We start from the raw sequence: 144,179 nt of genomic DNA, 5'->3' as shown, positions 1-144,179 counted from the left end.
TTAACAAAGAGGAGCGTGGGCAAGAGCAGGATGGGAAACTCAGGGATGGTTCTTTCTGGAACTACTTATGAGGTTCTGGTTAAATATTCTCATGGAAATCTAGAGAAGCTGATTAGACACTGGCCTGGAGATCAGGAGAAAGATCAGGGAAGTAAGCCGTAGATTTCGGAGCTAAGGCACTTAACTATTTTGAGAGGAAAAGATTGCCAAGGCATGGAGGATGTCACAGAAAAAGTGTTCAGAGAAGTAGAAGTAAAAAGCAGGCAATGGTGGTTTGTCTTAGAATTCGTAAGAAGGGAGGCTGCTTTGCAGTCTTAAATGATGGTGGGGACCAGAGAACAATTGATAGATTAAGAATTAGCTGCTTGGTGAGGTTTCTAAATCACAGATATATTAATAGAAGAAGAATGAAGTGGGAAGGAGGCCAGTGGGATGGAGATAGGAGTGGAGGTTAGGAAGCTGAGGCAGAGCAGGAGAGTAACTTTTGGGGATGGGTAATTTGGCTGTTAAAAAAAAAGAGAGAGAGAGAGAGAATTAAAATGATAAGGGAAGCTAGGGTCGAAAGAGAGACTTTAAAAAATTGGATGGAAACATGAACATGACTGATACTTGTAAAAATGAGTTGGCTTAAAATAACTCCAGTTTTCACCTGAACAATAAATTTGATCAAGCTGCTCACTGAATGGTTCTTTAGGCTCATCTGACAAATGTCCTTTATTTCTTCAATACGGTAGTCACAAGTCTTTATCCTCAAGTGGATCTTAGAAATCGGCTCTGGTGGTAGAAGCCCAATTATTGCCTAGATGTTTGCTGGAATGTGGAAACTGGTGAGACTGTTTCCTCTTTAGTAACTCACTTTCAAGATAACTTTCCACCTGGCAAATCACCTTGACTTCTCGGCCTTTCTATTTCCTGGTTGTCCTCCCACCTTCCCCACCTTCCCCAGGGCAGAGCTATGCAAAGAAGTGATTCTTAGGTGGACGTAAAAGTCTCATCTGTCCCCATTTGCTGTGGGCTTCCCTTTTCATTAGAACTTGATAGTGACCTCTGAGAAAACCCATTACTTCCAACCTGGAACCCAGCCTCTCCAGAGAGTTCACTCTGAAATAGGACGAGGGTACAAATCTCAGCCCTGTGAAGACCAAGATTTTCTTTGGAGATATCCGGTATCTGGAAGCTTCCTTCTCCTCCAATTCAGGACACCAAATATTGTATGTGTCCAGGGCTTTGAACTAATAGCTAACAGAAAATAAGATAAATGGGCAAGTATATTTCTAGGGATTTGAAAGTTTAGAAAAATAAGATCTTAATTCTGTCTGAGCTGATCTTCAGGCTCCAATGTGACCCTTCTGCACCCAGCTACCTTCATCTCACGAGAACTTCTGACCCTGCAGTGCAGGCTTGTTCTGTCCCCTGCATGAGACATTCATGTCCACCCTGGTGCCTTCTGCTTATGTCTTTTGTCACCGGCAGAACCACTTCCACTGTCCACAACAGTCCCACTACAGTCCCAATCTTGCTGTTTCTTTCAACGTTGCTTTGTAAATAGGGAGACCCAATAATCTGTCATCCAAATGGGTGTATTTTTTGAGAGTGAAATGGGAAGATATTAACACACTGGAACAACAGGCCCTATGGCTACTCTATCTACAAAGCCTTCCCTGATGTTTCCAGACCCCAGATCACTCTCTTTTCAGAAACCCCATCATCTGTGCCATTTAATTTGACATTATTTCTAGGCTATCTTATACTGCTCTCAGACTTTTCCCCCCCATTTATTTGTAATTTTCTCCATTTCTTGAGCTTTCCTTGCATGAATCAATAGTACCTATCAGAGTGATAAGACTCAGTAAACTCTTATAAATACTTTTAAAATGTGGTTTGACTTGTTGAGTACATTTAAATATTGCAGCCTTTTCATTTTCAAAAACATTTACTTGAAAAATTAAGAGTTACCAGGGAATTAAGTACATATAAAACAGTTAGGTCCCCTCCTTGATTGTAAACTGCTTTTGGTCAGCAAATGTTGACTAAATGAATAAAAGCAATTGTCTATTGAATTCACAAAGTAACCTCAAGTCCTTAGAAGATTTTAAGTACAGTATTCAGGAAAGAACTGATCATATCAAAGAAAAAGAGCCAGTTGACAAATGAAACTTTGGTCATGGACAGAGCTGTAATTGCTCTTTCTTTCTGAATGATTTTCCCAGATTTGCATTTATCTCTAAGAAATAAGCAATGAATTTGGGAGTAGAGGAGGTGATGCAAGCCATGAAAGAAAGTAAGGAGAAGGAGTTATCAGAAGGTGAAAAGCATCTCCAGATAGTTCCTGAAATAGTTGTAGTTATCCAGGCCTTTAACGAAATCAACAAAGCGTTTGTATATTGGCTTTGTCAGAGAATTTCTGTGTGGTCACTTATTCTTCACAAGAAGAAATCTCCCAGGAGAATAGTGTATTGGCAAGTTCTAACTAATACCTAGAGATTCTTCATCTACTTCAAACTTTATTTGCATGTTTCTGCACCTTTCACAACTTGTTGAATCACACAAAGCCTAATAGGCCTGGCATTGTTACCTCTAAATGTTCAGTCTTGTGCATCTCTCCATACGGTCATCATGGGACCCATTGCAAGTTCTTTTCATTTCGGTTACCTGTAAATTCAGTAAGAGAATTTTGCAAAGGCAAAAAGGTTTGAGGGTGTCGACTTTAGAATTATGATAAAAATACTCAGATTGAACGATAGCAATCCAAGAGAATCACTTTGACCAATGATTCTTCATGGATAGTCTTACCCTGGACGTATTTCACAAATCATCTTAATGGGACACAAAAGATTCTGCTTCTTGCCCTAAGTAATATAGAACTTGCTTGTTGAGCAAATAGTTTGAGAATGTATGTGAGCTGAGAGATCTTGAGAAATACCGTATTTCATCCTCTTATATTTACTCTACAACGATCATGCAATGGTGCTGAAGACCAGATGCCGCCCACACGTCAATGTCCACAGTAGCCCCCTCAGCCTGACCACTCCAGTGCAACCTAATTGCTATCTAAGGGCTTTTCCCATTTAGTGCAGTTTGTTCTGCCCACATGTGCTGCTGGCCAGATGTGTTAGAGAATTAACACCTCCCAGGAGCAGCCTTCTACCAATGACCTATGGGAGTTAATGCATCAATACCCTACCTGCCTTGTGCCGCTAGGTTGGATAACTCCGAGGTGCATGATCTAAATTGACTCCCAAAGTTGCAGTCAGCCACAGTGATAACTAGCTAATAATGGATCCTTTATAGGCCACCTTCCTTTCCCTAACTCACTTCTCCACCCCCCTACTTGTGTTTTCTTCACCTCCCTGTAACCTACTCACACTCAAATCCTTGTCATTGAATGAGTTTCTGGAGGGACCCAAAATAAACACTAAACAGTCTGCTGACCTACCTATTGAAAGTGCTTTGAATTTAAATTGAATTGTACTTTGCCATGAACGAAATAAAATTGTTGGCTTTGGAGACCCATTTCCTGCACTTGGTTCATTTATTCTTTCAATGACTTCTTTTCCAGGCACTGCTAAGTTTCTGGGGCTACAAAGATGAATATGGTGATTTACACAAATCGACCAAATAGGAGTTTATAAAAGGTATAGAAATTGAACCAAGACTAGAGTTACCACCTTCACCTGAAGGTCAGAGAAAGTTTCCTGGGAGGACATAACACTAGAGTTGGATCATGAAAACTGAGCAGGTGTTGGACAGATAGACAAGGTGGGGGGAAGGAATTCCAGGCGGGAGGAACAGCAGGGGGAAAGGCAGAAAAGCATGAAACATCAAGATGCATTAAAGAAATGATCGGCAACATAGTGTGATTGCACAGAGGAGGAGAGAGGGGTGCCAGCATTTCGCTGGGCAAAGGAATTTGGACTTTTCCCCATTGGATCTACTTTGCTTTTGAGAAAAAAATCTCTTCTGTAGAAGTGGGCATTATGGCTCAACTTGGAGTAGAGCCAAGTCGCAGGCAGAAGGACAAATTAAAAGGTGGTTGTAATTATTTAAGCAAGAGATGGGGAGTCCCTGCAATCAGCAGACCCATGGGGTGAAGGAAAAAAATCTGTAAGACATTGAAAAGGTAAGATCTGATGGAACTTAACGGTCCGTGGGGAATGAAAAAGGAGTCAGAATAACTTGCAGAAGGAAGAACATGCTCTCTCTATAAATGCATAGAGATTAAGAAAATTCTTGGAAAAAAATCATTTAGATTCCAGAATCCAAAAATCTGAGATCCCACAGTCGTTAATGATTATGTCCTTTCATTCCGGTAAGTACATATATCCAACAGGTAAGCTAAGTCTTCTTACAGAGTGAAACTCATCATTTTAGGCTATTAGGGAGCCCTTTTGTGTTGAAACAATTTATTAATAAGAGATCAATTTGCATGTATAACATGCTAACAGATGAGCAATATTTGGTCTAACCCTGAGTAGAATAAGTTACAAGACTATTAAAGGAAACAGTTATCATTTCATTAAATGTCTGAAGATTAATGTTAGCAATATATCTACTTTTCTAACAGTGAATTTTGCTAACGTTGTATTGATTAAGTAAATCACAGTTTTAGCATCTTATCAGACAAGTAAACTATGTAGGCAGAAAAGATGGGGATTCAGGAAATTAGTTATTTTAGTATGTTGATGAATGAATGCTGATGAAATATGTAGCAATTTAAAGGTGAAATAAAAATGCAGTTTTACACTTTACTTACATATACATTACACACAATTATAAGAAAATGTCACTGAACACAATTTAATTTATTTTTGAATATTTTAAGTTTGCTTAGGTTCCTATAATGAAAACCACAGAGCCACATTTATGACCTAGTATTATCCTTGTGCCAGCTGTTAATCTGGAAAGATATAGAAATTGTATTATATTTGTGACCATTTGAGACACTCTGGAGTGGTTGTTGCAAAGAAAGAAGGAAGGGAGGGAGGGAGAGAAGGAAGGAGGCAGGGAAAGAAAGAAAAGAAGAAGAAAGGAAGGAAGGAAGGAAGGAATCAATCATATCTACTTGTTGTTTGTTTCTTTCTCACAAAAGTAATATAAGGAGAAAAGATCATTGTTTATTTGAGTGTTCTTCTTATCTAAATTCAGAGGAAGTTTGAGTTTACTTCACTTTGGCTAGAGAGTTAACACAGTGTTGCAAAGTACCAAACGTAGAATCAGACAGAACCAAAACTATCTGACTATTTTCAGTATAAATGCATTTGCTATAATTTACCTCGGTCATACATTTTTAGTGATTTTCATTACAGAGTTACTGGAAGTTGTCTAAATTGCATTCCCACATGTCATCCTTCATTTTCAGCAAATAAACAAATGAAGCACTTTTAGATGAGAAGTAACTTTCAGATCAGTTGACTCTTGTTTCATGTCCTACATCAGTAATTCAAAATCAAAACTGGGCGATTCCCTCATTTTGTTGATTTGGCTTCTACTACCTTCAGTTAAGCTACAAAAAGAATGGGATGAGAATAGTTTTTCTCGAATTGTCTTTCTATTAATATCTCTTTGAAGTAACCTGAATGAGGTGGATTAACTGTAAAATGAATGACTGATTAATTCTTTCATTGAATGTGCTTTAATGAGCACTTTCAGAATTGTATTTTAAGTTACTTTTCTCTTGTGCTTCACACTGTTTTCTGAGTGCATAGTCTTTCCTCCAAGTCTACGCAATAGGAAAGTCTCCAGGCATACTTTTTTAATTAAAAAAATTTATTGATTGATTTAACAAATAAATATTGAATATATTCAACATGCACAACATGATGATTTGACATACATATACATTGTGTAATGGTTACCACAATCAAATTAATTAACACATCCATCACCACCCATGCTGTACATTAGATGACCAGAACTTATTCATCTTATACCTGAAAGTTTGTGTCCTTTGATCCACATCTCCCCATCCCCCCCGCAAACCCTCAGCTCCTAGAAACCACCATTCTACTGTCTGCTTTTATGAATTCAACTTTTTTATATTCCATGTGTAAGTGAGATCATACAGTATTTGTCTATTTGTGTCTGATTTATTTCACTTAGCACAGTATCTTCCAGTTTCATCTGTGTTGTCACAAATGGCAAGATTTCCTTCTTTTTAAAGGCTGAATAGTATTTCATTGTATAGATGTACCATAATTTGTTTACCCATTCATCTGTTGATAGGTACTTCATTTGTTTCTATATCTGGGCTGTTGTCAATGATGCTACAGTATATTTAACCAAGGAGGCAAAAGATCTATACATGCAAACTGTAAAACACTGATGAAGGAAATTGGAGAAGACACAAATAAATGGAAAGATATCCCATGTTTATGGATTGGAAGAATTGATATTGTTAATGTCCATACTACCCCCCAAAATCTCCAGATTCCATGAAATCCCTATCAAAATACCAATGACAATTTTCACAAGAATAGAAAAAAAGTTCTGAAATTTGTATGGAACCACAAAGAAACTGGATAGCCAAAGCAATTTTGAGAAAAAAAGAACAAAGCTGGAGACATCACACCCTCTGATTTTAAACTCTGTTGCAAAGCTACAGTAATCAAAACAATATGGTACTGGCATAAAAACAGACACACAGACCGATGGAAAAAAAATAGAGCCCAGAAATAAACCCACACACATATGGTCAACTAATCTTTGACAAGAGCACCAAGAATACATAATGGGAAAAAGAAATTCTCTTCAATAAATGGTGCTGGGAAAACTGGATATCCACATGCAAAAAAGTGAAAGTGGATCCTTGTCTTACACCATATATGAAAATAAATTTGGAATGAATTAAAGACAAGTGTAAAGTCTGAAACCATAAAGCCCCTTAGAAGAAAATGTAGGGGAAAAGCTCCTTGACATTCGTGTTGGCAATAATTTTTTGGATATGACACCAAAAACACAGGCACCAAATAAGCAAGTGAGACTACATCAAACCATAAAGCTTCTGCAAAGCAAAGGGGAAAAAATCAACAAAATGAAAAGGAAACCTGTGGAGTGGGAGAAAACATTTATAGGCTTATCTGTTTTTAATACAGTTTAAAGGTATTGCTTTAGAAAAAGTAGGTTAGGAGTTGGAGAAGGAGAACCAGGGAAAGAAGACCATTGTCTTATCATATGGACCAGGCTGCCATCTGGGAAGGAGGGTGCAGCTGGACCCCACCACCAAAAAATGGCAAATGCTAATCTTACTTGGCCCCCAAAACATCTCTCACATAGTAAAGAAAACATTGCTCCCAGATTACAGAATATCTGAATACTTTAGGGATTTCTCTTTCATTTAAAATAAGAGAAGTTTATAAACTATTAAAAATTTTCCCTTCTTGTCTACCTTTAATGGCATTTCCAAAGGTAAAAAGATGTATATTTAAATATATGGAAATCAAGGCATGACATGTATGCTAGCACATGCACAGATATATGCCTGTGTGTATATTTGTGTAAACATTTTGCACAAAGTCTGATAACACAGGCACTATTACCCACATCTTCCTAGTTTTTTTTTTGCTTTCTTAAATAAATGTATCTTGGAGATCTTTGCAAACAAATCTGCTTCATTGTTTTGAAGGGCAGTATTATTGCCATAACTTGTTTAATTTCTCCTCCTGATGGACAGTTAGCTATTTCCAGGTTTTTTTATTTTTGCTCTTATAAGAATGTTTTAATAAATTTATATATAATTTTGTAAGTATATTCAGAGGCTACATTTATAGCAATAGATTTCCAGGTCAGAATATACACAGTTAAATTTTTTTTTTTTTTTTTTGAAAGATTGTAAGTGAACTGCACTTCAAAAATAGCGTGTGCTGATTTACTTTACCCTCAACAGAATCCACATCAGCTTTGGGTGCCATCAAATGTTGGTAAATGGTAAGGTAAAATTGGTGTCTTATTTTAATTTGAACTTTTTTTTATTATGAGTGAGGCTGAAAAATCTTACTTTGTACTTACTAGCCATTATATTTCAGTTTTTGATCAGATCCTTTGCCTATTTTTCTGTGTTGTTTTCTTTTTTCTTATTGACTTAAAAAACAAGCAAACAAAAAACATTATGATACTACTATCTTACATAAATTATTTCTTATTAATTTTATAGGCATTTTATATAATATTTTGTCCTTTCTCAAAAATGTGTTATAAATATTTCCCCATCTATTGACTATCCTATGACTTCATGATGTATTTTTTTCCTGTATAGAAATTTTACATGTTGATATAATTAAATGTTTTATCTTTAGTTTTGTGATTTCTGTGCTTTCTGTCTTACTTTAAGAGGCCTTTTCATACTCCAATATTATAAATTCACCAGTGCTTCCTCATAATATGTTAATGGATTCATTATTTATCTTTAAATCTTTGACTCATCTGGAATTTATTTTGGTTTGCCAGTTTCCCATCACATTTACTGAATTATCCATCCATTATTACTGGTTTGAAATGGCATTTTTTATCATATAATTTCCCATTTATATTTGGGAGTCTTTCATTGACCTGTCCATCTATTTCTTTTTTCATATCTAATTGCATTGGCTAGTCTCCTTCTACTAGAATATAAAGTGTGAGGGAGCAGGGGTCTTGCATACCTTGTTTATGTAGTAAGTCCTCTCTTACCATCATTGATAGGTTCTTGGAAACTGCAACTTTAAGTCAAATGGCATATAATGAAACCAATTTTTTTTGTCCTCAGTGTTAAAATGAAATGACACTGAATGGAATGATGTTATTTGAGGATCCTGCTGTATGTCATACAGTAAGTGAGGATTTACTGTAGTTATATTCACATCTTTTAAAACAGTGCCTGACACATAAGTAGGTGCTCAAAAATGATATTTGAACACACAAATAATAGGAAGCTCTATTTCATGATTTGTCTACTTCATATGTAATTTATGGATTGATTCTCCATAAAAGAAAAGGAAATTAGTACACTGACACATCTTCTTAGCTCTTCCACTCACTTCCTAATTTCTTCTTGCTCTATTATTATTTTTGTATTTTTAAGAATTAGAATTTGTATATTCTGAAATCATTTTTCCCACATTGATTCAACTTTAGTTCTGTGTGTAATTAGGTTTAGTGCAAACACTTGTAGTCTTATCAGGGCTTCTTCTGATGAGGTAGATTTTATTAAGGAGAGCTCATCGGTTTCATGAGATTCTTTTTTTTTATATTTAATAAATTAACTAACATTTACATAGTGCTTTCTATATCCCAGGCACTAGAGCTTTATGAATATTAAGTGATATAATCATACAAAGTTATAGTTCTTGAATTTTTGCATATAATTCAGTTGGCATTATATGTATATGCTGTCTTGGCTTAGTTTAGGATTTTTAAATCAACCCCTACTTTATGCCCCCACCTTCAACCCAAATAACTTGGAGACATTGCTCTACTACCACTGATGATTGCTGCACACAAGTCTAAGGCCAGCTTGATTTTTTACCCTTATACTCAACTTGCTTTTTCTACCCATATTCCCAAGAAAACCATCTTGATCCTGGAAGCTGCAATTTTAGCAAAATATATCTGTCTGTTATCGTGTATTAGTTTCTCCAGGAACACATTATATAACACATTCAATAAATTTGTTGATTCAGATCAATTTTCATTCAAGTAAATTTTTCTTTTATTATATATTCTAATTTCTTTCTCTCATTTGTTAGGATGATTTGTTAGTTTTTTAATGAAGGTATTTCTGCACATATTTGCTGGACTGCCTTCATATCCTCTGAATGCACATTTTTCCAAGTTAGAGTTGGATGCTTACTCACAGTGAGGAGTGCATTTGGGGGGTGTTGGGCGAGACACCAAACCTTCTAGTGTCCCTCTGACTCTGCTTGTCTCTTTTTAAAAATGTCAATTTGGGTAATATGTCCTTTCCTTTATTTGATCCCTAGTGGTATATTTATTTTTTCTCTTTTTTTCTTATAGTTTCCTTTTTTCAAAAAAAATAAAAGCCTGATTATTATTGTTATGTTTTACTCTGCCATTTTAATTCAGACTATGCATATCCAATATTTATTTACTGGGTAGTATTCTATGTGCTTTAACTACCTTGGTTAAAAAGCAGATGTCACCATGCAAGAATAGCCTTACAATCCCACAAAGTTCATTGACAGTAAGTGACTTCCCCTAGGCCGCCAGATGGTTATGTTGGTAGTAGGACTTTACTCAGGTGTGGTAGCTAGAGAAATTATGTTGAATTTTTAAGAATAGCAGATGCAAACCATAGCATAAATGACAGCCATGGTTATTGAGCACTGACACTGTGTCAATTACCCTGAGCATAAATTAACTCATTCAGTCCTCTGGACAATACTATAAAGTAGCACTTTTATTACCCCCATTTTATAAAGGAAAAATAAAAGGCACAGGGTGGCTAAGTAATTTATCCAAAGCCATCTACCTCTAAGTAGTAAAAATGGTATTCAAATCTTGGTGGTCTAATCCCAGAAGTGGTGGTCTTAACCCATACCTTGAGCTGCCTAAGCTACAGTCCAAGCCACGTTAAGCTTTCTATATTACTCACATGAACTTTAAAAGATGTTTGCTTGTCCTAGGAAGGCTGGGATAGCTTTTTCTCTAAGGCAACTCTATCGACTCCAAGCATTCACCCAGGTACTCAAAGTACAATATTCCTGGTGACTAAGTCAAGGTCCTGCTGAACTGATAAGATGATTTGATTTCATATTGACCCATCCTTAATCAATAAAAGCAATTGCATAGATAGCTCCTTTAACATTTTTGTGAACTGTTACATTGCAGTGGCTATCTTTTCTCTGCTTCTGCATTAGTGGGAAAGGAAAGGACAAATTTGGCACCCAGCCATGTAATTAGAATTAACCTTGGCCATGAAGGCACAATGGATGAGCCAGCCTGATCACTCCAATATTTGCTTGTCTTCATGTGGAATTCATATCTTAGATCATGACACAGAAGGAGATGTTCCTTCTTTAAATTTTTTTCTCTATATACCAATCAAATTGTTCCCTTAGAACACATCATAAAGAAATGTCATTGAGTATTCTTAATTGTGGCACTTACCAGAGCTATTGTTTAAAAAGTAATATTGGTCACAAACTCAGATTTCAATAAAAAACATAATTCTAGTGAGTTGAGTAGTTTTTCCAATATTTTTTCATCTTAAATTTTCTGATAGTCACTGGCCAGTAAATTGAACCTGTATTCAAAAGATTTGAGCTAAATTAGTTCAGCATTTTACAGTTAAGTTAAAATAGAAAACCTGCATTTTTCTCTGAGAACAACACACACACACACACACACACACACACACGAACATCACCTTAACAAAATACTTTTTTTCCTGCTTTCCACTGAGTATTAGTTAAAAGAATTTGAAGGTTTAAGATTCAAACTTGGCAGTTGTATAATCCTCCCAGGGGAGGAAATTCAGGAGAATTTAAAGAAAATTGGCTTAGCAATGTGTTTTGAATATAGGCAACAGAACATTTTCTATTTGGGTACAACTACATCAATGAAACTTGAGTCAGTGGAAGTCTTGTCCGATGCCATTTAGAAGGTTGTCAGAGTTAAGGGAGGTGTTAGAAGGATACCGGTTGGAACAGAGAACTGCCTTAAGGAAAGACTCTATTTCCTTCCATTTCCTGCTGTAGATAAATGAGGACCAAATATAGGAAACCATAAGGTCATTTCAGCAAATAAAAACCAACCCAACCATTCTGGGTATCGTATATTGTGGTTATTGCTGCTGGTGTTTTGCCCACTGTGATGGATTCAAAGCGTGACTGCAAATTCTTTGCCACTTTGCCACTCCTCCCACACTCCTTGGTCTGAGTGGGCTTGTCACTGCTTCAACCTAGAGATTACAATGGAAGTTACACTAGGTAACTTCTGAGGCCACATCATAAAAGGTCAGGCAGTTTCTACCTTGTTCACAGAAATGCTCACTTGTGGAGCCCTGAGCTGCCGTGCAATAACCCTGGCTGCCCTGAGGCTGCCATATTGAAGAGAACACCATAGCTTACTTTTAATAGTTAAGAACACAGACTACAGAACTGGACTCCCTGGGTTCAAATTCTGGCTCTACCAACCACTAACTGTGTAACTTCAGGACCATTACTTAATCTTTCCAGGCTCCAGTTTCCTCATCTATAAAATGGTGAGAAACAATAGTCCAGTACTCACCACCTGTCCTCATACCTGTACCTTCCACAGTTACTGAAAAAGTCAAATGTGAAAATATTTATTAAGTGCTCAGAATAATGCCAGAAAATAATAGGAACTATGGATGGATCTGTTAAATAAAACATGCATGTTCTTTCAGATGTGCCTTACAGGGTTAGGAGCATATTGCACTCAGTATGGTTCAGAATCAAATCATTCTGCATTTTGGATTGCAGAGAATAGATCCCCTTGGCAGCAAGTAAAAGGGTTATTAAAACTCTCATGGACTTCGGCATGGCAATTCAGACCAAAGAAAATTCTAGCATTTAAAAAACAGGGATGCTTCTGAAATACTTATTTTGCTTGTATTTCCCCTCCTACATTCCAGGCTGATGTTTGCTGTGTTTACATCATTGAACCAGGCATTTTCCCTACTCATGTCCTAGCACTGAGTAAGATATTTGAACTTATAAAATTTACATGTCTAAAATAGTTACCAGCGTGTACTCTCCCACCCCCAGCTTGCCTCACCCTCTGAGGGATTAGGTTATAAAAATGAATGAAATCATCATTCCTGTTTACTGGATAATCCCAATGCTAAAATAAAAGTGGAGGAGGGTGGACAGCAAAGAACATTTAAGGAAAAATGAAGATAGATGGGCACAGAGAGACTAATTAGATAACTCACAGGGTAAATTACTGGCAAACACATCACAGCCTGATTGTCTGTGGTTTTCCTCCAATCATTTTTTAAACAAGAATAATGAAAAAGGAAGCTAAAATTTGCTGGTCAAAATCCACTTAAGAGACAGGTCAGTTAACTAATGCAAATATGCAAATAAATATGTCTTCTGAGACGCCAAATGTGCCAGTCATTTGCCAGCTTGCAATACTTCCCATGTTCTGCTTTTGGAAACTGCATTTCCCAAGCTCTCTTTCTCCCTGGCTTTCTGGTAGATGTAGTCAAAGGGGGCTCTGATGGAAGACTGGAGGGTACGAGATGCGAGAAACCAGAGTATTTCTCTCCCTCTCTCTGGGATATCTCTGGCAATGGTTGTCTCCTCTATGATTTCAACTTCTGCTGGCAAGACCTCACCATGGTTGTAGCTTAGAGTGGATGCACCCAAATTCTGGCCTTGGTAACAGCATTTCCTCCTGCTACTTTAGAGGTGGGAGCTGCTTCTTACTGTTACTAATCTCTGGGTTGCCTCACCATCCCCTCTATAGCTTCTTACTTCGTGGTCAATCCCTCTATTAAATTCCTTCTGTTTGATACACATAGAATGATTTCAGTTTTATAGCTTGGACCCTTAGATACTCCATAAACAGTTCTTTATTGTTTATGATTTACAATATGAAGGAGAAGTGTTGTTTTATTGACCTGTCATTTTATAGACAAACTGTACCATTTACCTACGTTAAGGATATTATGACACTCACATTAATGTCAACTTTTCTCATGAAATAACTGAGCCTTGTTTGTGATATACATAGGAGTAATTCCAGTTGCTCATTTAGTGGAGATCAGAGTTGACTTGCTCCAGATACTGAATTACCCATTCAGATGAAGTCAAATCCTCTTTCATTCTCCTTCCTATGGACTCCTCATGGTATATTCTCTGTTTCAGTCATACCAACTGTGCAGTATGTCAAACTCATGCATGGCATTCAATGCATAAAAACTCATCACTACCATGCTGTAGGTACTCTCACTACCATGATTTAACAGATAATTAATCTTTACCCTGATGATTCTTTTCCTCAAGTAACATTTTTATTGATCCTCAGGACTACCAAGACCTGGCAGCAATCATTCCCTATAAACCATTTTATTTGTTTGTATGACATCAATTTGGGTACCTGGACGTAGGATGCCTGGAAATGCTGCTGCACCCCCAGGGATCTGAACCTCAACAGAGAAGCTGGGATCACAGTCAGAACTGACTGTTTGCACGGAGGCTTTATTGCAGCTGCAGACTTAGCACATATGAAAAGGTTTTCTGTGCTCAGTTTCTGGATCAAGCAGATTGCATCACCAGGAATTCCTGTCCTCCAGTACATAGTGACCAACACGCGTTAATAAGCATTTGCTTTTTTATTTTCAGTTCAATAACGTAATGCTTTCTGTTCATTATGAAACCAGTTTTTTTTTTCAATCTTTTTTTTAACTAGAAGGAAAGACATAAAATAATAATTCCAGGGCTCTGACCCTGGTATGCCCCGTGCACAAGTAGTCAGTCAGCTTAACTTAGTGCAAAGATGGAGCAATGTCCACATTTAAATAAGGCAGAGTTTCCAAAGCACGGCATCTGGCAAGAGGAGTTGTTGTCAGAGGAAGGAACTTGTATATCCTTCCATGAGGTAGATGTTCTTGGAGTGGGTGGGAATCTGGCCCCGTGCAAACTCAAGGATAGCATCCTCTTAGCAAGGTAGCGTTCAGGACCCAAGGGTTCAAAGTTAATACATTTTGATGGAAACACTGACATTGGAATCTTAGTGATGCAGATGTAACAAACAAGATGTAGAACATCTCAGAGAGCCAGAGCATCTGAGTCCAGCCAGCAGGCCCCATCAGAACCCCAATGAAATAGTGCAGAGGTAGAGATAGAGGAAGTAGAGGAATGCAGACGAGGTCACTAGCTAGAGGTAGGCTGAGCGAGAGAGAACTAACCTCCAGGTTGCCTCTGGAGGAGCTCCTTCTTCCCTTGACCCTGGCCTAACTTCAGAATTATCTTGGTTTCTTAAGGTGCTCAGATACCACAAAGCTGTGAAATGTCCCTCTAGGAACAGCAGCCTTAAGCCCTGAAATGCCTTAAAGTAGTGAAGGATATCTCCTGGCCTCCTCAATTCTCCATGCTGATCCCTTATTTGAGGAGCCTTTATCCATACAATGATAAACAATAATGTAGATGAGCTTTCTCACCAGGCCAATGAATTGCACAACCCTAAGATTCTCCCTAATGTTTAGTAAACATGTTGTTCTCAGTGAGATCCAGGTGAGTGCTTACAAATCAGTGGTCCACTTCTACAGCTAGCAAAGAGGCACCTGGGAAATGCTTACAGATCGTAAGAGCCTCTGGTTTCCCCTGACTGTGCCTAAATGACTTTGAACCAAGGATAAATTAGCGTTCCGTGAAACAGGAATGTCATTACAAAGATATTTTCAAACTCTAATAGCAAAATGCACAAGCAGGAAGCCAAGTCATTTAAACACAGACTGGATGTCAAGGAAGGGCATCGTTAGGTAACCAGGCTTAGTGCGTGTGTGTGCGCGTGTGTGCACACATGTGTGTGTGCAAGAGTGTCTGTACATAGAAGAAAGATGCCTCTGAGGGGCAGGGGAAAAGGTGATCAGGAACCAGGACTGCCCCAGAGAGCAGCTGAATACCTTCTTGGTGGCTTCCAAAATATTCTACAATCCCTGTCATTTTATTATTGTAGAAAGAAATCAGAGAAGCCATTCTCTTCTCCACACTCCATGCAAAACTCTGCCCAGAAGGCTTACATTCGATGTCTCACCAAGTCCAGCGGCTGCTGACTGGTGGCCAGCAGGTGACATTTAGCTTAAAAAGTATCAGATTTGGCCTACAGAGTACTTTTTAACTTTTTAAAATTTGTTGCCAACATCTAAAATTTTGAAAATTTCCCATAAAAAACAAAAATTCCTAATATTTTTTAAATAAGAGAGAATAGATTTGACAACATCAGGCCTTCCTTCCCACATTAGCATCTGTGTGCTGGACCAAAACAGTGAGGCATCCCTGACAATGGGATACAGACTCCCCATTTTTCCACAGCCTTCACCACCAGCCTCTGTTAGCACTTATCATCACACTCACAATATTTTTTCTTACTATAGAATAAGATGAAAGTAAAATATGTCTTGTGCCAACATGTCCATCACATGTGGGGACCGACTAAGACCTGTTTTACTTCACCCGTGCACATTACCTGCATGGTTGCTATAGGAATTTGAAAGCCTGAGTTAGACTTATTTCTAATAGAAGGGTGTGAATGACAATGAGTTTGACAGTAGTCAATCTGTGGTATAAACATGAGCACTTATGGAAGATGTCATTAGCTCTGGCCTTATTCTGTAGACAGTTATGCCAATATGTACGTCAAAAATGTAAGAGTTGGCCCAGACCAAGAATCTATCTGCCCAGATCACCGGAATTTATTTGTCCCATCAATCCATCAATTTTTCTCTTTCATTTTTGTAAGAAATGATTCCTAGAAATAAATAGCTTTTAAAGGCTCAAGGACACTATCGTTATTAACCACGTGAATGACACAGAATTTTGTATAAACAATGAGTTGAAGAAAGAGTGAATGACCTTGTAGAATCCGACAGGTTTAGAGAGACACAGGTGAGTGGGTAAGCAGTTCCCTTTAGTCAAGTCTTCTGGACAAACAGGGACATGTGCTACCTTAGTAGAATGAGATTTTTTTTAAGTGGCTCTCCGAGCTATAAAAATCTTCTTAAAAAAAAAAAGAAAAAGAAAAAAAAAACAGATGGAAACATTGTACTGAGGAACACTGAAGACTTTAATACATTTCAGGTTCTGTAGATTCTTTTTTAATAGACTACAGAGGTAGTTCAAAGGGGAGGAGAATGCTATTAGAACTAAACAATTCAAGACCCTTAAAATACGAAACACACGCATGAATGGACAACAGCAATGACACCTACTAAGAGACACAGTTTCAAAAAGAAAAGAAATAAAACAATGGCAAGCACAGGATAAGGCCAATGAATGGGACAATATAAATCAATCAGGTAACGTAGGACTTTTCCTGGGGCGTGGGGGACTCTAAAAGCACAGGGTAATAGGCACTCTGTCAATCCCAGGTCTAGATTTTTTATAATGCATCATAGAAAATCTAAAGCCTAATTAACCCTAAGAACCAAACCCACTTCCTCGTACTGAGAGCTTTTCCTCATTCTTGATGATTATATTTTTGCATAGCTTCTTAGTCTGGATCTTCTACAGGAAAGAAAGCCCAGAGGTGGATTCAATGGGTTGAATAAAAGATTGAAAATTCAGATGTTGGTTGTTTTCCATACCCCCTTTTCCCCAATTCACTCTCCTCTTTGCCCTACCCTGCTTTGTGTCCCATGAGGTGATATCTGTGGATGGAATCGTCCCACCCAGGCCCTTGAAGCCTCTGGCTTCTGGCTTCTGGGGGTTACTGGTAAGAGTTTGGAGGGCAGGAGGAGAGAGATGGAGAGGTCATATAACATGCTTCCCACTCTTTTCCTTTTGGGCCTCCTGCTTGATAGTGGGTATGTTCCTATACCTAAGCTCCAGCTCCCCTGGGGCTGCCACTCTGAACATTACTTCCCCCTTCCCTTGTGCCTTTAGACCTTGGAGTGGTCACAGTTCCTTGCCTTGGTAGGTCCTGGGTATCTCAATAGCCCTTATTAGTTCCCTTAACTATCCAACTATTCTCACTCTTCTGCACATGGTCTAGGCATTTAATTCTCTGTAATCAAGTCTCTTATGTGGGCTACCTGCTCTTGCCAGAACCCTGGCAGATAGAACTCATTTGCTTCCTGGAAGTCCTGGGTAACTCTGAGTGTTTCTGGCATTATGAACAATAGCAATGATCATTCTGATAATAGTTAAAGTTAATCGAGAGCTTTTTGGGGGACAAACAGTGTATTTTATGTCCACTGTCTCATTTAAGCCTCACATTGACCCCAAAGGTATGATTTTTTTTTACCATCTCTATTTTGTATAAAGAGAAATTAAAGTTTAGAGAGATTAAATAATTTGTTCACGGGACTACAGAAACTAGGAAGCCAACCTGAGATTCAAACTCAGGTCTCTCTGACATTTTCACAGAAGGGCCGCGTGGACAAAAAAGCTGTCCTGAAATCTTTGAGAAGTTGCTGTGGAAGAAGATTTGGGCTTTTCATATGCAAAGCCAAAGGTTAGAATCAATCCCAGAGGACGGAAACTGCGATGCCCTGATAAATATTTGACAGTCAGCTCTCAGTGTAGTGGGGGCAGGTGGTGCTGGTGATGGTAAGAGAAGCCTTGATCTGCAGCTTTAGGTAATTCTCGTGATGTAAACACATCCACCATCGCTGATTTCAAGCTACCAAATTAACGTCATCAAGCATGGAGTTGGAAAGAGATGTGCACAATCATCTCTTTGAGATTTGGAATGTAGAGGTAAGAACCGCTGGGTGGAAGTCTCCAACATGTGAGTCTTGCCCAAATAAGAGGAAAAGTCAACCAAAATGGCCACCAGCTGCCCTGTGAATAAATGAGTTAATCATGATTGTAGGTAACCAGAGGTTTGATGAGCCGTCATGGACTTCATAGAGGGAATTCCTGTGCTTGATAGGGCCTGAGTTGTCCTCTTAGGTCATATCTAACTCTAATATTGAATAATTTGTGTCAAGGTTACATGAATTCTAGCTGGGAGGGAAGAGAAAAAATGTTGCATTGATTCTAGATAGAGAAGAAGAGAAGAGAGCTAGACAAACTTAAGATTCTGATCCCAATTTCATAGAGCTGTGTGACCTTGAACAAGATAGTCAACCCCTCTGAGCCTTGGTTTCCTCATCTCTTAAAATGGAGATAATACCTCTTTCTCTCGGTACATAATTAATGACAAAGCCTTGGAAAGGTCATTGAATGCATTTTCCATGTCTCTTGCTTTAACATTGCCATTTGTTCCTCTCTTACTAGAAGCAAAGAGCAAGCATCTATATGGGAATCACTTTATAAACAAATCTGCTTATAGGATTAATATCCAAGATTTCTATTTCATGGTTTGGCCTGTAGTATTTAAAAATGCGTATAATACAAGCAAGCTGTATTATAATGTGGTTCCACTGAAATTGGCTGGAAATTAAAAGGAAATAGGAGGGAAGTCTACTGGAATCTTGACCACTAAATCTAACTAAAGGCTGGGGAACCATTTCGAGATATTCATATCAGAAGTCCAGCCAGCTGGAATGTGTTTTGTAACCCTGCCTCCAGTGTAGCACTATCAGAGGAAACAAACTAATGACCTGCCAAATTGGTTTTGGACACACCAACCCACACTGGCACAGCACAACAATGTTCAACATGAAGAAAAATAGAGGCCACCATTCCAAGCCCTGAGTCACTTTCAGGAGCAAAGTCAGAACGTGACTCCAGAGCTTGCCTGCCCATTGAAAAAGGCTGCCAAAACCTCCAGGGAAGAGAAAGAAAGCCCTAATACAAATCCCTTCCCTCGCTGACTTTTCCAAAAGCTCTTCTGCAAGCAGAGATATCTGAATTTTAATCACATACTTAAGAGCAGAGATGGATGTCACTTGCATCAGCTGCACTTAAGGTGCCTCCTTCTTGTGGACTGAGAAGATAGAAGGATGGAGGTTACGTAGAATGCTGCTGACCAGCCTTGCCTCAAAGAAGATTTTGCCATCTCAGGTCCTAATTAGACTTCAGGAGAGACATTCTCCTTATTTTTATTTCCCAAAGTTAGTTTTTGAAAAAAATTATTAAATTTATGTCAAAAGTCACCACTTCCTTTAGGATACTGTTTGATTTTAGAGAGACTGACAAGGAAGGATTGGCCATTGCCAGACCAAATTGAAGTTCTACAAAGCATTTTGGCTTTTATGTTCTTATAAGACTGAGAGACTGAGATGTCTCCAAAGAAGAAATGTATGGAAAAAGGAATAGGCATCTTTTGGCACCTGCAATGTGCCAGACACTTTCCTGTGTCATCTTGCAGAATCCTCACAGCAACTCTGTTCTCCTCTTTCTGTACGTATAGAAACTGAGGCTCAGGATCACAAAGTATCCTCTGAAGATTACAAAAAACCAAACTGGTAGGTATGAAATTCAAATCCAGCTCTAACTCCAAGAAGTGTGTTTGTTGTTGTTGTTGTTGTTAACCATATAACTGGACTTTCTACACTGTTTAACTTCTTAAGTGGTTTTAATCAATATCAGGCATGTAGGCTTAAGCTATTGGGCATCAAAATGATTGGGTGAAAAGCACAAAGTCCAGTCGAATAGGGGCATTGTCCACATCCCGTCTGAATTCAGCCTAGTGGGTTTGTGTGTGTACACAGGGCCTGCTGAGCTGGACTCTGTCCTCAAGGGACTCTGCCTTCCGTTGAAAAGACAAGATAAGACAGGAGAAACACTTAGAGCATAACACTACCCCGTAGCTAATGAAGTACAAAAGAGGTGGCTCCCTAAGTTCAACAAGAGCTCAGCAAATGGAAAAGTCCATGTGGGTGAGTGGGAAGGTATTGTGGGAACATCGGCAGAGAAAAGATAGGGTCTTTGTAGAGGGAAGACTTGATGATCAGGTTAGCTCTTGTTAGATGAAGGGAGGATTGGAAATTAACTAAAGCACAGAAATGAAAACTAGTGGGTGTGAGATATGCAAAGTAAAAAAATTACAATGCAATATCACTACATGCCCTCCAGAAAAGCAAAAGTAAACACCGAAAATATAAAGCACTGGCGAAAGTGTGGAGCAACCAGAACTCTCATGCATTGTTAGTGGGAGTAGAAATTGTTTATAGCCAGTTTGGAAAACTATTTGGCAGTTGCTGCTGAGACTAACCACATGCACACCCTATATCTAGCAATTCCTCTCCAAGGATTAAGTTCAACAAAGATACGTATGTAAGTTCACCAAAAGGTACATACTAAAATGTTCATAACAGCACTATTCATAGTAGTCCAACTGGAAATATGCCCATCAAAAGCAGAATGGATAAATAACTTTTAGTGTACAATGGAATATTAATATTAATAGCAAAGAGAATGAACAATCTACAACCACACACAAAACAAGGATGAATCTCTCAAACATAATATCAGGTGAAAGAAGCCAGACATAAAAGTGTATGTTCTGTGAAGCCATTTATAGAGCCTCAAACAGATTATGTATTTAAAAACAGGTTAATCTATAGTATTAGAATTTAGGATCGCGGGTACCCTTGGGGGAGATAGTGACTGGAAAAGGGTGTGTGTGGGTGGGTTCTGTGGGGTAATTGATGTTCTCTTTCATAATCTGGGTGCTTGCTACACAGCTGTGTTCAATTTGTGAAAATTCACCAAGCCGTCCGCTTATGATAAGTGCAATTCTCCATCTGTAAAGGGTATGTAGACAAAAGGTTAAAACACTGAGATATGTGTAGGTGACAATCCAGACAAGAACGGATTGATTTCTCTCTGATCTCATCAGTGTCTAATTGCTCTTGTTAAATGGAAAGGGAGGCTGGCCTTGCAGAAAGATGATCTCCATCTTTCCATGATGTTCATGGCAGGTTACTAAAAATCTAGCAGTAACTCCAGCTAAGGGCGCCCAGGCATACACAAGACATAGAAAACTCACTTTCTCTTCTCTCTCCTTACCTTCTTCTTCCCACCTCTCCAGCCCCCCAATCAACCTCCTGCTAAGGATTAGTGAACCTCCTAAATCAATACATCTTGATCTTAAACCTAATAGGAAGGAATGTTTGCTTTTGTATCTGGGTTCAAAGTACAGGCTACAGTAGTTGGCTTTTAAGTTTATGTTATCGGCTTAATTTTCTTGCTCAAAATGAAATGAGGAATATATTAGGACTGCGAAAGAAAAACATGATTGATGAACTGGCTTATATGACTACAGTTCCTTTAGCAACAAAAATATTTGGTATGTTCCCTTTATTATTGAGATCAAGCAATGTGCCTGGATCTAAATGACACAAAATGGTTTGAATTAGAGTCAAATAATTGCCATTTTGAGTGAACATAAACTTTTTTTTTGAGGGGAGTGGTAACTAAGGATAAAATAATAACTAATAAACTCTGAAGCAAAGCTCACATCTAAGACTTAAGCTTCAAAGCTCTTAAAACGGAGACTTTTTTTCTTCCTTGAGAGAGAGAGAGAGAGAGAGAGAGATGCATGCAGCAGGAGGAGTGGTTTTCCCAAGCTGATTTTTCTTACAGGGTGACCCAGGCTGGGTCGGAATGTTACCATGTGATCAGCCCAGACCGTGGCAGCAACACAGTCTCAGCACAGAAGTTAGGACTTTCTGCAGCATCATTAAAATAATTGGGAGAGAAAAAAAATGTTAAGCTCCACAAGCCTGAATCACAAGCCTCTTGGAAAGGTTAATAAGCTTTCTGCTCTGCACTCTCCTCCCCTCTCTTCAATGCTCTACCTCCCCCACCTTTCCTGCTTGGAATGACAGACTAGCTATCAGTCTGGAAGGGAAGATTCAGAATAAAGCCATTGTTTCCAGCAGCTCGATAGCCCCAATCCCACCACCGATGTTCAGGAGGTTCTCATTTATGACTAGGGCCATGGAGCTCCAAAAAGGGAGTCCCTGCTTTCGTTCTCATGGCTGGAAGCTACCAAGCTGGCAGACTCTTGGGGTTCAAAAGGAAGTCAGTCCCACAGTACAAAGGTATGTCTGGCAGAGGACAGGAGAGGTACTGGGAGAATGGGTAGAGGCAACACACAGGCTGAACTTGGCCTCTGTTTAATGAGAGGCCAGCAGCTTCGATCCAAGCAAGGGAAGACAGAACCGTCTTTAACTAGAGAAGCAGAAACAGTTGTAGCACAGCTCACAGAGAAAGTGTTGGAGCATGGAGCGAATTCAACTGCGTGGGTATGGTGCCAGCTGGAGGAAGGTAGCAATTGGATAACTGGATTTGTGTCAGGAAAATGAGAGAGAGGTGGAAGAGGGGGAGGGAGCGAGAGACAGAGAGAGGGAGGGAGGGAAAAGGAGATTGAGCAGGGGATTGAGTATCTTTTTCCTCACTCCCATTTGGCCTTGGAATACCCTGCAGCCAAAGGTGGACTTCCTTTCGCAGCGTCCCCTGGCCCAGTTGCCCATCACTCCCCAAAGCCCCAAGCTCGAAACTAGGGTTAAGGTATGGTTAGTAATAAGGGAACAGCTCCCGGCTCCTCCTCACCATCAGTGAGCTTAAGTACGACTGGTGCCAAAGCTGGTTACTCATGGAGGCCAAGAGAGAAATCTGCCTTCCACTGAGAGCCAATGGCTTTTTAAATCTTGTTAAAACTGGTTGATTTGGGTGAGCAGAAATCCTAATGGAAAGAGAGAGAAGCTTAGTCCTTAAAAAAGATATTTCAGAAACCATGTCCAGAGGAACACAGGGCTCGCAAAGGAAACCCTCACATTCCTGAGTTGAACGAAAGCCCTCCTTGATGAGTGAGAGTGGAAATGCGGACGACTGCTTGCTTGGGTTTGGAGTTCATCCTTTGCAAAGGCCACACTCCCTAACAGTTGCAGCTGACTTCTCTTTGAATTCAATCTTCTCGGCTGAGTGTAGCGTCAGGGAGGAACATTCAGACCTCTCCTGCAGAAGTCTCTGTGCCATTGATTAGCCTTTGATGCTTTGCTTCATTCCACATCCTAATGTCATCATCCTCTTTTAGGAACTGTTGCTCTGTTCCAGTGCTACAGAATGGGCAGTCTTTGTTAATGGATATAAAAACAACATCAAAATGTTAACTATTTTTTTTTTGAGACAGAGTCTTGCTCTGTCACCCAGGCTAGAGTGCAGTGGCATCACCATAGCTCACTGCAACCTCAACATCCTGGGCTCTAGAGATCCTCCTGCCTTAGCCTCCCAAGTAGCTGGCATTGCAGGCACGTGCTACCTCGGCCGGCTGATTTTTCTATTTTTTATAGAGACGGGTCTTGCTTTTGCTCAGGCTCGTCTCGAACTCCTGGCCTCAAGTGATCCTCTCTCTGTGGCTTCCCAGAGTGCTAGTATTACCCAAAATGTTAACTTTTAAATGTTTGTGTCTCCCTCATGGGAAGCCTTCCACATGATCACTCAGCAACCCAGGCTCTTCCTGTCTCATGGCTCTGCCCTCCTCTGGGGTCTTGGAGTCCTCACTGTACTGAATGGGAATGTAGACACCAGCTTTTTAACCCTTTGTTCGGAAGTGATAATCACTGTCTCTGCTCATATCCTCCTGGGGAAACTTAGTCACGTGGCCAAATCTAGATTAAGAGGGACTAGGAAATGTGGTCCCTTTCTAGGAAAGCACTTCCCAGCCCAACAGTAGCTTTTTTCTAAAAGCACAACTTTTTGGTGGACAACCAGCCATGCCGGCAAGAGGAACTCATGCTAGGTATGACTCCTCACCTGCCAAAGCTGATTGAATCTAGGATATGCACCTGCTTGGGTCACAGACTGGCCAGTGGCACCAGAAGTGGCCCATTGCAAAATTACATGCCCCAACTGGCACAATGCCTGTTAGTCGATTGGATGGCATTTTTGAGGAACTTAAACTGCCAGCTATGGAAAGCAGATAGTCAAGTAGAGAAACATACAAGCAAAAAGAAACTGATTCCCATTGATGGCAGAGCACAGGGATAGATACTGCAAAGTCTTGCTGAAAAACGCTTTTCCACCTCTAGCATTTGCAAGACCTGCCTCTTGTTGGAGACATAGATCAGAAAGGAACAACACCAACATTCAAACTGAGATCACCCTGGCCCCAAAGCCTCGTTGTTGCTGTTGTTATTATTATAATTTTACCTCATTATACCACTTCCCTACTCAATGTTTTAAACAGAACTTCTTAATAATATTTTTGGTAAATTGGTTCCTTTTCGCAATTCCTATGCCCTCCTACTTTAGAATTATATATTCACATCTTTCGTCATGTAACTTTGCAGTTCATCCTCCTAGAAGGAGAGTCAATTTTTCTACCCCAAGTTGGTGGGGTTGTCCATGTGAATAACTTTAATCAGTTAAATATGGGTGGAAATGACTCTGGACCAGCTCCCAGAAAAGACTGTTTTCCCTCACCTCCTTCTATTTCTGTGATCACAATGAGAAAAGCACAACACGGGTACCAACAGCCTCATCATTTGAGCCCCAAAATGAACCCAACCCAAAGCCTAGAGCCAAGCCTAGTCAACCCCCAGCCTGAAGCAGAGTAGTCACTGCTGCCTGCCCTACACACCCAAGTGAGAAACAAATGCTTGTTGCTGTAGGCCCCTAAGATTGTGGGTGGTTTCTTACATACCTTTATTGTGGCAAGGGCTAGCTAATGCAATGCTGTAAAGAAAATGGTTTTTTCTTATTTAGCACAGCTGTATACATTTGTACTTTTTGAGCACCTACTATGAACATTTATATATAGCATATTATTATTTTTGATGTCTTGTAAGCAAATAATCCCTGCTTTAGCCTGAAGGGTAACCTACATCCTCTATGTCTAGCGTGCTCACTCTGTGTATGTGTGTGTGTGTGTGTGTGTGTGTGTGTGTATAGTTACCATCCTTTCCTCCTTTAAATGCCTCCTTCTCTCTGAGCATCAGTGGTGCAGCTTCTGTCCAGGAGGCACAAGAAATATGACACTACAAAGGATGGTAAAGGTGGCAGGAGGAAAGTAGCACGTTGAATATGTGTGTGTGAAAGAGTCTTGCAATTCCTGAAGCGAATTATAAATGTTTGCATGGTTTATACCTTAAAGTCGGGGCGATCTTCAAGTCTTGTACTTCTGTGTCAGGGTAAAAATACGATGACAGAGACAAGGAATCTTTAGGTTAGGAGGACCTCAGGCTGTGTTTTGATCCAGCCACATACCCCAAATGCAATGTTCAGGTCTCTATTCAGGTTAGTCAGTTACTACAGAACTTCACTTGACATATTAGTTGTTTGAATGAACATTTTGCCAAGACCAGAAATAGCAAATACATAAAGTCTGTGCTGACACTCCACTGCCCATCCCCTTCCCCACTCACCACAAAGGCACCACCATGGCAGACATTACTAATCAACTCCTGGCCCTTTTCCTGCTAAGCCTGGAAGTGTACTCAGGCTCCTTGTTACTTCAACACTCCTAGCAGTCACTACTAATTGCTGGAATTGGCACCTGAGATGACATCGAGTTATCTTCCTTGACCTAGATATTTTGTGCATTTCTGGTATCATCATTTGTTCTCTGCCCTTCTACCTTCTGTTGATGTCCAGTTTGTAAAACTACTTTTAAAATTTAAAAAAACAATGCAATCATAAAATGACAATACTCATGAATTAGAATACTCTGAATACACATTCCATTTTTTCCTGACCAGAGACTGTCTACAAACACCAATCAACATGATTAACAAAGGTTCACAGAGAATCAAAACTATTGATTAAAGAGAACCAAAAAAAAAAAAAAAATGAATATGACCACAGATCTTCTTGGTCCATTAGCAAATCTCATTAAGAAAAAGTTATGTTAGCTGCAGCTTCACAGAAAGCAGTGGAAAGGCCTTAAATGTGGCAGAAATTATCTCCTTGATTTAGCTACACTTTGGAAAAATCTGGTCCCCAAACAAGTGGCTGCTCTTTGGGCAGAAAAACAAATTTTGTGTTGTAACTGTGTGAATTTATTCATAGCAGACACAATATAGTTTCAGACAAACTGGGAAAAATGTGTTAAAGAGAAAATACATATTAGCATAAGTGAGTCACTGGTGTTTTCAGACTGAGCGAAATACACAAATCTGAATTTATCAGTTCCGGGCTCCCTCTGTTTTCCTCCCCCTTTCCCTCCTGCCAGGCACCCCCCTCCAATGTTCCCTTTTCTCCTATTCTGAATGCATCAGTGTCCCGGCAATTCTGGCAGCCCTCCTAGGCCAGCTGCTGCCTCTGACCTGGACGTTCCCAGCCTTCTACAAGGTCACGGGACATGCTGTGTTCTGGGATTCCTCTAGTGGAAGTTGAGAAGGGCTTGAGGCTGTGTCCCCATGTCACCATGATCCTACCAGTCCCTGGCTGGTGGGTCCAGTTTACAAACTCAAGCTTTGACTCCCAGCTTTGCAGTCGAGGCTCAATGCATTTGAATTCAATCTAATCCCCTAATTTATAAACTCAGTACTCCACTCAACTCCATAACCAACAAAATAGCTCATGGAATAAATATTAGCACTCTCATTTTTCTAGAGGAGAAAAATATAGACAGGAATCTTTAATGAGAGTATTTGAGTTTAGATATAATGAATTCAGTGCCTTGTTGCCTCTGATGGAGAATGCACACATTTGCTTTACAATTTCTCATCACATCCTCTTGAGACTTCCTATAGCCTTGACCGCTTAGTCCTTAGAGTACTCTTGGTGGAGTGATGTGCATGCATTTGTGGCTACATCTATTGGTCCATTTGTCCCAGCATTCCCAGTTGGAATGGAACCATCGTAAGGACAGCCTTCATCCTTTATTCACCTACAAGTTCACTAGGTACCCCCCGAATTGTGGTCAGGGGCACACAGCAAGTGTCTGGTCACTCTTTTCTGGCTGTGCCAATAACTGGAGTCTGATTACAATTCTGTTTGGCACAGGGCACTTCAACAGAAAGAGACTAGCAAGGAACTCACGCTCCCTGCCCCGTCTCCTCCCTTCCTTACCTCTGTGGTGAAAAGTGGAAAAAAGCATTGGAGAACATGTCCAGGTAGATAGGAAGGAACCAAGCAAAGCCAACAAAACCAAACAAACAAATAAATAAAAAGGGAAAAAAAGAGGGGAGATTTTTCAGTTGTCAAAAGAGGAGGAACTCTGAACTTCTGGCACAGACCCAAACCTGGAAACCCATTGAGATCTGCCCGTCACTAATGATCACATAATAATATGTTCCCAGGGGAGGGGCCATGAGAGGCTATTAAAATGCCACAGCTCTGGTGCTCTCTGGGAGGGGAGCGCTCGGAAACGTGGTCCCTGTCAGGTTTCCCTTGAGAGTCAGAGGAAAAAAATGACTGCAGTTTGGCTTCTGCAAGGTAAAGTGTTGGGAAAACTAACCGGGGAGGTTTCTCTACCCAGCCCAGTGTTTGGAAATGACTGCATTCACGGTGTATATTTTAAACGTGGTGATGGGCCAGCTTGTTAAGTGAGCTGGCTGGCTTGCTGGTGACTGGCAGGCAGCCGTAAGTGAGCGGAAACTAAGCCATTCGTGGGGTAAGAGGTGGCCAAAGTAGCCAGAACCAAGCCTTTGTGATGTCTTCAATCAAAACAGTTATTTCAAAAGGTGTTGGCAACTTTGTGTTTCCTTCCAGGGAGATATGATTCTCTGATGGAATGCACGTGGGTCTTTGGGCATGTTGACTGATCACTGTCACCCATGAAAAGCCCTAACTTGACCATATCCTATGAGTTACATAAGGTAGGGCTCAGTAAAAGTTTTTTTTTTTTTTTAATCACTTTTATTAAGGTATAATTTAATACAATTAAATTACTCATTTTAAGGGTAGAGTTCAAAGAGTTTTGATAAACGTGTATACCCAAGGAACCACTACTGAAATCAAGACAGAACATTTCCACCACTTCAGAATGTTCCCTCATGCCCTTTCGCAGTCAACACTGTTTTCTAACCCCCAGAAACCACTGATCTGCTTTCTGTCATTCTACATTGGTTTCCTTGTTCTAGAATGACACACAAATAGATTCATACAGTATTCATTCTTTCGTATTTGGCCATTTTGCTTATCATGATGTTTTTGAGTTTCATTTATGCTCTGAGTATCCAGGTACCACTTACTTTTTATTACTGTGCTGTGCTCCAGTGTATGAATAGACCGCAATGTATGTATGTGTCCATTTGCCTACTGTTGGATATTTGGGGTTTGTAATGGAAAGAAGATGAAATCTTACAAAAGGTGAAGAGAGTAGAGAAGATAGAAGGAGTGGTTAAGAAAGCTATGGAAATTTGGGCAACAAGCTTAAAACAAAGATAATATCCAAATACCCAAAATCTGCAAATTAACACTGAAACTCATCAACATCTGCACTTAATAACCTGTGAGCTTTTTCTGTAAGTATATCATTCAATAAAGAGTATAGAAAAAGCAGCTCCTTTTATATTTTCAACCTTCCACCCTCATTTATACACACACATGTGCACACACACCACAGGAACTGAGAAATTGCTGGCTAGGCATGCCGCTAGCCTTGGCTGATAAAATGGGATCACGGGACAGGAACAGGTGCCTTGCAGTCCCAGTCATTGTCAAGAAGCCCAAAATAGTTCTGACAATAGGTTGAGGTGTGCTAGGTAAGGCGTCAAGACCTACTCATGAATGGAGATCGCTGTGATAAATAAATGATCACGGATCATAAAGATTGGCATGCATATTTGCAAATGTCCACGAAAGTTCTGGTCCTCATTTTGGTGACAGGAAAAAGGAGGCATAGCAAATTGAACCCATCAGATCATGATCTCCATGAGTCCCTCATGCTGATTGGTCTTTGGTCCTGGTTTTTTCACAAAGTTAATTGAGGGGTCAGGGGAACTAATGAGAAGTTTGCCATCATGGTTGCAAGTCAAGTGGGACAATATGAAGGGTGATATAAAGTACTCTTTCCTCAAAATATCTTCCCTAATATCATTTGAAATAGTACTCTTGGAGATGAATTTCTTTTGGTTAAGACTTTTCATCTACAAAGAAATGGCTTGTTTATAAAAAGAATTATCAGTCGTAGTCACCAATTCCTTCATGCAATGGTAGTGGATTTTACCTGGCTTCTAGATAACAGTGTGGCTGCTACCACAACCATGGTTGTTCCTGGAGGCACTTGGCTCTTCCTACCTCTACTGGTTTAGGGTGGATATAAAATAGGCAAACATATAACCTTGCCCTGTCCTGTTTTGTCCCTCAATGTATGCAAGACTTCTCCTGATATTAACTCCTCATATAACCATAATATGATGATCAAAACAGGGATATTAACATTGGTACTATTAAAGGCAAAGCTAGATAAATTAAACAATTTAACAGAGTTTAACTGAGCAAAGAACAGTTCTTGAACTGGGCAGCGCTCAGAACCAGAAGAGGTACAGAGAGCTTGCTCCACAACCAGGGTAGGCAGCATTTATGAACAGAAAACAGAAGTGAGGTACAGAAACAGTTCGACAGGTTAATCTCTGAGTTTGTCTCATGTGAACATGGCCTGCTCAGGTGGCCACCTGTGATGGACTCAGCTTGGCTGCTGTGGTTGGCCAAGACCCAGCTATTAATCCCGAGTTAGGCTTGGAGTTAAATTATATACTACGTTAGGCTGCCATTCTTTAAGTAAGGGCTCCAAGCAAGAAGGCATCCTCAAGTCAAATTTAGTTTAACAGTACAATATTAACTAAATTACAGATGTTTTTTGAATTTCACTAATTTTTCTAATAACATCCTCTTTATGTTCTGGTATCTAATCTTGGACCCCACGTTACATTTAGTTGTTTTGTCTCCTTACATCTGTGACCGTTCTCTAGTCTTTCCTTATCTTTCATGATATTTTCACGTTTGAAGAGTATACTGCTCAGTTATTTTTAGAATATCTCCCCACTTGGGTTTATCTGATTTTTTTTCTCATGACTAAATTGCAGTTATGAATTTTTGTCAAGAATACCAGAAAAGTGATGCTGGGCCCTTCTTAGGGCAGCATGTCAGAGGTTACATTATGGCAATAACTTATGACTAGTGTGAACTTTGATCCCTTACCAGACAGCATTTTTAAAGAAGGAGGTGGGAGAAAAAGAAACATGTGGATTTGACATGGCAGAAGGCAATTCCGTGCAGAAACGCCGTTATGAATAGGATGATGAATAATTATAATGAGCGTTCACGTGCCAAGCACAATACTTATCACTTTATTAAAATGAACTAATTGGATATCCAGGACGCAATGATTTCTCAGGGCCTTCAGCTCCATGGCCTTGTAGGGAACTAGTTTGGTAACAGAGCCAACTGGTGAGTGTCAACACCCATCTTGTGGGGCTCCAGGAAATCAGAGTGGAAAGAGGGCATGTCTAGAGGGAATCTGGGGGTTGTAAATAGCACCTCGTTGTTCTAGCCCGCTAGCTGAACCCTAGCTACTGAAATTTCTGTCCTGAGTGCATGGAGCTTCCCTTCCATTTTTCCACTGAGAGGCAGCCTGGCTGGAAGGGTCTGTGGCTCAGAGACCTGGCTGTGCTTGCGAGCACCCTCCTTTACTGCCACGAACGGAACCTGCCTGTAGGCAGGAAGGCTGTGAGCTCACTGCTGTGAGGATAGTGCCGAGCGGTTTCTATTCTATTAATAATCAATAAGTGGGAGTTAGTATTCAGAGAGCAATACCATGGTGTCGAAAGCAAGCATACATTCTCAGAGTTGCACACTTTTATCTCTCCCTCTCAGCTCCGCCGTTTTCTAGTGGGGCGACTCTGAGTAAGTTATAAAAGTCACAATATCAACTTCTGGAAAATATTGGGAAGTGTTCCTAGTTTGTAAGGTGTAATAATAATCATGTATAGAAAGTTCCTGGCACATAACAGAAGTGTCCAGACCCAGTAACCTTTATTTTTATTATTGTTGATTACATCTTTAGCTAGTTAGTTCCAAGGTCTTCTTTCTAAAACTTGGCCTCTTTCCAGGCAAAATCCTCCCTCTGGGGTGTTCTCATGAGGGAATTCCACTGCGTGGTTCTTGGCTCTTCAACGGGGCTCCTGAGTAGAATGGAACAATTCAAGGGAAATTCATGGCTCTTCATGGTACGAAGGACACAGCAGCAATGAGATTTTTTTTTTAAATGGCAGAACCCTTGGCATCAAGACAAACTGAAGTGAACTTTCTTATGACTCAGCAGTGATTAGGCTCTAAACTCTCAAAATGTTTGCAAACTTCTCTGTATTCTCTATGGATACACAGGTATCGGTATGTTTCTAAAGGAAGTATCGATGCAGAATGTAGGCAGTTTGGCAATGTCTACTTGCCAAGATGATTAATATTTTATGACAACAGTTGAACTGGAATGGATTTTCCTTCTGGTCATATAATTGCTGGTGGTATTTCAAAGTGGAAAGAAAGTCCCGGTTTAAAATAAAACAAAGCTGTTGATGAGAATATCTTCAGCAGACTGGAGTTTGGGTCGAGGATAACTCCACCGAAAGTGAGGGGGTACGAGTTTTGCAAATTGACATGTCTTTTATACAAATGTAAGTGAAAACAAACTGTGGTGTTCACATTTTTTTTTTTTTTTTTTTTTGGTGTAGTGTAAGTGTAAGTCACTAGGGAGGAAGGAGGAGACTTAAGTGTTAAATTCTCTTTTGTCATTTACTTGTTATATGACACTGGGAAGGTGGCAGTACCTGCCTTGGATTTGGTTGTCTCATCTAGATATTTGTGAGGATAATTCCTATGTAGCCACATGCTCTGGATTTATCATATAACTTCCAAATGACTGTGGCCAACAGTTGCACATAGTGGGGTGTTTAATAAGTACTTGATGGTTTGGTGGAATTTAGTCTAGTCCATGCTTGGCATGGGTGGGTTAGGCCTGTCTCTGGGCTTTCCCTGTAAAATAAAGATGTTGGGCATTAATAATTGCAAAGGGTTACCCCACCTCCAGACGTCTCTGTATCTTGGCATGCATGCCTCTGCCCTCTTATGTACCTTATAAATGTTTCCCATAGCTGCCAAGTATTCTGAAGCACTGGTCACCTGTCTTGAGGGTATTTCCAGCCTGAAAGCCTAATGTCCTTTGCTTCGTAACCTCCAGTTCACTGTGTGCCAAGAGCTTCCCAGGAAAATTCAAATAATGGAATATAAAGTTTCCACTGCAGCTGCATTTCAAGCAAAAATGAGGAAAAGTATTTTATTTAATCAAATGAGAATCTTTATTTTACCTCTCTCCTCAAAGCAGTTACAACTCCTAAATATCTCTCAAGGGCGTTTTCTTCGAGTTTCCAAAAATATTAACTTCAAACTAAAGTTCAAACCTTTAATACAAATAAACATTGCAATGTAAAGAAGACCAGCAAGGATAATCCTAAAAAGTAGGTTTCAAAAACAACTTTCTTAGAGAAATGTTTCTTCATTCATGACAAGTCCTTGGCAGGTGGATGCTACAATATTGAACACACATTTTCCTGCATCTTCATAGAGGGTAGAATCCTACCAATCTCTCAGTGGTAAAGATTTTCAGCTTCAAGAATGCCACTAACTAAAATTGCTTGCAGTAGTCATTAGCAAACATTTCAAATGCTATGTCACTGCTTTTCAAAGTGTATTTCACTGTATTCATTTCCTAAGACCACTGTAACAAGGTATAACAAACTGGGTGGCTCAAAATACCAAAAATTCATTCCTTTGCAGTTCTGGAGCTAGAAGTCCAAAATCAAGGTGTTGGCAGAGCCATGCTCTCTCTGAAATCTGTGAGGGAGGATCCTTCTTTGCTTCTTCATAGCTTCTTGTGGTTTGCTGGCAATTCTTGCCATTTCTTTGTTTGCAGCTACACCACTTCAATGTCTGCCTCTGTCATCACATGGCGTTCTCCCTTTCTGCATCTCCTCTCCTTTTCTTATAGGGACACCAGTTTCACTGGACTCGGGGCCATCACTACTCCAGAATGATCTCATCTTAACTAATCCCACCTTCAAAGACCCTATTTTTAATAAGGCCACTTTCTGAGTTGCTGGAGCTTAGGACATCAACATAGCTTTATTGGGGGGATACAATCAAAACCATAATATTTAGATGCCTGGAAACACCTGTTCATTAGAAGCAAATTAAACTAAGTACATTTGCAAGGAGTTGGAGAAGCAAAACAGTAAATGGTGGCTATATGATAGCTGGCCAACATATTTTATATGGTGAACACAAAACTGTGACATTTATATTTTGAAGAGACAGTAAAGATCTGTTGGCTTGACTTTTTGTCCAGTGCATGCACCTTTCCACACATATTTGTTGTGTGGATGTTTAGATTATGCTTAAAAATTCCAATGGCATTGAGAGATGGCTGTTTCACAAGGGCTACTGCTCCTCTGTTGGACTTTCCAGGTTGTAGAAAATTCTTCTCTTGAGCAAAAGTCTGCTGGCCAGGATGGTCCAGCCACTGTCAGTAAGCTTGCTCGCTAAACCAACCCAGGGCCAGGAGGGTTTCAACTATCCCCAAGTATCCCCACTGTGCTAGAGTACCTTATTTGTTTATAATATAATTAATTACCCTCCATGTCCTTGTTATGCTGCCTCACTCCATTGATTTCAGGCTTGGCCATAGGATTTGCTTTGGCCAATGGAATGTGAGTGAACATTATGCATGCCGTTTCTGAGCATAGACTTTAAATGTGCTTGTGTGCTTGGCTCTATGTCTTCTCTTATTCTGACCTTTCATTATAAGAACAGTATGTACCAGATGCATGTGTGGCCCTGAACAGAGTAGCAAGGCCAACAGACAGAGCAGCACCTGACTCACAGGAGACTTGCTGTGTGAGCAGCAAAAAGTATTTGCCGTTATAAGCCATTGAGATTTGGGGGCTGTTTGTTATGCAGCATAATTTGGTGAGCATGACAAACACAGTCACTCTCAAATCTACCATGGCCTTTTTCTAGAACCACACAGCCCATATTTCTAATTGTATGTTTAGCTGGCATTTTCAATTCAGTTTGTTTAAAAATTAACTCATTAGAGTTCTGCTTTTTTTTTTTCTTCATAAATAAGTTTGTCTTTCTAACTTCCTTGTTCCTATAAGTATGACCTTGATGCTTGAGATGACTTGGACTTCACACCTTGGAATCAGCTTCCACTCTGCCTCTTTATTGCTACTTCCACATTTAGTTAACTGCCAAGCCTGTTGAATTTCTTTCTTTATTTCAATAAATACTTATGAAAACCTACTATATTTCTGGCATAATCTTCATCTCCATGGGGTAGAAAGATGAATAAGACACAGCCCCTGCCCTCAAAAGGTTTTCAGTCAGGTCTGGGAGTAGGACAGGATCATAAAGATGATTTCAGCAGTATACAATTCATGCTGTGATAAAATTACCTTGTAGGTGGAGAGAAGGGGCAGTTAACCCAACCTGGACATTCACGGAAGGCATTTTCCTGTGGGAAAAGGATGCCTGAGCTGGCACTTCAGGAATGAGTAAGCAGTATTGAGGGAAGGGTGACAGGGGCACGGCAAGTGCACAGACTGTCCCGAGGAGAACCAGGAAGACATGACTGAGTGTGACGGATTTGGGGAGCCACCTGTGTACAATACTGTCTGAGCACACACTGTGAGGCCAGGGCAGGTAGGAGATAAGATGAAAGAATTAAGGAATGTTCAGGCAATGGACAGGCTTATACATCCCATCACACTGCTTAGGGTCCAACCCACAGAGTTTGGGAAGAGAGACACAATCATATTTTGCAATCACAGGGAATGTGGATTACTTTTCATTTTAATTAAAACAGAAAACATTACATAGCACCTATTATATACTAGATGCCATTCTAAGTACTATCTATATATTTGCTCATTTAACTCTCCTAACAGCCTACTATGATTTACCATTTTACGTATGAGGAAATGGAGGCAAAAAGAGCTGGAGAAATTTGCCCATGGCCACGTAGCTAAGAATCGTGAGAGCCTGAATTTGAACTCAGGCAGTTCGGGTTCAAATTCAAATGTTAAGCCACTACCCTATTTTGCTATGGCTAGACGAGAGTGACCAGATAGAATGTGATTGCACCATGCTAAACGAGGTAGGTAGGGATGGTATGGCTGTCATGAAGCTGGATTCAGGAAATTTCTTTATGGTTAGAGAAGGAGAACTTGAGGTTGGTAAGATAAAGGAGGGCTCAGTAGAGAAAGGAGTCAGGCTGAATTTGGGATTTGGGGGTATGGCTGGCATTGTAGAAATGTGGGACATAAGGGGAGAAGCAGAATTGAGAAGGACAACATAAATTCTGTTTGGGATATGTTGAGTAGAGAAAGCCAGATGACAGTAGGTTGAGAGTCGAGTGAGAGGCAAGAGGGTGGAAACAGCAAGCCCTCATCATCACCATGGTAGTTCATGCACTTTGATCTAATACTTGAAGTGCATGGCCGCAGCCTCCTAACAGACTTCCCTAATCACTGTCCCTCCCTACGCCAACAAATTTTGCACTCTACATCATAGCAATTCTCTAAATGTGCCATTTTAATTATGTTCTTCTCCACTTCAACCTTTCCAAAGCCCACACTATTCACTCTTCATCTCCTCAGTCTGGCTTCAAAATCTCAGAAAATCAAGCTGCGCCTACTTTTCCATTTTGTCCCCCGTCCAGTGCCCTATGCAAAGCCCACCTTCCAGCTTCATACACCCACTTGTCCCTTGCCTTTCTGGGGTTTTGTGTCTTTGTGCATGCCACCTTCCTCTCCCAAGGCCTAACTAACAGAAACTTGCCCTTATTTAAAGACTCAGACAAAACACTCTTTCTTCAATAAACCTTTCCTAATTACTTGAGCCAGAAGTGGTCTTTCCTGTCTCTCAACCCCTAAGACTGTGTGTATAGTTGACACCTCACCTGGCACAGGCTCATGTACAATGGCTATTTACCTGAGGGATTCATTTCCCATTTCAGGACTAAAGCACTTTGTGCACATTACATATCCTTGCTATTTATAAATGCATATTAAATGAATTACATTCATCAAGATGGAGGTAAAAAGCCATGCCTTTGGGTGCACAGACTTCAAAGTAGCTTGCCTTGGGGCTTTATAGACAAGTAGCCATCTTTTCCTGCTCAATCTTATTGAAAGATTTCCCAGTCACTCTTGTTTATGTCTTTATTACCTCACACATGCTATGGGAGGGCTGTGGGAGAAGCCTTACTTGAGTATATTCTCTAAGTGTCACAAAATTTTAAAAGCAGTATGTTAGCACGATGGTCATTCAGTCTACAAAGAAAAGATATTTAAAAAAAGTAATACAATAGCAGATGCAAGACGGAGAGAGAGGGGACATTAACCTCTCCCTAAGTTTTCAAGCTCAGATATGTGTGATCATATCAACCCTAAGTTCCCTCCTTTCTGCAAAACATGAAAGCCATGTTGGAGGCACCAATGACCACAAGCCAAGATGCACATTGGGTGAAATGTTGCATGGGTTGTTGTTTTGCATAGTTATTGCAATTTTCAAATGTACATGAATGGTCTCCCTGAGCTACAACACAAATGACATGGGAATGGAGATTTGTCTCTCTGAGGGTTCCATGTGGGACCTACAGGAGGACGACTTAGAGGAGCTGCTTGAGAGATGTTTCCTGTATGAATCACAATCATCCCTAATATCCCAGGCATGTTTCTCAGCAACAGAATCTTCTCTGGGAAAAAAAAATGATATACCAAGTGAAATAATCATCTCTTTGGTTATATATTTCAAATAAATTGTTAGACAGGAAAAGCACGAACAAACTTCATGTTTTTAAAAACCTAACGTATTATTTATTTTCATCCTGAGCTATTCCCGGGGAAGGTGTATGTGTGTGTGTGTGTGTGTGTGTGTGTGTGGTTCAGTTCAGGTTTTCTACACAGCCGTGTATGCCTTGTTTATAGCACTGCTAAAGAAATTTCCTTTTCCGCATCTGTATTTAAATGAGGCCGCTAGCTAAAATCAGGTTTCATTATCCTAAGCCTCAGCTCACACTTAATGAAAGAGCTGGTATGAATTATTTACTGAATGTCATACTTCTGGTTTTAAATTCAATATATTGTGATACATACGCTACATAATTTAAGAGGCGGGCAAATTACAATATGGCACCTGCCCATGCATCTCCAGTCGGTCATTTCTGCTGCCTGGGTTAAAATCTCCCTCACATCAATATTTTAGCAGAGACCCTCCAATTCTCTCCTTTAAAACAAGCCAATATCCAAAAAGCTCCATGGGAAAGCAATCCATTGAACGCAGGACAAATCTCATATGCTGAATGATTTAACAGTCCCCATTCTAAGCTTCAGTAAGTCACTGAAACATGTTGGGAGCAGACGGATCAAATGTGAGAACACAAAGTCTCCCGGACCAGCTTCACTCTCTCTCTTTTGCTGTCTTTGGGTCACTGCTCTTGGTGTGTTAAATTTTTTTGTTTGCACTTAACCCCTAGTCTGTGCCCCTCTGTGGGCCAGAATCCATTCTGCCTGTTTTGCCTGCTACTTTCTCTCTCTTTCCTCTGTTTTCTTTCCCATTAATAATTATTTATTAGTCTCCGAGGTGCAGCCCAGGATTTTTTACAGTATTTCTCCCACTTCCTCCAGACCATTTGGTCACTGCTGAGTGTTCAGAGGGGAGAGGAGGCTTTGACATGCCCCGTTATGTGGATCTGGAGCCGTACACTGGAAAAGCTATACAATTACCGGTTCCCTGGCATAGTTTCCCCTCTGCTTTTTTGGCCAGAAGGGACTGGCTGAAGAGGAAGCGTGGTTTGATGCTTAGAACACACAGTGATGGAGAAGGCTGGGCCCTGGCTCTCTCTCCTGGTTCCCCCAACCAGCTCCATGTCTGAAAGCAATATGCCCCTTAAGAAATTTTCTTTCTGTTGTCTCTCTCTCTTTCTAAAGTCAAGGTAAGAAAACTTTTGATTGCTGAGACCTTCTCACCTGGCATAAATGAATGTAAGACAGAAAACAATTCATTGAGCCTGCAAGGAATTAAACTGATGGTTTTAAGGTGCTTTGACACTCGGAGTTGAGAGTACCATTTTATCATTCCTTGGAGAGGTTTAATTTCCCATGTGAGCATTATCTGAGAGAGCTGGGATCATTGGAGACAGTTTGCATTCACTCTTCCTTTTCCTATCTGTAGTCATCCTGCCTGTTTTTTAGAGTAGTGTTTCTAGAATCTTAACTGGCACACACACTACCTGGAGATCTTGTTAAAATGCTGATTTTGATTCAGTACGTCTGAGCAGGATCTTGCATTTCTAGCAAGCTCTTAGGCGATGCTGATGCATCTGGTGTTGAGAATCCCCCTGTGCCCACCACTCCCCAGCTGTTTCTTTTTCCACCACATCTGGACCATCCTTTCTGGCCAGCACTCCTCCTCTCTGCACCCTCCATCTAAACTCAACGATCCTCCATCCTGTTGTCTCAGATCCTCTGTGCTATGTCGTCATGATGGGTAGTAATTTCATGGCTCCGAAAACCACCTTTTCACCCATGTGTTAAAATGCTCATTTCTCTTTGAAGTTCAAGCCTCCGTCACCCCCTCCTTGCCCTTATCTTTGGCATTTGTGATCTTGTCCATCCCACTTCTTTGGTGAAGATTGGCACTTGACTTATAAACATCACCACCCATCTACCTCTTGTGATCAGTCTACAATATCGATATGGTCTGCCTATCCGATACCTGCCCTCACAATGTTTTTATAACCTATTTTTAAAAATAAAAATAAACTTTACTTCCACTCAACTGCAGCTACCACTCCAAGAGCCACACCCTCAACTTGGCTGCTACCCAGAACTGCTATGGATCAGAGAACTTAAACACTGATATCCTACTCCATGACCTCCTGTCCTTTCTAGTCTCTTCTGCTCTTTCAATGCCTCCATCCCTGATGTCTCCACTGTCTCTTGACCTCTTGTCTTTGCAGTGTAGCCTGGGTCTCCTATATGCTCATCACAAATCTTTTCCAACAAGCACACCCAATTTCCAAGTTTCCATTTTTTTCCTTCACTGCATCAATACCATCATCTGCCCTTACTTTTCCTGTATCTGTGAAGCCAAACATGGTTAGAGAAAAATCACCCAGTTGTGTCAATGAATGCATTGCCTTAATCTCCACCGAGCCCTTGTACAACTCGACAATTCATTCATTCACAGTTGCTCAGTTCTTTCAGCCACTCTTTTGAACTTTCACCTTCTCCTCAAACCTGCATTTCAGTCCATGCCTATACCCCCCATCTCCCTGCATAACCCTGCTTCTAGTACATTAACATTAGAGGAGCCCTCCTAGACGAACTCCTGTCTTCCACTCTCTGTGAGCTTACCTTCATCCACATCCATCTTCACTTGCTTCTTTCTCTACTTTCTCAGATGATGAGCCATCCCTTAGTTTTGTTAAGGTGTGACCCAATCACCTATGCCCTGATCACTTCTCATCTCCTCCCATTTCTTCCCAGCTCACGTCAATTATTTCCACCAGCTTCTTCATCTTCAACCTCTGCCTCCCTCTAAACTCCTTTACCCACACCTGCAACACACTATGTGTGATTCTCCTGTGCAATTCTTTAGCTTCCCCTCCCACAGTCTCCCTGCCTCACACATACTGGTGGCTTCCATCCTCCACATGCATGACACTGTTTTATGCCTCGGTAAATTTGCTGAAGCTGTCTCTAATTGAAATATTCTTCCTCTGCTTTACAGTCTAGAAAATTTCTATTCATCTTGCAAGACTCAAGTTGGCCACTTCCTTCAAACAGGCTTTCATGACTCCCAGTCCTAGTCGCCTTGCTTCCAGGTTGTCATCCACACTTTACGGTTGCCAAAGCAATCATTTTATTTCCCGTATTTTATCATATTACCTATTTATGTGGTTGTCTCCCTTGTAGACTAGGTGCTCCTTGAAGGCAAAAACTATTGTTGACTTACTTGCTTTTGTTTCCTGAATGACTGGAACAGTGCTTGGATAAATGTGGTTGAGAAGTAAATATTGGTTGAATGAGTGAATTAATGAATACAAATTATTTATAAGATAAATGTATTATCATACCTGCCACCGTGGTTTCAAATGGCTTTATTTCATAGCCGTCTTTGGGGGCCTATAGGCATTTTATCACAGGGCCAGCTTTTAAAGCTCACTTTTTAATAATCATATAGGTAATACAATTTTTGACATAGCACCAACTGTTTATTGAGTTTGTCTTAGGCACTATGCTAAATGATTCACACGCATTATGCTGTTGAATCCTTATGACAGCACTCTGAAGGCAATATTATTATCATAATTTTGGAGTTGAGGAGCTGAGGATCAGAGAGGTTAAATACACACCTAACATCACATACCCAGGAGGCTGCAGAGCTAGTTTTTGAAACTTTGCCAGGCTAGTTGAGAAATGCATGCTCTGTGTACCATATTTAACTTCCCTCCTGGCCCCTGCCTGCTCTTCCCTAGTCCCTGGCCTCTCTCCCTCCCTCATCACATGCAGGGTTTTTCCTTGGCTTCTATAACATAAGTACTCTCTTCCCTCCTCTCTCCCCTTCTTCCCTCCTCCCCCCTCCCTCCTCCTTCCTCCCATTTCAGTGCACTGTTCAAATGTAGCATTCTCTTCTATATCTGCCTATTTAATCTACAACACATGATGATTAATTTTAAAGAGGCCCAAGGGTTGAAAGAATTCATTTCTTAATAATCATTAAGTAATGAAGTGCTACTGAGCACTATTTGTCTTAGATAATTAGGATTCTACAGAAGTGAGGCATTCTGTGGGTTGTTTTCACTATAACACAGTTAGATATAGTTGTAAATGTTGAACTTGACTTGGCCCTTTCCCTTCTTCCTTTGTCACTACCGACTTCTTAGTGTAGAATAAATTCTACATGTTCACCTTTAATAAGGAATGCATGAAAAGCCAGGACCAAGGCTGATTAAAAAGCCAAGGGGAGTTGAGGCCTGGCATGTGTGACCCTGTTGGAAAGTCCTCTATGGATGTAAGAGGCAGCGAGAAAGGACACCCCCTTTACCTGGCAACAAGGAGGTGACTTATTTGATCTATATACCTTCAGAGCGTGCCCCATAGGGAGACTGTCTCTAGACTCTAGATGTAGGAGAAAATTGGGTTAAAAAGACTTAATCAAGGGATTGCCTGATAATTCTCATTTTTCGCATTGTCGGTTAAACCAGATAATATTTGCTTAATTCACAGAATTACAATACAATTTTTACTGAAGTCTACAAGACTTGATGCTAAATAATTATCAGAGTGTTTTTTAGGGCCATCACTATTTCCTAACTCTGTCCAGCTCCCCTTGGTCTGTAATGTTAAGATATGGTGGAAATGTTAATGACATAATGCTTTAGGTGGCAATCCTTATATCCGAAATTTAATTTACGCAACCCGCATTTGAAGCCTGCATTCACTTGCCATATGTATCTCACCCAAATAAATTGAAAAAAATCTCTGTATACCTAATAGTCAAAGACTGCATTTACATGTGTGCCTTAAAAGTAATAAAACCTGAACAGAGAAAAAGTTTAGATCATTTTGAATTGTTTGAACATTTATTAGGGGTCTACATTATTCTTGACTGTGTATCTTCTGTATATAATTCTATAAATGCTATTTTTATATCTTAGTGTTGGCAGTGTTTTTGTTTAAATCTCTAATATAAGATAGAATCACATTGTGGAATTGTATATGTTCTCTCAGAGGGCTATTTTACCATTAAGAAACATCCTTTGGTTTGTTAAATGCCAAGTACTTCTAGGATGAAATTGAGTCCATTTCAATTTATAATTCACTTTTAAACCTTTTGACTTTAACCTTGTTTCCTGAAATAAATGCATATAAAACAGTTCCTTTATTGGCTCATCTCAAGAGAGCTGGCACCTTCTCAAGAATACACATGAAACAATCTTCCCAGACTAAGGTGAGCAGACATCTCCTAAATCCCTGCAGGCAAAGGAAAAGACAGATGCTCTTTGAGGGCACTTCTAGACGTGGGGTTGTAGGAGTCTACGGAGACGCTGGCTATAGGGAATAAGGTATGAAGCAAAAGCAACTCTTTAGATCACAGGATCCCTGAAAGTTTGTCTGCCTGATCACACTGTGATAACAGTTGGTGTTTGAATTAAAACTAGAATGCCTTACTCTTTACCCCAGGGCTAAACCCTATTTCTCCGTGTAAACAGGGCCTATCTGCCAGTGTTCTTTTTCCATTTGAGGTCAAAAATATTTCAATTGTGACATCATCATTGGTTGTTGAGGAAAGGATTAGGATATCTCAAATAAAGGCTATCACCCAGGAATGAAATGATGGAGCAAACGAAAGCACAGGAACAAAATGCTCATTTCCTTGGAACATAAATTCTTAGCCTTACATGTGGAGTGCAATAAAGATGACCTGTGGAGACGAAGGCTGTGGTTCAAGTTCCTGGGAGAGGTTAGAAAAGTAGCAAATTAACCTGTCTGATACCTTATCAGTCAGTTTTGAGTAATCAACTAAGTTAACATTCTTGCCTTTCTCAAATCATTAAATCATACAGCATGGACCCGGAAATCTCCTAGTTCCTCCAACATAAGGTATGGCTGGAATGTGAGGAAACTGTCAGATTAGAAGGACTTTTCCCAACAAAAGAGAGTTAGCGATTCCCTTGGAACTTTAACCCTTTTTAATCTGAGCAAAGTCCTTCCCAGTCAGATCAGCAAGGTAAATTGTTCCTGAGCCATGACACTGTTTGATGGGTTAAATTGGGACTTAATGGAATTGCACTAAGTTCTAAAAGGAACAATGGGTACACACAATGCCAACATCTTTATAAGCCTTAGAATGTCACGCACACAAATACACAATACGAGACATAAAAATATGTTAATCTTGGGTTCATTCTTCATGATTTCGGTTAAAGAGTTGTAGGAGGGACTGGCTTATAGATAATATCTTCTTTCTACCCTTTCTTTCTTCTCTTACCATGACCCTACTTTTAGGGAATGAATGAATGCCATAAATGTTAACTCTTGCCTCAGCTTCCCCACACCTCTGAGAAATTCAACACAAAGAATGGAGTTACCAAAACCCATTAGAAATATCATAAACAACAACAGCAAATTAAGAACTACCACCCTGTGCCCAGGCAAACGTATCAAGATCTTTCTATTTATTCCTCCACAATTGGTTCAGCCCGGGGCTCACATAAAAGTAGAGATTCAATAAACTCTTGCTGAATATTTAAATGTTTCCCTATTCACTGAATCAGTGAAGATAAATCTGCTTGTTAAAAAAAATGTGGGGGTATCAGAATTATATGCAAAACCATGGCGATTAGTACCCTCTAATTCCAGTAGACAGAACTATAGAGTATGTACTCAGGCTTGGGTTCTTGTCCCAGAGATCATTAAGGCCTGGAACAGCTCTCCCAGGAGATTTGTGACCCTCTGCCATGCTTTGGGGATAGGTGAGGTTCTCTAACATTTGACACCAAGGGCAACTCTGAAAGGAAAACAAATAATAAAATTTCAACCCAAGATGGTGAGCTTTTTGAAAATAGGATCTGTGCCTCATTCATCTTTGTGTTCTTTTCAGATGATTGTCAAATGTCTGGCACAGACCCCTCCTTAGAGTCTGGCCAGTAGGGGAGGGCTGCCCCTCTGCTTTCCCCTGGGCAGTGGGCACACGAGTTGGTTGTATGAGCATCACCAGCTGGTTGAGGCAACTCCACCAGCCAGGTCAGCATCCAGCCTGCAGAGCCACCTGCATCAGCTCTGACCAAGACAGAGAACATGTTAGAAGTCTCCTCACCAATAAGGGGGCAGACGAATGGATTGTCCTCCTTAAACATGCGCAGTCTGTGCTAAAGTCTTCTTCCCGTGCACTCTTAATTTTGCCAGTCTACTCACCAAAGAGCTGTACTTTGGGAACTTTAGGGTTTCATTTTAAACCAGAAAGACTGCAATACTGGCACATTTTTGCCTAAATCCAATTCCAAGCCTCACTTAGCACAGCCCAGAGGTTGAGACATAAAATTTTGCCTGAATCCATCCCCACCCCCAACAATTCAGACACCGTTTCAGTTGTCTATGACTATGTGTTCTAAATCACCTAAGAACATAGTGGCTTCAAACAACAATCATTTCATTGCTCATGATCCTGTGGGTCAGGAATTCAGGCAGGGCTGAGTGGGACAGCTTGCATGTGCTTCACATGGGGTTGGCTGGACTCAGTCAGGCAGCTGCACTTGGCTGTCAGCTGGGCTGGGCTGCAGGACGTAATATGGCCCTGGTGCTGGCTGTCTTCTGGAACACCTTGATTCTCCTCCTCCTAACCTCTTCTCAAGAGATCTCTGTGTGGTCTCTCATGCTCGAGGCTCTCTCTCTCTCCACCTGCTCTCTTTCTCTCCAGGAGGATAGCCTGAGCTTTTCATGGGGTGATTCAGAGTAGCAAGAGTTAAAGCAGAAACTACAAGGTATCTTAAGGCCTGAGTTTGGAAGTCCCAGACCATCCCTTCTGCAGCATCCAGCTGGTCAGGGCAAGACTCAAGATCAGCACAGACTCAAGAGGGGGGAAATAGACTGCCCTGGTGGTTGGAGACGCAGCATGTATGTGCAGACTTGGGAAGAGCTGTGGGTTGTCATCTCTGTAGACAATCTACCACAGACCCTGTGATTTGGACCAGTAGCAACCACTGTTCCCTGCAGCCAGGCTGATATGCAAGGCAGCCCTTAAATTCTTGCCCTGCCCAATCTCAGTTTCTCTCTTCACCAGACCAGGTATATAATATCCCTTAGCTAACCCTTGCCCACTCAAGACATGGCCTGGGGCATGTCCATGTGACAGAAGGGGAGCTAGAAGCTTGTGCCTTCCAAAGACATACAGACCATTTCCTAAAAGAACTATTTTGGGAAGTAATCACCATTCCCTCTCCATGTCTCCAGTCCTGATCTTCAGTTTGGGTCACCCTGCAGACATTTTTATGGACGTAGGTCAATGGATCCTACCCAAACTTACTCTCCCAACTCAGAGCTTAAGTGCCCTTTTAACAAGCTCTGTATGTCCCTGCCCTGTTCCGGGATCTGTGGTGTCAGCCTGTACTACCTGTCCTTTTTCTAGTCTGTCTCTTGGTTAAAATACTCATGTTGCATGGGGTGGAGAATGGGAAATGGTAACCAATTAGAATACATGGGTGCAGCCCCACCTTGACACTGACCCTTTGTCCCTGCCCTCCCCCCCAGCCTTAGGACACATTCCAAGAGATGATCTTTGTTCTCTATTGAGAAGAGCTATAAGTGACACACCCTTTAGGATGCTTTTTTATACCCACAAGTGGGTAAGAGGTCACATACTTTTTATGTGCCTCAAACTTTGGTTGAGCAGTCATGATTGGATGAGGATTACAGGAAAATAAAAAAACCAGGATGACATCAAGGAAAATACAATTAAATATTACCATACTATGGGAAAATAAAAGGCCTAATCTACACGTAGACACATATCTACCCTGCATATAAATTTCACTCTTTGCTCAAATACACATGATTCCTCCACATTAGTTTACATGGCACAGTGGTTCTTAAAGGTCACAGACCATGACAGAAATCTGACGAAAGGGAGATAAACTGTTTCCCCAGAAAAATGCACAAGTAGATAAAATTTTACATTCATTTCAAGACATTCGCTTATCCCCGAGTTTCATCTATGAACTTGTAAGGAATTCCAGATGAAATGGGAGGTGGCCTTTTAAAAAGTCTCAAGGGCAATGAAGATCCATTTAGAGCGATTTTATTGAGAATTATGTGGTCAGGACATATGGCATCCTACTCAAGCATTCCATTTTAATTAATGTCTCACGTGGATCCTGTTACGTAGGTGACCTCCTGCTCTTTGGTCATCTCCACCTTTCTTTCGAAAGATTTGATGGAAGTATCCTATAATAACCATGCAGTTTTTCAAGCCAGTGCTCCTTCCTTCGGGGGCAAAAATCCCTCTTAATCTACGCCTCACATGCATCATGGCTCTGAGTTTTGTAAGAGGAGGATCCTATCCTGGAGGCTTTTGGTGGCAATCCAGTTTTCACATGCGCATGATAAACTGCAATTGCCAGTTGCTGTACATCCTGCCCATTGTCCAAAGAGATTCACAGTCTTCTAGTGAAACAAAAACGAAACCACAATAGATTATGTGTAGTTTGGCACTTCTAAGGGCAGGTACTAAATCCATTCTGATGGGCAATGTGAGCAGATGCCCTGCTCTTAATAATTTACCATTTATAAGGAGGTTTCAGTAGTGTCATGAAATGTAACCTGACAGTCAGAATCTGAAAATGATTAAGATGTCCCAAGTCCTAGCTCAGCGCCACTTCTTGTCTGTATAATTCAAGTACCATGTCCAGTTCAACAGAAACCCAGTTGTAAAGGCACCCTTCACACTACGCATTTTACTAATTTGTCTCATTTCTAAATTATCACAGGCTTGATCCTGACTATGAAGAGGAAAATAAAATAATGTAATAACACCCTGAGAAGGTAGAGTGTCTTTTATCAGTGATCTCAAAACATCTCCTAAGCATTAATTATCTTTCCAAACATGCGAGGAGGGAGATGTGGTTATGAGCATTGTGCTGATGAGAAAGCAGATGCCAGGTCAGGGATTGGCGACTTGTGATAAACCACACAATCTTGACCAAGTCTGGATTTGAAAGGAGGGAAAACAGCCAACCCTGAGACGGAGCATTCAAGCTGCTTGTCCAGCTTGGTTCGTCCATTGTCAGTCAACCCTGCTCTGGCCCCACCCATCCTCACCACTTCCTGTTTGTCCCTTGTCTGATCATCTTTAATCTCACCACCAGGTAATATAAGCCCCTCTTTGAAGCAGATAGTGTCCAAGCTGAACTTTATAAGCTGAGCTTCTTGAAAAACCAAATAAAAAGAAATCAAGGGAGAACTAAGGATAACACAATTCTCAGGCTTTCCAGAAGATTCATTCAAAGGACCATCTGGGCTGTAAATCCCAGACTCTCAAACTCCGGCGTGGCCCTTGAAGACTCAGCTTTGGAGGAGTTTTCTTCCTGTGGCCACTAGTGATAAGATGCTATCTGGCCTCAAGGCATTCCAATACATTGGGTGAAGAGCAGCTAATTTTAGTCTTTCTTCTTGCACATTCCACAGCATAAACTGGGTCAGGCTCTCTATTAAGAAAGTAACTCCTGTTCATAGGGTGGTATGCATGCTATGGTTTGTCCCTTTTCCTCTTTTATCCTCATTAATCCTCCCGTTTTCCAGACACATTCAGTAAAACACACTCAAGCCTCAGTCCAGGATTAACATCAGAGCCAGAACCCAGCCACACCATTAAGCCTCAGGAAGTCTATCTTATCAAATAAATTTCTAGAAGCTTCGCCACCTGTCAGAGCCCCTCAGTGGACAACACCCCCCTCTTTGGCATTAATTTGTCACATGTTTGATAAGACAAAAAAAAAATATGTCATTCTGAATGTTTCTGCTTCCCTCCCCTTTCCCCTCCTTTGTCGTCTCCAAAATAGGCAATGAGCACGAGATTAGGTCTTAAACAATGATAGCCACTGTGGAATGAAGTGTGGACTGCAAAATAAAATCATGATAAGTTCATTCCATGTCACGTCACTAGAGAGAAAGGTTACACACACTAGGGGAAAAGAAAAATCTTTTTTTTTTTCCACTGACCCACTCAAAACAAGCCATGACTTCACCAGGGTTGGATATCTGGTGAGTTCCACTAGAATATCGCGCCCTGGAATTTAGGAATTAGAGGAAGGGGCCAGAGGAAATTTTAAAATAGACCTAGAGGGTGGTCAAGGCTGGTTCACAGATCTGCTTCGCTGTATAACCCACAGTCCTCTGGGAACTGTAGCAGTGATGTGTTTTACTTTTCTATTTTGAGCCCGTGACTCACATTACAAATATTGACTTCTATTTCTCTATTAGCATCAGATTTTTTCTTGAATCCTCCAAATTGACTTTGACTATAACTTTGGTTAATATTAAACCTCTTGGGTCAACACATTTTTATAGCTGTGAGCTGCTGCAACCACATGGACTGGGTATTGGCAAAGAAGCAGCGCAACCTGGAGCAGGACACGGAGAGGAACCTTCCAGGCCTCCCGCCCCTGGGCCCACGGACTACCCCGCGTACTCCTGCCAGATTCATCCTCCCAAAGCAGCAGCGGGATCATGGCTTCCTGGTGTAAAAGCTTCCCATGGCAGCCCATGGCCAAGGGAGGAAGGTTTGAATCCCACACCCAAGCACTCCAGGATACGAAAAGACTTCCCCCTGACATACCCCAAAGACTTTACCAAACAAATCACCTACACACACACACACACACACACACACATTTCTCCCTTGTTTCAATCCTCCAAGCACCTTGGGCCTTTTTTTATGATACATAAGTAAACCCGCACACGAGTATTAATAAATTCTCACTCAGCTTCTCCCGCCTCTTCCTCCTCTATCCTGGTCTCTGACATACTCATCTTGGCACCCTGTGTACACCTAGCACCAGAGCCAGGCACACGAGCGATAATGAATAAACATTTGCTGAGCCGAATTCTGTCTCAAGGTTTATCTGTTTCCTTTAAGCACATGATTAATAGTCACATGAAGCAGTCAAAATAGCCACACTGCGAGGCGGTTACGGCGAGATGTCTCAGGGAAAAGTAAATGGTTTTTGCTTATACAGAGCTTAAAAAATGTGTTAGTATTATTTTTCACCTTATCTGAGATAATAAAATTAATTATAGCCAGAGTCGCAATTAACATGACAGTGTAAGGCAGAGGCAGCTGTGGACACAGAAACTCACAGGGAACACAGCATCCTGGCAGTCCTTCCACCGAGAAGTCTTTTTGGGGACTACACGACAGATACACACTTGCCTTGGCGTACGTTCTGGGGGTGGGGGGGTGATCGTGATCGTTAAGGAGAAGACAATGGGAAAGCAGGAAGAGGAAGCAGAAAGCAGGAAGAACTGGAGAAAAATTAAACAGAAGGGAAAGGAATCTAAAAACCAGGTATCTCGCTAAACAGAAAAGGAATCCTTGACGACACAGAGCGGATTTGACCTCTCTCCTTCACAGAACTGGACGTAACCCGATCAAGTCCAATCCCTTTGTTTGCAGAGGAGGAAATGGAGAGCCAGGGAGGCTAAATTATTTCACTTCCTCAGGGTCCAAGTACTTTCACTGAAGGCAGGCATTCTGACCGTTAAAGTTTGACATACTGATCAGGTTAGTTCAAAAAAAAAAAAATAATAATAATGGGGCCCAGTTGGAGTGACACGTGTTTATCGTGTCCCTACTCAACATCAGGTCCTGAGGATACAGGAGGAAATTTTCAATTAAGTCAAAATGAATTCAAGGGCTTCAATATGCCTTTTTGTGCTAAGGGACTGAAATAGGAAAGGCTGAATGATTCCAAAAGTTGGTTCCTATGTAGTGTGCTCAGCGATGTTAGCCAAGCCCCCTCATTTTCTGAAGGCTTGATAAATGCCTTCAGCTCATATATTGCTGCCGGTGCCCAGTCGTCAATGTGCATTTGCACAAATGTGGCCGTGGTTGGCTTCCCTGATCTGCGATGCATCCTTGCGGGATTCCAGTCAATCGCTGGCACATTGGCCTCCTTGGCAGTGCAGGCCAAGGAGTGTGTACAGGTGCCTCAGGCTTCTGTGCCCACTGATTTCATCTCTTATCCACTCTCTAGTGTTTCTGCGATAAAAATTGTAGACTCATATGCAATTCGGGACTTCTATCAGCTGCTTTTTATCAACCTTGCTTTTTTGAAACACAAATATCCATTTGGTTTTAGAAAAAATAAAAGGAGTGGGAGGCTATTTGACAATCAACCTTTCTAGAAAGTCTGAGAGTGAATTGTGAGTTTTCTCATGGTTTGTAGTAATGGACAAACAAGGGGCATATGTTTCCATTTGATCATATCCCTGTGGATGCTGAAAGCCCATATTTTCCTGTTGCTAAAACTTAATGGAAACAAAACTAAATAAAAAAATCCCTCAAAAGGGAAGCAGCAACACTTCTCTTATGACTCATTTTCAATGTCAATAGAAAGATTTGTTTTCTCTGAAAGAGCACTTGGACAAGGAAAAACAACTGAAAATTCTAAAACAACTAAAAATCCCACAACAAATAAAAATCCCACCACACATGTTATCATTATAAGACAAGACAAAAATGTATAGGACCAAAATAAATTTTTTTCATTCATTTGTACATTCTCACTCTTTCCTTCTTCCTCTCAAACAATAGGGCCATATTCACCTTCCCACACAGGCATATGTAGGACATTTGTGATCAAACTAAAGTCACTTAAGTTTGTCAGATCAAGTGTGAGTTGTGAACAGGCTCACCCATCAGGAGTGAGCCCTGCTTCCTAGAAGGAGTTCACCTTGCTTCAGACATTCACTGATTGGCATGTCACTTCTGTCCCCGAATGTGTTAGTGCAGTCCATGAGCCAGTGCCCAACACAGGCCCTATATTAGTACTTTATATTCTCTGTTCCACTGAGTCCTCACATAATTTCTGCAGGCTTGAACCACTGGCTTTTATCATTTTACAGATGAGAAAATAATATTTCCTGGGTGTTGATTCAAAGTGGAGTGGGTGACAGGCCACATTTAGAGACGAGAACAACAACAACAAAGTTTAAATCTTTAAAAAACAAACTCTTATACCCAGCACTTTAGATTTGAATTGACTTTGTTTCCCAGAGAGAGAGAGAGAGAGAGAGAGAGGAGAGGACAGGAGTTCAGGGAGATGTGACATCCAGCTCTGAAGTCTACTGAAAAGGCCAGATAGAGGTAACACAGAAAGAGGGGTGCCCCTCTGGGTCTCGCCCCCGCCATTGCACCCCCAGGGCAAGGCATATGCCTGGCATTTTGATGTTCAGCACGTGTTTGCCACACGGAGGAAAGACTGCTTCCCTCCTGCCATGCTCAAGTGATTTCTGGAAGATTCATAACCTCTACTCCTGATGCCACGTGGCCTTCAGGACAAAAGAAAGAGAGAAAAAGATACAGGCTAAATTAGAGTGCTATGATGAGCACTTCTGCTTAATGGGTTTCTGCTTTGGAATATTCAAGAGCTGGAAGCCTGTTTAAGGAGGAATCGGGCCGATGGGCGTGCCTGCCTCCCTCTGGGCTCCAGACCTCTATCTGCTAATGCCTGTGGTTTCAAGGCTGTCGAAAAGCCTTGACAACTTCTCACTTACAAGCACTAAATAGGGAGCGATTAGCCCGTGATCTATGTAGGATTAAATGCTCAGCTTCCCTTTCCTGATTTCTCTCTGCTCACGAGACCCACAGGCCAAAAATACACTCTCCCTGCTGCCGACAAGGCCCGAGAGGCCCGTCATGGTTGCTGTCCTCTGCGTGCCCTTCCCTTTTGGGAGCCCTTTTGCTATCAGAAGTTTCTTTCCTGCTGAGCCTTCTAACTCACCAATTAGCCCAGGAGGAATGTCCACGGAGAAGCTGTGTCCCTCGTGCTTCCTGCGGGCCCCATCCCTGTCTCGAAGCTGTCGTCTCGCATGCTAACCGGGCTCCCTGCACCCTGCACCCTGTTCCCCAAGAGACGACAAAGCCTCTGGCTTCCCCAGTCCTCAGTGTGGCTGCCCATGGGACCAAAATGTCCCTCAAATCAAGCCTTTTAACACTTGTGATGACGCACACCCCTCATCTAAAGAGAGTATGACCATCCGGTGGGGACTTTCTGGGTCCTGACTCCAGGTAGGTGACCATGCGTGGTAACTGACGAGATAGGAGCATCTGTGCTAACGTGATACGTGTCCTGGAGGCAGCTCTGCCTTCACTAGGTGGGAGGGCACGTGCTTTCAAAGGTTCTTCAAGGCCTAATGTAACAGTGGGAATTTTGGCACCGTGAGAAGTAAAGGGCCAGGGGTCTTTGGAATGCCCTCCCGCCATCACACCAGCAGGCAGGAGTTCGTGTTTTAAACTCTGATTATGTTTTCCACAGTCTCAGCCTTACTGTTGCCTCTCTGCACTTAGAAGCCTGTCCTCTCTGTGGCCCTCAGTGAGGACTTGATAAACCATTGACCTCAATTATTAAGTGTGGCGCAGAAACAATATTAAACCTGACTCTTGGTTCCCTGTTGAGCTATCATGTGTCTCTCAGCAACTTGGCAGGAACCTTTTTCTCACCCCATGTCCTTCCTATTACCCTGCAGCATGTCCTGAACCCTCCCAAGCAACCCCAGAAACTCAACTCCAGCGTTCTCAAGAATGAAATGGTTGGACACCTGTGCTGGTAGTTTTTGCAGGTCAGCACTTCATGGACATGCCCCTTCCTTCCTGAGCATTCTGATGGTCACCTGGGACCCAGAGGGCTATTCCTTCTGTCGCTAATCACTGCTGATTCCCAGGAAGCTGGGTTGTGCCTCCCCCCTTCCAAAAAGCTGAGTCATTCCTGAGCAAAGAGTTGCTTTTGTGTTTTGCTTTATTTGAGAAAACTAAGTCTTAGAGGAGTCTAGATAAGGATTTGGCGGGGGCTCTCTCCCTTCTCCCTCCTGGCCAGCACAGTCTGCAATTGCTAGAATACTTGCATCTTCAGACAAAAGAATCCCAGGGAGAAACTTCATTGACAATTAAAATAATCGCAAGAGCAGATCATATATTTTTAGCAAACCCCATGTGACATGTAAGTCTTCTATATCGTTTAATCCTCACAGCAACCCAGTGAAGTAGGTACTAGTGTTATTCCCATTCTAGAGGGGAGGAAATACAGGGAAAGAGGCAGTGGTGCGCTAGAGAATACCCACAGTGGACTCTCCAGGCAAAAAAAAAAAAGAGAGAATAAAAGCCCTAAATGTGTATCATTGCTCAATTTCTGCAGGAGAAAATCTTCACTGTGTCATAGAAGATTTGAAACCACTGTGACGTTGGTGAACAGAGCTGGGAAGAGAACTGCACAGTCAGCTTTGCCAGTTGGCGCCAGGACACGACTGGACAGAGAGGTTGTTACTTCTTCAACGTCACAGAGCGTGTACCTGGTAGAGCTGAATGTTGAACACAGGGCAGACTGGTTCCAAAGTCCACATACTTAACCACTAACGAGGCATAGCCAGAGCCAACTAGAAGGGCCCCCTCTGATTAGCGGGTTGTTTGGAATGTTTATCTTCATTAATCAGGTAATTTCACAGATAATCACAATGGTATTTGTTGGCACAGATGACATAACGACACGTCTTGATCATTTTTGTCTTCCCAACATCTCAGATAGCACTGGCAGGGTGCAGGCACCCAGAGATGTTAGTGGAATTTTCCTAAGATTTATTGGCTGGCATGAAAGGGACGTGGGATAGTCTCTGGAGAAGTCCTTGGGAGAGGGCAGATCAGTGCTCTGGAGATGGGGCAGGTGGAGTGAGGACGGGGCAGGCAAAGGAACATGTCAGAGGGTGGAGATTGGCAGAGGGTGTGGGGAACGAGGCCCTCGGAGCAGACTTTTCCCACTTGCCTTTTCCCCCAGGCTGACCCCGGTGCTCAGCACTCTAAGTGGAGCGTGGCTGGGGACACCCGACCTGCTGAGAACTCGTTTCCCTTCTTTGCTGCACTGGGCGGCAGATGAGTCACTCTGGTTTGGCTTTCAAGTAACAGGTGGAGACAGAAGAGGCAGGGCACCCTTTGCAGATCAATGCTGGCAGCTGCCTGAGGCATGAAGCCGGAATGCGTGACGTCTCACTGTTTTGCATCCAGATCAAGGGATCAGCTCGCAATTTCACTGCCTTCAAAGTGAAAACTGCGAGGTGCCGCTGTGCGGTATCCATTTGGCTGATCTGAGAGACGGTGACGGACAGGCAGGGTGCCCCTGCGATGTGCCACTATGAAAGCTAGTTGAGGCATAAGCTCAGGTTGGCCAAAAACCCTGGGATGATCTCGGTTAAAACAAACCTTCACCTGGGCCAGACATAGCACATTCATACACATGACCTTATTTGGCCCTAACTGAAACCGGAGTAGAAAGTTTTTATCCTCATATCTCAAAAGAAGAAACCCTAAGTGTATCCTTCTGGCCTGGCAGAAAGCCCCAGTCCACTCAGATGTTTAACTGACAAGACTTTAATGAAGGGACTCCACACAGAGGTGTGGACAGGAGCAAGGGGAACGACAGAGGGGGACAAGCCACCAGGGGCAACGAGCAGCGGGGAGCCTGCACCCCACCCCCCCGGCTTAGAGCAGAGAAGAGGGGACAATGTGACCACACCCAGAAAGAGGTACAGCCATGGGAGGGAGGCCACTGACCAGGGCCATGGCCATTCTTGAAGGTGTGATCATTGTCAACACCAGACCTGACCTGAAAGGATGTGAGAATAAATACCCCAACCTCTGTCTAACATCACCTGGAAGCTATGGGGCAAAGCAAGTGATCCTCAGGGGTCAGCTCCCCAGGCACAGAGAAGGGCAAAGCAGGGCAGAGGATGCATCAGAGAATGATCAGCACATCAAGTGACTTCCAAGCTCACAGAGGGAATTCCTGCTGGCAAGGCCTGAGAGAGAACGCAAGCATCCCAGTACAGAAGAGAGACCCAGTAGACATAGGGACCAGAGTCTGTCCGACCTCGAACGAGACACTTTAGTTCCCATGGTCTCAGTTTTCTCTCCTCTAAAATGGGACATTGGACTTAATTAACCCTACGTCACTGCCACTCAAATACTCACAGTTCTTGCTGATACCATTCGCACCATGTTTTGCTGAAATTGAAATTGATTTCTTTCCTCTCTTCTTTCCTCTCTTTGAACATAAAATGCTTAGGGCGTATTACAGATAAGACGACAAAACAGCACCACAGTGTGAGAGCTTCTAAGTCACTGCTTGTTAGCCCAAGGAGCAGGACTGGGAAGATAGGGGGACTCCTGACTGCTACTGCAGGGGCGGGAGGTCCTGCCTCGGGCAGCGCAGGCCTGGCCGCAGTGCTTCCTGCAGGGCACGGGGGCTTTAGAGGGCTGGCAGGGCTGGCCACTCAGGCAGTGCTGGTGGGAGAATAGTGGAAGGATCTGGATGGATAAACACACACTTGGAGCCACACACTGAATCTGTGCAGCATTTCTGGACATACTTGAAGGATGATCAGTGTGTGCCGCGTCGTGATTCACTAATGCTATAAAACAATGAGGGGCAGCAGGGAAGGCTTTGAGGAGGGCTCAAGCTCTTGAAGCTCTTGTCTTCCCACTGGGCAATATGTTTTACATGGAACAAATTCAGAGAGATGGAAATTGCTGGAAAAACTTGTATATGCAATAGAAGTTTAGCCTATTCACATTCTATAATAAAATGAAATTATTTCTTATTAAGAATTCATGCCAATGATACAAAATGATAATACTGGATATGGGATGTGGTCAGACACCTGCCTTCTGGACTCATCTTTTGCCATTAACTCTCCTTCCAAAGGCAAGACAAGTGACGTCTTTATAGTCATTTTACTGTAAGCGGAAGAGGGGAAAGACAGATGGCCAATGAACCAAGACACGTCTGCATGTAGACAATCTGCTTCTCTGAGGATTCTGGCTGGCAGAGCTTCCATAACCCTCTGGCCTACCTGAGGTCACCTGAAGGTAGTTCCCAACACAGGTAGCCTCCTGGCCACAGGACTATGCTTGACGCAGGATCCAAGGCATTAGTGCCCCAGAAGCAACCTTGAACTCTCCAGGTACAGGAGTTCACAGGAGAGAAATGCCCTCATTAGGACAGTTCTGAGGCATGTTCCGCAGTCTCTCAGAAGGTCCATGGTGAGATTAAGTCTCAGTTGCTCATAAAGGTAACCACTCAGCGACTCTCTTGACCTTCCTCCCTCCCCTTTCTTGCCTCCATTCCCCTCTGTTCTTTCTAGAATTACCTCTCAACAAACTGCCTGCATCAAAACACTTGCCTAAGACTTGCTTTCAGGACCTCCAACTAATATAATATCTTTGTGAGAATTAGAAAAAGATGCCCCCTCCTCCTCTGGGATGTTTTGGAGCATGTCTGGCAGAGCACAGGCTGGGTTGCAATGCCCCTCTGTCCCCACCACAACCTTTGTGCAGTGAACAACCTACACCACTGTTCACAGGTACTGCGGTACCACAGACTTCACTTATTTCATGCAAAAGTTAAATAAGTTAATGCATGCAAAAATGCATGAGGCATAGAAGGTATACTATGAATAGTCTCTTTCCTCTACTTTTGAAATTTTAATATTGGTTTTCTCAATATTCCTGTATTACTTGTTAGCTTTTTCTTCATCCTTCCCCTTTAGATGCCACAAATGTCCCCGCCCCCCAACCCCCACCTCTCAGGGGAGCTTGTTTTGTTTTAAAGGATCATATATACTTAAAAATTTGTTGAGAGGGTAGATCTTATGTTAAGGACATTCACTATAATAATAATAATAAAGATCACATGTTACACATAAGAAAAGAAACAATAGAAAGTTCAGCTCTTTCCTTTCTCCTTCCAACATTCAAGCTTGATAAGGTTAAGAATTGCTTGTGGCCAGGCTGAAGGTGGCCGGGGAGGTGGCTCCGTCATTCACTGGAAATCGTGAACAAGCTGCAGAGAAAAAATGTTGCCTAGGGCCCCAAGCCTTTCCTCTAGGAGTTCCCTGAGAGCCCGGCCCTCCCGGCAATGGCAGGAAAGATCATTCGAGGACACTCAGCTTTGCCTACGCTGGACTACGGACTCACTTACTTTACCTGAACTGATTCATTAATTCAGTGAAACAAATAGTTCGACTAAAATTTTTTCCCTGAATCAAGCACTTATTTGGACATCTTGCAAACACAGGCTTTCTGTGAAATAAGATCAGGTAGCGTCAGCTCTGCTCTGGCAGACACACACACACACACACACCCCCCCTCGGTGCAGAGTACGTTTTGAGAGTAATGGCAAGAAGGAAATTTAAAGTTTGTTACTGTTTTGGAAAAAAAAAAAAAAAGAAAGATAATTAAGCATTTATTACTTGAGCTTGGGAAGGGAATTTGTCACTCACTTGGGAGTGGGTACTATCCAACCTGAAACATATGGCTGTTTGTGTACCTGCTTAAAACTTAGAAAGGTCCGAATGCCTGGTAATAGGATGATGGAACAAATGTTCACTTTTTAACCCAGTTGCTTGTGTGGTTAAAAGACAACATCTGCTTGGCTTCTGTGCTTTCAGGATTGCCTGACCTGGATTCTAAACACCAAAAAGGTTTTCAGCTGGACAGGATCGTTAACTGGGTACCAAGCTCTGTGCAGAGGAAAGAACCCGAAAGTGGCCTTCGCTTGTGTCACCTTGGAACCCCCCAGGGGTGGCATTGCTGAACTCCAGCTGCTCTGGAGCCTGTGGGGCCCGACGCAGCGTGTTCTTCCGAGGATGGGTGATTGATGTGAGTGAGCTCAGAGGCCCAGGAGTAAATGAGTCAGCAGCAGGGGGCAGGAGCAATGAAACGGGAGTATTCTCTTAAATTCTTGCTTATTTTGGGAGAGTATGATGCTCTTCTCAGAGGGAGCAAATAAAGTGCTAGTGGAGGGAGACGGGCTTATGTAACTCATTTCTAAAACAAGTGGATGACGTCATCGAAGGAATCAACACCTTAATTAAAGAAGTTAAATAGAATTGATGTAAACACAGCTGGCCTTCTTTCAATGTAGACTCATACTATCCTTAGCTCTGCCACTAATTAGCTGTGTGAATTTAGACAAGTCTTCTGGGCCTCAGTTTCCTCCAATATAAAATGAGGGGGTTATCCCAGGCAACGTCCCTGGTACTTTCTAGATCTAACATCCTTCAATTCTATTGAATATTAATGATGGTAGAAATTTCAGTAATAATCACAGTGACAATAGTGGTCATATGCATTGTGTCTTCTATGTGTGAGGCACCATGCTAGGGGCTTTAAAAATATGATATCAAAACACACGATTTCATTGTTTCCTCCAAACAGCCTCATGAGGTAGAGAATGTTATGATTTTCCATATGAGGAATCTAAGGTTATGCCTCTTGGACAAAGTCAGTACAACTGGTAAGGAGTTGATTTGATCAGGGTGTGAGCAGGAAAGAGATGAGATGTTCAAAAGGGTTTAACTGAGAATAATTTAGGGCTGGGTGTGGTGGCTCACGCCTGTAATCCTAGCACTCTGGTGAGGCTGAGGCAGGTGGATCGTTTGAGCTCAGGAGTTCGAGACCAGCCTGAGGAAGAGCGAGACTCTATCTCTACTAAAAAACTAGAAAGAAGTTATATGAACAACTAAAAATATATACAGAAAAAATTAGCCGGGCATGGTGGCACATGCCTATAGTCCCAGCTACTTGAGAGGCTCAGGCAGGAGGATTGCTTGAGCCCAGGAGTTTGAGGTTGCTGTGAGCTAGGCTGATGCCACGGCACTCTAGCCCAGGCAACAGAGCAAGATTCTGTCTCAAAAAAAATAAATAAATTTTATATAGGGGCCTTTACAGAGGTGTGGGCAGAGCTAGAGCAACCAACAGAGAATAGCCATGACCTGGGACTGCCCACAGCAGGGAGCCCAAGGGGGTTGGGAAGGGAATGGTTGGTGCTGGAGCCTGGGGAGGGCAGAAACAGAGAAGATGGGACACCTGGGAGGACCTGTGGCCACGGAGGAGCACGGCCACCACCAGAACCACAGAGAAGCCAGAGGCATAAATACTTCAGCCTCTCTCTCTTCCTTTCCTCCCACATCCTGCTAGACCCTCCCACTGCCTGAACGCAACCAAAGCCAGATGATAAAGGCTCCTGGGAGTGCAGTCCCTAGAGGTCAGCCTCCTGGTGCAAAAGCAGGGCAGAAAAGAAGAAAGAATGGGTCTGAAAGCCGAACGGAAAACAAGCAGCAGAGGAGAACCCGGTTTGCAGGATGGCTCTGAGTCCAAAGACCACAAACTTTCTCACTGGGTCCAGTTGGGTGACAGATGCATAAGAAGCCACGTCGCATGTTCTAAACTATAATAGGATTGTTGGAACTCAGCAAGCCCTACATTCAGGGCCAAAGCTTAGGTGGCCCTGGTTGTCGATGTTACAACTCATGTCATAGCAGCCTCACTGCACGTGAGGGTCATTCCCCTGGAGGCATATGGGTGGGTTGCCAGTGTTGCAGGAAGGGGGATGTAGGGGACGAGAGGACGTAATTTACAAAGCTTTTCATGAATAAGTTAATAATGTTTAATTTTTAAATATAAGTTCCCAGAAGAAGCAGGCCCAGATATCCACAAACACACAGAGGTGTACGCTCTTTGGTCTACCAGTCTTTGCACGGAATCCTGTATACCCCCGACCCACCCCTCACCCTCATCTCTTTCCCCTCCTTCCACCACATGTCAGGTTCTGGGGGGCCTCACCATCAGCCCATTTCTTGCAGTCATCTTTTGCACACGCTAATCCCTCTGCTCGGGATGACGTCTTTCCTCACTTGGTGAAGCTTGATTTCTTCTCCAGGAAATGAATCAAAGTTCAGCTTTCCTCTGTGTGGCCTTCCTCACTTCCCTATTCATCTCTTATCTACATTTCTTCCCCCTAACTTCTATTGCAGCACTTAGAAGTTGTAAATATTTCTGTTTGCTTCTGCACTGGACTGTGAACTCGTGAGGAAGGGTGTGGGTTAGAAACAACAACAACAGAAAAGGAATAACACTGGCTAACATTTATTTAGCATTTACTAAACAGCAAGCACATGCATTAGTTCAGTTAAGCCCCACAATAAGCCTATGAGTTGGGTGTGATTTTCATTCCCATTTTGCAGATGAAGAAACTGAGGCCCAGGAAGATTAACTTGCCTAAAAATTTCACCTAGCTATTCATGAACTTATAGATGTTTTTGGAAGTCATGTAAGTGAACAGGCTCTCTTAAATAACATGTGTAGAAAGTATACAAAAGTGGGCATAGGAAGCATTCCTGGCTATGTGTCAGACAAAACATCTTAACAAGTATTTATTGAGCAACTACTGTGTACCAAGCATTGCTACTGGGAACAAAGTGTAATAAAGTAGTATAAGTCTTGAATCCTTCTCTTGAAAAACTTAAATTATGACCCATTACCTATAAAAACATGGGAAGTAAAAGAAATTGAACTCTAACAGCAATATTTATTTCTTTTATTCACATATACATTATTTATCTTGAGAAAATATGGTAAAATGTTAGCATTTGTTAATTATAAAATCTTACTATATGTGTGTTTGTTATATTAGTCTCTGTGTCTTCCTGAATTAAAAACTTTTCCAAATCGAACACACACATGGAATACTTACATGGTGTTTTATATGTAGTGGATACTAAATAAATATCAATAATGATGAAAATGAAGAGGAAGCTATTAGTACTCACAAAAAAATTAACACAAAGCAAATGAAAGTTCAGACAATAAAAGCTGCATGAATTTCAAAGAGAGTTGTCATGGAATATAAAACACTGTCTGGTATCTAAAATACATCTTGGATCGAGTTCTGAAGGTAACAGAAAAATAATGCTCCTGGCTCTTGAAAAATATTCCCTGACTAAATCATAGTTTCACAAAAAAGACAAGAATATTCCATCTCTGAACCACCAAACATGACATGACAATCTCATGTATTGTTCCATGGCAAAAAAAAGAGTAGTAATGACAACATCATCAAATCACTCACACAGTAGGTTGCTGATAGGTTCCATTAGTTCTGAGATCTGCAGGTGGTCACACTCCACTGAGTCTGATGTCACTCTTGTTTTGTAAGTGTGTGTGTGTGTGTCTGACTTAGTACACAAACATGGCTCCAAACTACGATGAGATTGGAACATTCTTACCACATGCATATGAGATCAGAAGGCTGGTGTGGAGGTGCCCACAGCACCATGTGCACACAGAGAGTGAAAAGGCTCCCACCCTCACCTTAATATTTTGTCTCTATAACTCTGGACCACAGAAAGAATAAAAGGGAGATTAACTTCTTGTTTTACATTGGGGAAGTTATATATGGGCTGTTGTAAGTGCGAAGTAGTCATTTAGAATGTTCGTATGTAGTCAGCAATGTATGCTATATATGTGTGTGTATCATATATGCAAATGCACACACACAAACACACACACACACAGGCTTGATAGGGTGAAATCAAGCCTGACAGAAATGTGGACAGAGGGAAGGAATAAGGTTAAGGAGAGAAGTAATATTTCAATAGCCTCCTAACGATTTCTGTCCCAGGATTTTTCTGTTTATCTCCTCATTGGATCCCCCAACACTGTGCCGCTAAAAGCCAAGGGTTGTGTATTTATAAAAGGCTTTTCAGGTAGCTTTGCCTTCCTACCAATTCCTCCCATTCCCACCAGGAACTGACATTGAAATTCATTCCTCATAAGGCCATCAGAGTGACCTATACATGTCACTCAACCAGCCTGAAATTGCTCACCACGTTTTCCCTGCTCAACTCCTGAGAAGGCCCCAAAGACCAACCTTTCACAATCTGGCTTTGCTCCTGTTCAATATTTCAGCCTTCACGCAAATCCGTGACCACTCACCACTCCATCCATAGCTAAGTCTGAGGTCCCTGGATGACCCCACAGGGAGACACAGCGTTCTTAGGTACTCACAAAACCAACAATCTTTTGGAGAAATTTGATGGATAACACTTCAAAATAAAGCATCCAATCCAGTTGTTAAAGGTCAAATCAGAAATGTGTCTCATGCTTACTTTATGATTTAACAGTAGATTGATATTACAGTACATTTGGGAGGGGCTTCATACCACGGTCCCATTATTTCTTAGGTCCCCCAGAAGTCTTAATCTGATCTTCACCTGAACATGTCCGTGCATTTCCCACCTACAACCCCTTTCATATCCTTCTCCCCCTGTTTGAAATGTCCTCCCAGCCCCCAAAGCAGGTCTACCTGGCCTGCACTTAGTTTTTCTTGAAGACTCAGCTTAAATATCCCTGCTGCTTTGATGTGTCCCCTGCGCCCCATCTTTTCCTGTGAAATTACTGTCATGGCTAATACTTATGACCACTGACTATGTGACAGGCACCGTCCAAGTGCTTTGAATGAATTTCTCATTTAATCCTCAAATACATTTTTGGGTGGTCCTATTATTATCTCCACTTGACAGATAAAAAACTTGAAGCTCAGAGAGGTTGAGTAGCCTTCCCAAAGTCACACAGCTAGCAAGTAACAGAGCTAAAGACAAATAAGGGCCGTCTATCTCCAGGATAGTCAGCTTCCCAGCCTCTCTTGCCCCTTGGAGGCAGCCCTTGTCCCACTTTGTTGTGACCATCAGTTTAGTTGTCTATTGATCTGTCTGCCTGTTTGTCCCACTAACCTGCAAGCTTCTTAGATGGGGAACCCATTGATCATTTATTATCAGTGTCACAGCTCTGGGGTCCTGTTAGGTACTTGGAGGAAAGGGAAGAAAGGGAAAAGAGTTCCTCCAATTACCCTGGAATCATTGTCAGACCTCGGGATGACGTTTTCCAGGGCTCTTCATATTTTCCATGGTAGCCTAACCCAGTTTCCCACTATCCCTCATTCGTGTTCAATTCCACTGCAAGGAAACAGCCTGACCCCATGCCTGAGAAGGCTGTGTGCGTTATGGTACATAAAAAAAGAAGCCTTACAAATAGCAAGTGTTTTGAAAACCCTTTACTATATTCCCATTTCCCCTACCTACCTCCACCCAAAAAAAGCTGGAGTTATGAAACGCATGCTAAATATTGAGCCATTAAACTTAGGAATATTGAGAGAACTGTTTTCTCAAAAGCTTATTTTTTTCAGCTCTCCTTGTTTTGCCCTGAGTGTTTTTAGCAGTTCAAACAGGTTGGGTTGCCCACAAGGAGCAGGGCACAGGTTTTTTCCACCCCGTAGGTTGAGGTATTCATTCCCACTTTAAACCTCTCTAAATTTATGTGCCAGTATTTTCCAAGCAGATGTATTTGTAGATACGTTCGGGATAGAACTGGATATTCACAGTATTGACTGAGACTGGGAGATGACAGCTGGACAAATTCGAGGTTTCGAGCTTAATCCTCAGCCTGACCTTTGGCAGCAATGGAAATGTTTGCACTTTGCAAAGCTTGTTATTCTCTGTGCGTGTGATCATGTGAGTGTGTGTGTATGTGTGTGTGTGAGAGAGAGAAAGGGAGAGAAGGGAGGGGCATTTGGCTTTTAAGAATAATAATAATTGCCAGAATGGATCAGGCCTGGGGCTTCTGGGCTCTTGGGCTCCTGGGCTCCTGCTGTCCAGAATTTTGGCTTTGAAAGAAATACCATGACACATTATGACAATATCATCAGACCTCTTCATGGCCCTTGTGATGCTTCTGCTCTCTTTCTAATCCCCTTTCCCATGTCACCACTAGCTTAATGACCTAGTATGGCTCTTCCATTTTTCATTTCATATTTTTTGCGGGGGCTACGGGGGATCAGGTTTACAGAGATGTAATTTATTTACCCTATTTTGAAAAATGCATATAGTCATGTAACCGGCACTATGATCAAAATATAGAATAGTTCCCTCATCCCCCCAAAATCGCTGTGCTGCTTCTTTGTGGTGAATCTCTTCCCTAATTCCCAGGCCCTGACAACCACTGATCAGTTTTCTGTTGTCATAGTTTTACTTTTCCTAGCTTACCATATAAAGGGAATTATGCAGTATGTATGCTTTTGTGTCTGGCTTCTTTCTTACAACATAGTGTATTAGAGAGTCATCCATGCTGTTTCGTGTATCAGCAGTTTGCCATTTATTTGTTTTTAATCTGAGTAGTATCCCATTGACTGGAGGCACCACAGTATGCTGTTGGTACACCAGTTATTCATTTACCAGCTGACTGTTTATAGATTTTATCAATTATGAACTGATCTGCCACAAACAACTGCGTATGACTTTTTGTGTGAGCTTAAATTTTCATTTCTCTTGGGTGAATACTCAGAAGGGAGATTGCTGGGCCATATTGGTAAAGGTACATTTAACATTATAAGAAACTACCTAATTTTTCCAAAGGTCATCTGCCATTTTCTTCATTCATCTAAAAATTTAAAAAGACTTCATCAGGGCCCCTGATGGTATCCACTAAAGCCACCAGTGTCCACTAAAAGCAGCATGGGAAGCAACATGCCAGTGACATGAGTAGAACACGGATCAGACAACTCATGATCCCAGTTCAGGGCAGGCAGGAAGAACAGAGGAACTGTCACCATTTCCCAGGGTTCTTAGGCTGTCCTTTGTCATGAAATTATGGCCTGAAAGGGTTAACTCACCTCCCCTGGATGACTCTGTCCCCAGGTTGTGAATAAGTCATTCTGGCTCATGGGAGGAGGGACCAGGGCTATTATTAACTCCCATTTCCCCTTTTCAGGAGGGCACGGGAAGGCCTGGGGAGTTGAAGAATGACCTGGAATTTAGACGTTCTAGTACCTAATTCCCACTGTGACAGTGACTCACCGGATGATTCTGGTACATCAACTCGGTGCTCCAAGACGCAGTTTCTTAAAGTCTGAGATAGGATTGCCCTGTTGACTCAACTCATTGCTTGGGGTGAAGAAGATTACAAATAGGAAGAGTGTCATCCGGGGGTGTTGGTCCCAGGAGTCTCACGGCATCACGGGCCTGGGCACCCTTTTTCCCAAGAATGACAAAGGCCATTATTATACCATTCCCTAGATGGAGACTCTCTCATAAAGAGAGATCACATGACTGACCCTGTGAGACACAGTGAGTCAGAAGAGTTTAAAGAGTCCCCAGGACTCCTGACACTCTTTCTGAAGGTGTCCACTGACTCACTGAATCCCTTCCTTCTAAAATAATTTTGCAAGTTGAAAATACTGTTGGGCATATAACTTGGCCCTTCTCAAAGAATTTACTAGGTGAATTCATTTCCAAATTGGTCATCTTGCCTTTAGGTGCTCCTTTCCCCACAATCAGAATTCTTTAAGACACTGGTCCAGGATGGCCGTGGGAAGTCAAGAGAATATGGGTAGGTAGGGCCTCTAGGGGGTCCTGAGGTTTATCTATCGCTGACTCTACTTATCCACATTCTCTTGATTTTCTGACCATTGCTACTCACACCAGCCTGACTTCCCTTGGCCAACACTTGCCTCCATGTCTTAGGACTGCCCTTGGGCTCAGAACGCACATTGACCTACACAGTGCCGACAGCTGTGTCTGTGAATTCACAGGGGCAAACCTAACTGATGACTAGGTGTTGGGGTCTTTTGGCTGGGATGATACTGACGTGTGTGTTTTGCATCATTTTCCAGAGTTTTTCCCTGGACTTAAGCTTTCATCATCTTTGTGGACAGTGTCTTAATGATCCACCCTTTATTATCTGCTTTTTCTCCCCATGTCCATCCATCCCTTTACCTACCCATGTTCCTTACACTGTCCAAATAAACTACTTGCCCTCAGATCCTTGCCTTGGTTCTAGGGGAATCCAAACTAAGACAATCATCAACATTAGACATTTACATATATGCACACAATTCTTCCAGAAAGCATCTATAGTCTTTCTCAGGTTCTGAAAGGAGCCTGTGACTCTCCTTCAGTGATTAAGGACACTGCCAATACATCCCTTGACTCCTTTGGAAATCCCTCATGGATCCCTCCTTGCAACTCATTTCATCCACAAGCCTCCCTGTATTACCCCCTTGTTATTAAAACCAATCTTAAATGTATGCACATTAAGGTTGAACTAATAGTAACTGTTAACAACTTATAATAACTAAGGGCAAACAAATCCCAGGAACATTTTGCCTTGAAACAATGTTGAAGCACAAAGTAGAAGAAATAACTTTTGTATCTACAAGGAATCCAGATAATTGTGGATACGTTAGGGGAAATTTTTAGTCAAAGCAGTAAAGAAAAAGAGTCAGGTTAATTGTTGAGCATTCTTCTAATAAAATATTGCTTCATAGGTTTTCATCACATAGAAGAGGCTCTGACAATTGAATTTATTAATATATATGAACACAAAATCTTACATGCACACCAAAGACAATTATAAATCTTATAAGCATATGGGACACACACAATTGCTTTTAACTGTCTATAAAAGTAAAGGTGTGTCTCTTTCTAGAAAAGGTTACCAGCTCAGGGGTGTCATTCAAATAGTTTTACTTACTGACTTATGACCTGGGATTCTCTTAATGGTACTTTGTCTTCAAGTTATTTCTAATGTACTGACCTCATACACACATGCACGCACACGTGTGCACACACAGCCTTCAAATCAAATGCACAATGTCCTTTCATACCTAGTATCAATATCAAGGAATATCAAACATAGCGGCTGACAGTCTGAGGCTCACTGCCTGCTTTCGAGGAGCTGCCAAAACGTACAAAAGGCAACACTCCAGTCCACAGCAGGACTCTTTGTCAGTTTACCTGATCTGAAATTCAACACTATCATAACTCGTAACATTCCCACTTCCTCGCCTTAGGAAAAGGGGGGAAATCACTTTCCTCAGCAGAGAACTACCGTCTGTTTGACAAAGCTTGCGTTTGATCTTCATGTGTCTACCCTAGCCAACAAACACAGATCAAATTCCACTTCTAAAACAGGAGGAAGAAATATAGCCTAGAAGCTTCCTAAAGAAATGGTATGAATGTGGTCACTGCAATATTGAGTATTGTCAGATGGAGGACTGGCTTGTGAATAGAATCCACTCACTGCAAAGTAGCAGGAGCGGTGTACACCCATCATTTCTGCTGTCCTCAAAGGAGAAGTGTCTATATCTCATCACATCCGTTTCCTTCTAGCACAATTGACAATCAGCATCCCTTGGCAAGCTAAATAAAACTGTGTTTCAAGCTGAATGAGCTAGAATTGCTCATTCACTCCCTGGTAGCCACGTGGATGCTTAGAAAGACACCTTCATTTTCAGAGATACCGCCTTGTGCTTTACAAACATTGAGAATTCAGTTACATAAAAATCAAGTGAATATAATTCTGGATAGAAAACAAGGCTTATTAAAACTTCCCAGCTGACTAAATAGGATTTTGTGCTAACTCAGATGCAGTTCTTGTGGTTCTGAATAAAGAATTGAAGTAAATAAATGTGGGACTTGGGATTTCATAAAGATGCAAAAGTTTTTTTTATAAGCTTCATTTATCTAAAAAAATCTCTCTCTCTCCCCCCCCCACCCCCCAACTCTCTCCTTCCCTTATTCTTTCATCCTCATTTCCTCTTTTACTCTCTATTGCTACATCTTATTAAGGTACAAAAGGAACACAGAAGAGAATCACAGCTTGATTCTCACCAAGTGAACACGGTTGTGTAACTAGAACCCCAGTTAAGAGCAAGATTACCAGCACCAAGAAGCCCCCCTTTACCTACTTGCAGTCCTCACTTTTTTCACCAATGGTAACTACTGTTCTGATACTAACTCCAGAGATTCATTTTGCCAGTTTTTAAATGATATAAATGGAATTATACACATGTACTTTTTGTGTCTAGCTTGTTGCCACTGTTGTTCAGTGTGTTATGTTTGTAAGAGTCATGCATGTCATTGAACAAGGTTCTAGTTTGTTCATTCTCATTGCTATATAATATTCCTTTATATACATATACCACAATTTATTTATGCATTCTACTGTTTGGGGCTATTTGCGTGCTCTCCAGTCCTTGGCTGTTACAAATAATGCTACTATAAATCATCTTGAACAAGTCTTTTAACGATTATCACACCCATCTCTTTAGTGAATATACTCAGAAGTAGAATTGCTGGGCCCTATGGCATCTTTAGCTTTAGGAGCTACAGCCAAACAGACTTTCAAAAAGCTTGTATACTTGGTGTTTTTCATTTTTACATTTGAGCCATTTGAGCGTATCCATTCCTTTATTTTTAGCAAGGTATTAGCTTGTTTGTTTTTGAGACTATATCCTGTTCCAAAGCATGTCCAAGGCACAAAGAACCAGACCTTGATCTTAGAAATTTTTCTGATAAGAGAGACAAAAATAAAACAACACATATAGCTCATAGTGGTGAGAGACATAACGAAGGTAAATGAGAAATGCGGTGGATACGGCAACAGGGCCTTGATCAATTGCTCCAAAGAGATGATAAAGAATATTTGAGCTGGTTCTCGAGGGATGAATAGAACTCAAAGGAGAAGATGAATAAGCAAAGAGAGAAAGAATCAATGTTTGTTTAGAGACCAGCAAAAGGCTGTGCTCACTTTGAGGAATGTTGGGAAAAGTGTGTGCTAAAGCAACAGACAGGTACCAGAGGGAGTAGGTCTTGATTTGCTACCACAGGGAGCATAGAATTTTTTCTTTAGGCTTTCATGATGTTAGAGAGGTGTCTAAAAAGGAGAATGACCTAATCAGATTTTTAAAGTATGATATCTGCAACCATTCTGAGTCTGCAAGGCAGAAGAAGTCACTGGTGGCATGTATATCAACTCTGCTGTAAGGCTGTGATGTATCAATACCTCTGTGTTTAACAGTGAAGGCTCTTCCATCCGTGACTGTCTGCATTCAAATTCTGCCCTCAGAACTTACTGGCTGTGTGATGTTGGGCAATTAAGCTTCAATTTTCTGAAGTTTATGGTGGCAGTTCCAATATCTCCTATCTCCTAGAGCAGTTGTGAGGAAGATTACCCAAGCAAAGGTCTCAGCTGCAACCTGGGAAACATAAGGGCTCTAAATGTACTCATTACTAGCTTAAACAAGGAGATTAGAAAAAGCACCAGGATGATGACTTATGCCTTTTCTGACTTACATACAAATGTGGAAAGGTAAGAAAGTTGACATGTTTGAAAACATTCTATGATTCTAATAATACATTAATGTATCCAACAAATGGGTACCATGGGTATTCTATGTACAACATGGTAAGGTAATAAAGTTGACGTGTCTGAAAACAGTCAGAATTCACATTCATGTATTCAACAGACAGGTGTTAAGGCTCTCAAGGAAGCTGACCCTGTGCTGGACACTCTAGATATTAAGAGAAATAGAACTGCTTCTGCTTCGTGGAGACAGGATTACCCAGTGTGACGAGTGCTCTCATCCAAGGAAGTGTAGAGGAAACACTCAGTCCTGTCTGGGATGGCCAAGAGGGACTTCCTGGAGATGACAAGTAAACAGAGGTTTGAAGGACAAGCTGAAGAAAGACCACATGTATGCGGGCATAGCAGAGGGTGGGGAGACAACATGGCACACATAGAGAATTTATTATAAGTAGAGATAAAATTTCAAGGTCATTCTTTCTGGCTGCAGTGGGCCAAAGTGATAGTAATAATTTTTCTGTTACTTCATTTAATAGACCTTGACTGAGTGTCAACTTTGTGCCAGGAAGTGTTTCAAGTACTGGGGATATAGTGTCTCTGTAAGATGCTCCTGCCATCCTGTTGAGAGAGACAGCAGAGAAGTAAACGAGTAAATAAGAAAACAACACATGTGATAGATGCTGCAAAGGACAGAGAACGAGGAGATGTGATGATGTTTAGATGCGAGGTATAGAGATGAGAAAGTGTCTCCAAAGATGTGGCATTGGAGCTGAGGTTTTAAAAGACCAGGGAAGGAATATTCCCGGGAGAAGGAATTACAAGCCCAGGCCTCAAGGTAGGATTGAGCTAGAGGGAGTGGGTGTGAGTTTGGAGATGTACGCAAGGGCCAGGTCCCATAGACTCTTGGAGTTCAGCGTCAGGTACGAATTTTATTCCACCTGCAGTGGGAAGCCATCATGTGGCATGGGTGGGAAGTTAAGCAAAGGAGCACCATGCCAAAAATCCTACTATGTGTTGAATGAGATTAGAGCAAGGCAACAAGGAAAAAGAGAAGCCTACCCAGCAGCCTGAAGAGCCCTTCAAGGTGAAGCCAGGTGTCTCTATTATACATAAAAGCGTACAGACAGGAATAACATCTACATAGCCTCCAATTCACCTAGTCAAAGGAGAGAGAGGCCCATTTTTCTCTTGGAAGATACCAGACTCTCCAGAAAACCTCCAAGAATGTAATGGTTTGCCAATCCCTGAATGAAGATGTATCCAGTCAAAAATATCCATTGCTACTTCCCTAGGTCGGCCTTCAGGGTGGGAGCAGAGTGGCTCTACTTTTTTTTCCAAATCAATCCAAAATAAATAAAAGAATGTAAAATGTTAATCAAAAGTAAACAAAGGGATAGAATAAAAGGAGCCAGGCACCACTAGTGACTTGTATTGCCTTTGTTATGAGGCTGGCAGGGAATTTTAGATGAAATTCCCCCTTCAGCCTCCAGGAAATGGTGACTTTGTTCAAGGAACGTGGCTTCCCTTCCCTGTGGCCCTGTGTGGTCCACTGTGACTGCGACCTGGCTTGTTTTCATCCTGCTCGAAGAGTGTCAGAATGTATGACCCCCTCCTGACCTCCCTGATGTCTCAGTAGAAAAGAGACATTCACATGAACTCTCTTAAGAGGCACCACTTGGGAACAAGAGTTAGTTTGGAAAACAGAGGTATTTCATCCTGGCTGTCTTTAGCATTTATCCCACAGCTGGTTTAAATGATTTATGTTAGCAGAATCTCCAACAGTCCAGGAGTGTGAACTTCAGGGGGGATGGCCGGGGGATGGGACTAATTGCCGAAAAGGCAGATTGGTCTTATTTCCCTGGATTTTTTATTATGGACCTTAGGCTATACAGAGGAAGTGAATAATTACTAATTTGAACATCTCTTAGAATGGTGGTATCATGGAAGATATAATGAAGACCAATCTGAATTTTGAGCTTAAAATGCACACATGTTCTCCTGTCTTGGTTATTTCCAATATAGCACTCAGTCGCTGAAATCTGGCATATTTCCTTACCACCTATGAACACACTACCTGGCAATATCAAGGTGTCTGCCCTTTGTCTCTCAGCATAATTCTGGACACCCAACATTCCCTGCTCACTGAGCCTTGCAAACAAGTTTAAGTATCAGGTTAAACAAAAGACAATTTTACTGAAAAAAACCATGCAATAAAATCCAAAGCCAAAGATGACTGGAATTGTAGAATATATTCACTGCTCATCTCTCATTGACATGGCTTAATAGATGTTTTTATTTATTCCTAAGAACCAAACTATGGAAACATCTATTCAAGTTTCTAAAGCACATCCTCTTTTCAGCATGAATGTTAACCTAGTTAAGGTTATGTGTCTTCTCTGTGATGTTTCTATTCAGAAAAATTATTTTTCCCCATGACCTACCAAAACCTTGGGTCATGGCTTCTATTCAAAGTAAATCATAGTCTTTTTTGTTTCAAACATGTTTTCACCTTTTTTTCTCACGGAAGTGGTGTCTTTGGAGCTATGAAATACCTATCAACATAATAGCACTTGACATTCTTATCTTAATGATTAAAATTAGTCAATTCCTAGAGGAATAAATTTCATACTCATTGCTCAAAAGCAAGCTTCCTTAGTTGATTCAGAAATTTCAGTTATGTTGGTAGGAATTGGATATTTGATATTGTGCTAAGAACATGATTATCAAAATCATTTCTAAGTAACATCAAGGTAAAATTAGATGTCAAAACAATACCTCTACTTTCTACCCTGCCTTCCAGTGTTTTAATTTATGCCTCTCTATTGTTTTAGCAAATTTTCATTTTTACTCCAATTTTTTTTTATTTTTTAAATCTCATATTCAGAGATGCTAGATCATCAAACTAAAAGTAAATGAAATTAAATAAATAAAGGACTAGAAATGTGCTTCATCCAGAATCTATAGTGAGGTTGCTATGGAAACAGCCCAAAAACTTACTAGCTCTGTGGCCCTCAGCAATTGTTTAATAACATATACTGTTATTATTATTAAATCATTAGGTGAGTTTTCTGCTCTACACAGTCTTTACCTTCCAAAAAAAAAAAAAAAAAAAAAAAACCCTAAATCTTCCATTTTGTGAACCTTCCCGTTTGGTTAATAAATGTTGGTAGATAATGATACAAGAGCGAAATACACTTTAGGGTTTTGTTTGTTTGTTTTTAGATAAGGAATAAACATACATTCTTTATTTCTTTTCTCTAAGAATATATGTTTGATATGGTCTAAAACCTTAAAAATTGCTGGTTATTTTAAAAAAGCAATTGAAATGTGTCATTGATAAATTTGATGTCCCACAAGACCTCATGTGTGCCACCATATATATGGCACACAAGGACATTTATTTATTTATGCATTTATGTGCTCTAACCACCAAGAGAATAGAATAAATGCCTTGAGAAGAAGCATTTACAATTGAAACCTTCTAATATATTGACTTCACCCAATGATTTTAAGTCAAATTATTTATGTGCTTACATTGGAAGTCTTTATGTCCACTACTTTTAAGTATTCACTAAATTAAGCTGTTGTTCAGTCATGAACAATCCTTCATTTATTCATTTCATCTTAAAGCATTACAGCTAGGAAAAAATAAACTCAGTTTAACTTAATGCAAGCCTTTTGAAGAGGTGAGGGAGAAAAATGATTTTTTATAGCCTTCATTAGTTATTTATTCATTGTACATGTCCTAAAAAAACTTAAGGAAATTTAAGGATATAAGACAAGAGAATAAGAAATAAAATAGGGTCTAAACAGTGGCTGAATTCAGCTACTAACATGGTTCTAGGCGTCCAAGTGGCAAAAGCAGAATGCGATCTTTACAAAATTCCAGGTGCCTCTGAGCTACATCCAATCAATTACTTCAGTAAATCATGGAGTCCTTATGGAAAGCTGAGAACAATATTTCAATAGCAATTGACATTTACTATTTGTGGGACACTCTGCCATGGTCATGAAGACTGGTATTAATAGACATAATAATGTTCCCTGCCTTCGTAGAGTTTAGACGAATTGGAGGGAAGAGATGCAGGTGTATGAAGAGTGCTAACAAATCAGGCGAGAATATCGTAAGGAACAAATGACTAACAGAGCAATCGTCTCTAAAGAGAGAAATTGTAAGAAATGGGAGGAGTGTTTCATTTTAAATCATTTTCTCCTATACAATTAAAAACAGATTTTGGAGGCATGGAGAAAGAGAAGAATAAAGGGAAAGAGTGGAAATACTGTTGTGTACTCTCACCGTCTGTGGGCCATTTGACTAAAAGATGGTGGCTGTGAAATTGTGTTTAATTGACAATGTTTCATGCCCTTAAAGTCATGTGCATATGGTAAAGACTTATTTCAAATGTCCAAATGCAAGGAGAAAATACTTGACTTATTTTCAAGGGTAACTGTTTTGTTTTCTTCCAAAGGTTTGAAACAAAATGTTTCAACATCTTTTGAGCAGCTACTTTATGGCAGGCTCTATGCTAAGTGCTTTGCATGTACAGACTCGTTGAATGGCTAAGTATTCATTAGGCTTTATTCAAAGCCCCCACTTCTGCAAAACTGCCTCGAGTTTAACAAAATCCCTTCCTTGCCCTCTTATATCATTCTCTTGGATGCTTTAAACTGTTTTGCATATGTTCCCTTTCATTAGTACTACCTGTCCCATGTGCTGACAGGACATTGCCAATATTTAAGTACCTTTGAGTGAATTCTGATGAGAAAATTTGGCAGCTATATTGGAGTCATATTTGTAGTAATGGTTTGATACCTAGAATCCCTTCTATAAATTGCAATCAAGATTGTGTTCCAGTCAAATGAGTACAAGTATTTCTATTCTGCTGGAACATAGAGAGAAACTAAAGGTTCACATCAGAAAATTTGTTGCAATGATAATCTGCAATTGCATAGACTGATCTATACCATTATAGCCACTGAATAAAACACAATAACCTGGACCCAGTAGAAGACTGTGTAAGCAATACCCCAGCTTCCTAAGGCAAATTAATACCTCTTCAAAGATCATTGAGGTATAAATGTTTACTGCCTTTCAGGTAGGAATCTATAAACATACAGGTTATTACATCGGGAAAATATTTAAAAAAAATTTTTAAGGTTCATGATACCATATAGCAATTATGTATAGCAGGAAATTAAATATTATAATTAAAGTTTTTCAGGCTTAAATATAGATACATGAACATATACATTCTATATGTGTACACACACATATATGTAGTGTACATTGTATCTCCACTAGGTTGCAGGAGTATCTCTGTTCCAGGTGACTTTCATCCTCCTCCTGGGACCTGTGGGCTTGCCTGGGCATGTTCTTCTCATGAAGATGGCAGAGGGGAAAAAGGAAGCAAGTCTAATCATGCAAGCATTTTTCAAGACCCTACTTATGTTGTAATCCCTACAAATCCCGTTGGCCATGTCATATCTCAAGGGTGTGAAATCACACACATCGAACAACAGGAAGACACTGCATGCATGGTAAAAATAGTGGATACAGAAAGGGGTGGATAATTGGGACCAACAATGCAATTGATTATATAATACATACATATGTTTATGGGACAGATTTCACCTCATTTCTTTCCACAGACAACATCTTTACACTAAAGACAATTTGAAAGCCCACTCTTGTTTTCCAATAACAAATGTGCTGGCTTTCAGCATGATAACAATATTGATAATAGCCATCACATCTTAAAGATTTTACCAAATACCAGACACCATGCAAAGAATTTTTCATTCATTCATCACATAATTTAATTTTTACAACTTGGAAATATTAGTTTTCACAACACTAAAATATAGGTGATCTCACTTTAAAGATCAAAAACCGAGTTTCAACCAGGTACCCCAGCCCATGTGTGGAGAAGCTTGGATTCAAATTCAGTTCTATATGATTCTAAAAGAGGTGCTATTATTTCTATATATGTTATCTTTTGATATACGTAAAGCCTTCTCCCATTGGCCTTGCTACCATTTCCAACAACATTCATTACTCGTCCCTTTCCTGCCCATTAATCTCTAAACAGGTTCCTTATTATAATGTGTCTTTTGTTTAAAATGCCACATTCTCTTCTCTTTCTACCCTTTGGACATCCAAATTCACTGAATGCTAGAAGACTCACTTCGAATCCTGTCCATAGGCTTGTCATCATTTTCTCACTTGTGTTTAATGAGGTCTATCAGTCGAGGAGCTCCCCAAGAAACGGAGGCAAATCTTTATACTCCTTCCCAGCACCTACCGTATACTCAGAATCATTTATAAAATAAATTAATGAATAGCTATAAATTTTCTCCTTTCAAATTTGAGCTGAACACCAAACAGTTCTTGTAGAAGGTATCTGTTCTCAGAAGACGATTTCATTTTGCCCACAAGATCCTTTGAGAATGGGAAGAAAATTGTTAAAAAGTTCCTCTGAAGAAGAAATTTCTTGCATATAAAGGGTGGTTGATAATCAGGAGGATGAGAAACAGAAGTAACTAGAGGCAAGAAGGGTGAATAAAAAGCAAGATATAGTCTACAATGAGAGGAGGAAGTGAAGAGAGGAGGGGAGCGACCAGCTGTGATGGACCAAATGTTTGTGTGCCCTCTCAATTCCTATGTTGAAGTCCTACCTTCCAACATGATGATATTAGGACGTGGGGCTTTTTGGAGGAGATGAAGTCATGAAGGTAGAGCCCTCATGAGTGGGATTAGTGTCCTTATAAAAGAGACCCCAGAGAGATCCCTCACTCTCTTTTTACCACATGCGGATACAAGGAAAAGACAACAGTCTGCAACCTGAAAGAGGACTGACCAGAACCTGACCATGCAGGTACCTTGATCTCACACTCCCAGCTCCAGAACTGTGAGAAACACATTTCTGCTGTTAATAACCCCTGCTCCCCAACTATGGTATTTCTTATAACAGCCTGAACTGACTAAGACACAAGTCTAGACAGAAAAAGAAGGAGAGGAGGTGTGGAGAAAAGGAAGAAGGAAAAAAGCAGGCAGGCAAGCAGGAAGTAAGAAATCAGAAGAGAGATAACAGTTAGAGAAGTATGGAGCTAGGATATTTAAAGTCAGTCTTTTGGAGCTGATCCATAGAGGGCAAAAATCAACAATCTTATTATGTCAGTGTCTGGGTGGGTTTTCTAATTAATGCTAGAAATCATACACGTATGATGAGAGCTTGATGGCAAGGAAGATTTGCCCAACTCTGGAGCAGCACTTTTGCAGAAGTGTAAATAGCTTTTGTGTAATACATTCCATTCTTTAAACACTTTTTTATCCAATTGAAGGAAGAAAGAACGCCACTTTGCAATCATTTAGCTGTTAAATAAAGTATGGTAGCTCATCTTTTCCAAACTTATTTGCCAGTATCAAAGAGGATTCGTGGCTTTTGAAAGATCATCAAACACTCGAGTACTGAAGCTAATCTGAAGTGCCCAGAGGCAGGATGTGTCTAAGCAGTCCACGAAAGGCCTCGTATAAAATTTAATGCATCTTGAGGATGGAGTGTCTTCCCTGGTCTCTGGTTGAAATTCCACACCCTCCAAGAGCAATAATCTCCTTCCTTCCTTGGCTGTTTCTATCTTCATGTACTTGTGGGTAGGAACATTTCCCTTAGAATCTTCCAGGACTTTCATTGCCTTCCTGAATGTGTCCTAAGGTGACTGTTAGGAGTTAAGATGGCTCAGAAGGCCAAAAGGATTTGATTTATTTAATCAGTGCGTCCAACTCCAAAGGCATTCCTCTGGCTCTTGAAATTTCAGCCATGTCAACTGCTTCCCTACCATAGCAAGGCAGCAAATCCAAAGATGGTATTCCAGGTGAGGCCCCACCAGGATCCCTTCCTTTTGCAGTGTGTGCAATGGAGATTTTCCTCCTGCTACTGAAAGCAAACCAAGCTCCTTTCCACCCAAATATCATGTTGCAACCTCCTATGAAATTTGCCCTCTGTCACATCCCACTCTTTTCTTGGCCTCGCTAATTTCCAGGTTCTGAACTCCCATGGAATATCTGTTTTTCTCATTAATTTTCACAGATGTATTTCCCTTTTCTCTAAGCGGAATCTTGGCATCCCGAGGCTGGTCTAGATTTCTCATCTACAGTCCCTATGTACGCTTCTGCGGTCTTGGAGGACATTCTCCTTCGCCTCATTTCATCACACTCAGGTAATGAACTTGGCCAAATGAGGCAAGGTGAAGTTGAGCTCAGTCAGCAGCATATGCCATTCCTTACTCACCAGCGTGGCTTCCTACTGTTTGTCACAGCTTGAGTCATTTGTAGATGGACCAGCCTTTCCCCTGAAAAGTTACATCAGTGGCAATCCCTTGAAGCACTCTTGCTAATGGGCTCTGGTTTTGCATTCTGGCATACCAAGAAACAACGTATTTATTGAACACACTCAGCTCAGCTATTTCATTCAGGTACCATAGGGTACAACATTCTGCCAACCGGAGCTGAAAAGCAGACATTACATTCCTTTCACAGCTTCAGCCTGGAAGAGAATTTTTCCATCCCCTCACAAAATCCATGAAACGCACCACTCTGTAGGTCTACTATAACCCCTCTTAGTTCAAATTGGCTAAATGGAATTTCCTAAATGGTCCCACAAACTATCCAACGGTTGCATGCAAAAAGGGTTCTGTGTCAAACAAGATGGGGAAAAATTTCATACTATGTCTCCCTCTGGGAGAATGTACATATACATATTAAAGTTTCTAAGAAGATAGGAAATGTATAAAACGATTTTACTTTGTTCAAACCAAAGTTTTCTAAAAATATTTACAATAGCTCACTTTAACTCAATACCTATCACAAATACACAAGACAAAGATGACTAAGAAATGAGTGTCTGCCTGCTCACCAGTGAGGATTTTAGAGTATCTCATTCATTTCTTTTACTTCTCCACCCTCTGAAGTTGCCCAATATGCTCTTCTGGGCTTCAGTTATATGAACTGGAGGAATAGAAGTGTCTTGTCAGAAGCTCAAAGGATAAGATTTTATGGAAAATTATCTTTTTCAAAGATGTCTACACCAATGTATAACCATCCACAGGCTCTTCTTACACTGTGACTTCCAATGAGAGATGGAATCTATGTTCCTTTCCCCCGATTCTAGGTAGCCTCCATTACTACTGTGACTGATTGAGTAGTGTCAAAGTGATGTTATGTGTCTTCTGAAGCCAGGTCACAAAACACAATATAGCACTCACTTGGCCCTCTCTCTGTCAGGATGTTCACAGCCTCCATGTTGTGAGGAAGCCCACGCCACACGGAAAGACTTGAGTAGGTTTTCTGGCCAACAGCATTAGCTAAGGTCTCAGTTAAGAGCTGGTACCAGACATGTAATGAGAAAGCCTTCAGCTGATTCCAGACCTCCTCTCTTGAGCTTCCGTAGTTAACACCAAGTGGAACAGAGATGAGCTAAACCCATGGAGCTCTGCCCCAATTAAAAAATCATAAAAAAAGTGATCTTTGTCATTGTTTGAAGCCATTAAGGTTTTAGGTCATTTGTTACACAGCCATAATAACCAGAAAAAGCTGGGGGAGCCTTGGAGTGGGAGAGATGGGTCAACATGATTTAGCTTAGTGTTTGAGATGTATTTTGAAGGTGGCAATTACCAATCAAGAACAAATGACTGCTAACAAGGGAGCAATTCTTATCTAGAGCTTGGGGTACCCACAAGTATGACCTGGAATGTTGGTTTTCTTCTTGCTTATCAAGAAAAACCATTCAAACATTTATCATATTTCCTCTTGGCACACTGTTTACTCAGTTGTTTCACTAACTCAAGAGGGGCTGTGGGCTGGACTTTCAGGATTGCAAGAGGCTGACTCCATTTCCTCTTCAGAATCAGCTGAACTGTTATCTCTGGAGAGAAGCCCTCCCTCTCTCTTGTCCTGGGATTTTGTATCTATAACATGATAGCATTCACCATTATATGAACTATTTCACTGACTTATTTGTTTATGGTTGTCTCTTCCCACTAGAGCGGAATTTTTTTACTTGCATTTTTCACCACTGTATTTTTAATACAGCGCAGACCTAGCGTAGGTATTTGTTGAGTGAATGGATAATAATGGAGGCTAATCTCAAGATCCCTGTCCTGGCAGCTGGAAAATTGACTGCAGGAGCTGCCTTGTGGCTACACAGGTGTAGAAGCAAGGCCTCTATACTCCCCATCCTGGTCACAGTGCAGGAGGCAGACAGGTGACCGCTGAAAGCCCCCTGCACTACCCTCTGTGGTTCAAGCTCTTGAGGATCTCACATGGCCTGAGGTTCAACTTTAGCAAACCCTCATACTATTTAAGCTGATTTTTTCACCACAGAAATTGCATTCAATCATTTTAAGATCTAGGTTATAGTTTCATCTGATAAAAAACATTTGTTTTTGGAACATTGGGTCCTGGCAGACACACCTTTGTTCTCAGTCTAGGCTATCTGTTCCAGACATTGCCCAAACAGACAAACTGGGGCAAATATGACTAGACTCTGTTCATGGTACTTTGTAACTCCTTTTACAAGTCAAGGCTTAGAAGCACAACAGTAATATAATTTATTGTCCCAACCAGAACACTTCTGAGAGGAAAATGGAGTTCTGTTAATAATTACATCCAGAGAAACAGACCTAAATCGAGACTGTCCAGGCAAACCAGGATATCTGGTCATTCTTTATTTTCTGAAGCCCAGGTATTTCCAAGGAATCGAGGAGATATATGTCCCTTAATTTTTCAGCTTTGATAAGATAAACAACCACCAATATTTTGGTGTCTAGTATTTATTTCATGAATAACAAGGTTTTGATGATGTCACCATCTTATCTGTTTTTTTTATTTTCACAATGCCTTTTTGATATAAGTGACAACAGTCAGGGACTAGGCAGGAAACAGAATTTCCCTGGATAGAGTTTAATTGAAGAGAAATTGGTGAAAGGGCTATGAACAGACTTGGGTAATGTTCTACCCCACCACATTATATATATATATATTTTTTTTTCAATAATATATGCAAAGGAAACCTTGACTAAACCTCTATTGCCCAAGGGCAAAGCACTCTTTTAATATATCTATGAAGCACACACAAATAGAGAATCCTTTGGGCTTGATGCAAAAGAAACTAGCCACTAAATTTTTTTTTAATTTATTTTTATTTTTTTATTTTTTATTTTTTATTTTGGCATATTACAAGAGTAAATCTTTAGGTTACGTATATTGTCTTTGCCCCATCCAAGTCAGAGCTTCAAGCATGTCCATCCCCCAGTCTGTGCACACCGCACCCATTAGGTGTATATATACCCATCCCCTCCCATCTGCCCAACACCCAGTGAATGTTATTACTATATGTGTACTATATGTGCACTTAAGTGTCAATCAGTTAATACCAATTTGATGGTGAGTACGTGTGGTGCTTGTTTTTCCATTCTTGTGATACTTCACTTAGTAGAATGAAAATAAGATCCGCACCTTTCACCCCTCACAAAAATCAACTCATGGTGGATAACAGACTTAAACCTAAGGCATGAAACTATAAGAATTCTAGAAGAAAATGTTGGGAAAACTCTTAGAGATCTTGGCCTATGCAAAGAATTTTTGAAGAGGACCCCAAAGGCAATCACAGCAACAATAAATAAATAAATAAATAAATGGGACCTGATTAAACTGTTGTCTATTTTATGTCAGCTTCTCTTGTCTTGAAACTTCCTTTTGTTCAGTCAAGTAAAGAACTTTCTCGTGAATTGGAAAAACAAAAACAAACAAAATTCATTGTCTTTGTTTTTTGGTATTTGATATACAGAGTCCTCCAGGGTACATGGCGGCTGGGGGTGGGGTGGGGGAACTTCTTGTCCTAGTTCAAGATTTCTCATCCTTAGCACTGTTGACATTTTGGGCTAGATAATTCTTTGTTGCGAGCTGTCCTATGTATTTGGAGGATGTTTAGGAGCATTCCTGGCCGCTACCCATGCCATGTCAGCATCTTCCTCCCCAGTTGTGACAATCAAAAATTTTTCAGGACGTTGCCAAATGTTCCCCAGTGGCAAAATCCCTGCATCCACCCCCACACTCCATTGAGATCTACAGCCCTAGTTCAAGGAAGGCACTAGTTTCTGCCTGTGTGACTGTCATAGTAACTTAACAGTAACCTCCATGACTTGGCACAGACACGGTTCTGTTCTTTGAAACCAAAAGGTTTATAAATTAGATTTCAATATATTGATACACAATGCCACCTTCCAGAAAATTCCATGGGGGAAGAGACGTCTTTTCTGATCCAAATCATCTTCTCTACTTCTCTCCCCCTTCCACCCACACTCACACGGTTCCCAGTTTGATCTTAGCTCTCCTTAGCAGAACTCAACAGCCCTTGTGGTCAGATGGAGTAGGTCACCACCGACTGTTATAGAATTTCAAATGGCAGTTGGAACCAAAGATTTGGGAGCTATGGAATTTCTATGCTGCACAGGATTAGCCAAAAAAGTGGAAGTACCAATTTATGCCTTCATCAGATTACAAGTTATCAAAATGCTAACCCTGAAGAATTTGCTACATTATCCAATGGTCCTTGTTTATTCTATGTTTTTGTTTACATCTGGAATGTGGCAGCTTCTCTCTTTTCAGTCTTTGTCTTCCTTCGAGTGTTTGAGAGGGAAGAAATCTTCAAACTACCCAGCCTCCTTTTATGTTGGGGACAGCTCCATTTATTTATTTTTAATATCCTGCCTCATTCCAAAAAAGGTTTTGAGGAGAATGAAGAAATTGAATGGCATGGGTCAGCGAGAAAGAAACTGGAAACGACATTCCCCAATTCAACACTATTTTCTGAAACAGTGTCAAGCCCTTACAAGGATGGGAAAATAACAAAGTCACATACCGTGAAAGTCAAGGATTCTCTCTTAGGGAATAAGTGTCCTCGAGCTACTGTCCTCCCAGTACATTTGTGAGCTTAGCAGTTTGGAATGTCAACAAGAAGGGTGATGAGGGGCAGAGGCCTGCAAGAGGCTTCATAGCCTACTCATTGATCAATGGGAGGAAAGGAGACAAGGTTGGAAGCTATTTGGAAAGAGTGTGCAGACTAACCCCTTTAAATTGCCATGTAAGAGAGATTTATCTCTGCCAGACATGAGATGGATTACCACCAAGAATCTGGGCAGGCAGATCTTCTGAATATAGTACTCTCCAGTGATGGGGCTGAAAATCGGTTTAAGAAATGGTGAAACCCTACATTTATTGTCCTTTAACATCTTTCACTAATTAACCTTTCAAATGTTCAATCTAGCCAGGGAGATTCAATTAGTTTAAAAGGAAAGAGAGAGAGAGAGAGAGAGAGAGAGAGAAAGGGAAAGAGGGAAAAAAGGAAGGAAGGAAGGGAGGGAGGGAGGGACAGGAAAAGAGGGAGGGAGGGAAGAAAAAGAAAGGAGTGAAGAAACAGTACGTAATGGCTCTAGTTTGGGTAACTTAGTCTGGCACAGTCTTTTAAAAGAGGAAGTGGAATATTGGAACCCAGCTTGTGGGTAGAAGTTCAGTTCTCAGGGAATGTTTCAAGCTCACCAGAGCACAGATGTCAGTGGAAATCATTGCTACAAGTTGCCAGGGTACCCTCAGTTATTACTGTGCTTCAGAAAGGCCTAAAGGAACAGACTTGTAAAATCACAGGCACCCACTGTGCACGGTCAGCAGTCACTTCCTTTGGGAGAACAGAGGCTTCGGAACAGCCTGTGTTGCTGTGACTCAAGCACTTTGGCTGGAAGTAGAGACAAGACCCTGACAGACCAAAGACTTGGAGAAAGGAGGTCAGTGTGGCTCGTCCATAACAGCAACAGAAATACCATGTGCAATAGCCACATCTGCAATTTCAAGTTTTCTAGTAACCCCATCAAAAAAGAAAAAAGAGATTGGGAAAATGAATTTTAATAGTATATTTTATTTTCACTCAATATATCTAAAATATTAGCATTTCAACATATAACCAATATAAAATAATTAATAATATAATTTACATTCTTTTAATTACATTCTTGAAAATCTTATATATACTTGAAACCACATGTTGCTTACAACACATGTATCTATTGGCTACCATATTGGACAGTACAAATCTAAAGAAGCCACACACAAGTTTCAATCTCTCAATAACCTAGGGCTTCAAGACATACCACAGCATTTCAGTGGAGTGACTCCATCAACATGACTTAAAAGCAAGGTGCAGTTATACACACAGCAGCAGTGAAAGAGTTCAATCCAGTCTCGGTAGCCAGCTAACTGTGTGACCTTGGGCAAATCACTAGGTTCCTCTTTTCTCATCTCTCAGTTGAGGCTACTGTGCTAGCTGATCTCCACAGTGCACTTCAACTCCAAAATTTCTAAGGTCTCTGGATTGTGAAAGACACTTGTAGTATTTTAAAAAATACTTCACAATCTTTTGATACTTGTCCCCACAAGAGGTGGAGTCCGATTCCCTACCCTTTCAGTGTGGGTTGGACATAGTGACTTCCTTCTAGCAAATAGAATATGGTAGAAGTTTTAGATTAGGTTATAAAATTTATTGTACCTTTTCTCTCTCTCTCTCTCTCTCTCTCTCTCTCTCTGGAGTAAATCATTTGTTATGCCATGAGGACACACTCATGGAAAGGCTCACATGGTTAGGAACGGAGGCTGCCAAGACCCTTGTGAGTGAACTTGGAAACGGATCATCCTCCAGTTAAGCCTTGAGTTGACTTCAAGCTGACAGATTGGCTGCAACCTCAGGGAGGACCCAGAGCCATAACCACCCAGCTAAGCTACTCCTCAATTTCTGACCCCCAAAAAACTCTGAGACAATACATGTTTGTTGTTGCAAGCTGCTAAATTTGAGGAAATTTTTTTTATACAGCCATAGCTAGCTAATACAACAGTCCCAGAGTGTGAAAGACAAGCTGAATGATACAAAACAGGTTGACTACAAGCAGGACAGCACAAAGCCATCCTTTCCATCCTGCCTGAGCACTTCCAGGAAGCAGCAGTGACAAGGAGGCCCACAAATTGTAAGAAGTGACATGAACTGAGCATTTCTGCACGCTAGGCACCACGCCAAGCACTTCATATGGCTTAGTGCGTTTAACCCTTACAATCACTTATTGCAGGAGCAGTACTGACACCTCCATTTCACAGATCAGAACACACAAACTTGGAGAGGTTAGGTGATTTTCGCAGGATTATACAGGCTGTAAAACAGCAGTCCCCAACCTTTTTGGCAACAGGGACCGGTTTTGTGGAAGACAATTTTTCCACAGGAGGAGATGGTTTCAGGATGATTCAAGCACATTGCATTCATTGTGCAGTCAAACCTCTTCTAATGATAATCTGTGTTTGAAGCCGTTCTCCAGCGCTAGCATCACTGCCTCAGCTCCACCTCAGATCATCAGGAATTAGATTCTCATAAGGAGCACGCAACCTAGATCTCTCACATGCACAGTTTGCAGTAGGGTTCACGTTCCTATGAGAATCTAAGGCAGCCACTGATCGGACAGGAGGCGGAGCTTATGCAGCAATGCGTGCAGTGGGGAGGGGCTGTAAATACAGATGAAGCTTTGCTAGCTGCCCTTCACTCACCTCCTGCTGTGTGGCCCGGTTCCTAACAGACCACAGACCGGTACTGGTCTGCAGCCCAAGGGTTGGGGACCACAGCTAAAAAAAGACAAAACTAAGATGTGAATACTGATTGTCTTAACCTCTATGCTACAGTGCCTTTTACAGGAAATCAGATGGATGTTCTCCCCAAGACCTAGTTCACAGAAGAGATGCATGAACAACACAGTGAAAAACCTTGAAATAATGACTTCCCCAGGGAGTAATGTTTGGTTCCTAGTGCTTAACCATCTACAGTCTGGTCATTTGCACGTAGGGATCCTGGCAGCCACAATCACACTTGTGTGGTGCTCTGAGATGGCAAGACTGTTTAGGGCATTGGCCTAAATTTTTGTAAAAATATAAGACCTTCCAATATTACAAATTATGATGTAGCAATTTAATTAAGGTGGGCTGAGGTTATCTGAATTTGGAGAACTTGTTATTTTGGGGAATCAGTTTTTCAGGTAGCAATAACAGGGATTTGAGATGTTTTAAAGGCATGACATCCAAGGGACAGTGAGTAGAGCTGCTCTTTTAACTAGAAATAAAAAAGTGGTGTTAAACTGAAGCAGATGACCCTGAAGTTCAAGGTTAGCTAGGATTTCCTGTCAGAGAAGGCTGTGAAACTTGAGCTTACAGAGTTTCCTTTCCTGGAATTTCCCCTCTAAGGTTTTTAGACTATAACACTGAAAGAGGGGAGGAGTGAACTCTGTTAGAGAGGTTAGAAGAGTGATTTGGGGGTCAGAACTGATTTGGAGCACTTTCACTTTGTCATGTGCAAGCCACATAAACTCAGTGAGATGACCACCCTGCCTGCACTCCAGATCCCTCCACTGGGAACTGAAGATTTAGAGTATATCTGTATTTTATGGATGTTATAATAATTGATTCCACAATTACTAGTTCCTTTTTTGTTGATTTTGGTAGCTTTCAATAATTAGAGATAAGTGAGACCTCATCTTCCCAACCTCCCCATTGGGTAATATGTAGCAATAAAAGCAATTCTCAGAGAGAAATTTGCCCTGAGCATAAATATTTATTTCAAGCAGGTACCAAGTGCTAGGAATTCCTGACTTAACTCTTTGTTCTGCTAGATGTTTCTACAGAGCCTTGCTGAGAAGGTTCACTTGAGATAGATTAAAAAAAAATATTCCAGTGGCAAAATTTAGCCTAAGTAAGGTAACAAAATCCTTCTATAAACTGCTATAATCAGGATTATTTCATATTCCTAAACTGAAGACACTATTCAGAAGTTCGCAGACTCTTAGGGTCACCCACCCTGTTCATGCAGGGAGGAGCCCTGTGTCATATTCCCTCAAAATCCACACAGCTTGGACAACCCTAGTCCCATTAATGCCAAAACCACTTCTGATACCCATTATGCTAATTTATCAGGCTTCTGATGTTCACCAAAGATAACGTGAGTTCCAGGCTTGTAGTAGAGCTTTTGAAGTACAGTGCTGTGTTAGCAAACCGGATTTCAAAATTGTACTGTTTACTGACTTCCATTATATACATACTCCCAACATGCTGCTTTCAAGCTATTACCGTGCCAGCTCTGGATACAGGGTTAGGAAGAACTGTGTGCAAGTGACTGTCACAAGCTGGATCAAGCTGGATCAAGCTGGTTCAAGCTGGCTCTACATTACCATTGAGTGTGGTCTTATTAATTGACTTTTCCACATGGTGACTACCTGGTCCCTAAAAAACATGCAGTATTAACAGATTTGTGTTAGTTATCTCATGTTGCATAAAAAATTATCACTAACCTAGCAGCTTAACTCAACATGCTTATTAGCTCATTTTCTGTGGTTTAAGAATCTTGGCACACGTTAGCTGTGCCCTTCACTTTAGGGTCTCTTTGAAGGCTGTAATCAAGGTGTCAGCCTTATCTGTGGTCTCGCTGGAAGGCTTGACTGGGGAAAGATCCACTCCCAAGCTCAATGTTGAGGTGTGGACCTCAGTTCCTGCTGCAAGTTACCTGGATTTTCCCACAATTCCTTGCCATATGGATCTCTCCTGATTCATCATCACAGTCAGCATTCAAGAAAAGCCAGAAGAAAAAAAGAGAGAGAGAGAGAGAGAGAATGAGCCAGGAATAGAGAGAGTGAAAGCAAGATAGAAATCAGAGTGTTTTATAATCTAATCTCAAAAATGACATCCCATCACTTTTGTCACATTCTATTTTTTGGAAATAAGTCACTAAATTCAGCCCACATTGAAAGGAAAGGGATTCCACAAAAGTGTGAATACCAGGACGTGGAGATCATTAAGAGCTATTACATTAATAGAAGCAGCATACCACGAGCTCCTATAGATGAAAATGAACTCCCAAGTATAGGACACATTGTCCATGCTGAAATATTTCAAATTAGATTATAAGCAATATTAGCTAAGGCAATGCAAGTTGAGTTATTAGTCCAGAAAATGTTGAATAACTCCTCCTTCTTTATCTTGCCTCTAAGGTATGAGAGCATTTAAAAAGGCACAGTTAGGGTTTGCAAACTGGTAGCTCAAGAGCTGCAGTTAGGCCAAGGAAATGTTGGAAACATTTGAGATTCTTTATGTGTGCTTGCCGTCTTCCCTTCACCGCAGACCTCACCATTCCCTATTGCTTTACAGAGAGTAGGTTCACGTTGTTCATTGACAACTCGGTCCCTGAATGTTTTGCATCTGGGCCCCCTTGGCACTGATGATTGTGATCTGCAGATAAACCTCATTTGAATGTCATTCTTATTAAGCTCCTCCTTTCCACTAAGGCTGTTCGTCACTCAATAAAATATTTCTCGAGTGTTTCTTATGTTTAAGAAACGGTGCTAGGCAAGTCACAAGACATACAGCTGAGTAAAATATAGCCCCTTGGCCTGACCAAATGAGCTATGTCTCATTTTATTTTCTCATTTCAAACTCTGACATTCTAAAGATGGACAATCTGGGGACAGAAGCAACAACAAGGGGCCAGGAAAATTCAGGAAACAAAATCTCACTCCTTGAACAAAGGAGCCCTCTTCATATCATGTTGAAACTATGCAAGGTGGCCCAGGAAGACCCTCAGAGCTCAACTAGGCATGAACAGATTAGAACAGTGGTTCTCAAAGTGTGGTCCCCAAACTAGCAGCTTAGTGATACTTAGGAACTTGTTAGAAATGCAAATTCCTGGGACCAACCTCAGACCTTCAGAATCAGTACCTCTGGGTGTGGGGTCCAGTGGAGTGGGTTTTCCAAGTGATTATGACAGTTTGAGAGCCACTGCACTCTAGTCATATAGTCTGACACATACTGCACTCGGTCCATGTCGGAGCTGAAAGGTATCTTAGGGATAATATGCTCAAATCCCTCACAATACAGTACTGTGGCAACTAGGGTACCAAAAAGTGACATGACTGGTTAATTTCACCCAGCTAATGAGCAGCTGTCTTCCTAAAGCACGGGCATTTTGAGCCCTGAGATTTCAAGCAGGCCAGGGGTTGGGCTCCCTGTGTCAGCCCTGGGCTCCTGCCTAAACCCATTCCTTGGCTCCGAGTATATCAGCACCTCCGTCCAGTCATGCACGGCACGTCCTGCCAGGCTTGCAGGTGTGGTTCATGTACTCAGAGGAGTGCCACTGGAAGAGTTAAACAATTACCAACCCTCGCCAGCCTTCCTGCTCTTTAATGCCACATACCTGCCCCATTACCTGCAAAGGTGAGCTCAGACAGAGTCTGTGATCGCACCTCCCTGGACACCTGCCAGTGCTGAGGGGGCTGGGATTGGGCTGCCGTACTGTAACATTTAGACAATAAACTCAAACCTCCCCAGCATCCCACAGCCTGGAATACAGGACCGCGGTGAAGGGAACAGAATTCCTAGATCAGGTATAACTTTCTGAATCACCCTGGGGAATGACTGGACTTTGCAAAGACACTTTGTATGAGTTGGTGAACAGGCTGCAAATAAAATCACAAAAAAGAATCACTATTTATTAAAGCAAAAGACCTATTATTAAGTCATAAGAGGGACAGGAATTTTTAGCCCTATCTTTCCATATCCACCAGAACTGGAAAAGGGAGATGAGAGAGAGGCCCTCCAGAAATTTTTTTCAAGGTCCTTATTTCCATGAATGAGACTAAAGAGCAACAATATAACTGCAAAGCACATGTCCTTATCTGAGTTATTGGAAACCCAGAAATAACTTAAAGTTATTTTTAAATCCTCACGTAAATTTCCCAATATATTTAGAAAGACTTGGTCGGCAAGGATGGAGGGAGGTGGGCAATGTATTATTCTGAGTCTAGAGCTTACACGGTATTTACAAACAAATGAAGAATTTAGGTCACATTATATAGGAATGATCTCTGAATTCAGAAGTACCAATCACAATGTGGAGGTCTGTTTTGAACAGTGCTTCTCAACAGGAGGCAGTAGGGCGCTCATGTTTCTGAACCTTCTCAAAAGCATTTCAAAAATACAAGTGTCACTCCTCTAGCTATACAGTAAACTAAACCTCTTGGGGCTGGGAGTGGGGGGGGGGTGTCACTTTCCAGGTTATTCTGATACAAAGAATATACCAGAACCTCGTTGTCTCAGTACCTCCCTACCCCCATTCAACTCCTCTCAACTCCAACAAGGGTATAAAAATTCTGAATATGTAATTCATAGAAATTCCAAAGTTTCGCAATATTAGATTGTGTTTTCCCCACAAAAAGAGAAGCCAAATCTTAATCGTCTCTGAATTCTTAACACTCTAAGAGGTCAAAATCTAGTGCCTCTCTGCTGCATCCAGCCTACAAACATGCTTTATGTTGCACACACAGTGTTTAACTCATTATTGAAATAAAGCTTTGAATTAGTCACCGCTACAGATTACCTTTTCCAAAGATGACTGCAACGCTATCTCCTGCCTGCATGCTCTTCTAGAATGTAAATGGGTCATTCCCCCATCAAGAGGTGGATCCTAATTTCCCTCCCCTTAAATCTGGGTGGGCTTATGACTGCTTTGAACAATGCAGCATGGCTGAAGTGATACTGTATAACTTCTAAGACGGGGTCACAAAAGGCCATGCAGCTTCCTCCTTGTGTGTGGGAACATTTGATGAGGCTCTGAGCGCCATGAGCCCCATTGCCCTGAGGCCACCATGATGTGAGGCTGCCAGGCCACATGGGGAGCCACATGAAGTTGCTCCAATTGATAGTCCTGGCCATTGAGTCTTCCCTGCCCGAGCACTAGACATGGCGGTCAGTGAGCCTTTAGAGGATTCTAGCCCTGGCTGTCCAACCATCACCCTCGCTGCTCCCAACCCCTTGGCCTTTGAGGCTTACTGAGGCTTCAGATGCGGTGGAGCAAAAACAAGACAGACGTACTTTGCCTACGAGTTCCAACCTAAAGAATCCGTGAGAATAATAAAATGTTTGCTTTTAAGTGGATACGTTTTGAGTATATTTCTTGGGCAGAAATAGTAACTGAAACAGTTTCCATTGTTCATTTACAAAGAGATTTCCCATAAAATGACAGATTTTCTTGAAACATTGGTGAATGTGGTAGATAGATTCCATGTGTCCACAGGGCAAGGCTCTAGGCAGTCATGCCTGACACTGTGAACTAAGGTTTGATGACATGAACTGTTATAATACATCTAGCACATTGTTTTTCTTATGCAGCAGAACTGTTTCCTTCAAACTGAGTAAATAGAAGACAGAAAGAGAGAGAGAGAGAGAGAGCGCGCGCGAGTGCGAGAGAGAGCGCCCCGAATCTTTTATATCAGCACCTTCTTGCTTGGCTCCTGTATGTGTTTGAGTTTGCAACCCCTGCCCTAGAACATAGTAAGCAAATGATAAATATTTGTTGAATTTCAAAATCAATCCATCCTTCTTGCTGATTCTATATTTATCTCTGGATCCTGCTGATAAAAATTTCTTTCCTCATTGGTTTAAAAGACCTTAAGACATCTTTTCCTTTTTTTCTTTCTTCCTTCCTTCTTTCCTCCCTTCCTCCCTTCATTTCTTCTTTCTTTCTCTTCCCTCCTTTCCTTCTTTCCTTCCTTTCTTTCTCCCTCCTTCGTTTCTTCCTCCCTTCCTTCCTTCTACACTTTCATACTCTTGCAGCTGCATGCCTGTTTGTATATCACACCACTGCACACTGGCTACCTATTCATGTCCCACTCAAAATACCAAATAGTTAGATAATAGTTTTCAAGCTGGAAAAAGGCTTATGTCTTAGTAGAAGCTCCATTTTTGTTCAAGAAGCACCTGCCTTAGAAGCATTTAGGGAGTTCTTTAAAATATGGAAACCAGGGCCCATCTCCAGACCCGTCAACTCAAATTGAGGCTACCGGAACAGAAATCTGGGACTTCATCAAGTGCTTTGGGTAATTTTGGTGCACATTCCAGTTTCTGAAATCAGTTCAGACTTCTTTAAATAGCTAAGTATGGAAGGTAGGTTTTGTCATCAAACCCTGGGATTGCAAAGACAGATCTGATGTGACTAGGGCCATGGGTCCAAGGGTACTACATAAAGGTCAGAGAGCATGCAGGGCTTGCAATGACATGCAATGACCCAGAAGCCCTGGCGTAAAGAGATGGGCAAGCTGTGACACAAGCCAACCTGGTCCTTCCGGGTCTACTGGAAGGATTCCAGCTGCCCATCACCTTCTGCCTGCACCTCTCCCCAAGGCAGGTAGGAACTGAGGCAGGTGATGGAGGTGGGGAGGGCCCCCCACGTGCACTCAGCAGCCAGGCCATTCCTCATACACTGTGTCCACCAGCCACACCTGCCAGACAGAACCCACGGCCCTGCACCTGGATGGAGACACACAAGGCTGAGGAACTGTCTTCTCCCAGAGACTGGGCCGACCATCCAGCTTTATGCCTGGGTATCACCAGGCCCATAACCTGCCTCTGAAGTCACTTAGCAGCCATCCTTGTTAGACTGATGGGATTAGGACCACCGGGACTTAGGGATGCTATGTCTGAGGCTGTGAGAGGAGAGGAGGCGAAGGAATTGCCTGAGCAGAAGCCTGAAATAAGGGCAGATGTTAACTTCCCAGTTGGGGGACACATATCAGCCATCTGGGAGTACAGCAAAGCATGCTTCCACCTCAGAGCCTAAGGGGTCTCATGCCTGAAAAGCCGCAGGGCAGCCTGACATGAAAACTTCCCATGGCTGTAGACTTAGATTGCCATATGTCAGCCCAGGAGAAGGGTCTTAAGGCTTCCATTGTCAGAACACAGGGCCAAGTTCCTTCTCTCCCTTTCTCTCCACAATGCCTCAGTTAATGTAAAACTAGTATCCCAGTGGAAAGCATGTAGTTTCTTTGTTCCTTGAGCAAATGGGTCCAGCTACTGAAGTTAAAGATTGATATCTATGTACATAGCTTGTGCTTGGGATAAAATTAGTTAGTTTACCTTGGGACAGGGTTGGACCTACTGAAGAATTAGGTGGTTTTACTTCTAGAAAGGAGAAGGTAATTAGCTAGGACACCTTGTGATTTTGGGGGAGCCCCGAAACTTTTTCTCATTGCATCCCATGATGTTTTCACAGGAGATCATTGTATTTTGCAGCATGGCAAAGAGAATAAAAAGCAAGTGCTGGGTTTCCTTCAGCACCACCTTGGCACCGGAGTGCTGGTGGTCCCCTGATTTCCCCGCACTCTTAAAATTATTCCAGTGTCTGTGGCTGTGTTTCTTTCATCTCCTGCAATGCATTCTGCCAGTGGAACCCTATCCTTATCAGGGATGATGCGAACCCCCAATATTAGACAGCAATAGAAGCGCTGAAATGAGACAACCACACTTGCAGACAAGCAAAGTGACACGTTCCTTCACAGAGCAGCTGAGAAGGACGGCCGACCTCTCATGAAAAGCAGCAGCCCTTTGTTACAGGCTGAGGGGTCAGTGTGTGAAGCCATTTGGCCAGTTTCTCATCTTCACAAAAACCCTACAAAGTCAGGAGTTTTTTCAATGTCCATGTTAATATCTTTGCTTTCCAGATGAAAAAAACAGAGGCTCTGCAAGATCAACCAATGTGTAATATTAATATCTGTTACTGCTAATACTATTAATTATCAATTGTTAATTATAAGTGTCAATAATGTAATTATAATTTTGATACTGATACTACTTATTATATTAATTATAGTTCATTATAACTACCAGTAATATTCATAATAGCAAATAGTACTAATGATGCTATTGCACCCTGCTGTGTACCAGATCACGCACTGTGTGTTGCACTTTCATTTTTTCATAGACTGTTTACACAACCTTCCTAAGATGGATATCATTATTATTATTGCTATTTCTAGATGAAGAATCAGAAGCTAAGAACTTGCCCATGGTACCCATCAAGGAACTAGCTATTCCCTTAAGGGACTGGTGTTCAAATCCAGGCTTCTCTAACTTAAAGCCCATGTGTTCTCTCTTACATCCAAGGCTTCTAGTCCTCACTGTACCACTTATATTAATGCCCCTCTATCCCTATATATTCTTGGCTAGTTGGTATTAGGGAACCAGTCATGGAACCTTCCAGAAAAGGGGAGGAGCGGGTGGCTTCCATGTCTCAGAAGTGTGGAGCCATGGAAGCTATTTCTTCAGGCGAGAATCTCACAGACCTCCCTCCACTATTCTTCATGTCCTCTGCAACTTGAGTCAGAAGCTGGGCAAAAGCCACAAAGACAGTCCCAGGAGGTGTGGTATGACCAGGAATAAACACAGGCAGGGAACATTTGAACCAAAACGCACAGAAACTTGACAACCAGGACATGCCAGGACACGTCAGCTCATGGCTCATAAAAGTTGCAACTTTTATCGTGAACATTCACAGTCACCTGGTTAAAATAACAACAACAACAATAATAATAATAATACCTGGTGATACTACTGGGGTCCTCTGGGATTTGGGGGTATAGTACCATGCAAGCTCTGCTGTAGGGAAAGGGCTGGGGAGCCAAAGGCAAAATGGCCATTTTCTTGCCCTTGAAGGGAAGAGGCACAGGGCAGGGTTAAGGGGCGGAATTTCCCTGGCTCATTCCATGACGCCAAGACCAAGGTTAGAAATGAACTGAACCACCTTGTAAAAAGCATTATATATAAAGTCATCTGTTTACCCCGGCCACTGCTGTCACAAGCCCATGTTCCTATCAAGGGTTTAAAGCAAACACTGTAAGCGGCTAAAAAGAACAACATCGTTTCTGATTCTCTGCTAAGACCTGATTCACTTACAAAATGGGCTTATGAACTTAAAATTATGGGAGGGGAGGAGGGAGGGGAAAGACAAGAACCCTTTTATTTAGCATCTTATTCACAATGAAAATTGGCACAGAAGCCAACCACATACATTAACATAGCTGGGGCAAATTTAAAGCTTATGAATACATTTCTGTGGAAAAATGTGAATATGGAAAATCCCTTCTCTTATTTTGCCTTTTCCAAAAAAGCAATGAGTTCTGGGCTCCATGTGTATCCATAACCTCAGTTAGAAATGCCAAGTGGGACTGAGCCGGGGGAGCCCAGGTCTGAAGGAAGAGGAGGGTCTGCTACCTTGGAAACCAGAGGAGAGGAAGGAAGGAGGCCTGCCAACCCACTCCGAGGGAGATTTCATCATAAAGCGCAGAGGGGAGGCCCGTCGGAGTGTGCAGAGGTTCTCTGTGTCTCTCTGGTCATATGGGTGCATGCTGGAGAAGCCCCATTAACATTAGAAGAAGAGGGGGAGAGAGATCTGTTTCAAACCTTGCTCAAAACACACCAATTAAAACAGGAGTTCTAGGTAAAGACTTGCACATGGCAGTAACCGGGAATCTGCTATGAGGATCTTGTCACTGAGCTGCTTTCAGAGACTTTATCCTCGAGGAAACTTTAGGTACTCAGAAACACAGAGTAATTTATCCTCCTAAAAACTGCCTTGAAGGTAAAGTCTTCTGCTGATATTTCTTCTCCTTTTAGTTATTTTACAGGCACTAGGAGATGCTTTGCTTGACAGTCTCCCTGGGAATAAGGGATTTGACCATTCATAGAGAGGGAAAAGAGTTTGAGATAAACAAGCTAAGTTGTTCACAACTGCAGAGCACCATCCATCAGGATATCTCTCTTGCACCCACCCACTCACCCCCATCCATCCATCCATTCATCCATCTATCCGTTCATCTAGCTATCCATCCACCCAACAGATATTTACTGAGAGCCCAAGGGGCACTTGGCTATGCACACGCAAAAGTCTGTAGAAGCCCTGGGGAAACACTCACCATCCTTGAAACTCATCTTCACTGCTTAGCCTGAAGAGCAATAGCAGTGTTGATCCTGGTAGAAGATTCAGCACATACAAAGGATATGAAGTAGGAAAGAGATCACTTAGGAACCAAGGGGAACTCTAAGTAAATATAGGAGCAACCACTTTGCTGGAAAAGATCCTGTAAGGAAATCTAATGATCAGAAAGCAACAGTTAACACATTTCTAGAAAGCATTTGGCAGACAGTTATTGAGCAGCTACTATGGGGCAGGCTCTGTACTAAGCCCTGGGAACACAGTTATGTTCTTTCTATATCTACACTCACAGTGCTCCTCAAGGCCAGCTGGGAAGGCAGATGCAAAACAGCATACTCATATTGTGGTAAGTACTGCACGCTCTGTGAGATCTGGTGCCAAAGCATGTGATTGGTCTGCAAGCTTAGAAAGGAAGTAGCATATGCAAAGACTCTGTGGTGGGAACCACCTTGGCACTTCTGGGGACATGTCTGAAGGCCAGCACAGCGGAAGGGGCAGATCATCTAAGGCCCTGAAGGTAATGGAAAGCTACTGACAGTTCCCAGCAGGGAAGAGACACTGTTATCTTTGTGTTTTTTACATATATATGTGTGTGTGTGTGTGTGTGTATGTATATTTTTAGTTATTATGGGTACATAATAGTTGTATATCTTTACAGGGTACATGTGAGGTTTTGATACAGTCATACAATGTGAATTAATCAAATCAGGGTAATCAGGGTATCCATCAACTCAGGCATTTAACATTTCTTTGTGTTAGGAACATTTCAATTCCACTCTTTTAGTTATATTAAAGTATACTCTAGGCCGGTGGCTCACGCCTGTAATCCTAGCACTCTGGGAGGCTGAGGTGGGCGGATCGTTTGAGCTCAGGAGTTCGAGACCAGCCTGAGCAAGAGCGAGACCCCATCTCTACTAAAAATAGAAAGAAATTATATGGACAGCTAAAAATATATATAGAAAAAATTAGCCGGGCATGGTGGTGCATGCCTGTAGTCCCAGCTACTCGGGAGGCTGAGACAGGAGGATCCCTTGAGCTCAGGAGTTTGAGGTTACTGTGAGCTAGGCTGACGCCATGGCACTCACTCTAGCCTGGGCAACAAAGTGAGACTCTATCTCAAAAAATAAAATAAAATAAAATAAAGTATACTCTAACTTATTTTTGACGATAGTCACTTTGTTATGCTATCAAACACTGTCCATTCTATCTAATTATCTAACTATATTTTTGCACCCGTTAACCATATCCACTTTATCTCCCCCCACCACCACCTTTTTTCCTTCCCAGCCTCTGGTAACCATCATCCTATTCTCTGTCTCCATGAGATCAATTGTTTTTAACATTTAGCTCCCACATATGAGTTAGAACATATGAGATTTGTCTTTCTGTGCTTGGCTTATTTCACTTGACGTAATGTTTTGCAGTTCCATCCATGTTACTGCAAATGGCAGGATTTTATTTTTGTGGCTATATAATATTCCATTGTGTATATTTACCACTGCTGGGTATATAGCTAAAGGAAGGAATCTCAGTATATCAAAAGGATTCTGCACTCCCATGTTTATTGCAGCACTATTCATGATAGCCAAGGTATAGAATCAACCTAAGTGTCCATTAACGGATGAATGTATATGTTTATCTTTTGTGAGTAGAATGGCTTATTGTGGCAAATGCTGAAATCAGGGAGACCACTAGGGCAGTCACTCAGGCAAGATGGGGGTGGCACATGAACTAGCACCTTTCAGGTTGAGAGGGAGAGAATGAGAGGTGCATTAGAGTTATACAGAGGAAAAGGCACTACAGGAGATAAGGAAATCAGAGCTTCTCCTTGGGAAGCAACTGAGTAAGAAAGGAAGAAAATACCTCCCTGCTCTCCATTCATTCTCATCTTCCCTGTAGGCTAGCTTTTCTCTCATTCTTTCTGTACCGGGAAGTTTCTAGGCCTGAAATCCAACCACCGAAAAAGTCAATGTCAAGTTTTTGATATTTGGAATTAGAGTTTCTTATATATTTTTAGAATAAAATTCAGAGGTCATAAAAACAAATGTTCAAATATTAAAATGTTGGCCAGGCACGGCGGCTCACGCCTGTAATCCTACCACTCTGGGAGGCCGAGGCAGGAGGATCGCTCACCATCAGGGGTTCGAGACCAGCCTGAGCAAGAGCGAGACCCCGTCTCTACTAAAAATAGAAATGATCTGGAGAGCTAAAAATATATATAGAAAAAAATTAGCCGGGCATGGTGGCACATGCCCGTAGTCCCAGCTACTCAGGAAGCTGAGGCAGAAGGATTGCTTAAGCCCAGGAGTTTGAGGTTGCTGTGAGCTTGAGGCCACGGCACTCTAGCCCGGGCAACAGAGCAAGACTCTGTCTCAAAAAAAAAAAAAATATATATATATATATATATATATACACACACACATATATATATTAAATTGTTAAAATTGTCTTGACCTTAATTTTTGAAAATCAGGACATAGGAGTTCTAAAGGCCTGAAACCATAGTGCTGTTCTTTTTGGCCCAGACCACATATGCCTCATCTTTCTGGGAATTGCAAGCTTTGCCTTGCACATGAGAATTTGATGTGACAGTCACAGCTGCCTACACTTGTAGTGTTGTTACTCTGCACACAGGTCACCTGTCACTGCATTGACTTGACGGCAGGAAGTCAATAATTACCTTAAACTTTCCACTAATGAGCTTAATAAATTACTAATCAAAGTCCCTTAAATGATTAGAAAGTTGGATCTGGATATCACATCATACGAATTTGTCACCACTTTACTCAATTTATTGTATAAACTTGGCAATTGATTTATATCATTGTCTTTAAGCTGTTATTCAAAGGATAACTCTAACCACCAATTCTAATAGCAAAATGGACCAAGGTCTTCAAAAGTAAATAATGATAGTAAGTTTATATATTAGATAAACACTTCTAAATCTCCTAGGTTGCTTTTTTTTTTTTTTTTTTTTTAAGTTATGGAAAGAAGGTAGGTATGCAGAGAATAGAAGGTGGTTCTTGTTATTTTTCAAAACCAGTTCATCTTTTCTAATGAGTCACATCCCTGTGTCTAAGCCAAGTTCTTCCCTGTCCCCACTGGCCTCGGCTTTGGGAGCCCTGGGTGTGACTCATGGGTCATGATCCTGACGACTGAGCCCTATCTTGCTCCAAAAACAATTTGGGCCCCTCCACCTGTGATGCAATGCTACAACTCCATATAAATCAGTGGGAGCTTTTATGGGTTGACTAATATGTTAACACCCTGTGATCCAGAAATGGAGTTGCCTAAGTTTTTTTTAGGCTGGGTCATATAAATTGCATCTCAGGCAGTGGTTCTAGAGTTTCCAGTGTCTTCCACGATGATGTGGCAGGAGGATGGGACAACAAATGGATGATTAATATGTGTGCCTTTGTGCAAATCTTACCCATTTTGGGTTCGAAAGAGATCAATTCCCCATTTACACTCGCTCTCAACTTCATACCATCATTCATTCTTGGAACTGCAGAAACTGCCTCTGACTCCCAGGAGAGAAACTAGAAATTACATTTGAACTTCCTAACTTGTGGACACAATGCCACTCAGCGCCATTTGAAGGATGGAATGAAATCCCTAATTATGCATTTTTCCTGACATTTCAACTTAGCTTTGCAATGTTCAATATCCAGAGAGTCCACAGGCTACAAAACCCACTTTCTGCCATTTTCACAAGTTCCTCAAGAGACTATCTAATATAATTCAATATTGTATAGACAGATAAGAAAACATCATTTGTAAGAAAAATAGAAACAAACATAATTTTTTAAAAAAATCAAGCTCTTTTCAACTCAATGTGTCTGTTATTAAATGGATAGGGTTTTAAAACTAATCCAGGATGGCAAATATGTATGAACTACAATCAATGAGTTGCTGCCCAGAGCATAATTGAAAAGGATATTCATTCTGAAAAATGTTTAAATTATCAGATTGACTAGTAATGTCCACTATAGGCTCACAGTCGTGGAGTGGCGGCTTTAGTGCCATCTATTTGCCATTCACATCTTTTTTTCTGAGCCAGAATATTAAGAACTAATTTACTGAAAATTAGATGGAACACAATCTTAACACATTGTCTAATATATTCCCATTGTTGCAAGTACTCTGTATCTCTCTTCAGTAGAGAAAGCCCTATAACTAAGTCAGAAGGGCTGACCAGTGAAGGACACCTCTACCCCAGATACCCTCTGCCATACTTTCAGTATTAAACATACGCCAATGGCTTCCAAATGTTTATTCTTTGGACCCACAATCATCTCAAAAGTGGCAAACTAAAACAAAACAAAACAAAATAAAAAACACAAAAAGACACCAAAAAAACTCCATATCTTAATCTAAAAAAAAAAAAAAATCCTCTAAAAATCCTCTTTACACATTTTCTGTTCCATTCATGGCATCATTATGAATTCAGACTTGAACTTGAAAGTTATTCCTCTTTTTCTTTCAACACTTCACACAATCAGCTACCAAATTTTAATGCTTGACTTCTATCTATATCTTATATCCAACACCATTTCTTTCAGTATTAAGTTTCTATAGCAGCACAACAAATTACCAAAAAAAATTAGCAACTTAAAGAACACAATTTATTGTCTCACCATTCTCTTCAGTGAGAGGTCTGGGCATGGGTTAGCTGAGTCCTCTGATTAGGGTTGCTCTTGCCTGAAGTCTCTGCCTGGATGGTCTTTCAGGTTATTGACAGAATCCAGTTCCCTGTCGTTGAAACTGAGATCCCATTTCCTTGCTGTTAGTCAGCTGGGGGGCTGCTTTCCTGAAGGCATTTGGCACCTCCAGCTTCAAAGCTGGCAATGGAGAATCTCCCTCCCATCAAACCCCTCTCAAGCTCTGAATCTGTCTCACCAAGAAGATCCCTACCCCTCTTTCTGACTCATCAGATTGGTTCAGACTCACTTGAAATAACTCCCTTCCTTAAAGCCAATTGATTTGGGACTTTAATTATTTCCACAAAATCCCTTCAGAGCAGCACCAAGATTAATGCTTGATTGAAGAGCTGGGAGAATTTGTGGATTTGGGGTGTCATCTTAGACTTCTGCCTACCTATATTTTCCATGGTCACTGCTTTAGTTGAGGCCCTAATAATGTCTGTGTTGAACCCTACAACGACCATGTGACTCTGTCTTAAATTGGGTTCTCCCAGAAGTAGAACTTGACATACAATGTTGCAAGTTTGGAAAGTCCATTTGTAGGATAAGCCCAGGAAGCACTTGTGGGGAAGTAAAAAAGTGAAAGAGAAAAGGAAGGAAACCAATACAGGGCATGTTAGTAAATACAGTGGTCTCCCCTTAATTATTCTCAGGGGACATATTCCAAGATTCCCAGCAGATGCCTGAAACTGTGGATAGTACTGAACTCCCCATGTGCAGTACTATGTTTTTTCCTATACACACATACTTGTGATGAAGTTTAACTTATAAATTAGGCACAGTAATAGATCAACAGAAATTAATAATAAAATAGAACAATTATAACAATATATTATAATAGAAGTTGTGTGAATGTGGGCTCTCTACCTCATTGTGCTGTACTCACCTATTCAGATCTCAGTTGACCACAGGTAACTGAAACTGTGGAATTCAAAACCGCGAATAAGGCAGGAGTACCATTATGTCACCATTGTGAGCAACTCGGGCACATTCCTACAGAGGAGGGTGAGGAAGCCGGGGTATTTATCTTCCAACTTCCACCATTATTGCTTGAGGGCTGCTCCTTCCTGCTACGTAAATATTCTCTGAATTTTTCTCTTCTTATCTAACTAAACATAGATCCGATCCTGTCACACCTCTTTCTAAAAATACCTATCAGTTCTTAAAATAAACAAACATTTATTGAACATCTACAACATGCAACGCCCTGTGGGTTCAACAGTGAAATGACAGCCACTTCTGGAGCTTCTGGATTGGAGTGGTCCACAAGATAAACTCCAAATTCCTTACCACGGCTCATAGATTCTTCAAAATCTGGTGGGAATCCATTTTGGAAGCATCCTCTTTCACCTTCTTCGTTGAAATCATCCTCTATTCAAGTCACCCAAAGTCCTCAATGTTTTTGGAAAAGGTTGTACTTTATTATGCTTTCATCAACATTGCTCAAATTAAAAATGTTTCCCCCCCCTTCCAGGAATTTATTTCCTATAAAATACCTGATTTGTTATCTACTTCCTTTGTGCACCACCCTGACGCCTCTGCCTCATTTGCATTTGTCACTCTCATTGCTCCCATCTGAGGGCTTACTGCATAGGAGCTCCTTCCGGAATGAATGCATTTAACAATTTAACAATGAAAGAATGCAACAGCGTTGGAGTGGATTCTTTCAGATATAAAGGAATTATTTTAAGATTTCTTTTTGTCTTAGATTTCTACATATAGATTAATCTTGGTTTCAAATGTATATCTATTTAGATAGATGATAAAGATAGAAATGAATAGACATACCTCTAGGAATAGAGGAAAAATAGATACATAGAGAAGACAAGAATGGTAATTTTAATGAATTTTTAAACTAGTTCTTGATATTCTGGGATTCAGCACAACAGTTAGGTGGTCAAGGTGCCCTCGGGGCTGGTTTTAAAGCTGAAGGTCTTGCAGACATCAGGGAAAGGTAAACTACACCAAATTCTCAAATTTATATAAACAATATCTCTGAGAAAAATCTTTCTCAACATATCCTCACTATTTGTTTCCTTATTTTCTTCCTACACCAAGTATTTGGAAGCATAATGATAATGTATATGACATACTGAAAAGGCTACACTTTTAAAAAATTTTGTTTTATTTTTGTGAAGCCCAGGGCACATTGTAAAGAATATATAAGTAATATCTGCTAAGCAATATAAGGACATTTAAAATCACAGTGGGCCTATACAGTAAAATATGTATTTTACCAAAACTGTCATATTCATACTGCCACTAAAAATGAACTCCTGGACTCAGAAATTTGAGGTACATAGTTGAGATTCCTTTTGTTTCCCTTGAGTTTTTCTTGGTTTAAGAAAACTGCCAGTTCTAGAATGCATTTCTCTTACTTAGGACTTTGTTATAATAGCTATTATTGAGTTCTTAATATACGCTAAGCATTGCACTATGTGTTGAGGTTTTAAGAATAAGATTGAAAGAAATGCATTAAGGAAGAAATGTTAATTAATTTGCCTCAATAAATATTATACTCAACAGGCCCCAAATTTTCTAAATTCAAATAGGAAAAGCCTGACTTAATGAAGTTTTACATTTACCTGCTAACAGCAACTATTAATATTTAAATGTCAGGTTATTAGGAAGCCTGCCATCATACACAAAGAATATTTTCCTGAGTGAAACAGGCAAGATCAAGGTCTACCAGAAGTCAAGAAAAGCCTAAAATACTTAATTTTTAAAAGTTCCTATAACATTGAAAAATGAATAAATGTTATCATTTCATTAAAAAAGTACAAAATATTTTAAATATTTACTTTGAACATGATAATGATTTTCATATAAAAAGGCAATGCAGTGTAATTGTGATATTTACAAGATTAGTACATGTATTTGTGAATAATATTACTTTCTTGTTTTACTAGAATTGTATGGTTCAATTAAAAGGACACAAATTTAAAGCTGTAAAACAGACATCTTTGGATTCATCATTGACCTCTATAATAGTATGCATGTATATACAAACTCATTTGGAGAAAATGTCAAAGACTTATTTATTAACTCATGTTGACACAGAAAGTCTAAATCTGAGGTCACGATGAAAGACCCTATGACATGTTCTGGTCACAAACGGAAAAGTGGCTAAGATTTTGGAGCTATCTTTGCCCAGGACTCAGACAGACATGAGAAGGGGTATTTTACTTCAGAAATACTTCCCATCTTTAGAATTAAGACAGACTTCCCTCTCCGCCCCCTATCTCCAGCCCAAAAATCCTCCCTGCCATTAACCTTGAAAACCCCTTTTGATCTATATAGAAAATATTCTATCACTACCCAATGCACATGCTTGGCCTATGTCAAGTAAGGGTGATCCAATCAGAGGAGAATGTAATACAAGGGCCAGTAGGAATTAGGCAGATATCTGGAAATGAGATAAGGTAGGAAAGGAGGGAGAGAAGAAAAACAGAGAAAGAAAGAGAAGAAGAAAAGAAGGAAGGAAAGAAGGCAGGCAGGAAGGGAGGGAGGGAGGGAGGCAGAAAGAAAAGAAATGAGGGAAGGAGGAAGGAAAGAAGAGGAAGAAAACAACCAGATTTTTTTAAGGAAGAAAGGACAGGGGACCTTGTCTAACAGGGCAAAGATAAAAAGGTGCAAAATCTCCGGGGCCTTTGCAACACAGACATAGAATCCGTGGCTCTAGCCCTTCCCAACAATGAAACGATAGGGGAATTCAGGGCTCGGGCGCTGCTCCGGCATAACTGTGGACAGATTTCCCCCCATATGTTTACAGAATTCAGAAAGTACAGAAATAGCTGTTGAACTCTAAGCAGTTTTTGTAAAATCACCCTAGCTTGGAGAGGTTTTCATTCTACCCTGGGGACTCTTTGGTGAAATCTAAATAAGTGAAAAGCTTCAGCTATTTTAGAGATTTCCTTGCGCTAAATAATATTCTATAGATTGGATTAAACACCGAAAAAAAATGTAGATATTTTCACATTCACATAAATCAAAATGGCTGAATGTTTAAAAACAAACAAAAAAGTGCCCTCAGGCTGAAACCAATTATGGAAATTCTTAGCCGAAAGGGATAATTTATTAGATCATTTATAACAAGCACAACGAGCAAATGAAAACTGGTGTCCGTGACCTCAGCTACCACAAACACTGCGATGTTTTCTATTTATAAGAAGGATGGCAATACAGTGTGTGGAGGGTCCCTGGTAGGAGGGCCAGGCTGAGGGTCCCCAAGAAGCCTTCCTCATCAACACTGTGTATCACTCTGATTTAGGAGACAGTTGGCTGCAGAGTTGACATCTGGGGGTGACTTTTCTTTTTCCTGTGATTCTACTCATTGACTTCATTGGCTCTTAGGGAATTCATTTTTTAATTAATTCACAAAAGCACAATGAGAACAACCCTCTTCACCTGATTAATTTCTATTTATTCTTTAGATAGCAGCTCACATATCACTCCCTTAGGGAAGCCTTCTTTGATGGCAAACCCCCAATAAAATCCAGCTAAATATTATGTCTTAGACCTCTTAATCAGTTGCTGTCTCTCCCTTAGACTAGAATCCCCAGAAGTGCAGTAACAAGAGCTGTCATGTTCACCGTTCTAGCCCAGGGCCTAGCACAGTACCCAGTTTTTAGGGAATACTCAGGAAATATTTTTTGAATGAATTAATAAAGCATTGTTAGGAAGACATCGACTGCAAAGAACAGAATGCCCAACTGCAGTTAAGAAGCTGTCCAGAGGCAGGTGTTTCCAGCGTTGGGTATTAGAGCAGCTCAACCATATCAGGGCACTGCTCTCGGTTCTCTCCTCATAGTCACAAGATGGCTGCCACAGTTAGGAGCACACATCATCACACAACGGGGTTTAAAACCAGTAAATGGAGAGGGAAGGGATTACTTCTCAAACATCGGTCTCTTATTAGAGAAGAAAATCTTGCCTCAGGGATTTCCTGTGCAGACTTCTCCCTCAGTTCCCATTAGCCAGGATATGGTCGCATGCCCTTAACTTACCTGCAAGGAAGGCTGGGAAAACAAGTGTCTACAATTTTCCATATCTATAATAAAAACAGGGCTCTTTGGGTAAGAAAAAGGGATGGGCAAGTGGCTATTGGGCAGCAATGTAATGTCTGCCTAGAAGAGCCTGAGATTGTATTCTTTACTTACCATTATATATATTTAAAAAGCCTGTTGTTAAAATATTAGCCCTCTTGTTCTATAGGAACATGAGAAAAACATGTCTCTCATATAGATTTCCCTGGTCCAAAGAGGCAAATATGCAGGTGAATTCAAAAACACTTCATGAATAATAACATCCAGTGTCTGATAAGAAAAAAACCTGTGAACATGACGACACTCTGAAGATTATTTTTAACCTCTATTAGATCAGAGAATTGCATGAGAAATGTACCCTATTTCATCTTACCATCATTGGCTGATGTTATTTAACTGATGGCTGCTGTCCATTAGTGGCTGTCATTATAGCAAAATGGTTTTGTTAGATCTGGAGAAGTAGTATTCCATACTCTTGTTAATTTTTTTTCCTATAAATGTAAAGGCTGCTTTCAAGCACTTACTAGATCAACCAAAACACCCAGTGAGCACAGTCAAATAGACAAACATTACTTGGGGACTAAGAGGGTTATAGGCTGCTTAATGAATTGATAGAGTATCTGGCATGTCTTGGCAAGTTTACTGAAACCCAACATTATTAAGAAGTCAGAAGGTACCTAGATCCAGCTCACATTACAACTAGAATATGGGCTTTAATTTAAGTGCAGGTGCTGGAAACAGAACTTACGTTTTTTACCTCCTCCTCTGCCCTGATTAACGCCACTTCTAACTCTAGTTTAAAAATTCCTCGATAAGGAGCAAGGTGCTGAAATGTTCTGTTTCAGCTTTGTTGGCAGGAATTTGACATACCTGGGAATAGAAGCCAGCCAGTACCACTGACTTTGAGATGAAGGATGAGTTCCTTCTTCAACTCAGAAAGATAGGAACATGAAGGCCCCACTCATGGTTTTCCCAGATCTGGGAGATTAGTGACTTCACTGTTCCTTGGAACCGTTAATCAGATCTGGCAAAAGCACTCATTGGTGGAAACTCACACTAGTATTGCCAAGAGTGCTGCAATTCTGAGCCATCCTCGAAGTGGGACATCTCTACACGCTGTCTCCTTTGGGATCACCTGAGATTTCTCTCAGCTATGGGAAGTGACCTGGAAAATTTGTCTGATGGTATGGTGTTACGGGAAATGCCTGGTTTATTCTGTGGCTGTCTCACAGGAAAAAAATAGTTAACTTCATTATTTAGGCTTTTTTTTTTTTATTCTCCACCACATCATCGCCTACTACACTTTATCTTCTCTTAAACTTACTTCTTGTATTTACAAATTTCACTATGTCCAAAATTTAAAACTATCTCTCAAAGAATACCATTTCTTTTTCCCTCCATCCTGAAAGGCTCCATAAATACAGCCATTTCCCCATTTGCTGGGATTTGCATGTTGTTCTCTGTGCTGTGATGAGCCTCTCAGAGTGCTTAAATACCAGTGGGGTTTGCTTGATTCATGTGTATAAATATTAGACATACTATCGGCATTACCTTTGGAACATCTGCAAAATATTTAAGTTTGAGGACTTGACATTTCTCAAAGCAACTGAAAATGGTTGATAGAATTAAGCATATTTAGGACACATTAAATAAAAACAACCAAGGAAAAGTAAGTGACATGCGTCCTTGTGTTGTCCAAGGACCACTTGCATCAAAATGACTCGAGGAGCTTATTTTAAAAATGCAGACTTTTGGTTTTCTTCTTCAATGTACTAAATCAGACTCCTTCTGAATGGCATTTCAAAATATGGGCTTTTGAAATCTGTCCTTTTGTCTCCTTCTTAAGGTGGATGTTACACATCTTTGAGAATCACTGGTAGGAGGCATTTCTAGTCTATCAATTTCCCTGATTAGTCAATTTGAAATGGGGAAGGTGCAGGGGTGATCACAAGGAGGCAAGAGAAAGGTGTTAGTCTCTAAATATAAAGCAAGTCATAACTAGAATTTAGAGCCTATAGATGAACGGTTCCTGGCTATCTTTGTACCATGGACTTTTCTGGCAGACTAGGGAAACCAATACATCATTTCTCAGTGTAATGGTTTTAAAAGCATAAAACAGGCTGGGCCCGGTGGCTCACGTCTGTAATCCTAGCACTCTGGGAGGCCGAGGCGGGAGGATTGCTCAAGGTCAGGAGTTGGAGACCAGCTTGAGCAAGAGCGAGACCCGGTCTCCACTAAAAATAGAAATAAATTATCTGGACAACTAAAAATATATATAGAAAAAATTAGTTGGGCATGGTGGCACATGCCTGTAGTCACTCACAGCTACTCGGGAGGCTGAGGCAGGAGGATTGCTTGAGCCCAGGAGTTTGAGGTTGCTGTGAACTAGGCTGATGCCACAGCACTCTAGCCTGGGCAACAGAGCGAGACTCTGTCTCAAAAAAAAAAAAAAAAAGCATAAAACAAACTACATAAGATTATGAAGCAAATGAATTTTATTAATGTATAATTTTATCTGTGGACCCCTTGGGGATCTATGGACACCAGACTAAAAATTCCTGAGCAAAGGGACAAAGTAATCCAACTCTCAGAAAATTGCTAAGTGGGAGCGACAGACCAGATTTGGTTAGATGCTGTCTGATGCGTGCAGTCTGATTTAGGATTAGCTTCAGCAGGCAAATCTAACAATGCTAGAGAGAGTAGAGTCATTGAAGATGATAAAGAAAGTGTTTAAAGATGGACCCCACAGCAGAAGGGTAAAACACACATATCCCATCCCTTCTGTCTTCCATTTCTCCCTTTGCACTGGCTCCTTCCTCTTGGCCTAGACAAACAAAAATTCTCTTCCACTTTAAAAGTCATGCCTTGGTCCTACATCTCCCTCTAGCTACCATCCTACCTCTCTCCTTTTTTCTGAGTGAAGCATTTAGAAAGAGACTTCTATGCGCCACTCCTCTCTCACCTATAATCTGCCTCCTATGTACATTTCACCACTGCTGTTATTTCCGTCAAAGCCAATAGCATTTGATGTTGCCAACCACCTCCTCTGTTTAGTCTGTGGTTTAACCTCCTCACTCCTCCGTGCCTGGTTTTCTCACCACCACAGATGATCCTTTTCAACCTCTCCTCCATGGGCTTGCACTTTCCATCACCCCAAAATGTTCTCATCACCAGTCTCTGTCCTCAACCCTCTTTCCTTTACTTCCCTTCGCACTTCATCCATCCCTCCTGACCATTTCCACTTGTTTCAGGCCTCCATCTCCAACACCTGATTTACGGCAACACCTTGCTTGCCTAACTCGCCCTCCTATCTTCTGCTCGGTCTTCTCCATTCTCTGTCCACTCCCGCGTAAGAAGCATCCTCCTCCTTGGAGCTGGTCCTTCTCTTGGTTTCCATAACATTGTTTGCTCTAGTTTTCTTCCCAAATATCCTCTCCTGTCTGGGTAAGGTATCTCTCTGTGAGTCCCCAGAGACCTGGGGTGATGCTCTCCAAATTGTCCCTTCTAGATCATCTCCCCTTCTAGACCAGAGGCATCCAGAGGCTTCACTGGACTTACCCAGGGCCTTTTATGTCTCTCCTCCCATCACACAGAGAGCAGATCAAAAATTCTTCATCAAATTAGGAAAATCATCTTAAGAAGAAAAGTCAAAAGACTGATTTCATAAATAAAAACATAAATAAGTGAACAAATAAAGACAATCATAAACTACTACCACTCATTCCCTGCCTCCTTAGACAACAAATGTTGTGAGAATCTTTATGCTGTGATATAAAACAAGGGACATCGTAAAGAGAAGGCGCTGGTTAGTTGAGTTAGGTGACCATTTAGACATGACCCAATAAAAAAACCTCTAAATCCTCTACCAGCTTCTTACTACCACAGAAGATTCGTTTCACTCAGTTATTTACTTATCCATTGATCACATAATTTGGAATGACCACTACAAGCCAATACGCAAGGCCTTGGAGATTCAGAGGTGAAAAAATATTCCTAGTTTCATCTTCATTGAACCAAGAGAGTAATGCGTGAGGTAGACAACAAATAAATACAAGCCCATAAATTGTGATAAGTGCATGAAAAGAAAATATCTTGAAGGAATCTCTGGGACCAAGGACAAATGCACACTCTATTTCTAGGAAGGTCTCTGAGTCCCTGGACAATTGAACTGGCCCATGTGTGAATCTTAAAGATTTATTTTTTTTCTCCCTTACCTGAAAGCTTAAGCTAGAAGTACCCTGAGAAGTTTATTCTTTCTCTTGCCTCCACACACTCTTCTTGACTCTCCAAAGAGAACATCCTCATGAGATGAGGAATGCTCCTCTACCCTCATGTCTGGAGTGAGCCAACTCTCTTCATAGGCCCGGTTTCCTTTACCTGGATACAAAGTGGTCTTCCAGGAGCAAGCCTGCTTACTGATGACAACAAGGTTGGAGAAGAAAAGAGGGCTTTTCTTAGAAAAAACCTTTTCCATGTCCCAGTTTTATCCAGTTTTATTTCCATTTGTCACTCACCCCTCTGAAATTGTTGCCACCTCCTTGGACCAAGGAGGCGCCATTGGGTTTGCCTGGTTTTGTTGAGATCCATAACAGAGCTCCTTCTCTTTGGGCTTTGCATGGGAGTGGAGGGGAAAAATTTGTGCTCCCATAGTCATCCTCTAAGACAACAGTCAAAGAAACTGTGACAGTGTTCTTGTCCTTCTCTTTCCTCCTTCCTGCCATGCTGTTCACTTCCACTCCAACCACCTGGAGTTAGTATCTATCAATCTAAGGAAAGGAGTGGAAAAGAGAAAGGAGAAAATGAACAAGAAAAAGAGAAAAAAAAAAAAACTTCAAATAGCAGAATAAGTAGAAAGAATAATTTTTTTTATTGTCCTTCTCATGAAAAAGAATAAATTGAAACTCTGTCACTGAGCTGGAAGGCGTCCTCACCTCCAACTATCACTCAATTGAATACATGTTGTTTGTTGAGCACCTGCTAGGTGCCAGGCATTGTGCGCAAGTCCTGTATTGTATGAAGAATGTTGCAATTGTAAACACATTCTGAGAGCTTGGAGGGGGCTATCAGCATATATGTCCCATATCTGTCATCATTAGTCTAGGCCAGTGGCTCCCAACCTTGGCAGCATATTAAAGTCAGCAGGGGAGGTTTTATTTTTCTTTAAAAAAAAAAAAACAATGCCCAGACTCTACCTTCAGAGATTATGATTTAGTGATTTGGGGTGGAACCAAGACATCAGAAATTTTTTAAGAGGTGATTTTAATGTGCAGCCAGAGCTGAGACTCATTGGCCTAGGCAATAGGTATGATCATTCTGAAAAGTAATCAGCCTAGATCTTCCAAAGTTCAGGGAAGAACCCCTCTTCCTATAGTCAACCCATCCTGGATAACACCCTGACTTGGATCCTTTGGAGGAATTGCTTTCTCGCGCAAGTACTGATCTCCACTCCCGGAATCCCCATACCTCCAAGCCCTCCTGTGGGTGTGATGCATGGACTGAGCTCTTTGTTTAATAACGGGGTTCCCTCATTGGCTACATTCCCAACCCATATTCCTGCCCTTCTTCTCTAAGCCTCCTCTCACAAATAATGTATATCTAGGACAGGATGAAATCTCAGTTTCTGCCAGTAATCTATATAATTACATTACTCAGCTTCCAAACCTACTCCTGTAAAAAAGACTTAAGAGATATATTTTTTTTTTCCTGAGCCAGAAAGATGAGACTCTGACACTCCCTCCCAGTTACAGCCCAGTTTGAGAAAGAGCCCTATTTGCATGACAATGACTCCAAAAAGGATACTCTGCCTCCTTGCTAAGCCTCCCTTCCAGGCCAAGCAGGTGCTCACCAGGAAACAGTCTCATCCTAGCCCATGGAACTGGCAGCGCCTTCAAAGTAGGCCAAAGAATGCAGAGCTTGTCTAACCAGAAGTTCTTACCAGCCCTCAAAAAATGCATATCCTGTCTGTCCAAAGATGATAATTAGCAGCTGCTTCCATCACTAAACTCCTGTGGGATCTGGCTAGTTGCTCTCATAATTCCTCTGGCCTGTCTTGGCCACTGCTCCCTAATGAACCATGTCAGTCACATGACGTGCCACCTAATCTACTACAGAGGCTGTTGCAGGACTCCTTGGACTTAGGTGTGACTGCCTCAACAAAATCATTAGAGAGTACATAAGAAAGGATGCAGCCAGAACACAGCCAGGACATCATCCAATTAATTTGACAGCCATAGATTCCTTCCCAGAAAGTTTATAGCATCATAGAATACTCAAGCTTGGAGATACCTTAGAAATGATCCGATCCAGATGTTGCTAACATTTGGGGACTCGCTGCCCTTCATTAGAATCTGTCAAAAGCAACAGATTTTCTTCCCAGAAAAGTTGTGTGTACACAATTTCAGGAGGTTGAAATACAAATTCCATGGACTAGGCACATGACCTCCTATTAAAGAACCCTGACATAGTCTAACTCTCCCCATCGCACACACACATACACACATGTACACACACATACATGTTTTATAGATGAAGAGAAGCATGAGATTCTCCAAAGGACCCATAGCTTAGTAGCAGAGACACAAGGTCCAAACTCCTGACTTTAGCCCCATGGGACTTAGTTAAGACCACTGTTCTAATACCTTCTTAGAAGATGTTTTGGGACTGACTTTTTCAGAGACCATAATACTTCATCTGAGGGTTCCTGTTTGTGAACTTTCCTCTGTGTGCAAGCTGTGTCTTATTGGCAAGATGTACAACCACATCCCTTTGACTAGGCAGCCTTTCTTAGGAGTACTGACTTAACCTACTCAACATACTTCCAAGCATAAAGTCAAGAAATTGGAGAGCCTTAGAGAGCCATGTCTTCACCAGAGCACCACCTGGTGGAGCATTGCAATAAATCCTACCTAAGCCACGGGAAATGGTTAGGAGACAGGGAGCAGCATTTACTGTTCCTTCCACCTTTGATGCCAGGACAACAATTTTATCCAGATTTCTAGCATTGACATTCTGTTAAATATCATTGAATAAAACCAGACTCAGCGATTAAGTGATTACCAGAAAACCTTAAGTTTTTACTTCCTAACTCTTTATACAAAGTTGATACTTTTGCCCTCTCCTTTAATAACAGGTAAATCTAGCAGCAAAGATAAAAAGTATTCCTCTTGGAGTAATCACTGTCAACTACATTTGGTGATCAGAAAGAAACTCAAGTTAGTGGGGTCTTCTTTCACCCCACTTCCACCATCCCATTACCTACAGGCAATGAAATTCTGTTTCTACCTCTGCCATCCACGGGTTGCATAACCCTGGGTAAATCACTTAATTGCTCTCATCTGTGGCACAGACATAATTGGAGTCAATGACTATGGCACTTACTAGCTGTATGACTTTGACACTTCAATACTTAAATTTATTGTGCCTCAGTTTCCTCTTCTCTAAAATAAGGAAGAAAATAGTATCACTCATCTTTTAAGGGTGGTGCGGGGATTTAATTATATAATTTTCTCAGTTTTATAACATTTTCTGCCCAATGGCATGATATGGGCTTTGTTGGAAAAACTCATCACAGTACCTGAGACATCTAAAGTGATTGATATATTTCCCCAAAAACACTTGTTGTTGGGGAATTACATGAGATATACATGTGAAACACTCTGTGTAGTACCAGGTTCATACTACATACTTAGCATCTTACATTCATTAAAATTCAGTGGGAATGACTTTGTGGTTAGAACATAACCTCATAGATTCCAATATCACATGTGAAAAGTAAAAATGGCATCGTGTTACAACCTAGAAAAATCAGATATTAGCGAAGGAAAGGAACCAAGAGACTGTCAAATTCACCTGCTTTCATTATAGATGGTAAAAGAGAGGCTCAGAAATGTTAAGGGATCACTCAAGGACACACAGCTGCGAAGGGCAGACCAGGAAAAAAATCCCCAGGACCCAAGCTTTTAGTTCCATCTCCTACCAAGACAATTAAATGACAAAAAGAAAGAAAACACTTTAAGGAGTTGAATGTACAGACTAAGGGGTTGTTAGTCAGTTTGACTGGGTCTCTAAGCCTTGAACATGGCATGATGTCTCAGGCTTCATCCATGGGCTGAAAGGACCAAATTTCCAAAGCCTTCAGTCCCACGTCTCTCAGATGGAAAACCCAGGCAACACTTCCCTCTATATGTGGTCCAACCATCTGCCCTGGAAGTGACTGGGCTCCAGGACACATGGCACCATCCCACCTGAGGGTCGAGACCTCCTCAGCAACTAGGAGCATCACATTTCTGGGAATGGAAAAGCAGCAGACCAGGGACCAAGCCCAGCATTGCCCAAATTAATAAAGGGAGATTTGCCAGGAAGTTCAAGTGTCAGCTCTGGAGCTCCCTACAGACCCTCCCAAACCCTGGGACAGGCCTCAAAATGATTCATATGGTCTTTCAATTTCGAAAAATTTTCAAAAGAAAATTATATTCATTCTAATCAATGAAGACAGCTGTCTCTTTCCACTTTGACTCCTGCTCTATCACATGTCCCTTTGTGTTAGGTGCTATTGAGTAGATATGGGTGTTTGAGGGACTTGTATAAGGAAAAGTTGAATTGGGAGATATATATATATAGTTTTCATTTAGTGGAAATAGTTCAATGGTTCATGGTCACTTGTGTAATGTATAACAAGTTATTGTTTTCCACCCCAGGGTAGGAATGGCCTCTAGAAATACTGCCGCTGCCCACCGTGTAAACTCACCCAGTGTCACGACAAGAAGGTGCAGGGTCCGGTTTGTATCAGAGCATGCATGAGTCCTATCGTACCTCACCCAGCAGCGGTATGAGTGGTGAAGAAACATGGCTTGAATGCAGGGAGCCAGAAGTTAGTCCACGGACTTGTGAAGTTCTATGTGGAAGATTCAGTTCTCATTGAGAACTTGTCAAAATGCAAATTCTCACTTATAAAAATACACTGAGTTTCCCAACACAGACAGTTATAAATGCACCATATAATTTTTTTTCTTTTTTGATGGGAAATGTGAAATAGCATATATTGGAATTCTGTATTTGTAGGACACAAACTTGTTGCGGTACTGAAAAGAACATGTATCTGTGTATGATGAACACAGATGTTTTATACATTCCATCAATAATAAAAAATAGATTTTGATCAATCATACTGGCCTAAAGACCAGTATTTTATACATTTCATCAATAATAAAAAATAGATTTTGATCAACCATATTGGCCTAAAGACTCAGTTATCTTTTTATTTTCTATCAAAAATTATAAAGTTCATTGCCATATGAAAAGGTAACCACAGGGAATATAGCCAGATGTGTTGGGGAAAAAAAGTAGGAAGTAGCTTATTAAATAGCATGTTTTCTTTTGTGGATGGTAAAATGTTTGAAGCTTTTTCAACTTTTTAAAATTTGTAATTTCTGGTGATTTTGTTTTTCCTTTTAAATAAAAGTTTATTTCATAGCTATTTTTGTGATCATTTCTTCTTCTTCTAGCCTCTGATGAAAATAGTCTGTAGACTTCAGCCTCATAAAATCTGTATCTGTACCCTGGGTGGGGGCAAAGAAAAAGAGATGGGGGAGGAGAGAGATAAAAGGAAGGCAGAGATAGAAGGAGAGAAGAAAAGTCCCACAGGACAGAAGCAGTCTCCATGGGATCAACTCATTTGAATGTGGCTTGACCTTTGAGTTGGTCTTTTATCCCTCAACAGACAAATGACCATTTACTGTTTTTCTCTGACTATGCTTTGCATCTGATTTCCCCTAAAGGAAAAGCAGGGAAGTGTGACTGTCGGTTCATCTTGCCCATCTGTGCCAGGTTACTTGAAGACATCAAATAACACCCATTTTGTTTGGCCCATGGGCTGGATAATCCACCGGTTATTCAACTGCAAGCATTTTCTTTGATTGGCTTTCTCAGAGATAAACACCCTCATTTTTCCCACTGCCAGGCGAGAGTCAGTAGGATTACAAGGCATCCCCTGAGGAGAGTGGCAGACAGACAAAGGAGATTCAGCCAGCAAAATAAAAAGCAGGCCTTTAAAACTACGGTGCTATAGTATATTAAGAAAGCCATGTAATGGCATTATCATGCTTCAATGTCTTCTTGCTTTGGTAATGACAACCCATGTCTCAGATTTATTCTGAAGAATAATTTACTTAGTGTCATTTCTTTTGAAATCAGGAAATTTTCCTTCTGAATTTCCTTGTACTCTTCAAGATGTTATTACCAGTGGACAAAACAGGATGTAGTTAGATGATAAAAGTGTGCTCTGACCAAGCAGAATTGTATGTCTGAAAGCACATGTCTAATGAGAAGAATCTTGCCCAAATTAGAGTGGCTTCACCTGGTCCCTTATCTCTGCTTAAATTTCTCAGCTAATTATATATATATATATATATATATATATATATATATATAAAAAAGATAACAGAGATCTTGATTCTACAAAGTAGCCACCACACCTGGAAACATAGGCGAGGATGCAATGAAGGGTTTACTGATATTATATGAAAATACATGACAAAATAATACTATCTGCCTCCAGACTTTATAGCAACCTTGGAGTACTGCAAGAAGATGACAAATTTGCAGCTCAACACTGCAGCATGCAAAGGGTTAACACCACATGGCATTGGGCTGATGGAAGATTCTAGAGTGTGAGTAAGATTTTCAGATATGAGCAATCAGAGGGTAAAGAAATACTCCCTGAAGTTGGGCAAAAGAACATGAAAGAAGATAAGAGCTGTCATCCTTTGGCCTGGTGCCAGGATCTGAGACAGTTGGCATCTGGAGCTCTGAATCCACTGAACAAATCTCACTGTTGCTCTGAAGTTCTCTGGATACGAAAAGAATGTCCCAGCTTACTGAAGGAAGGACAGGAAGGGCCTCCTCAGGGACTTCTTCCATGCCTGTGGTTTCTCTGGGAAGGCCAGTTTCAAGCTTCATTATCTCCCTTAGTCCCAGCCTACTTGATTGTGAGAAATAGTAATCTGTTCAAACAAGCAAAAGCAATGGAATGATATTCAGCAAAGAAAATGAGTGAACTGCTGTATGCAACTACATGGGGAATTCTACTGGCATAATGTAAAGTAAAAGATTCTGGAAACAGAATTGTTCAAAATGGGAACTATAGGATTCCATTTATCTATGAATGCAAAACTAATCTACAGTGTGGTAACTGCGGGGAGGCCCTCCTGGTTGTCCGGGTGACATGAAACAAGAACAGGGGCAATAGGAACAAGTCGATGGTCCTGGCAGTTCTCAACAAAAGGGATCACAAGCCAAGAAGGCAAAGCAAGTGCTGTCCCCTGCTCTGTTAGGGTTCCTCCTGAGCAAAAACAGGAAGTGGGGGTGGTGCCTGGTAGCACCTTTTGGCCCAAGGTAGAGAGCCTTTTTATCAGCACTAACACTGCCACCCTTGCCCCTCTCCTCTCACTTGTCCATCAAGTCTCAAGGAGCTCTTTTGTCTTCTAGCCCATCAAACGCTGTGCTCTTTACTGAGGGCACAGGGACCACCCCGCCCCCAAGAATCTCACAATCCAATTTGAAGAAACAGAAAACTACAAAGATTACAAAACAGAAGGGAAATAGGCATAATTTAACAATCCCTCCTGAGTAAGAAACAAAATCAAAATGAGGAAGTTACACCATATTGAAGGGAGGGAAGATATAGAGAGATACAGACAGGTATGCGTCATGGACTTAGCAATGATGTTAATAATTCATGAACATTTCATAAGTTATTACAGTAAACAGAAATAGCTTACATATGTGCTCTTCACACATGGTTTAGAACTGGAAAAGACGCATAAAAGATTCCATGAAGGTAAATAAAGGCAAAAATATAGGTATCACAGAGGAGAGACGTAGAAGCAAGAGGGGTCTACCTGCTATAGGACCTCAGTGAACCAGCCAATAACTGAAAGTGAAAGATATATGAATAATTTACACAATCTTTGCTGTCAATGGCACACATGCGCTGTCAGCAAATCAACATTTGTACTGATGTGCCCTTCCATGTATTATGCCCATAAATACATAGTTATAATTGGGTGGGGAGTGGTCCCCCAGGAGCAGAGGTTGGAGGGTAGAGTTCACAACAGATAAATAAATTGTGACTTAACACTGGATGAAAAACAAGATCAGTGCTGTAGGTCCAGGCCCATGACATTCTGCATCTTCATGCTTTTTAAATCACTAACAGAAAGAGATTGGGGTGTTAAGCGTGGACCCTTCAGGAGCAACAAGGTTTGGGCAGCCAATGGTAGAAATCTCAGAGCTACCAAAAAGTATAAGGCTTGAGAAAGAATACTGTAGCCAGTATCCTGGGATATTTGTTTGTTTGCTCTGAAATCCTTTCCCTGCCCTTCCTCTGTAAGCTCCATTTCCTGGACTCTCTTGCCAAGTGGCTTCTGGCTTGGTTTAGTCAATGAAAACCACCGGGGAGATTGGAGAGAAGCTGGGAGGGAGAAGCCAGGGTGTTTCTCCCCCTTCCTCTCTATTTCAGGCAGGGGCTCTGGCAGTGGCTATGTCTCCCCCTCGGTTCCTGCTCCCACCAGGAAACCTTTGCTTTGAATTAGCTCCTGTGGGTGGCTCTGATTCTTGGATTCTAATAATGCCAATTCTCCCCTTTATCCTTCCTGTCCTAGGAGAAGTGGTAGCATCTTCAAGCTGTTGCCTCACTGGCCATTGGTTTTTCACTTCCCTCCAACACGTCTGTAAGTAGTTACCCATATTAAATTCCTTCTACTGGAGTACCTGGCGTGGTCTCTGTACTCCTGGCTGAACTCTAACTGATAACAAATAGAAATCTCTTCTTCTGCTCTATAGGGTATGTTTGCCAGGCTATTTCTCCCACAGGAATTTCCATTAGGAGCTATTGGAGGAAGGAGGCCATGGAGGGTGGTTCCAAATTCCATGATAACTGTCTTTATATTTTTAAAGAAAGTTAGGTAGTACCAGGAAAGGCATCAAAGATCACTGGGAATGGCAGAAGGGCTGGTGAGAGGAACAAAAGACTCTGGATCTGGCTTCCCACATGGAGGAGGACAGACATCCTGCAACAAGCAACCTGTGTCAGATAGGTACCAAAAGTATATGATTTTGTAGGGAGTATAAAGGTGAATAGTGCATCAGAGGAATAAACTGAACTGTGACTTGGAAATGCGAAAATAGAATAGACTTCCAATTGCAGAACCAGTCCCTCATGGATTAAAACACACACACACACACACACACACACACACACACAAGCTTATACTGAAGTCTTGACCACCTAGCAGAGAGAAAATGAAGATACTTCTAGTTCTACAATGACATTAAATACTTCTTTATGTAAAGTTGTGGGAATAGAGGGCAGAGGAGAGGAATGGAATGTGGAGTTGAAAGAAAAGCAAACAAGAGTTGTGGGGTGCCTCAAATGACTATGCTGCATGACCAAATGCAGAAATAATAAAGAAACTAGGCATCTAGTGGTATCAGCCCAAGCAAAGATGGTAGGTATCAGAACCCTATCAGCTTCATCTGTGAGAAGGCTAGGGGAAGCTCCTGTATGAGCTCAGAATCCCCTGGTGGTAAGGGCATCCCACGTCTTTTCACTACAGTGAGCACTAAAAATTAAGGCAATTGGAGAACTTCACCCATGCAAAGGATCCTTCTCTGGCCTTAGAAAAGATATACCATGAACTTTCAGGAAAAAGATTTGAAGCCCCAGGCTGGAGCCAATACAGCCAATTGAGGACAGTAAGGGTGGAGACAGGAGGAAGTATAAACTGGGTAATTCAGTGCTCAAAGCATTGACTTTTCTGATTGCCCATTTGCCTGTAGAATGGGATGAGAGGTTGAGAGTGAAGCTATAAGCTAGGAGTGAGCTGTTTTCTTACCATAACTAGGTTATGGGCTGTGCAAAAAGGGTTTCTCTACCTCTTAGAAAATGTTCTAGGAGTCTTGCTTGGTTAGACAGCAATTTAAGAAATCTCTTAAACAATGTCGTTTTATCCTAGTGTCATAGTCTAAATGTGGTAGTGATTGTGGTGAGGTCAAGAACTTTAAGATTAGAATGTGTGTGGAGCACAGAAGCACTAAAATGGTTGGTTATTATACCAGCTTCAGGTTAAAAATGCAGAGTGCCTGACAGAGGAGTTTCCAGCATCAGCTGTAAGTACTGGATATTATCACAGGCAACCCTTGCTGAGTAAGATAAGGATGCAGTCTTAAGTCGGCCATTAGATCTTTCTAGTGTGAACTTTGGCTGGTGGGACTGAACTTGTCCCTGGGGAAGCATCAGGTGGGCTTCATCCCAGTGAGGAGTGTGGGACACAAGATGTAGCTGGGTCTGGGAGAAATTTCTGCCCCTGACCTCTGGTAGCATCACACCAATATTCATTGAGGCATTAAGTATATTTTCAAAGACTATACTCTTATGGCTAAATGTCTCCCAATTTGTGTTTTAGAATACAGAATTCTCCAGGTTATTTTTTTTAACAGAAAAACCACTAGGAGTAGGAGTAGCCTCAGCTCCAGAAATAGAAGTGTCCTCAGAACCATTTGAAGAGAAATGGAGGAAAGCCAAGATACCAGAATTCATGATGCTAGAGAATCTTCTATTGGGAATTTCTTGCCTTAAAGTGAGCTATTGTGATTAAGTATATGGGACTCACCTGCAAAGTATGGATGGGTAACAATCTCTCCTACATATCCTCAAGAATGTTAAGATAAACTCTATGAAGCAGCATAATAGATTATCCCTTCTGAATCTGTTCCTAATCAGAGTTCAGCAGTAGAGATGCAGACATTCTGTCCCATAAGTCCCATGACCTGGCCGCTGACACCACATCCAGCAAAGGGATTTGGGGAGATGCTGCTACTTCTGAGACTACACAGCTGGAGCACCCTCTGTAGGTCTGGAGTCTTCTCTTGCTATCTCAGATGGGAGAGAGGGACTATATAGGACTTAGTGAGACAATTTAGAGCCATAGTCGTTTCACAGATTGTAAGAATGGAATTGCAAATGGCAAGAATTTCACTAATGGTAGGGTACTAGGGAGTCCTGTAAATGTCTGTTGAAGGGGTTGGTACTGAACCAAAACACACTATCCCACACTTGGGAAGGTCCTGTACAATAGAGATAAATAAGTTGTGGTTTTTTGGCCGGGCGCGGTGGCTCACGCCTGTAATCCTAGCACTCTGGGAGGCCGAGGTGGGCGGATCGTTTGAGCTCAGGAGTTCGAGACCAGCCTGAGCAAGAGCGAGACCCCACCTCTACTAAAAAAAATAGAAAGAAATTATATGGACAGCTAAAAATATATATAGAAAAAATTAGCCGGGCATGGTGGCACATGCCTGTAGTCCCAGCTACTCGGGAGGCTGAGACAGGAGGATTGCTTGAGCTCAGGAGTTTGAGGTTGCTGTGAGCTAGGCTGACGCCACGGCACTCACTCTAGCCTGGGCAACAGAGTGAGACTCTGTCTAAAAAAAAAAAAAAAAAAAAAAAAGTTGTGGTTTTGCCTAAGATGGTAGAGGTCATTCAAGCAAAATGTGTACTTAATTCTTGATAAACTCAATAGAAATCATGGACTACCAAAGTAACCCATTTAGAAGCAATTAGAACCAAAAATCCACAGAATTAGTATGCATTGACTTTTATGTTAGTTTTTATTAATTTTAACTTTATAAATTTAATTCAACTTCCTAAATTAATGCACAGTAAAATTGACCTTTTTTTTCTTTTGGAATACAGTAATATGAATTTTAACACATATATAGGTTAATGAAACCACCACCACAATCAAGATTTATAAAAGTTCCATCATCCCAAAAATGTCTCTCATGCTACCCCCTTTGTTGTCAACCTCTCCAACTACCATAAATCTTTGGCAACCTCTAATCTATTCTCCATCCTTATAATTGTCTCTTTATGAGAATTTTATAAATAGAATGATACGTAATCTTTGAGACTGACTTCCTTCACTCAGCTGAATGCCCTTAAGATATCTCCAAGCTGTTTCAGATACAAGAGTTCATTCATTTTTATCACTGAGTAGTATTCCATCATATAGATGTATCACAGTTTGTCATCTGCTGAAGAATATTTGAGTTGCTTACAGTTCTTGGCAATTATGAATAAAGCTGCTATAAATACTCACATACAGATTTTTGCATGATATAACATTTCATTTCTCTAGGGTAGATACCTAAAATTGAGATGGCTAGGTCATGTGATAAGTGTATTTTTAACTATACAAGAAAGTTCCAAATTATTTTCCAGTTACTGTGCCATTTTGCATTCCCACCAGCAATATGTGAGAGTTCCAGTTGCTCTGCATCCTTGTCATACTTGATATTGTCAGTATTTTTTTATTTTAGCCATTCTAGTAGGTGTGCAGTGGATTTGATCATAGCTTTAATTTGCATTTTCTAATGGCGAATGGTGTTGGAGATCTTTACATGTGCTTATTTGCCATTCCTATATTCTCTTTGGTGAATAGCTACTTGGTTTTTTTTTTTTATTAATGCATGTTTGTTTTTTAACTGTTGAGTTTTAAGAGTTCTTTGTATATTCTGGATACAAGTCCTTTGTCCAATATATGATTTGCACATATTGTTCCCAATCCAGGGCTTATCTTTTTAATTTCTTAATGATGTCTCTTGATGTAAATTTTTTTTTAATTTTGATAAATTCCAATTTATTTTTTCTTTTATGGATCATGCTTTTGGTCTCTTGTCTAAAACTTCTTTGTGTAAATGTCCAATTTACTCTAGGTTACAAAGATTTTCTCCTATATTTTCTTCTAAAAGTTTATAATTGGCTACAATATGAGAATTTTGCAGAAATTTTCAAAAGTATTCTGTGATTGTCAATTGGCTATATGAAATTTATAATAAAAAATATTATATATTTTAATTATTTTAACTTCTGTGTTACATACCTTTTATATAGTAAAATTTATAATAAATATATGCTGTATATTTCTGATAAAGTATGTGTGTGTATGTATACTTTTTCTGGAAAACTGTTTGTTAAACATTTACTAACATAGCACTGTTCTGAGGGCACCACTATAAGATACACATTAGTGGTTTTAAGCATAAATTTTGCATTTTGGCACATCAGGATTCTAGTTCTATGGGTTAATTTTATGTGAGGTAGTTAAGCTTTCTATACTTCAGTTTAATTATGTGTAAAATAGTTAAATGGGCAGAACCCTGACTTTGCAGCTGTTGTTTTGCAGATTAAATCATCTAAAGTTTTGCACTGGGCTCAGCACCATGCCTGGCACACAAACAACTTCCAACAAATGGGAATTGTTATATATTAGATCATATTTCAAAACCCGATGTTCATGTAATGATCATATTAGATTATGTAAGAAAGATTCTATTTGGGTAACATTTTATTTTAAAAGACAAGAAAGAAAGCAGCAGTATGTTTTAGATTCATTTCAATCAAAATAGTTAAAATAAAAATTTAACTTAAGTATTTAAAAGAGGATGTGATATATGGAAGTAGCTTAGAAAAGTTCCTTGGCTAACACTCATATATTATTTCTATAGAGTTTTATAGTTCACAAAGTGTGTTCTAACACATCTGCCTCATCGGATCTTCACAACCAACAGATCTCAGTGGACCATAAGCACTTCTGCAGTGTTTCACACCCAACCAGGAGCTCTTTTTGTTTTGTGGTAAACCAGAAGCCACTTCTCCTTGTCTTTATAAATCAAATTAAAGCTGCCCTGGGACTCTTTGACCCCAAGGGAAGCTGACCAGCCCAAGGGAAGTCGAAGGAACTCCTCTCCTTGATGTCCTTATTGACCTGTAACCAGCAAGCTGGTTGCTTTTCCTGTTTGCCAATTGCCTTTGTACCAAAATGTTTCCTCCCCTCAGACACCCTCTGAGCCTCACTATAAAGTGGGAGCAAGATAACAGGAAGTGAAGAAAACTGGTTTGTTCTGTGGTCAACAACACAGAGGTTAATGTGTCACTAAAGGAAGGTTCAAAAAGACATTTAAGATAACACAGTCCTTCCCCGTGGTTTAGAACAGTTTCAGTGCTTTGTGCTAGTTTTTCTTATGCAGAAATATTTTGCTAATAGTTATGCTAAACAAATACACATATGTATGTATTTGTTTGTATTTGTGTTTGTATGCATTTGCATATATCCATAACCATACTTATCCACATATATATGATGTGTGTGTCTGTGGTATATGTATGCCATGGAGTTCTACTCAGCCACAAAAAACAATGGCGATCTAGTACCTCTTGTATTAACCTGGATAGAGCTGGAGCCCATTCTACTAAGTGAAGTATCACAAGAATGGAAACACAAGCACCACAGGTACTCATAATCAAATTGGTATTAACCTATCAACACTTATGTGCACATATAGTAGTAACATTCATTGGTGTGGGGCAGGTGTGGGGGAAGGAGGGGATGGGTATATTCACACCTAATGGGTGCAGTGTGCACAGTCTGGGGGCTGGACATCCTTGAAGCTCTGACTCAGGTGGGGCAGAGGCAATATATATATCCTAAGCATTTGTACCCCCATGATATGCTGAAATAAAAAAAATAAAAATTAAAAATAAATTAAAAAAATTTTAATGACTAGTTTCTTTTGCATCAAGCCCAAAGAATTCTCTATTTGTGTGTGTGCTTGATAGAGATATTAAAAGAGTGCTTTGCCCTGGGCAATAAAGGCTTAGTCAAGGTTTACTTTGCTTTTGCTTGTACTAAGTGTCTAACAGGAAACTAGCTAGATCTCTGGACACTGTATATACTTTCTGGATGTGATATGGTCAAATTCCTAGTATCTATAATAAACAGAATGTGAATTATGAAGAAAATGTTGTTTCTGTTTGACTTTAGAATATATTACATGAATATTTTTCTTGGCAATAACTTGTCTATTCTTGTGGGCATCTTCCTCTGGTTGTGCAGTTGGTGATTATAAACACCCCACATTAAACACAGACACCCAGAAATACTCAAGCAGTGCACGAGACAGTAGGGCAATAATCACTGGGGCAGTTCAGCTTTTATAAAGCAGTCTAGAAGTGTGTTGGCCTTTTAGATGGTTAAGAAATAATTGAATTTATAGACAAGTAAAACTTTCGTGCTTTACCATTGAAGTAAATCACTCCATAATTATTTATGTAACTGAGATTTTGGTGCCAATGTTGGACTTCCCTTCTATTCTGATTAAATTTAATTCCAGGGGTGGGGAACCTGTGGCCTTGGGGCCACATGTGGCTTTCTGGATCCTTGAGTGTGATCTTTTGACTGAATCCAAATTTTACAGAACAAATTATTTTAATAAAGGGATTTGTTCTGTGAAGTTTGGATTTGGCTGAGGGGCTGCACTTGGGGATCTGGAGGGCCACATGTGGACTTCGGGCCACAGGTTAACTCTCCTCCACCAGCCTATTGAAATCTTTTGAACCTCCATCCTATTAATATTAGCTACTTCTCTCAGTTTTGTGCCATCTCTAAATTGGAAAAGCATGTTTTAAATATGTTCATTATTTTTGTCTCAGAATCCTCCCCCCACACTTTTTTTTTTTTTTTTTTTTTTGGTAATAGAGTCTCTCTCTTTCTCTTTTTTTAATTTTTTTAGAAACATTTCTTCTCTATTCTCTATCAAAGTGGTTTGGGTGGAGCTGACCTAAACCCCTGGTTCCATGAGTGGGTGTGCAATTTCGGCCTCGCTAATCCAAATCACCATGGCCACTGTTGCTGATTCAGGATTGAACACGTGACTAATTCAGGCAGTGAGAGTCATCTCAGGACTGCTTGTGTAAAGCAGTCCTTGTCTGAAGTCGCCAACCTGATAGAATGCACGAATGGGCTCCCGGAGCCATTTCTAACACCGTATGGAGATGGTTGTACAGCATGAAGCCAACAGAGAGGAAGCAGAGCCACGATATGGTAAGAAAAGGACAACATTTCATCACATCCGTCCAGTTTCATAATCTAAGCTGTGTGTGTAGCTTCCCTTCTGAAGTTTTCTTGTTGAGTTTCTGTCACTTGCAACTAAAAGAGTCTTAACTTTTTTCGCTCTTACAAAAATGCTAATTATGATGTTAAGCTGGAAAAGAATACAGCACTCTCTGTCCAGGGATCAATCCTCATAGAGGTGCAGTGATGGTTTTAACGTTCTATCAGCTATGAACATACCATCTGCCGGCTTCCATTTTTCTGTCTTTTTGCAAGGATATCATGAGAAACTCCTTTAAGGACCTTCATGAATGAATCACATACATAGTATCTGCTTGTCCAAAAACACTCTTAAAAAATGAAAGAGACAAATATGTCATGAATCCAACCTATTTTTCAATTGTAGAGGATAATTGCCAATTTTCTGTAGTCTAGAATCCTGTTTTCTTTTTAAAATGCACACTGATTTCCTTTTAGAGAATAAACTATACCCTCTGTGTCTGTAGCCTTGGCAGACAGGCAAACCTAGCTTCCTTCCTCAGACCGTAATGGCTCAAGGGTCAGGATCCTCTCTTTGTCTGCCCTGGTAGGGCAGGAGGGCAAGCTTGGGCCAAAGCTTGTCCAATCAGAGCCTCTCTCCTGAGACTCCGAATTTTGAGCAGTCAACACCAGGATGAAGGACATAGTTGTTTGCTCTTTTTAATTATGGACCACACACCAGAGTTTTCTTTCTATAAGGTAGGCTTTCCCACTTTCTCTTGCCTGCAAACTAACGGACACATGCAACACCACTACTTGTTTCTTTAAGAGCTCACAACCCTGTTTAGTAATCAAGTCTAAAATTTTTTCAGGAATTTCTTTAATGCATTGGTTGCTCTAGCTCATCTTTTTCTCTTCTTGAAAACATGGAGACATTTGATCTTTCCTAGTAAGTAGGAATCTTTTGCACCATTCATGATTTCCCTAAGGCTGGTGACAGAGATCCTGAATATCACATGCTGTTCTAGGGTTCCTGGGTGGGTTTCACTTGAAGGTTTGTGTTCATTTAAAAAAAATTTGATGACATTTTCCTAAGTTGTTCTCTAACTTTGTTTCAACTGACTTAGGATAGTTTTCTAAACTCTTTACACTGGAGAGGTTATTTTTTTTTTTTTCTTAAGAAAAAGAAAGAAGGAGGAAGAAGAGTAGAAAAGTTAGCTATTGCTCCAATCTTGGATAAAAGCATTTGCCTCAGTCATACTGAATTTATCTTTTACTTGTTGTTTAACCTTGAGCACGTTTGCTTAATCGTGGTAAAGTTCAAGTTGTTTATCCCTAAGTTGGAGATAGCGAGCTCTACTTTATATGGTTTGCTAAAGGAACAGCATATGGCAGAAATTCACTGAATGCACGTTTTCACTCTCCTGTTCTGCAAGCAAGACATTTGTAATGTCTGCCTTCTTATCCTTGCTGTGTACACGGTTCAAGGAAAAACTTTCCCTTGTGTTTGGTGCTTCCTTTAAGACATAGAACTTTCTATGTCTTGAAGGATTATAGGATTCCATTTTCCCTTAAGCCTGGGCCAGCAACAGGTGTTATCTCTTTGGCATTTGCTTTTAGCTATGAATTACGATTTCAGTGAGGAATTCCTTAAGAATTTAGACATAAGAACCAGTTTTCCCCATTGAGAGCTTACATTATATACAATCATTAATGAAGGATCAAAGCAAAAATCAGCAAAGTCATTCTTACACTTCTATTATGCTTCTTGGGCCAGTGGTTCCCATACTTTGGGATTTCATAAATAAGTTTAAAATAAAATCCAAGGTTACCATATTATAAATTTTCCAAGTAAGAACATCAGAACTACGAATAGTAAAATATCAAGAAGGAAGAGATCCATCCCTTCATGGAGCAGGAGCAAAATGGCTCCATGCCAAGCATTTCATCAAACCCTTACAAGCTGTGAGGTCAGAGCTCTGCTAGTCTTTGTGGTTTTTGGAAGGGTGATAATGGGATAGAGCAGAGCATGACAAGTTTCTTATTTAAGGAAAATGCAAGCAGTCACAATTTGAAGATGGGTGTGGGCAAGAGGTTGGGGTGCTAATGATGCAAAGGAAGTGGCCTACTCTACACAATAAAGGGAAGATCTAGTGACCAAGCTTGTTTGTAGAGAGGCAGCCTTGCTCATTATGGGGTGTTGGAGGAATGCTTTTCTTTGTCCCTATAAACTCAGTTCATAAATTGTAAACTGCCTCACTATGGGCTTAAGCTGATGTGAAAATGTTTTGTTTTGGTTTTGGCTACATGTTTTAAAAATTGAATGCTTTAAAACAGGTATTAGTGTAGTTTCCAGCTCAACAAAAATTATATTGGTTTTTATATTATAGCTTTTCGGCTTCACTCATCAACATTGCCTTTCTGGCCCCTTAGGTATATGACTCTTCTACTCATAGTTTAGACCAGGCATTGATAAACTGTCTATGAAGAGGCAGATAATAAATATATTAGACTCTGTGGGCCATATGACCTCTATTACAACTACTCTGCCATTGTAGCACAAAAGCAGCCATAGCAATGGGTAAATAAATGGGTGTGGTTATATTTAAATAAAACTTTACGTATGAAAGTAGGCAATTAGTTGGGTTTGGCCCCAAGGACTGTAGTTTGCCAATCCCTGGTGTAGACTGAAGAGTTTTTGATAAAGTTTGATCTTAGGAAATATTCTGTGGTCTTTGATGATGTATGTGAATATGTGTGCAACCAGTCTGGTTGGTCCATCAGAAGACTAAATGGATGTATCTCTAAGTCATCCAGCTGGATTTTTCAGCTGGACTTGGGAGTGTCCATGGCTGCCTTGAATGCCTTACTATAACCCTTTATCCCAGGGTGCTATTCTAAACTGAATAAATCAGACTTATGGAAATGCAATGCTGCTGGTAGAGTTCTGTGATATTATAAAATACATATTTGGTCTTTGACCCTTTTTCTTGACTTACAACTCATAAAATCCTTGGACTTTCCAAAGTGATGTCTTTTTGTATGCTGAGTTGACTAATGACTGGCAGCCACTAGGTAACTTCAGGGTGGGGGCTGGTCACCAGGAAGACCAAGGCATGACTAGAGGACTAGGACTTTCAGCCCCATCCCAACCTCCAGGGAGGGGAGGGAAGAGGGACTGAAGGTTAACTTGATCACTGTTGGCCAATGGTCAATGGTTTAATAAGTCATGCTTACATAAGGAAGTCTCCATAAAACCCCCAAAAGGCTGGGTTTAGGGAACTTCCAGATTGGTGAACACATGGAGGTTCCTGGAGGGTGGTGAGCCCAGGGAGGGCATGGAAGCTCCATACTCCTTCCCCCATACTTCACCCTATACATCTCTTTATCTGTATCCTTTGTAATAAACCAGTAAACATAAATAAGTAGTTTCCTGAGTTCTATGAGCCACTCTAACAAATTAATCAAACCCAAAGAGGGAGTCGTAGGAACTTCAACTTGAAGCTTACCTGTCAAAATTTCAGAGGCCTGGACTTGGAACTGTCATCTGAAGGAGGGGTAGTCGTGTGTGGGACTGAGCCTTCAACCTGTGGAATCTAATGCTATCTTTAGGTAGATGGTGTCAGAATTGAATTGGAGCACCCAGCTGGTGTCCACTGCAGAACTGATCGCTTGCTTGGTGTGTGGAGAAAACCCCACACACATTTGGTACAGATGCCTTCTGTGTTGATTATCGTTGTGGTATGAGAGCAGAGGAAAAACAGTTTGAGTTGTTTTTCCACTCACAAGGTCATAATGGAGAAGAATGCACAAAAAATAGAATTTAGAAAAAGTAGTATTTTGAAGAAAGGCCTCAATTTGAAATCAGGAGAGTAAGATTAGGTAATATAGACACCCTTAAGGAAAGAGCATATAAGGAATTTAATTTAAGTAGCTTTTCTCTTGAGCCCCACAGACAATCATATTTAGTGTGCAATTTATGTTTTTCTTCACCTGTTATTATTTTTAGAGATCTCTAATCCTCATGAATGCTCATTTGGGTCAGAATATTGAGTCACCAATATCCATTTTTCTTCTTTTCTTGGCACAGGGCTAAATTACAATCCTCTTGTAGTCACTGAGAGCCACATGATTGAGTGCGTAGCAATAAAATGTGAGTAAAATGACATATGACCTTTCAGGACAGGCTATTAATCCAGCTGCCACTTAGGATGCTTCCCTCTTTCTCCCTTCTGTAGTGACTTCAAAGGCCATGTGTGGAAGACGGCAGAGCTACAAGATAGAAAAGTCTCAGTCCCTGAGGTCCCTCATGGAAGAGATTCAACCAACAGAGCTGCCCAGAACTTTACATAAGCATGAATAAGAAATAAATTTTTATTACGTTAAGCTGCTGAGATTTGAGATGGAATGTTTGGCAGCTAATCTTCCCAAGTACATGGATATACAGCTAAGGCCTAGTATGTTTACGGGATGGAGAATAAGGGAAAAGATCAAGGAACGAACAAAATTATGGCCCATGCAAAAGGAGAGGCAGCTCACTGAGGGGCTCTATCCACAATCCACCTTCATCATGGTCCATGTGGATATGAGGCTGGACAAGACACTAAGGAGCAACTGATAGGTGGATATCTAAGGACACTCAAGAAAGATGACTCTTGAAGGGAAGATGCTGATATATGATATGCCTATATATAAATCATAAAAGTGGCATATCAGGATTTGTGTATATGTGTCCTGATTTTTCTCATGTTGCCACAGATCATTGAAAACATTATCAGGGATTAATTTCTGTTTAGAGAACCCTTTGGAAACCATCTCCCCATGCTGACTGAATGAGTTTTTCAGAAGGGTGTGGTCAGTCATGGAAAAAAGGAATAAAAGAAAAACAGAGACCACCATTGGTTATGTCTGCCCCAGCACCATCCAGGGAAAAGAGGGGCATAATCAGTCATCTGTGGGTATATCCCAGCCCACCAGCAAGGACATCCTTAATACAGAAGTGGATGCAGGGAGTGGCTAACCACTGGATATTCGATGTTCTGGTCCTGTTGACAAAACCATTCTCACTATAAAGTGGATGAATCAGGCTACTCTAGCTACCATTAAATATTTAATTCATCCAGTTCCTCTTGTTCTGATTCCAGAATGTGAAGGTCATGATGACTTCAAAATTTCTCACTCCTTGATATTTATACTATTTATTACAAGCTGTAATCGGTATTTTAGTTTTATGCCATCTTATGAGTTTGAATAACATGACTTTGGTTCTGAAAAGAAAATGGAATTGTTCTTGATGAATTAGTAAGTTCAAGTTTCTTAGTTTGCAAAGTTGAGTCCTGGACTCTAGACTGTGGTGCTTTCACCAAAAAAGCAAATGTCACCCAAAGAGGTTGTTTAGCAGGTAGCCTTTCCTCTCTTGTCTTATGTGAAGTATACATCACACACGTCTGATAGGAACACTCTTCCTATTTGTGTTTCTACTGTTCTCTTTCCACCTGATCTTCATCATTAAGGATGATTCAATTGCAAGAAACAGAAAATCCAACTTTGAAAATTAAGGAGCTCCAGATTCAGAAACTTATCAGATCCAGATGATCTCCATAGGACTTTGGCTCTTACGTGGCCCTCACTTTTCTCATCAAGAATTGAGTCTATTTCCTCTCCTGTTGAGTCAAAACTCGCCTTTTAATGTGGTTGAGACCAACTGAATGTGCTAAACTAACAGTCTCGGACTTAAGAATCCTAAAAGCTTTCTTTTTCACTCTTTTGACAGCTTTACATTACAGCTGCCATGTGAATAAGCTTGGAGAATCCATGTGGAAAGAGAAAGGTCCAGCCAGCCCCCAGTTGTCGTGGCCACCCCAGCTGAGTGAAGCCACCTTGAAACATGTGAGTGAAGCCATCTGGGATGTTCTACCCCAAGCCTAGCCCATGACTGAATTTATTTGCATGAGTGACCCCAGGTGGTGCCCTATGGAGCCAAAAAACCACAAGACATGAGCCCAGCCAATGCCCAGAATTGTGAGAAATAGTAAATGTTGATTTTTAAAACACAATGTTTTGGGTTGGTTTTTTACATAGTAATAGGTAATCTTGTAAATGCCCCTCATATTTTTATGTTCATAGGGCACTTACCTGGGCTATCACTTTTTGATATATTTAGGTGTTTCATCTCTTTTCTTTATTTTTTTTATTTTTTATTTTTTTTGAGACAGAGTGTCGCTTTGTTGCCCTGGCTAGAGTGAGTGCCGTGGCATCAGCCTAGCTCACAGAAACCTCAAACTCCTGGGCTTAAGCAATCCTAGTGCCTCAGCCTCCAGAGTAGCTGGGACTACAGGCATGCGCCACCATGCCTGGCTAATTTTTTCTATATATATTTTAGTTGGCCAGATAATTTCTTTCTATTTTTAGTAGAGACGGGGTCTCGATCTTGCTCAGGCTGGTCTCGAACTCCTGACCTTGAGCTATCCACCCGCCTCGGCCTCCCAGAGTGCTAGGATTACAGGCGTGAGCCACCGCACCCGGCGGCCTCGTCTCTTTTCTTTAAAGATAACATTACCATGAACATTTAGTCATGGTCAGATTTAACAATTTTTGTTTGTATCTTTCATTTCTGCTAGCCATGGTATTTTTTAGATTTGTACATATGTTCAGCTTCAGAGAAGGAAGCAAAATGATGTCTTTTGGGGGTATATGTTAGTAGGGAGTCTGCATTTGGGAAAAGATCAGCTGTATTCCTCTGGAAGGAATCTGAGTCTACCATAGCCCTGAATGAAAGCAATCAGCAACATGGCTGCACACAAGAGGCTTGGCTCATGCCTAAAATGCCATTTCAATCAAAACCCCCATGATGCATGGGTACATGCATGTCTATGCCCCCGTTTCACCTCTGGGTGGGCATGAGGTGATAGGTACCCTACTGTTGTCCTTGGGCAGTTGATGGAATAAATAAACTTTTAAAAAAGCATTTTGATGTTTGGGATAGATTCCTAATGATAAACAACAGCAACCTGTAAATTTGGGATAAGCCTTGCTAAGAAAGACAAACTCATACAAATTTAGAATCTGTTTAGATTTCTACTTTACTTTGTAGAAAGCTGCAGAATGAAAGATGGCCAGATAGATCCAGTTTATGATTCAGAGGGCTAGAAAAATCCCGGATATATCATCTTCTCTATAATGAGGAAGATCAAAATTTAAACCATTTAGACAAATAGTTATCTTCCCTTTGGAGAATTCCATAGAAGGAGACTCCATCCTTTCTCTATGTAATAAAAAGCAGTGTTAAAGGAGACCCTATTTCACTTTATCCCCATTCATGCAAAACTCCAGTGTAGACCAGGGCACACATAAATGCACACATATACACAGACTGAGACAGTTTAACCCAAATCCTTAATACTGTAATTTCAACCCATTCCATCTTTCTCTGGACTTGATCAACAAAAGAGCAAACCCTCCCTGCCTTCTTGCACTCCCTGGAAAGGTCAGAGAAAATGGAATTCTGCTGCTGTGAAAATGGCTGCAGCCTAACCTTGGGGAACTTGTTACACAATCTTTTGTAAAACACAAAATGTAAAATGCAAAACATTATAAGCTCAGCTCCTCTTTAAATTATTGAGTTATTATATGACTTATAACCTCTCTGAGGCTCCTCTTTTATTGTTAGGTGATATGGCTCAGTTTAGCAGTCAGTACCTTGAAGGTAAAAATGTACAGGAAGTAAAATGATAACTGGGAAAGTCAGGAAAATTTTAGAATGATCTACCGCTTGTGCTATCTGGGTCCCAGTTTACAAAGAAAACAACTATAGGCATAAACAAAACTCTTTTACAAACCCCATTGCACCCATGGTTCTAGCAAGAGGGTCCTTTTTGATATCAGGTATCAGGCATTAATATTTTCAGTTGAAATACTAATTTGATGATTAAATCAATTTTACTGTTCCTGGTTGAGCTGAGAACAGGTCCTCTAAGTTATAGCATTGGATTAGGACTGTCAAAGGGCTAATGTAATTTTGTCTAAGGGAATCCATATAATTCAGAAAGGCAATTTTATTCATTCTTGCCTTAAGGCATGAACATGAAGCTCTTAAGAAGATCAGGTGCCCTTAAGTCTATAGGTGTGTCATCCCTTGAAGCTGATGGTTCTCCACAACTGTGAATGCTTGATGAAAAAGATATTTCTACTTGACAATTATGGCCAAGCAAGATGGGCTACAGTTGTGCTTCTCAAACTTTAACATGCATACAAATTTCCTGGAGGTCGTGTTAGAAAGCAGATTTTGATTCAGTAGGTCCAGAGTAGGGCCCAAAGTTTCGTATTCTTAACAAGCTCCCACTGAAATGTGCTAGGCTATCCCGAGAAAGCAAGAAAGCTGGAACTTTTAGTCAAATTGTTTATAGGTAGATCATATTTTTCATGACTTCAAATTTCACTATTCTATTCATCTGAACGCATAGAATTAATACCCATTTCTTCATTAATCTTTCAAATTTAATCATGTAATTTAAAGTAGCACTGCCAAAGAATGAGGGATAACAAAAAGTAATTGTAATGATGTAATGGTAAGTAAAAAAAAAAAAATTCCAGAAACAAATGCTACTTAAGGTATGTAGACCATATTTTAAGAACACATACGTAGAAAAAAGACTGGAGGGAAACTCAGCTAAATGTAACAAGGGTTGTATTAGGATAGGAGTGTGTGTGTGTGTGTGTGTGTGTGTGTGTTGTGCCTTTATGTCTATCTTTATTTTTTTTCTAACTTTCCTGTATTTTCCAAAAAAAAAAAAAAATTTAGAATAGACTATTTTCCATAACACAAAAAGCGTCTCTCTAGAGAGAATGATCAAACCATGTTCACGACAGAGGTGCAGTGGTTATTCTAATAATTTTGCAGTGATGGGTAATGTTGTTTTAATGTTTGCCAATAAAGAGGCCACAGAACCAAGAGCCAAGAAAGAGAAAAAAACTGGAAAAAGAAACTTGAAAGCATGTGAAAAATTATTGAAGTCTCTTAAATCTGAAAGAAAGTAGAGAAAGAAAATAAAACTGGATCTGCTTGATTTTTATCATTCTCTTTGGGAAAAACCAACTTCACCCATGACCTTGACCATCAATGCCAGAGCCTAGCTGGGCAGTGGAAGGGCAGTAGAAAGTGCAGCCTTTGAGCCTGGTGGCTTCAGTCTATTCCCAGCTCTGCTACTTTCAAGATTTTGATTATGTATAAGATACTTACTTTATCTTCTCTGAGCCTCAGGTTTTCCATCTGTTAAACAGGGGTAATAACATATTTGTCTTATAAAGATGTTGTGAGAATTGTGTCAATGTGCATAAAGAATTTAGTCCAACTTCAGGTTCATAACTCCTATAAAAACAAACCTTTACTTGAGCATGATAAATGGAATGTTGTTTTCAGTGAGTCAACTATGGGAGGAAAAAAAAGACACATGTTTGTGTAGCATATTTCATAAACATATACAATGTTACCCTTTTAAGAATAAATATATTAAATGTTTAATGTTATACCAAGCCTGTGAATTTCAGGGAAAATTAATAATATAATGGAGTCATCTTTTTTATGGTCACTATGAGTACTTTCCAATGTTTTGAAGTCCCTTGGTAATAGACATAATTTTATGTTTCTTTTATTTTCCAAACAAATTTTATGGATATTACTGATGCTGTTCTGGTAAATATTTTTCAACTGGTTGTTCAAAGGAAAATAAAACCCTGATTTGAAGTGTTTGCCAAATTCCATGGGATAAATACTTCTGGTGTGACCAGTTTTAACCTACCAACATAATGTGACTCAACTAGGAGTTGGGAGGAGATGCTCAGTAGAACATCATTCTATAGCATTTCTATTAAACAGGTACAATAGACAACCTCTATAGTATAGATTATGGCAAAATTTAGAAAAAAAATTAAAAAGAGATGGGTTTTGAGAATGTATTACCTTTATTTTTTATATAACTAATTTATATGTTGATATGATTTAATTTTTAACAATAGCTGTATTTAACAACCAACTCTCAAAATTCCTAAAGATTTAGCAATTGGTTCCTTTATACCACTATGGCCTGGGTACAGCACACCATCCTCTGCTAATTATCGTACAGAATGTGCAGGTCATTATCCCAGTTTTCTCAAGGGGAAACTGAGACCCAGAGGTATTAACAAAACAACTGAAGTCACAACCAACCAAAGTTATGAGGGGATAGAGCAGGAATCATATACTGAATTGCGGAGAAGTAAAAATAATATTTGGCATTTTTAATCACTATGTTAATCAAGTCTTTGCATATAGTAGCTCATTTAATTTTCAAAACAACTATGAAGTGGGTATCTTATTATCTCTTCTGTCTAGATGAGGAAATTTAGATTCAGAAGTTTGCCTGAAGTCACGCAGTTAGTGAGTCATAGAGCTGGACTAGAATCTCTGCCAGTCTTCGACCAGAGCTCCCAGACTCATCCTCTGTGAATGTGTCATTTCAACATAGTAGCTGCTAGTTAGCTTGGGTGAATTGTTATATGGAGATATGGGCCAGTGTTGCCAGATCTTCCAACTTATCAAGAGAAAGATGAACATATGAACTTTTATGTAAAATATCCTGATCTTTCCTTAATCCTGGAAAGTCCTTGGTCAACATGTCTTTGGCTATTTCCTTCCCCCGATTATTTTCTTCCTCTCTTTTGATATCCTGTTATATGGATCTTGGCTCTTCTACTTCATCCAACATAACTGTTAACATTGGTATATATTCTTTCATCACCTTGTCCCTTCCTAATACCTTCTAATAGAGTTTTCAGCTTCATCTTCTGACTCAGTGAATTACTCTTGAGCTCTAACCATTCTTTATTTCAATAGAAATATCAATATACCTGTATATGTATGTATGTCACCTCTTCTGTGATCTATGTCCTTGGGAAATATCTTCAATGTGTGTCTCATGAAAGCAATAAGAGCAGGCCATAGCTTGTGCCTCTCTTGGTGATTTTAAAGAATGGACCATTTGCCAATTCACCACCAGGTAACCCTGTCACCAGGTAACCCTCCTATACATCTTCCCAGAGCATGGATCTCATTTCTACGGTGCTTGTAAATACCTGCCACCCAGGGGGACAGAGCGCTCAGGGTCTCTGGGTCTGATTTAGCCTGGTATCCACCATCCCTCACTTTAACCCAGTCTAAGTCCAACACTGACATTGGCCTGCCATTCCAGCCTGAGCCTGCGTTAATGATACCTGCCTCCTCCTGGAGTGACAGGGCAGGAAGTGACCCACCCAGGTAATGGTGTGAGAGAAAGTGCACCATACTATTCCTTCCCTCACCCTGATCACTTTCTCTCTAGATCTCTGTTTCCCACCCACTCTGAGATAGAATTCTTTCTGCCAGTTTGTGTCTTAGTATGTCAGATTCATGCACCCCTTACTCCTTCAAGTGGGGTTTTGGGGGGAAAGACCTACTAGCTCATGTTTGCCCATCATCTTGTCAAGTAATGGAGGCTGCCCGTCTACCTCCTCAGCACACTAAGCTACCTTGTCCCTTCTTCTCCAAATATCTCTTCTTATTATCTTTTCATTTACCTTCTTTTCATTATTTTCAACTCTTCATTCTCAGAAGTCATATCTTTTTAGTCCCTTTGGAGAAGACCAAAACTCTTTCTAAAATTTTCCAGTTTTCTGTAGCAAATCAGTTTTTCTCTTTGACTTGGACTTTGGGACAATGTTCTCTTTTCTTCATCTGACGATTTCTCACGATCCATGTTACACATTTGAAAGCAATGTGTGCTTTACCCAGATTCGGTATTTTCTGATAGCCTGAGTGTGTTGCACATTACATTATCTTAGTTCTGTTTGCTGTTTACTTGGTTGGCTTCTAGCTAAAATACCTTCTCCTTGCTTAGTAATAGGTTAATCACCCAGGTTCTGAAAAATTCTGTGACTGCTGAACTGAGGAGAGATTCACTCATCTCTGCTGGCTTTTTTTCTGGAACACTGAATAAGTGGCATACCTGAAAATTCAAGACCTCCAGCATTTCCTGCAACCTAATGACAGCCTAGACTTAGCTTGTTCTGTCACTTCTCCTCCCTCCATTCCACACTAGGTACCTCTCACAATCTTCCTAATCTACTGTCTTTGGAAAGCTACAGTCTATGAAGAGTTACAAAAAGGAGCTGTGTGAATAATAGAAAGAGAAATAGTGTTCATGCTTCCGGAAAATCAGCAGCTATATAAAAGAAGGATGGCTGAGCTAATTTTTCTTGGCTTAGAATCCCAGTTATTGATCCAGGTATTACATTAGTTACAACAGGCTAGGTTATGCTGCACTAACAAAGAACACAAAATATCAGTGACTTGAAAGAAAGAAGTTTCATATCTGATGGAGTAGTCTATTTGTAAAAATGTAGTAGCTTTTAATCTATGGTAATTCTCCTTTTTATTTCCATACTCTTGGGTAATCCTTTCATACAATGGCTCTGGTTTGATCATATAACTTGTTTTGGCCAATGGGACATTAGCAACTGTGATTCAGGTGGATTCTTGAAAAGTGCATAAGTACATATTCTTTGGAATTCTTAGACCATCATGTGAAGAAACCTAAGTTAGCCTGCTGGAGATTGAGAAACCACACAGAGCAAAGAAAAACCACCCCAGCAGAGACCCATAAAGACTAACCAGCCTTCCAACCACCCAAGATCTGAACGAAGTCATCCTAGATCAACCTGCTGAGAGCCGACTTGCCCACGACAGACCATGAGAGAACCCCACAGAGACTACCTATCGATATGTGTGGTAAATGAAATGGTTGCCATTTTAAGCCAGTAAATTGTAAGTTGGTTTGTTTTTATAGTAAAATCTAACTGTAAAAATAAATAAATAAATAACTATAAAAGCTACACATTCATTGGAAGACACAATTACTCGTTATTTTATATTGCTATCCAACTCTTTCATGGCTGGTATTACCCAATAATGTTTAAAGGTACTTAATGGAAAGACTGCATTTTATACACTTCAAAAAATATTCCCTAATTACAGCATGAACAGTGTTGAATGTACTGTGGGAATTTAAAATATTTTTAATTGAATCAAATAATGTTTTCCATAATTCCCTGGCCACGTGTGAAATATACATTAGGAGAAAAATTACATTGATATTAAAATACCAACAGCATCTAAAAGTATTAGCTTCACTATAATTTTAGCCCAGTGGCATTTGTTCTCATTAATTATAACACCCTTCTGGGTAATGGAAATGCCATCTCCACTTCTAAAGAAATTCCACCATAAGTGCATTAACTACTGCTCCTTTAAAGCATGCCAAAACTTGTGTTGATCAAATAAAGAATGGCCCACATGGACACCACAAAGCACCATGAAAATTCTATTGAGAAACATAAGTGAGTTACCAAATGCTAGAAACCTTCAGTGAGAATGAACAAATATTATAAATATAGTAATACATAGATGTACTTTTACTTGTCTATCACTTTTCTTTTCAAATCCCCCTATGAAGCGTTCAACATAGATTGAAAATTTTCTGTATTTTTATGCATGTGTCTCAAGGGCATTTGGGGGTAGAATGGCAGCTTACTTCTGAAATCTTTTAGAATTTCAAACTGCAATAAGTTTTAATAAATTGGCATCACTACGCATCAGCATTAAGTTTCATTAGAAATATAAAAATTGACCACTTTAGGAAGAATAGTGACACTAGAAGCAGGAGATAACCCTTCTATTTTACACAGAAAGCAAAATTATTATCTAAATATCCAAGAAATAATAATCTGATACATCACTTATATATTCTTATATGTATATTTATATAAGTAATTATAAAGCAACTTAGCTTTTCCAGATTAAGAACTGTCTAATAGCATCCCCTATATTCCTGTCACTAGTATTCTCTTTATCCAAACCATTAAATGTTTTAGTTTATGATAATATGAACAAACATTTATTGTATACTCATTCTAAGCTTTATTCTAAGAATTCTATAATGTATTTAAAATAAATATAAATATGAACACCCTGGTTAGGTAGATGTTATTGTTTTTCTCATTTTATAGATGAGGAAATTGAGGCAGTGAGAGGTTTAGTAATTGGCCCAAAGTTGCTCAGCTGGTAGATGATGGAGCCAAGGAGATATGATAGTTGGGAGTTTGATTTATGCATCAGGTCCTTAAGCACTGCACAATTTAGAAACCATAGTTTGGATCCAGTTGAAAGCACTGTGCATACCGATGTATAACCTAGGATGAGTCAACAACCTCCTTGAAACTTAGCCATCCTCACGTCTACCAGTTGGGAGTGGCTGAACTGAACTCCAGGGCCCATCTAGCACTAACATGAGATAAACCTCAGTGTGCACTGTCTGTGCACACCGAGTGTGCAAGTCCACATGGGCGAAGACCATGGCCACGGCCCAGCCTCTGCGTCCTTGAGAATATAGACCTGTACTATCCATTATGGGAGCCACTAGCCACATGTGCTATTGAGCACTTGAAATGTGGCTTATCTGATGGAGATGTGATGTGAGTGCAAAAATGCACACCAAATTTCAAAAGACACATTACCAAAACCCATAAAACTTCTCACTAATATTTTTATATTGATTATATATGGAAATGGACAATTTTGGAAATATTGGGTTAAATAGAATACATTACTAAAGTTAATTACTCCTGTTTCTTTTTACTTTATTTTTAATTTAGCTACTAGAAAACTTAAAATCACATATGTGGCCTGTATTATATTTCTATTGGTTAACATTGGCTTAGATGAGTAGTTAAGTAGAGGAGTGCCTGATCTGTAATAATTACCACCAAGTCCAGATTTTACTTACACTAATTTAGTTCAAGGTAAATAAAGAGAGTTTCTGCACTTGGGAAATTATTCTTCCCTAAAATAATTTTCTTAAAAGCATTTTCTGTTTCAAAAAGACCTATATTTATAATACTTACTTCCAAAAAGATTTGAGACAATGCTGAGAAGGTATGAAAGTCACTAGGGCAATAGCTCTCTTTTCTTTTCTATTTCTTTCTGCCTCTCTCTCTTTTTCTTTCTCACTCCCCACCCCATCTGTCTTCTAAGTAGGTAGAACAATAAACGTTTACCACCTGGCTCTGGGAAAAGTCTGATTTTATAGAGCCTTCCAATTTGCATGATGTGACACTCCCATCATGACAGATTTTAAACTACCAATGTCACTGAATGTGAAGTTGGGAAGAGATGGGAAGTACTACATCACTGTATACTATTTCCACCATAGAAGTATTGCTATCATCTGAATATGTCCCCAAAATTCATGTGTTAGAAACGTAATTCCCAATGCAACAGTGTTGGGAGGAGAGTATGAATGAAGGCTCTGCCCTCATGAATGGCTCAATGCTGCTATAAAAAGGGCTTGCAGGAGTGAGTTCTTGCTCTTCCGTTCTTCTGCCATGTGAGGAAACAGAGTTCCTCTTTTCCCCTTCTGCCCTCCTCCATATGAAGATGCAGCAAGAAGTATGACACCAGATGCTGGTGCCTTGATCTGGGACTTCCCAGCCTTCAGAACTGTGAGAGAATAAATTTCTTTTTTTTTTTTTTTTTTTTTTTTTTTGAGACAGCGTCTCACTCTGTTGCCCGGGCTAGAGTGAGTGCCGTGGCATCACCCTAGCTCACAGCAACCTCAAACTCCTGGGCTCAAGCAATCCTCCTGCCTCAGCCTCCCGAGTAGCTGGGACTACTGGCATGCATCACCATGCCCGGCTAATTTTTTCTATATATTTTCAGTTGTCCAGCTAATTTCTTTCTATTTTTAGCAGAGACGGGGTCTCACTCTTGCTCAGGCTGGTCTCGAACTCCTCGATCCTCAGCCTCCCAGAGTGCTAGGATTACAGGCGTGAGCCACCGCGCCTGGCCTAAATTTCTGTTCTTTATAAATTACCTGGTCTCAGGTACTCTTATAGCAGCATGAAACACAGTAAGACAGGTAACAACAGATGTCAATAAACTTAAGGGCATATATAAAGATAAAATGTAGTGAAATTTTTAAGAAGTAGTAAGTTCTACATATTTTATTCCTTTGTTTTTAATATAATTTCTTTAATTGTAAGTGTATATCACTTAATTAAAAAAAAAACTAAACATTTAACAATTGACTATGCAACTGGCTCCAGCCCATCACTGCTATAGCATGTTCTTGCAAATCACATGGGAAGAAAACAAAACTCCTTCTAAGGAAAAAGATCTTACCTCCAATCACCCAACTATCCGCAAGGCACAGCCCTGGTTAATGGTTATCATTTATAGAGATGCAGTACTAGGAAGAGCAGGGACAGGTTATTTAACTGATTCTGGTGCCACTAATTTTGGTCTCACATGAGCCATCTCAGAGAGAGACAACAGAATCCTATCCAAGAGCTCTCTGGGGAAGAGAATCTCAGCCTCCCTTGGTCACTCTCAGAAGTTCCTTCTTACAACTAACCTAAGTCCCTTTTGCTATGGTAGAGGGTCATTCCTGTTTGCTCTGTCTTTAGTGAAGGTGGAAACAGCTGGTTACCATCCCCTGCATTATAACTCTTCACGTAAGGAAATGAAACACCCCAAACCAGCTTCCAAATCTGTTCAGCTGTAAAAACAGGTTCTTCTTGAGCAAAAACAAACAATAAATTAAATGGAATTGGGAGTTGAGAAGTGCTGCATATTTCACTCCAGGGAAACACCTCGGGCCAGGTTATACCCTCGTCAGTGCCTAGTGATCAAAGGCAAACTTTCCCTGGAAACAAATTCAAGGAGTGAAACAGATGGGATTATTAATCAAATTGCTGTTAGCATTTTGGGCCATCTTACAGAACATCCTTAAGCAGGAGGCGTCCTGGCCTTTATCTTGCAATAAGATTGTAAGATCTTGGCAAAATCCATGTTACCTTATATGCCGATGCCTTACTTGCTACATCCAAAGTATTTTTTTATGGGAAAAAATGCAATAAATTATAGTAGTTGCAGAAGCCACATCTTAGGCGGTACAAGTAGGCCAGTGGAGGCTAAAATGGCAACTAATATTGAAAGCCATGCCACCCACATTTTAATGCTACGGTTCTTATCTCTCTGAAAAGAATTTAAAAGAAGAGGCTGAAGAATGGATTCTGTGGTATAGGACTAGCCTAGCAGGAAGCAAAGGGGTGCATTTGGAAAAGATAGGAAAGAGACAGCCTGTGTTCTTGTCAATTCATGATAATCACATATATATCAGGGAGAGAACAGCACTGTGAAGTTGCAAAACCAAGGGCATTCTGGAGGTGGGTTTGTTGCTTGTTGTATTTACCCTCCACTCTCTGATTGCCGCCTTTGAGTTTAGATTTACTCTGATGTTATGGAAACTTGAGGCTGGAGTTATACTAGTGACTGATTTACTTGCATATTCTCAAGCAGGCATAGGCTTTTTTATTTTGTGTAGCTCGAAGAGGTCATTCCTCTCACCCTGCCTCATCATTCGTTTTCCGCTTTGAGTCAAAAAGCCCAGATTTCAAAGCCAAACTCAGCTCAGACTGCCACATTTGCCCTTGGACTATGTCAAATCCCCAGGAAAGAAGAATGGATTGAGTTTCTTTTACTTGGATCTCCCAGGTAGAATTTGGTGGGCAGGGGGGCATGGAAGATGTTTCCTGCAAATGAAGCTCAGCCTTGCTTTCATCCAAGGAGCCAGACAAATTTTGTCATTCTGATCCACAGGTGACACTGGGTGTCACCTCCTTTGTAGACAGTCTTTGATTAGCCTTCCATCTCTTGAGGAAAGATTTCCAATGTGCTAGAACAAGGCAAAGGGTGGAAACATCCTTCTCTAGGGCCACATAATCCCACCCAGCCACTGGTCACACCTATCTATGATGAGCCGGTGTCCTGAAACAATTCCCACTGAAATGCACATTCTTTGTAAGCTACAGCAGGAGTCAAAAATGGCAGCCCATAGCCCAAATCCAGCCCATATGGATGTCTTGAACAGTCTTCAAAATACCTTTTTATCTTTCAATTTGAATTAGCTGAATAGAATTTTACAATTGAGAAATTTCACTTATAAATCTACATTTCTAAATGTTCCAGAGGATCTTGCCACACTGTGCCAAGTTCCAACGTGGCAGCAAGTGTCACGGCAGAGTGGGACTGCCTCTCTGGCTATCAGAGTCCCCACCGCTCCCTAGTATCAAAATGTCCATTGCTATTTATCATTGCATTTTTCTCTGTTGGGTCTCTATTTCTAGGCTTTCTTTGTTTATGACTTTACTACATGCTACTAGCCTGAAATATTTTTAAGAAACAAAAGGCAAAGCCGTGCCCTGCATGAAGAGTTAATATGAACAAGAACTTGATTGTGAGACTAAGGAGACTGTATAAGGCAGTCAAAGAAAGGGGACATCCTGAAAGCAGAGCTGTTCGTTAGCCACGGGCTTCCTTCTCATCCTCTGGAGTAGGGGTTTGCAGAATCTACTCTGAAGAAGGTCAAGGTTCGGGGACTACACAAGGAAATAAACCAAAAGATTTGACAGTTGTTTTCCTGTACCAGTCCAAAGATGACCTTTAGCAGTTTCTCTCTTTTTCTTTTACTATCTATTCTCTCTCATTATTACAATAAAAGTAAGTTATAGAAAATTTGGAAAATGAAAAAAAGAAAGAAGTCTCCCTCTTGTTCCTATCTCACTGTCCCCTCCTCTTCAGTAACCATGGTTATCTGTTACTTGTTGAATTCTTCCAAAAAATATCTAGGGATCTATATGCATTTATAGACTTTTTTTTACACAAATGAGATAGTACTGTGCTCATTTTCACCTAACAGTATTAACACGTTTATTTCTTCATCATTCTCTTTTGAAGGTGATGTCTTTATAGTTTTTATTAAAATGATGTACAGTCATAGTAAATCATTCAAGTAATAAAAAAAGATAACAAATAAAATTTAAAATTACCTAAAATAATTTTCACCTGGAAACAATGGTTACTAACATTTGAAGACCTTCCTCACAGCTATCTTTGTAGGTATATATGTATATGAACAGAAAGATGGTTGGGCAAATGGATGAATGCATGGGAAGAACGAAGGAAGAAGGGACAACTGATAAATCAATCAATAGATACATAGGAAAATGGGATAATGTTTCGATGGCATTTTGGAATCAAAGCTTTAATTTTTCTTGAATTTAAAAGTGAAGAAAAAGAACACTAAGGAACTATTCAACTTTGGGAAAAAAATAGTTCTCCACAAAATGAATTCCTAAATTATCTCTCTAAAGGAACAATGTGAAAAAC

Source organism: Eulemur rufifrons, chromosome 20 (assembly GCF_041146395.1).
Source record: "Eulemur rufifrons isolate Redbay chromosome 20, OSU_ERuf_1, whole genome shotgun sequence".
Taxonomy (NCBI): Eukaryota; Metazoa; Chordata; class Mammalia; order Primates; family Lemuridae; genus Eulemur; species Eulemur rufifrons.
Note: the sequence above shows the minus strand (reverse complement) of the source record.